Here is a 144,179-nt window from a genome sequence, read left to right on the forward strand (position 1 = left end):
TACTAGTTAGATTTTCTAAAAGTAAGTTCTATTTTGAGGGGTGCTTGGGTGGCCAGTTGGTTAAGTGTCTGCCTTTGGCTCAGGTCATGGTTCAAGGGTGCTGGGGTCGAGTCCTTCATCATCTCTGCCCAGTGGGGAGCCTGCTTCTCTCCCTCTGCCTGCTGCTCCCCCTACTTGTGCTCTCTCTCTCTCTCTCTATCAAATAAATAAATAAAATCTTTTTAAAAAATTCTATTTTGGGATGATATTCAATTTACAGAAAAGTTGCAAAGATAGTACCGAGAATTCCTATATACCCCTCACTTGGTTTTAGTTTTCACTAATGTTACCATTTCACATTACAATTGTGATACATTTGTCAAAACTTAAGAAATTAACGCTGGTCCTTACCACTGAACTCCAGACTTTATTTGACTCCACTAGTATTTTCACTACACAGCAATTAACTGGCCCCCACTCTGCCACACATTTTTTGGCCCAGAATCCAACCCATGATACCTCATTGCATCTAGCTGACCTGTCTCCTTGATCTCCTCGGTTTCTGTCCTTCCATGTTTTCCATGACCTTGATAGATTTGAGGAGTACTGACCATCTATTTTCTAGAATGGCCGGCAGTGGGTTTGTCTGATGTATTTTCTCAAAATTGTCCTGCAATTTGGAGTTTTGGCGGGGTCGGGAGAATGAAGTGACGTGCCCTGCTCATCATTTCATTTCAGGGAGACCCTGACATCCATACAATGACACTGAGGTGTTCATTTTGATCATGTGGTCAAGGTAATGTTGGCCAGATTTTTCCCTCGTAAAGACATGATTTTTCCCTTTCCATACTCTATAACTGGGAAGTGAGTTACTAAATCCAGCCTACCCTCAGGGACAGGGGGATTGAACTCGACCTTCTGAGGTGATTGCCCCCCACCCTGAGAACTGGGGATCACTCTACTCCATCCTACCCTCCTTATAATTTGCCACTTATTTGTGTTATGGGATAGAGAATGTGTCAAAATTTTCTAAAAAATTGGAATGATATCATCTTTCTGAACAATTACTAAAATTAAGCTGTACAACAAGGCTGAAGACAATGCTGAGTACAGTGTTTGGTATGCAGTAGATGCTCAATAAAGGCTACTTGCCTTCCTCCAGTGAGATAACATAGTGTTACTGCCAAGAAATGGGTCCTTGCTCCAGACTGCCTGCCTTTGAGTCTGGTTCTCCTGCTCTGAGCTGTGTGATCTTGGGCTGGTTACTTAACCTCTCAGTGCTTCAGTTTTTTTCTTGGGGATCATAATAGCACTCCTTTCACAGAGTTGCTGTGAGCTTAAAATGATTTATTGTAGGTAAAGGGCATAAACAGTGCCCAGCACATTTTTAAGTATTGTGTATCCTTCCATACATTTCCATTTGGGGCACGGGGATAAAAATACAATATGTGTTATTTTAATATCAAACTATCCTATAGATTACCATGCCCATTTTTTCCTGTCAAAACCCTCACATTATTGTAATGTGTAATTGACATATGATAAATTGCCCATAAGTGTACAGTTGACAAGTTTTGACATATTAATATATCCATAAAACAATCACCATTATCAAAATACCCAACTTGTCCATCAGACCCCAAAAGTTTCCTTGTTTCTCTTTGTAATCGCTCCCTTCTTTGCTTACCATCTCTAGGAAATCATTCATCTGCTTTCTGCCACTATAGATGTTTATATTAATGGAATCATGTAGTAAGTACTGGTTTTTTGGAATGGCTTCTTTCAGCACAAATATTTTGAGGTTTATCTGTGTTGTTGCATTTATCAAGCATTCATACATTTCTCTCTGTTTTAAGATTTATTTATCTATTCCAGAGAGAGAACATGTGAGTATGTGATTGGGGGTTGGGGGTTGGGGTGGAGAGTGAGGGGGAGAATCTCAAGCAGACTCCTCACCCAGCGACGAGCCCATGGCTTGCCTGGATCCCACGACCCGGGAGAGATCATGACCTGAGCCGAAATCAAGAGTCGACACTTTCATGATCACTTGGTATTATATAAGACTGATGAGTCACTGGACTCTACCTATGTAACTAATAATACACTCTATGTTAATTAATTAAACTTAAACTTTAAAAATGTTTTTAAAAAAAGAGTCAGATGCTTAACTGACTGAGCCACCCAGGCGCCCCAAGAGTTCATTCCTTTCCATTGCAGAGAACTGTTCTGTGTGGATGTACCACTATTTTGTAATCCATTCATCTATTTTTTTTTAAGATTTTTATTTATTTATTTGAGAGAGAGACAGTGAGAGAGAGCATGAGTGAGGAGAAGGTCAGAGGGAGAAGCAGACTCCCTGTGGAGCTGGGAGTCAGATGCGGGACTCAGTCCCAGTGCTCTGGGATCATGACCTGAGCTGAAGGCAGTTGCTCAACCATCTGAGCCACCCAGGCACCCATCCATTCATCTATTGATGGACATTTGTGTTATATCCAGTTCTTCTGCTATTGCAAATAAAGATGTCCTGAGTAGCCATACCCTGAAAACCATGCACAAGACTATGCATGAACATATGCTTTGATTTCTCTTGAGTAAAGATAAATGGTCCTCACTATTCATGTATTCAGTATTTGCAGATTTACCTACTCGCTAAAATCTGTCACCCCAAAGTCAACACTCATGGTCATTTGCCCACATGTGCAGAGCTGCAAAAAATGAGTCTCTAGGCTTTGCAAATCCCCAGCTAAAGTCAAACAGGACAGTACTCTGCTGCTCTGCCATCTTGTTCCTGCTGTCACACAGAGATGACTAGAGGGATGGAACGCGATGGGGTGTCATGGTTTGTCAGAAAAGCTCCAGCCTTGGGGCTCGTTGGACAGGGCTTGAATCCCAGTTCTGGCACCAGTTAATGGGTTGGTCTCGGTCTATTCACTTAACATTTCTGAATTTTGTTTTATCCTTTGTAAAATAAAGAAAATAGAATCTACCAGGATGAGCTGTTTTTAGGATCGAAGATTATAATCTATGTGATTCCCATATACATATATCTCAAATATTTCTCTCTATATATTTTATATTTTACATATATATATATTTCTTCAAGGAACAATGATTCAGTATTAGCTAATTCAGAGTTTGTGGTGTCTTTATAGAAGTGTCTTTATAGAAGTATAGAAGTACCTTTATAGAGGTACTTGATAGAAGTACCTCCAATAATGAGAATCTACTGTACCCTAGGAGTGAAATGGGGGGCCTTATAAAAGTTATATATTTAACATTTTAAGAACTCCCACACTATTGTCCAAAGTGGCCATATGGTTTTACAGTTCCAGCAATCTAGGAAAGTTCCAGTCGATTCACATCCTCACCAACACTTGGTGTAGTCAGTTTTTAAAAAAACAAGAGTCTGATGTCAATGTATTTTCTATTTCCTGATAGATTTTCTCTACTTTTTTTGGTTCTAGTTTAGTGGATTTCTGCTTTTTAGTATTGCCTTTATTTTGCATATTTCAGGATGAATATGACTTTTCCCCTTAGTTGGTTAAAATTGAAACTTTAACTTTGACACCTTTCTTCTTTTCCAATGTAGGTATTTGGTACTATACGTTTTTCTCAAAGCACTCCTTTAGCAGACTCCCATAAATTTTGGTATATGTGTCTTCATTTTCATGAAGTTCAAAGTACTTCTAATTCCCATTATGAGTTTTTTTTTTTTTTTTTTGATTATGGATTATTTCTTACATTTCAAAAAAAAAAAAAGATGGCTTGTTGGCTTGCTTTCTCTCTCTCTTACAGTCTCTCTTTCTCTCTCTCTTTCTTTTTTGCTGTGGTTTTATTTTCAAACCTTCTCCGTAAATTCCAAATATTTTGGGATTTTCTAGTTATGTTCCTGTTATTGACCTCCAGATTTGTGCTCATGGAAAGAATACATATTCTGATAATGTTGGAGGCGATGTTCTTTCAATGTCAGTTAGGTCAAGTGTTGTTCAAATCTTCTATATCCTTACTAACTTGGTTGCAAATTAGTCTAGCTCCAATATTGCTTAACTAATGAGGAAGCCACCTCTTAGTTCTCTCTCCCATGGATTTCGAATTATCAGGTTTTCCTACTTGGCTGCTAGGAACACACACTATGGCTAGCCCCATGTAAGCTTTGGTGATTCTCGTCTTTAATCCTTGTTGGTTATTCTTCCCTGGCATTGGATAGTTTTCTTACACCTATTTCCTGATCAGTACTCAGCTCTAGACTTGAGAGGATCATCTGAGTGAGTCTGAAGTTCTCTCTTTTACTCTCTCTTTTTCAACACTGTCTCCTATTATGCTTCTTGACATCCTAGAACTCCCAAATCTGTTTGCAGAACTCGAGAAGATGGCAGACTCCACCTGGCTTCCTCCTCCCCACTCTGTGGTTGGGAAACTTGCACTTCTCAGTAAGCTGGAGCAATCACAGGGCTCACTGCATGAGAGCCCCTTTCTCACAGGCTGGGTTGTTTAAACAACAGAAATTTATTTCTTCACTGTTCTGAGGGCTGGAAGTTTGGGTCAGAGTGTGTGTCAATAGGGTTGGTTTCTTCTGAGGTCTCTCTCCTTGGCTTGCAGATGGATACCTTCTTACCATGTCCTCACATGGTTTTCCCTCTGTGTGTGCCTGTGTACTTATCTTTTTTTTTTTTTCTTATAAGGACACTGGTTCCATTGGATTAGGGCCCATCCCAATGACCTCAGTGAATTTTATTTACCCTTGTAAAGACTTCACCTTCTATTGGCAAATGATATATCTGATAAGGGGTTAATATCCAAAATATATAAAGAATGCTTACTACTCAACACCAAAAAAATAAAATCAGAAAGAAAGAACAAAACCCAACAACAAAAACAACAAACAAACAAACCCAGACTATCCAATTAAAAAATGGACAGAGGACCTGAAGAGACATTTTTCCAACGCAGTCATGCAGATGGCCAATAAACATATGAAAAGATTTTGTTCAGCAAGAGCCATTGTCAGGGAAATGCAAATCAAAACCATAATAAGCTATCACCTTACCCCTGTCACAATGACGAAAATAAAAAACACAAGAAATAACAGCTATTTAGGAGGATGTGTAGAAAAGGAAATCTTCGTGCACCATTGGTGGGAACGCAAACCAGTACAGCCACTGGAAAACGGTATGGAGCTCCCTCAAAAAATTAAAAATGGAATTACTTTATGATTCAGTAATTCCACTACTGTGTATTTACCCAAAGAAAACAAAAACTATTTTGAAAAAATACATGCACCTCTGAGTTTATTGCAGAATTATTGACAATAGCCAAAATATGGAAGCAACCTAAGTGTCCATCAACAAAAGAACAGATCAGGAATATGTGGCATGCATATATTATACATACTCATATAAATATAATATTGCACAGCCATAAAAGAGGATGAGATCTTGCCCTTTGCAACAACATGGATGGATCTAGAAGGTATTGTGCTAAGTGTAATAAATCAGACTGAGAAAGACAAATACCATATGATTTCACTTATATGTGGAATCTAAAAAAATGAAACAAATGAATAAACAAACAGAAAGTAGAATCAGAACTATGAATACAAAATGCAAGCTAATGGTTGCCAGAAAGGAGGAGAGGTAGGGGGACTGGCCACATGGGTAAGGAGAGTGGGAGATACAGGCTTCCAGTTATGGAATGAATAAATCACAAGAATAAAAAGCTCAGCACAGGGAATATAGTCATTGATACTGTCATAGTGTTGCATGGAGACAGATGGTAGCTATACTTGTGGTGAGCACAGCATGACATACACAGAAGTCAAATCACTATGTTGTACACCTGGAACTAATATAACACTGTGTGTCAAGTATACTAAAAAAATTTTTTTAATAAAGAAAGGAATAAAATATAAAAACCTACAAAGTTAGCATGTGTGAATCTAGACAGACATAAATGAACACTTGGATTCATAAAAATGGGTCACAAGAGGAAAAAAAAGATAATTTTGAAAGTTCTCCCATGAAAAATCCTGATTTTATGTAGATGCATGCTAACTAGAAGGCCTCCCTTCTCATCTGAAATCAAACTGAGAAAGTAGCTCTAAAATACAGTAGAGGAATTTAAAGCTTCAGCATTACATATGTATATACTTTCTGTTTAAGAAAGTTAACAAAGAGGTGCCTGGATGGCTCAGTTGGTTAAGTGTCTGCCTTCAGCTCAGGTCATGATTCCAGGATCCTGGGATCGAGTCCCACATGGGGCTCCCTGCTCAGTAGAGAGCTTGTTTCTCTCTCTCCCTCTGCCTGCCTCTCTGCTTACTTGTGCTATCTCTCTGTCAAATAAATAAATAAAATCTTAAAAAAAAAGAAAGTTAACAAAAAAGAAAACTAAAGAGATGGACAATGAAGAATCTATGAATAAAAATATCAATTCAAAGAAAAAAAAGTCTAATGAGAAAAAGTCTTCTAAAAAAAAAGTTGATTCTAGATATCCTAATAAAGAGCAAAAAAAATTTTTGAAGACCTTGTCGTCAATATAGTCACATCCTGAGGTACCAGGGGTTGGTTTTCAACATGTGAATGGGGTGGAGGAGGGTCCCAGTTCAGCCCCAAATAAGGATTTTGCAGTTTGCTTCCTTTTGCTTTCCCACTCCTGTGGGAAGTGGTCCTCAGTTGCTTCTCTTCTAAGATTCAAATTCACCATTACTGGAGTCTCTTTGTTACTCTTGTTTCTATTAAGAGTCTGTTTGTATTCTAACTATTATAAAAATTTGTCCCAGAACCCAAATTTGATGTCTTGTTTGTTGTTTGTTTCTCCCAATCTCATCTTTCACACTTCCATTAACATATTTATATCTTAATAGCATTTATCTCCTTTATTTAAAAATGTTTTTTAGTTTTATTTATTTATTTATTTGAGAGAGAGAATCTGAGTAAGGGGAGGGGTGGAAGGAGAGGGAGAGGGAGAATCTCAAGCAGACTCTGCTGAGTGCAGAGCCTGATGCAGGACTCTATCCCAGGCCCTGAGATTATGACTCAAACCAAAGTTAAGAGCTGGCTGGTCAACTGACTGAGCCAACGTTTAAAAATTTTAAACGTTTTTAAAATTCTTTTATTTTTTTTTTTAAGTGGAGCGTGGAGCCCAGTGCAGGGCTCGAACTCATAATCCTGAGATCAAGACCCTAGTTGAGATCAAGAGTTGGACATTTAACCAACTTGAGCCACCCAGGTGCCCCAAGCATTTTTCTCTAATAAAACACCTCAATATTTCAAATTCAAGTGACACAGAAATGTATTAATTAAAAAATTTAAAATTTTTCTCAAAGTTAAGGTAAGACCAAATCCTCGGTCTAGTTAGAATGCCTGACTTTTAAAATATACATGCTTTTCATTTCTCTGAGCCAAGACGAGGATGCATGAGTGTGCATGCATCCACACACACATGCATGTATGAACACCTGGGCACACACGCGAGCATTTGCACCTGTGTGATCTCTGCCCCTTATGCTAGATAGGGCTATGGTGTGAGGAGAGACTAATATACAGCATATTTTAAAAAGCAACATGTAATATAAAAAATAGGAATCAAGATATTGAGTATGTTGGTGGTGTCAACTTCCCAGGTGAAAAGGAGGCAAAAACACTTACTGAGAATTCTTTAAAAGACAAGTGTGTCCTGGGGCATCTGGGTGGCTCAGATGGTTAAGTGTCTGCCTTCAGCTCAGGTCATGATCTTGGGGTCCTGAGATCAAGTCCCGTATTGGGGTCCCTGCTCAGTGGGTCGTCTGCTTTTCCCTCTGCCTCTGCCCCTCCCTCCTGCTCGTGCTCTCATGTGTGTGCACACTCTCTCTCTCTCTCAAATGGATAAATAAAAAATCTTGAAAAAGAAAAAAAGACAAGTGTGTCTGACATTTTCCAACTATACACACATTGTGAGTGTAGTTGGGATGTAATATATCACACTTGCTGAATGGACCACCCAGCCTTGCTCAAGTGACATTGACTTGTTCCTTAGGTTCCTGATGGGACTCCTATGACAAAAGTGGTCTGTGCCAAAATAAATATGGACACTCACCTGTTAGAGTGACTGTTACCAAAACAACAAAATAACAAGTTTTGGTGAGAGTGTGGAGCAATTGGGGCACTGCTGGGGGGAATGTAAAGTGGTATAAGTCATCCAGAAAACAGTTTGGCAGCTCCTCAAAAAATTAAACATGGCATTACAAAGGGGCTAGCGAGTCCAGTCCTAGAGATCTACCCAAAAGAACCAGAAGCAAGGTCTCAAACAGCTACTTTCATACCGATGTTTATAGGAGCACAATTCACAATGGCCAAAAGTTTAAAACAGGGCAACCTGGGTGACTCAGTGGGTTGGGCGGCTGCCTTCGGTTCAGGTCATGATCCCTGGGTCCTGGGATTGAGCCCCACATCGGGCTCCCTGCTCAGCAGGGAGCCTGCTTCTCCCTCTCCTTCTGCCTGCTGCTCCCAATGCTTGCTTGTGCGCTCTTTCTCAAATAAATAAATAAATAAATAAATAAATAAATAAAATCTTAAAAAAGAAGTTTAAAACAGCCTAAGTGTCCATCAACAGATGAACGGATAGACAGAATGTGTGACACACGTACAACAGAGTATCATTCAGCCAGAAACAGAATGGAATTCTGAGGCACGCGACAGACAACATGGATGAGCTTTGAAAACGTTATGCAGCGTGAAATCCGCCACACCCAAAAGGACAAATCCATGATTGCACTCCTATGAGGTATCCAGAAGGAGCAAATTCACAGAGACAGAAAACGGAGTCGAGGCAAGCAGGGGCCTGGGTGGGGAGGGGGAGATACTGTTTCATGGGTAGCGAATTTCTGTTTGGGGTGATGACAAAGTTCTGGAAATAGTGGTGATAGTTGTACAACATTGGGAGTCCACTTCCTGCCACTGAATTGTACATTTTAATATTACACATAATTTTACCACAATAAAATAAACAATAAAGTGCTAAAATGTGAGCTGGGACAATACTGTATTAAATAAAGTGAAGCAGGTCTCTTGACCCCATGGCATCTGAGAAACTTTAACCAGTCAGTTAGAATCGTCAGTCCTGGGGGAGCAAGATTAGTATTTCTCAAATCACCTTTTTTTGCAGAGTAAATCCATAATAAAAGTTGATAAATAACAAGTGGTCATTTAAACTTGAAATAGAAGACTGTGGAACAAAATAAAGCAACATTGATCTTGAGTACTGCTTTAATCACCTGGTCCAGGGTTCCACTCCGGAAGCATGTGGCTCAAGAAGGATATAACAAGTGACCTGTGTGCCTCGCTCAGTAGCCAGAAGGTCAAAGTCAAGGACAGGGAAGATGGAGGAACTCAAGGGCATGACTGCTCCTAGCCCCCACCAACCTTTCTTGGTTCTGGAAAGAATATGTACAGAGAAAGGCAGTGTTTTATTTCTTCCTGACTAATCTCTTAATTTCATTAAACTGAATCAAATTATCCAAGACACAGAACTTAATAAAAATATCAGATAGGATTTCTTTTCCTTCTCTTGAATGGCTGCTACCAGAAGTCCCTGGATATTTCTCTTACAAATTGCAGATCCACATTAATTTTGAAACACTGTTCTTTTTCAGGATGCCCACACTTAGCATACTCAGCTCCTCCTGGAGCAGAGGTCACTTCCACTTTGATAATACTGGATTCCAGTACTTAGCACTTAACGATGAGACTAAACAATGTATTTCCCCCGTGAATAAAAGGAACGTACATTCTGGAATGGAGTGAATGTAACAAAAATAATCTATAATCCTATAACTCAGAGATAACCACTGTTAACATTCCAGTGTACCTGTCTACATGTGTGTGACGAGAAAGTCTGTCACTCATCCCTGTCTCCCTATCATGGAGCACATGTTGAGCTCAATCCCCGACATAGAGAAGGCATCAAATAAATAGAGCTAAATATTCTTGCACAAATTATTATAAAATTGTACACATTAAATTTTATATCATATTCAATTTGTACGACACCTATAGAATAGGTAAATCTATGGAATCTATGGAAAGTAGATTAGTGGTTTCGAGGGTCTGAACTGAGGGATGGTCAGGGTAGTGACTGCTAATAGGTATGTGACTTCCTTGAGTGATAATAAAAATATTATAGGGGGGCACCTGGGTGGCTCAGTCTGTTAAGCATCTTCCTTCGGCTCAGGTCATGATCTCAGGGTCCTCTGATGGAGCCATAAATTGGGCTCCCCTCTTAGAGAGGAGCCTGCTTCTCCCTCTCCCTCTGCTCCACAGCACCACCAACCCTCCCTGACTCATGCACTCTCTCTCTCTCTCTCTTTCAAATAAATAAATAAAATATTTTTTTAAAAAATGCTTCAGGGAACATTACTAGTTGAAATAAATCGGTCCCCAAAAGACAACTACTGCATGATTCCATTTACATGCGGCATTGAAAGTAGTCAAGCTCATAGAAACAAAAAGCAGAATGTGGTTCCCAGAGGCTGTGGGGGGAGAGAGATTTGGAAATAGTTCAGTGGGTATAGAGTTTCGGTTACGTAAGATGAAAGTTCTAGAGCTCCGTTGCACAATATAGGTATCTTTCCCATATTGTATGGTGCACTTTAAGGTGATTAAGAAAGTGAGTTTTTGTTATTTATTTTTATAGCGCAAAAGAAAATGATTTTGCAAGTCTTCAACATCACGGACGAGGGATAGAATTTGAATTTTACTGGTTTCAGACCTCAGTATTAGGGGTTAGAAAGGGATTCTGTGTCAGATTTTCCTGTAGATGCACCTGCTCCAGCCAACTGGACAGAAACACAAGCTTAGGTCAACTGTGGAAGGACAGGATGTAGGGCACGGGAGAGAAGATGGTGAAAAGATCCATAGTGGGACCCCACAGGAGACACTGAATATGAGCTTAGAAATAGGCTGATGTGTTGGCTTAATTCTTGTTTTTATGAGAAATAATGTATTTGCAGAAGGTAACTGAGGAGTTAGAGGACATTCGTAAACATGAATGTCATTAAAACTCGGGGCCCTTCACCAGAGTTTTGAATGTACCTATTGACTTTGGTCACGAAATTTCCAGAATCTCTTGTTTTGCTGTGACTATATTTTCCCAATCCAGATATGACCAGCCAGAAGAAGTGTTATCTCACTGTGCTTCAAAGTGCAAATATTCTACCAGCTTCGTTTCAGAGCACAAATATTACCTTAAGCCTGGGTTTCTGAGGGTAGAAGCTGAATATAAGAACAAATTTCAATGAAGTTTAGATAATCTCATCCCTTGTTTAATTTGTCTTTCAGAGTTCAGATAGGCAAGCGCTTGTGAAATTGTGTTTTCTGAAGTCTTCTCTCTTGGACAAGGGAAGGAAAGACTTTTGGGAGTAGCTGATTGCACGGGCCAGTTGCCACTCCTGCGACAGGTGCTCGATAGCTCTGTGACTTCAGGCAAGACTCTTTCTCTGGACAGTATCTTGCTTCCCTCTGTAAAGTGACAGCATGGGATAAGAGGACCTCTAACCTACTTTCCAGTTGTTAACCTGGGCTGTTCTCCTCTGTAACCATTTAACTATTCTAGAAAGAAATAGAGTTGAAAATTTAATAGTCAAATGACATGAGAAGAATTAAAATGAAACTTGAACTTTGAGGTCAGTGTACCTAGGGCATCGGGGAGAATTTGATTTGTAAGACATATCTCATTCTGAAAACGATAATATTGGTGATAGTGCATGACACCCCCAGTTGCATCTTCCTGCCCTCGTACTGGGATGCCCTCCCTGCCAGCATGCTCCAAAGAACTGCAGTCCAGACCTTGCTTGCTTTCTTTCCATCTAATCTAAACTGTCCCTCCTCCCATTTTTTTTAGAAGGTCTACTGAGTGTCATTGGTTGCTAATGGCTCAGTGACATACTGAGAAGTCTCCACTGTGTCATGACTCTTGAATAACTCACTTAAACAATGTGCCTCCTAATGAGACCTCTTAACCAGCATTCTGGATCCCTTGGCTGGGTGGTGGGTTGGAGACCTTGAGAGGGACATGTTTTCCAGGAGCCCTCCAATGCCACATTGAGCACTCCTTCTATGTCATTGAAGACATATTCTTTCCTTCAAGTTATGCCCAGTCTAGTGGGGAATGGGATGCTATAATGGCATAAAAATTCTTCTTTCCTCTTATTCACAAGATTTTCAATCACTGAGGGGGAAAGAAAGTCACATCAAGCTACATGGCCTGGGGCCATTGAGTGACAACACCATACCTTGCCAAAGTTTGGGTCCAGAGGAGTCAGGTAAAGCACTGTGGTATGAATTTTCAACTCACCAAGAGTGCAGTAGATTTTTAAAATGACCGTGTGCAGATAATAATTACCAGCATTTGAGAATACAACTAGTCAACTCTGCTGTTGCAGTGTGAAAGCAGCTATAACCAATCTATAAACAAACGAGTGTTTCCGTGTTCCAATAAAACTGCATTTATGGACACTAAAATTTGAATTTCATATAATTTTCACCTGTCATGAAGTAGTTTTTTTCTTCAGATTTTCTTTCAACTGTTTAAAAATGTAAAACCAGGGGCACCTGGGTGGCTCAGTGGGTTAAGCCTCTGCCTTTGGCTCAGGTCATGGTCTCAGGGTCCTGGGATCGAGCCCTGCATCGGGCTCTCTGCTCAGAAAGGAGCCTGCTTCCCCCACCCCCCTCTGCCTGCTTCTCTGCCTACTTGTGATCCCTCTCTCTCTGTCAGATAAATAAATAAAATCATTTAAAAAAATGTAAAACCATCCTTAGCTCACAGGTTGTACAAAAATATGCAGAAGCCTGGATTGGGGCCCCCTCCCCACCTCCTGCCATAGTTTGTGTAGAAGAAAGAGGAATCACCACACTTAATTCAATGATGAGCATCTACCATAAGGTAGATGCTGAGAATACAGTGGCCAGTAGACAGAAGAGTCTTCCATAGCCTAGTGGTGGCGCAAACAAGCAATTAAAAGGGTATAAAGTCCTGTTAGGAAGGTGGAAGGCTCCTAACCCAGACTTAGGAGAGTAGGGGAGGGACACCAGGATAATAGTGCCACAGGAGGACCTAATGGATGGGAGGAGACCATCAAGAAAATGTGAGGGGAGAGAATATTCCAGGTAGAAGACCTGTGCCGTCAGAAGAATTGGGTTTGAGACTCAAGGGCTACCCTTAACTCATTATTGGCTGTCAGGCAAGTCAGTGTACATGTGGGCTTCCATTGATGCCTCCTCTTGTGCCCAACGGATATAATGTTGATGCTTACCTCACCAGTTGTCAATAAGAAGACAGACACCAGAGTGTGACAGAATATTAGTTACAGTTCACTGTCCATGTTCTCCATTTGTGAATTGAATGGGTTGGTCTGAATAATCTGCAATGTTCCTACCAGCACTGAAATTCTATGAATTCCTTATTTTTATTTTTACATAAAGAGAAGCAGTGCCATTGAGCAGTTCTGTCAATGTCAATGGTGCCCTGCCTCACCCCAACTGAAACTACCCAAAGTTGAAGAAATATAGTATCCCTTGTATTCAAAGATGACATCAGTGATTGTTGATGGTGGCCCCCCTCTGGAGTAAAAGGGTTGCAAGATGGACACATGTTTCACCTTCACCCTACATGAGAAAACCATTCTGAGTTGGCAGCTGTGGTGATTTGTCAGAATCTGAACTTGAGGTTGGCCTAGACAAAGGCACTCAACACTGTCCAGCTCTTGCTCTGTTGGCCCCAGTGGTTCATGTTCTCAGATCTGCTCAACCCCTTCAATGTAAGAGAAGAGCTTCAGACTTGCAGTTGATCCCCTTAAGTGAGTGGCAATATTTCTCTTCTTGCTCAAAATAACAAGTGGGAGTAGATTCCCCAACAACCTAGGGATAGACCTGCAGACTGACTTCAGCGATGGTATGAAGTCCAGCAGGTGACAGACCGAGAAGAGATGGTAGGAAAAATGAAGCTGAAGGTGGTTGGGTTTATGGAAGGGTTTCTATAACTCTTTTGTTCCTTTATACTGATTTAGTTTCACAAAAATACCTGCAAAGGAGGAACATCTCAAACCCTGTCACAGACTTTGCAGAAGTCTGTGACATGGAAGGAAAGAAAATCTTCTGGGATTAAAAATATATCAGTGACACTGTGGGGGAGCAAAACATTTCCCTTCTTCCTTTCTAGGCTCTTTGGCTGGCCTAATCATTAAATTGACATCAGGCAGATTAACAGGAGAAAAACAAATTTAATTTCATACATATGGGAGCTCATAGAAATATGAGACTGAAAGAGGTGACTCAAGCAGGCAACTTTTATACTTTTTAGACAAAGAAACAATAAATCTGTGAAGAGTTGAAGAGATGAAGAAGTTTGGGCTGGGGTAGTTAATTTGTGAAAAAGTGACAAGGTTTGCTTAATAGACTTCTTGGCCCTAAATGCCCCATGTCTGGTGATAAGGATGTCTCTTTTTCTCCTAGAAGTACAGGGAGAGTACCTTTCACATAAGAGATGTATTTCCTGCTTCCAGGAGAGCATAAGAGAATCAGTGCCTCCTTCTTGCACTAGCTTTTTCTTATGTAACTTTAATTCAAAATAATCAATATGTCAAACAGGCATTTTTGGGGCAGGCTGCCCTGATTCCCATCAACACCATTGAGAACAATAATTTGCCAACAGTACTGGCTCCAAAATCAATACCTAATGAAACTCTGTCTAAAGATGAAGCTGAGTTCTGTTTGGTATATGTCATGGCCATCTACAAAGTTTTGGATATATTTGAAAGTCTCTTAAAGACTATTTGCTCACCTCAAAATTTCTACCATGTTCATGGGAATAAGAAAGTCATCCCTGCTTTCAAAGACCCAGTGGAAAGGCTATTGAGTTGCTTTGCAAATGGCTTTCTGACTTCTAAGAGGAAGCTGTGGTTTACCCAGAAGTTTCCAGGCTTTGGTCTGACCTGCACAGCCTGGCAGTACTTGTAGCTTCTGAAGTTCCATCAGTTCCTATGGGCGAGATCCTCCTTGAAAACCAAGGAGGAATTAGTTTAGTATCTGATTTTAAGGGGAAACTAGAACTCTAGGGGAGCCATCTCCTCCTATATTATCAGAAGGACCAAAGAAGTGCACTTAGAGCAGGGATGCTGTTTGTTTTCCTTTATGCTGCAGGCTTGGATGAGAAAAACACCCCCTCATAACCTGGCATGTGCTTTGGCTCTGCCCATGTGGTCATTACAAGAGAATTTGCTAATGTTGTTCTTCAAGACCAGAGGGATATTGATTTACTTGGGTTGTCGAAGGACCCCTGCTCTCCTGATCAACGTTTCTGGGGGACACTCAGTAGGCTTCTAGGTATGTGAAACTGGATTTCCATTCTACCTGAAGTCTGGAAAGAGTGTGTGTGTGTGTATGTTTTACACTTTGAAAATGTGCTTGATGGCATTACATATATTCACCTGTGTTCCCAGTCCTTACGGGAATCCTGTGGGCTGTTTTGTGCATCGGTTACTTCTTCCATATCAATAATATACTGTTTGCTTATATACTTATATGCTTACAAGTATGTAAGTATATACTTATACACTCATTAAATTTTTATTGCATGGTATGTCACAAATCTTTGATAGGACACATGAGACTTTTAAAAGCAATTATAGCATGTTCAGGAATTCAGTTATCTTCAACATGGGATAATTTGTTATGGTCTTATTTTGTGCGAATTTGAGTTGTGTGAATTTGGGAAGTTTGAGATCTGAAAAATATTAATAAGATCCCTATAAGGATAATTTGAAATAATGCACATCTGTCTGTATTAAATTTTTTTTTAAAGCTGTCAAGAATTTCAAGAATTCAGTACTGTTAGCCAGATGAAGTATAGACTGTGTTTAGGCTTGGCCAAGTGGCAGCCTCACTTAGCTTGGTGAATAGAAATCCTGCCATCCATTGTTAACTCTACTCCAGCCGTGGATGAGTCTTCAGGAATTCACGCTTCATGTAAAATTTGAAAACCCTATAGTAGTTACTGATGGGCAGAAAAATTAAAAAAAAAATACTAAAAATAAAACTTTTTTCTTATTCTAAAATACAGTCCTATTGTAGAAAATCTGCAAAATGAAGAAAAGTAAAATAAAATTGCTAAGTAGAAATAGCAAGAAAACAAAAATTATACATCATACAATTTGAGAAGTCATTGCGGTGAAAATATTTGTATTATTTATCTCCTTCTCCATGTATTGCTTTATGTGGTTAGGTTTTATATATATATATATACACACACACATATATATATAAATAAAATAAGTAAATAAATAAATATATATGTATATAATAAAATTTCCAAGATTTCCAAGAAGACAGGGAAATCATTCTCATGAGCTTCTCCCTCTGCTTCTGCTTCTGTTGCTCCCCCTGGTTGTGCTTTCTCTAGCTGTCAAATAAAAATAAACAAAATCCAAAAAAAAAGAGAGATAGGAACACTTTAAGTTCTTGATACGTATTCCAAAAGTGTCTAGGGGAGAAAAAGCAAACCTTGAGTTTACCCGCTTAGGTTCTTTACCTAGGGCTCTAGAAATTACACTGACAAAACACCGGTTGTGGAGAGAAAAACAGTTTATTAACACACACAGCTCACAGTCGCATGGGAGAGACTCAACAGTGAGTAACTCAAAGAATGGTTAAAACTTCGGGTTTATACAGTGTCTTAACAAAGAACAATACCTTTGTAGAGAAAGAACAAGACAAAGGAAAAAGATTTTAGGCTCTTAGGATTGGCAAATTGTAGTAAAAAAAAATGTGGGGACAACTAATGGAAGATAAGAGCTACTTTGTAGGACTTAAGATCTAGATTCCTCTGGTGCCATGTCCATAACGGTCTAGAGAATCGTCCTACCACTTCATGGCCATTTGGCTAAAATCAAGTGTGAAGATCATCCTGTGGTTCCTACTGCAGATGGGAAGGGCAGAGTTTCCTGTGTTTGCTTCTGAATCACTTCAGGTCACAGGCATCCTTACGTCACAGGGGCAGACTTCAGGTAGCCTACTCTGAATGCTTGGAACTCCTTCATTGCCTTCCAAAATGTGTTCTAATTTTCAGTCAGACCCCCAGTGTACAGGAGGGCTTATGTCATCACACTTCTGCTCTCAGTGGTTATTATTAGGTGTTCTTTTTCTTTTTCTTTTCTTTTTTTTTTTTTAAGATTTTTTAAAATTTATTTGACAGAGATCACAAGTAGGCAGAGAGGCAGGCAGAGAGAGAGGAGGAAGCAGGCTCCCCCCTGAGTGGAGAGCCCCCAAGGCAGGACTTGATCCCAGGACCCTGAGATCATGACCTGAGCTGAAGGCAGAGGCTTAAACACTGAGCAACCCAGGCGTCCAAGACCTGCATTTTTGTTTTTATTTGCAATTCAGTGAAGGTGAATCTTTTTTTAAAACATCTACCAGGCCTTTTCTTTTGTCTTTGTGGGATGCCAAGTTTTCTCCATGGTAGGCATGGAATTTAAATATTCTCCTTAATTATGGAGAAGAGCAGGGTAGGTGGGTCAGAAGGAAGGATAAGAGTATTTAGAGAAGAGAATGGAGCCATAAAGAGCAGAGAAGTCCTGAAGTAATTTGAGCGGTGTAGTGAAATAATTAGTGAAATAATTAGGTCATTGTCAAGGAATGGAAAATCAGCTTTGGCTGAGATCATTTGCCTTGACTGACTCTTCCAAAATGAGAGGACCCAGTTCTTAACCTTCAGAACAGCTGCTTCTTCATCCCCTAACCCCTCCACCTTCCAGTGCTGGAAGGGTCTGAAAAACCCCCATATACACAATAATAGTTATCTGATGGTTTTATTCCGTTGTTGGTAAAAGACACAGAATCTCATAAGGCATTGTATTTTCTTCTCTAGCAAGATTCCTATGGAGTAGGGTCCGTTTGTTCATACTTTTGCACGTGGTACAGAATGCCAGGCCGTGAAGAAATTGAGGAAGTTGAATGCTAAGGAGGAAGTTGAATTGTCCATCATGCAGCTCTGCCGAGGGTGACGGGAAAGACAACCAGCCGAAGCTGTTACAACTTTTATTTCCCAATTCAAAAAATAATCCATGGCCATGAATATGAATAACAGGAACAAATGTATAAAAACAGTAATTTCTCAGAATCCGAACACTCAGAAGAAAACTATTACAACAGTTGAGCCTCTTTGAGTCTCTTCTTCAGGAAATGGTCATTTTAAGAATTGCTGATTTGATATTCCTTTGGCTCTTCTTGACTCTACTGCAAATTTTGTTGTGGCTCTTTTTTTTTTTTTTCAAGATTTTATTTATTTATTTGACAGAGCGAGAGAGAGAGTGTGAGCAGAGGGAAGCGGCAGGCAGAAGGAGAAGGAGAAGCGGACTCCCCGCTGAGCAGGGAGCCAGGTGTGGGGCTCGATCCCAGGATCCCAAGATCATGACCTGAGCCAAAGTCAGACCCTTAACCGACTGAGCCACCCGGTGCCCCACCCAATGCCCCCACCAAATTTGCTTTTTAAAACCCATTGGATGTTATCCGTTGCTTCAAACTATTTATGGGAAGAGAGAATGCTGGGTAAAAGTATAATAGTACCTAGCTTATTCCCTGGAACATGAATCATAATTCATTCCTGGAAGGATATGTAAAGGGCCCTCCTGTTTGCCTGGCCTGAGGCTCATGGTGCAGTAACTGATTCAAGGAATACAACTTGTGTTATGGACTATAGAATCTGGTCTCCTAACTCAGTGCATTTTCTACTAAATCCCTTTGCCTTGTGGTTTCCCTTCCTTAGTGGGCAGATCTGTGTGAGGACCACTGATCTAAATCCATTATAACTCACTCTGGATCTGGGACTATAGGATTTCCCATCTGGAACTAAGTTGAAGGATGAACCTCAAGCTCCAATGATCTGCAAGGAGAATCCAAAAATCCGTTCTCTGGGCAAAGCAACCTTTGAGTGGGGAAAATGGAGGGTAGTGTCAGAAAAATACCAGAGAATAATTCTCCTGCCTCCTCCATTAGAGCATCCTAGTGGGAGATCCTTATGGCAAAGACAGCTGCTTCCCTGTGTAACCTCTCTGGGGTTGGAAGTGTTAGATTCAAAGCCCTTCTGGATTCTGTAGGGAAGGGTTATATACCGGTGGTCACAGATAACACTAACTTGAGACATGAAGACTCCAGGCCTGATCCTTCTTACACTCCCAGGCCAGCCCTTTGGAGGTGGAATTAAAAGGCAAACAGATCTTTGTGTGTCCACATTCCAGCTTTTGTTATCCCACGTCTAAACATTAAGGTTAATTTGGTTAACCTGCCTTTAGCTTAAAGAGAAGGAGGGATTTGCTGTGGAATTCATCTGGGCAACTTCATCCTTCTAGGAATGAGAGAGACAGAGAGAGACAGAGACAGAAGAGGGGAGATTGGAGGAAGAGAGGCACAGCACTTACTTCTGTTTAATCCCAAACAGTACCCAACCCAGTAGGATTAAGTTCATGTGGCCCGCCTTTATGTTTTCTATTTCCAGAACCTAGCACAGTGCCTGGCATAAAGTAAGCACACAAAAAATGCTTGTTGAATGAGTGAGTGAATCATTCGATTGTGGTACACGGGATTTCCATTTCTAAAAGTTTTTCAAAGAACAGTTCAGGGTAGTGGGGGCTCTCCTTAGGCCATGGACTTGCTGGGGACTGTGATTTCTCGCATTTGTCTTGTTAAATCATTAGTAGCCATATATATTTAATTACAACTAAGCTTTTATTGAAGGACAATGTTCACTTCTAATTTAATGGTTGACATTATGTACTTCAGTTTCCTTCAGGCAAAGGGAAAAAGTTTCCAGAATTTAACAAAGTACTTGGCACTGTATAGTGGGTTAAAACATACTTTTTTTTTCACGAGTGCCCACAACATTCCTGTTGAGAATAGGTAAAACTGGACCAACTAGAAAAGCAATGAGGTAGGTTTGCAAGTGATTGCTGTGAAAATCCATCTCCCAGAACTAAAGACACATCGATGACTTAAAATCAGGTTTTGCCAAACACAGAGCTACTTTTCTGGTTTCCCTATTTTTTTCAATCTGGGCCTATCTCGAGCCCTCTCTGAGGGCGGGTCATGGGGTTGTATCTTTCCACAAGGTCAGCTTTACGCAGTCATAAAGCCAGGTAAACACAGCTGTAAAGCAGGTTCAGGATTCCAGATTCAATGGCGTTTCAAGGAGCATTTAACTTGGCTTCAAGCATGGCACCCAAAACAAAGCACAATACAAAATCACGGAAGAAAGATATAATAAGGAGTAAGAAAGTCATGAACCAAAGGCAAAGTCAGTTTGCAAGTGCATGAATTATGTTCAAGCCGTGGAGGGTCTCTGTCATGTTCAGTGATCAACCAGGCAGAGCCTTTGGTTACTTTCCTGATTATATCACTACTTGACATGAGTGACGCCATCTTGCACTCTGCAGGGCCTTTGGTAGTCACCTCTTGTAAAGAGGGTTCCCCCCCTCCACCATCCAGGGGTGAATTGGCCAAATAGGCAGTAGGTATCCAAGAGTTTCGGTAGACTGTGGGCTCTGAGAGGAAAAAATGGGGACATTGCAATTCCAGCACCTGGGGACCTGACCGATTAGGGGATCCCTTCTTTGCAGTCTGTTCTGATTGAACAGCCTGTTGCAACTGGAAGAAGGGAGACTCTGTTCTTTGAGCACGTTATTCTCCAGGATCAGAAGCTCAAGGTCTCCCCTGTGGTAGGAACACTTGCTGCAGCAGTGATCTTAAGGTCCTAAAACTTCCAAATCAAATCAAGGACTTCTTGAGGAATAGAATGGAGAAAGGGAAGAATAAAAATCTAGAAAGGTGAACAGGCCAAGCTGGACCCCTGCTGTTTCTCCCCTGACACCCAACCTTGAAAATCTAGCCAAATCTCACACATGAGGATTTTCTGAACTGGGAGGTTAGACTGTCCAGGCATCGGAGGTCCAGGCTCAGACTCCCTTAGTGTGTGGCATTTATAGTGAGGGTGACCAGATATCCCTTCATATGCAAAGGAGCTGGGAAGTGCTTCGGTGCCACAGACTTGACTTAATGCCCCTGAGATGGTTTACCCTTCAGCTCTTTTCCTCAGCTCTGCCTTGTTCCAATGCTATTAAACCTACTGCTTGCAGAAAACCAGCCTTTCCACGCATTTCCACACTCTCCTACATCCAGTTATCCTGTGTTAAACTCCTACAATCCTCCCCATGTTCTTCCTGTGATCTGTGCTTTCCCAAATCTTTCCCTCAAGGTCTGACGTCTCTGGCCAGCCCTGAGCTGGTTGCTGGACTCCTGCCGGAATCCTCCCAGCTCCACCAGGAGACTGATGACAGCACCCAGAGGGGAATTGAAAACCCGAGACTCAGAGGTGTGGATGACCTGCCAAGGAAGCAGCCACTGGGGGTTGGAGACCCCGGGGTAACTGCAAGGGGTGTTTCCTCAAATTTACCCAAAAGGGAGCTGTGAGGGGTGAGATCCAATGTCTTGTGGATGTCTGAGATCCAGCTGTCCACAGTGGTATTGGTCCAACTGGAATATTTCTGACCCCCAACCCAGGGCTCTTCTCGTCTATTTGAAACCCTATTGCTTCCTGTGGTTATTAAAAGCACTGATAAGGATAAGACAGTGAATTTAACAATAGTGAGTACATCAATAAGCAGAGGGAGAGATAGATAAATAAATAGATAAATAAACTGAAAAAAATACTAGTAGGCAAGCACAGGGTGAATGCTAGGACATAAATTTACACCCTGCTGTTTATGGAAGGACCAGGCCACAAGTCTGAACGGGTTCCCAGTTTCTTCAGAACTCCATCCTGCCTGATCATGGCCTCCAACTTAGAATTGTGGGTATTAATTTTGATCTAAGGCTCCAGCTAGGATGAAGAATCGCACTGTTCTTTTTGGTCACCCCTTACCATCCCCTTCTATTACTTCACACAAATGCAAGAGCCCAGAGCTCGGGATTTAGGAGGATAATTAGTGATATGCCACACAGGGCCTCGGGAAAGCCAGGAGGATCAGAATGAACATTTCCCATATTTCTTACATGAGAACCAAGAAGGTAGGCATCAAATAGACTAGGTAGATGGAGGAGGGACAGATTGGTACTAATTCTTTAAAATATGTTTAGCATTGTTGAGGGGTGTCTGGGTGGCCCAGCTGCCTTCAGCTGAGGTCATGATCCCAGGGTCCTGTTGGGCTCCCTGCTCATTGGTGAGCCGGCTTCTCCTTCCCCCTCTGCCACTCCTCTTACTTGTGTGCACTCTCTCTCTCTGACAAATAAATCAAATCTTTAAAAGAAATAAAATTTAACATGTTTAGCGTTGTTGAAGAATTTATTTTAAATAACTGCGGAAGTTTCTAGAGCTTACCATCGGACGACCCTTGGAAAGGTTCAGGTGAGGTACAATTAAGGAGTCCACTGCAGCGAAGGACTAACCTTAAATGTTCTTTGCCCCATGACTGTACATTCAGGGAGCTGTAGGTTTAGAGAAGAGTCAGGAAACTGTTGGAGATGCATTTCCACATGAAATGGCTGGAAAGATGGGACTGTGCCAGGAATGAAGATGATAGCCAAAATAAACAGAGGAAGTTATCTGGATATTTTAGGAGAAGAAGCTGTAAAAGTTGGACTAGTTTCGGTAAGCATAATTAGGTATCGATGGCTTCATTTAATCATCCCTGGTGCCTTTCATCTGATGTGGACAGTGGCTGCCTAGAGGGAAATGAACAATTTTTTTTAAGTGAGAGAAATTTTACTCATCATTTCAGAAAAGACTATTCTTGGATGACTACTCTATTGAAGAAATGATTTGTTCTAAAGAATTCTAGGTACACGCATGAGAGATGGTTGTGTAAACAGGTATTTGGGTTGTTTGAATTCTATTTTGGGTCATATAGACAAGATGATGCATCTGAATCATGCTATAAAATCAGATTCCAGAAACAAGATTGACTCACCTAGTTCTGGAGAATTTCCCTGGGTCCATTCTAAGCATCATTTTCTGCGTTCTCAGAGATCCCCTCATCGAAACATGAAACTTTCAGCTGGGGTGGGAAAAACAACTCTGGTCTTGTGTTCTAAGGTAATGATTATGAAGACAAAGCCCAATGAAGACTGCATAGCGCCATGGAAATGAGAGGCTGTGACATTAAATGCAAAACACAGGATGCAAACTTGCATATCCCCTGTGTTCTTTGTAAAAATCAAAACGTGAATGTCTATGGGCAAGTAGTCTATTTACTACCAGAGTTGAAAACACTGTGTTTCCAAACAGTCTGTAATATTATGTTGTCTTTATAACTAAGACGTATTGGGAAAATAGGTACGTTGAATGTACCCACATCCACAGACACAAATAAAGATTCGAAGTCCTCAGTACTTGGAATCTCACACTAATGTGATCAGGGAAACAGGGAAATGAAAACTAGAGCACTGGATCAATACATATTTGATTGTCTAGCATGTGCAGACAGGGCTGGGAGCTAAAAACGGATGAGGGATGTGTAACTCAGTGCTAATGCACCACTCCTCCAAGTGTGGATGACGGACGTTCACACCCACATGCAGCCAACCACCAAATAAAGTAAAACTGATCCATGCTATCTTTGATATATCATCTAACCGGCATGGGCTCATGGAAGAGAGAATAGGGAAGTGTAAAAAGGCTTCAAAGGAGAGGTGGTGATTGTGTCCTTTCCTTGACACATGGTGGGGAAGGGGTTTTTGTTCACTCTTCTCTCTCAGCCCTTCCTGTGTTTGGCCATGGCCATGAACTCTTACACATTTTATCTTGTTTTATTTTCATGATTGACCTAGGAAGGCGGTAAAATTATTTTCGCTTTTTATATAGGGGAAACTCCTTTGAAAGGGTACCCTTTTTTGAAAGGGTACATTTGTGATACCTCTCTCCTTGAGTTCCTGGAACTTCCCAGACTGAGACAGCTCCTCTCTCATACCTCTCCAGATACGCAGCTGGGGCTAGGGTGAAATCAGCTTGGCCTTTACAGTTCTAGCCTTTACACAATTTTTGGGTAAGGACAGCTGTTTGGGGTTTTTTGGTTTTGGTTTTTTGTTTTTTTTTTTAAATTAGCCTTTATTCATCAAGTGCCCTGGTCACTTTGTGTAATAAGTTAGGTGGTGAGGTAAATTTGCAAATGTGCCTTTTTAAGGACCTCACCCAGCAGCAGGGAAAATTAAGCCTTGGAAGGAATTTGGCTCCGCAGCCAGTCATATGCCTTGCTTTACAACATACTCAGCCAATACAGGAAGGAGGGTGAGTATGTGTGGAAAAAGACAGGTTACGAGATTAATTTTTAAGCACTAAATATTTATTGACAGAATATCTCTCCAGGCAGTGTTCACATGCTTAGAACTGAAGCTTTAAAAATTGGCAGTGCTGTTTAAGCAAACAAAGCCGTCAGTTGAACGCAATGATTAACAGGAAGTTGGGGAGCGGACACAGTTCCCAACCCTTGGCTGGAAGAAGAGGCTGGGGTAGAATTCGTAGGGGGATGACTTGCAGAATGGTGAACTCAGCCCTTGGTGATTTTACGGTAGTGAAAAATGGCTGCGTTAGAATCGGAATCTCCCTGAGGCAGCTTGTTTTTGTGTGGTAGCAGGTTGCAGGTTAACGGGAGCCGGAGCAAAGCAAATCCAAAGAAGCTACTTCAGAAATGTGTCGAAGAAAGGTGGAAATGAAACACAGCAGAGAATGAGAAGGGAAGGAAGACAGCGAAAGGACAAAACGGTCAACTGGAAGGTCACGGAGCAGCTGATCAGAATTGTGTCTACCGAGAGGATGATTTATGGATTCTGGAGAAAATGTAAGTTAAATATATCTATACTCTAATCAGTTCTTGAAAAACATTTCCCTCACTTTCTGGTCTTGAATGATGGTCTCTTGGAAGCCTTGTCTTTTTACTGTGTCTCTTATCACTGCCCTGATTTTTGTGTTTGTTTACAATAACGAGTTATGGGAGGAGAAGCATTTTCTGAAGGCATCTCTGTCCAATGCTTCACTGTTAGCACAAGTCTGTCATCAGATTTTTAAGGGGAAGGTTTTTTACCCAAGAGAGAATGCACTGAAAACTACCCTCAGCAAATCTACCTGTTATGAGTACATGGCTCAAAGTCACTATATAACAGAAACACTATCAGAAGAGGAAGCAGAGTTCCCTTTGGCTTATACGGTGACCATCCACAAAGACTTTGGCACTTTTGAGAGACTCTTCAGGGCAATTTACATGCCCCAAAATGTCTACTGTGTTCACATGGATGAGAAGGCAACAGATACATTTAAAGATTCAGTGAAGCGATTACTGAGCTGCTTCCCAAATGCTTTCCTGGCCTCCAAGATGGAGCCGGTTGTCTATGGGGGGATCTCCAGGCTCCAGGCTGACCTGAACTGCCTCAAAGACCTCGCGGCTTCCGAGGTGCCCTGGAAGTACACCATCAACATGTGTGGGCAAGACTTTCCCCTGAAGACCAACAAGGAGATCGTTCGGTATCTGAAAGGCTTTAAAGGGAAAAACATCACCCCGGGGGTGCTGCCCCCAGCTCACGCCATTGGACGGACTAAATATGTCCACCAGGAGCTATTAAGAAAAAAAAATTCCTGTGTGCTTAAAACAACAAAATTAAAAACTCCACCTCCTCACAACATGACCATTTACTTTGGTACCGCCTATGTGGCCCTCACAAGGGAATTTGCCAACTTTGTCCTCCAAGACCAGCGTGCGCTTGACTTGCTCTCCTGGTCCAAGGACACTTACAGCCCTGATGAGCATTTCTGGGTGATGCTCAATAGGATCCCAGGTATGTGTGTCTCTTAACTTCTGTTCTCATGGGTGAACATTGCATGGCCAACACTGAATGAACTGCTTTAAAAACTAGTTTAAAAAAGTTAACATTTCAAAGCTCTTTACAGTTTTAAATGTTAATTTAAAAAATCTTTGTAACAGTTCTGTTCACAGATGTCACTCATGTCCATTTACAGATGAGGAAACTGAGGCATAGGGATTAGCAGGGCTGAGGTAGAGCTCAACCCTCTGATTCAATTTTGCTGACATGCCCAACTGCCTTTCGGGACCCACAGACCCTTTTCAGATACATGCTGTAGCCTTGAGACTGGGCAAAGGATTGAGGGAAAGCCAGCTGTGCCAATGAAAGACTAAACCCAATTCTCCTTTAAGTGTGATGTCACATACAATCAGGAATAAATATTAAAAAGTACATTTGAAAGGCAGTTTGAACATTTTAATAATACTTTGGCTCCTGTCAAAGCTCCAATAGCTAAATGCATGTGCTTTCAAAATGGGAGCAGTGTACAATTTAAAACTTTTTATTTGCAAGTTCTTTTCCTGGAATTAAGTCAGAAATTTAGAGCACCTTAAAGATTTCTAGACCAGTGCCTTCATTTTATAGACAAAGAAACTTCCATGGGATCAACGCGATGGCCTCAAGCTGCCCAGCCAGTGAGCAATCATGCCAATGATACAAACCAGGTCTCCTAAGCCTCATGCTCTTTTGATTTCAGTTGGATCTCAGTCGTTACTAAATTAACTGCACCTTCCATTTGGCCCAAGTTCTAAATGATTTGGATGATCTCAAGTTGTTTATAGTGAACTAATTCAGTCCTGCTAGTTCAATTCAAAAATAAAAATTGAGATTCACAGTTCAAGCGAAAAGTAACTTGAATCCATATGACCATAAGATTCATGGTTTCTCGAGATTAGCGGCTCAACACTGGATGCATACTACATTCACCTGGAGCTTTTAAAAATACATAAGGCCAGGCCCCATTTCCCACAGGGCCTGACTTCTGGGATGGACCTCATCTTAGGTATTTGTTCTGTCTCCGGGTAATTCTCAGGGACAGCCAGAGCTGTGAACCACTGCAGTTGCTTGCTTTAGAAGTTGTTATACAAAACTTCGTAGACTTAGAATGCTTTTTTTAAGCCACAGGAAAATAACCTCTTATTTAAGATTTATTTTTAAGTTAGGTACAATTGGCATATAACGTTGTATTTGTTCCAAGTGTACATACAACATGACCTGCTATCTGTAGATATTGCAAAATGATCACCACCACAAATCTGATTAGAATTTAGCAACGTTATTTTTCTTGTGACAAGAATTTTTTTGTATGTGTGATGAGAACATTTAAGAATGGCTTTCTTGAACGTAATAACAACAATAATAATAGTAATAATAAAGAACTGCTTTCTTAAGCAATTTTCAATATACTGTCAGAGAGGGAAAAATTTACCTCTTCTTTTTAATGTTCTTCTGGCTGGTCTAAGAATTCAATCGGCATGAGACGAATTAACAGGAGGGAAAAAACCCAAAGTTTAATTATGTGTGTGCAGAGAACCAATATTGAAAGTACAACCCAAAGCTGGATGGTAGCATCCAGCTTGTATACATTTTAGAAAAAGAGACATAAATCTGTGAGAAATTGACAGGACAAAGAAAACTTATGTTTGGGAGCCTCAATTACTAAGAAATTCTAAACAGGATTTGGGCAGGGGTAATGATTAAATAAAAGTACCGAGGTTTGTTTCTACCTTCTTCTCAGCTCTGAATTTCCTACGTCTGGTGAGGAGGTCCCTTAATCTCCTGATACAGGGAAGGTAGTTTTCATGTGGGAGGTTTAGTTCCTGCTTTCTGGAGACAAAGGGTGGAGGGAGGGTCAGGATGTTGCTCTTAAGCAGCCTCTTTCTTTTCTTCTTTCTTAATTTAAATTTTACTTAATTAACATACAGTGCAATATTGGTTTCTGGAGTGGAAATCAGTGATTCATCACTTCTGTACAACACACAGTGCTCATCACAACTAGTGCCCTCCTTAATGCCCATCCCCCACCCACCTTCCCTCCATCAACCCTCAGTTTGTTACCGATGGTTAAGAGTCTCCTATGCCTTGCCTCCCTCTCTCTTTTTTCCCCCCTATCCTGTATTTTCCTTCCTAAACTCTACAGATAAGTGGGATCATATGATATTTGACTTTCTCTGACTTATTTTACTTAGCATAATACACTCTAGCTCCACCCACATTGTTGCAAGTGGCAGGATTTCATTCTTTTTGATGGCCGAGTAATAGTCCATTATATATACATATAAATATGAGATTTTTTATATATGCATATATATGATATATATGTATATATGTGTATGTATATATGTGTGTATATATATATGTGTGTGTATATATATGTGTATATATATCTCACATCTTTATCCATTCATTAGTTGGTGGACATTTGAGCTCTCTCCATAGTTTGGTTATTGTTAATAAGGCTATTATAAACATTGGGGACCATGTACCCCTTCAAATCTGTATTTTTGTATTCTTTGGGTAACGTGCTGGCTCTTTCTTAAGTAACTTTAATTCAAAATATGCCAAAGAGGCACATTTCTGGGGTGGGCTACCCTTAGCCCTCACAGTATAATACAGTACTATTAACTATAGTCATATGTTATACATTACATCTCTAGGACCTGTTTATTTTAAAACTGGAAGTTTGTACCTTTTGACCACCTTGACCCATTTGCCCTCCTCCCCACCTCCCATCTCTGGAAACCATCAATTTATTCTCTGTATTGTGAGTGGGTTTTTTTTTTTTCCAGATTCCACATATAAGTGAGATCATGCAGTATTTGTCTTTCTTTGTCTGACTTAATTTCACTTAGCATGATGTCTTCAAGGTCCATTCATGTGGTCACAAATGGCAAGATGTCATTCTTTTTTATGCTCAGTAACATTCCCTTGTATATTTATATCACACCTTCTTTATCCATTCATCCACTTATGGACACTTAGGTTGTTTCCATGTCTTGGCTATTGTAAGTAGTGCTGCAGTGAACAAGGGGGCACAATATCTTTTTCATCTAGTGTTTTTATTTTTTTTAGGTAAATACCTAGAAGTAGGATTATGGGATCATAGGGCAGTTCTAGTTTTAACTTTTTGAGGAAACTGCGTGCTGTTTTCCAGAGTGGCTGCACCAATTTACATTCCCACCAACAGTGCAAGAGGGTTCCCTTTTTTCCACATCCTCACCAAGACTTGATATTTCTTGTCTTTTTGATAATAGTCATTCTAACAAGTGTGAGGTGATACCGCATAGAAATCTATTTAAATTTGTAGTTTTCCAAAAGCTGGAAGGGGTAAGGTTGTAGTGATAAAAGAAATCAGGTCTCAAGAAAGTTGGGGGGGTAGTCATGACCATATGGTTGTTTCTGTGGAATTACAGTGTACAGAATGAGGGAGGAATAACCCCACTTCTGACATGTTGCTTGGATCAAGCATGATGGAGATTTTTTTGGTATGAGCCCCAGACTTTAAGCAAAGACATTGACAATGCAGATTCCAAAGATAGCAGTCAAAAAGGATAAAAGACCAAACCCTATTTTTTTTTTTCTAGCAAGGACCAAGACAAAAAGGTTTTCAATATGAAAAAAATTTGAAGAAGTGTCATTGTCTTCACATGATTGAAAGATTTGCTCATTTGGAAGAAGAATCTAGGGTCAGTGGTGGGAGATTTAAAAATCTGTCAATCTGGGATTAGAACGGGTAGCTTCCTCGGTGGTGGGCAAGCAAAAGGGGTCTGTAGAAACAGAGAAGGAGAAATGCAGTAAAGGCAGCTCACTTATCAGGTATTGGACAAGATGGCCTGTGAGTCTCTTCCACCCTGAAAGTCCGTGATTCTAGAGGATGATTCTAGTCAGTTTGTTGAACAGAAACTTAAGGGTAACACCCTAGCTTCTCAAGCTGGTTTATCTATTGGAAATGGACTTTTACATCTCTGGTTAGCAGTTACAGATCAGTGAAACAATGGAAAACCATTGTACTGCTCCAAAACTTAGAAGAGTGAGCCCTTGAAGGAGTTTCTATCTTATATGTATGAAGGTTCCTTTCTTTCTTTTCTTTCCTTTTTTTTTTTTTTTCAGATTTTGTATTTATTTATTTGGTGGAGAGAGAGAGCACAAGCAGGGGGAGCAGCACGCAGAAGGAGAGGGAGAAGAAGGGTTTCCTGCTGAGCCCTGATGCCAGGCTCGATCCCAGGACCCTGGGATTATGACCTGAGCCTAAGGCAGAGGCTTAACTGACTGAGCCATGCAAACGCCCCTGAAGGATCCTTTTTGGAAGCCGGTGCCCCCTCACCCAGGCAGCTGGCTCATGCAGGACCTGGGTGAGACTGTGTAGAGGGCTTGGTCATGAGGAGGGAACGGAACTGAAACCTAAATGTCTGTCTTGTCCAACTATCACTCCTGCTGTGTGGAAATCTGAGTCAATTCTGTTTTGAGGGCACTTCTAGCTGATGTATTAATTGGCTGGTTTGTTGTTTGGGACATTTGAAGATTGTTCTAGTTGACTGCAGTGATTGGGGGTTTATTAAAAAATCTCCCAGACAAAATGGCCTCATGGGGCGCTAGAACAGCACCACCCAAAAGAAACATAATGTGAGCCATATATGTAATTTTGGATTTTCTAGCAGCCACATTAAAAGAAATAAAAACAAACTGGGTGTTATACACAACTGATAAATTACCGAACGCTACATCTGAAACTAATGATATGCTGGCTCATTGAATTTAAATAAAAACCTTTAAAAATATATAAAAAATAAAAACAAAGAGGGGAAATTAATTTAAGTAATATACTGTATCTAGCCCAGTATACCCCATATACCATTGTATATGTGACTGATGCCGCCGTGGCAGGTGTCCTCCCAGCTCTGGGTAAAATGGACAGACAACAGCGATGCCGTCCCTGCAGCGTGATGGCATCTGTCACCTCTGCTTCTTTGGCTTTGCCTGCTTCCTTTTCTTTTTCTGAGATTCTTGCCCAGCTTCAGAGCTTCCCTTGCTGGGGCTGCACGCTGACTCATGGCTCGTGCCCTCTGTGGGTCCCCACTCCGCAGCCAGATGCTGAGATGTTCTGTAGACCACGGTTTCTCAGGGCTCCCCCTTCTAGTATGCGCAGAGAGTCTTGCTTTGGGTCACGTAGGAACTGCAGGACCAGTCCCTGTTCTCATCTCACATCCCTGCATAGGGTCTTCATTTAGCTCTTGAGCTGTTCCAATCAGCTGTGGGTTAAAGCACAAAAGAAAACATCCACTCCTCACCCCATCCATGTCCATAATAAATGCCTTAAGAAGCGGCAGGTCCTCTGGAAGGCTTGAAAGTAAGAATTTGTGCATAGCATACACAAGGGGGAGGTGCCCATGAGGACAGAAGAATCACAGAAAAGAAGTTCACCTAGGATCTTTTCTTTCTTAATTTAAGATTTTATTTCTTTGAGAGAGAGAGAGAGAGAGAGAGAGCAGGTGCACACGAGCAGGGGGAGGGGCAGAGAGAACAGAGAAGCAGGCTCGCGGCTGAGCAAGGAGCTTGACTCTGACTGGGGCTCCATCCCAGGACCCTGAGATCACAACCTGAGCCAAAGGCAGATGTTTAACCAACTGAGCCAGGCAGGTGCCCTCACTTATGTTCTTTTTTTTTTTTTTTTAAAGATTTTATTCATTTACTTATTTGACAGAGATCACAAGTAGGCAGATTGACAGAGAAAGAGGAAGGGAAGCAGGCTTCCCGTTGAGCCCTGGGATCATGACCTGAGCCAAAGGCAGAAGCCCTAACCCACTGAGTCACCCAGGTCCCCCCCCCGCAACTTATGTTCTTAAAAAGATTGCTCCCTCAACAAATAAATAAAAATTCAAACAAATAAAGAGGTTGCCCAATAAACTTCACTACCTGTTGTAAAACTAGGGCTTCCTGACCTCCCTGCTTCCCCTTTGTGCCTCCAACTTTCCCCCACTTTTCTCTAAGCTCTCTCCTCCCACTTGCTACAAAGGAATATTTGGAATATGATTCCATGAGGGTTTATTGGAAATTCATATTAAAATCTGAATGAGTGAAAAAAAGAAACTTGACCACAGGTTTTAGTGGAGACGAGAGGGGAAAGGAATGCGAAGGCGCCTAAGGGGAAGGAGCAGAAGAAGGAAGAGAGCTGGAGATAGTGGACCTGGAAAGGCAGACTCCCTGCATCTCATTTTTCTTTACCCGTGGAGCCAGCCTACAGACCAGCCCCGATGGTCTTCTGTGTCATCCATGAACCCCTGTGCTCTTGATGGGGGAGGCTTGCTGCCGAAGAGGCCACACTAGCGTGAGTCTACCATTATTGGCAATTGGCTAATCTCTTTAATTGCCATGTTTGTAGAAATGCAAAGCAGAGGTGCCAAGCTCTTGAGAGAAGCAACTATAGGAGTCAAAGAACAGTAGATCTGAATCATGAAGGTCCTGGGAACTCATGCTTGTGGCTCCAGTGATTTGGCTGGGATCTTGCTATGCCCAGAGGGAATTCATGTTCATGTTCCTCAAACACCTTATGCTTCCAAGAGCCCCTGGGTGTATGAACAGACTTGCAGTGGGGGAGTGGTGTAAGTCGTACTATTAGCTTGAACAGTATCTTTTTCTGTCTGCTAGAAAATACCAGTTTTTCAACTTACAGGAAAGGGAATCGGTGAGTGGGTGCCCCATGAGTTCTTTTCAAGGAAATATGGTCTCTTGAGAAGGTGATAAATGGCCTGACACACTTCATCTTTATGTAGCTAGATTAGCCGGGAAATAGTGGGATTAGTTTTATTTCTCTGGAAGAAATGGGGGCAGGGCAGGGCAGGGCAAGGCAGGGGGAAGTGGTTTGGAACCTTTGAATGATCTTATCTGTGCTATACTTTTGTCTGCCCTCCTTCTCTGGTCACTGAATTTGTTCTTGCAGCTTTCTGTGGCTCATACTTTATCCTTACTTTCTTCTTTATCCTTCCTCCCTAAGTTAGACTATTCTTTCCTGGTTCTTTTCTCTCAAAAGGATGACCTGTGTTATCTTGACAGTTACACCCTCGTAGGACTGAGGTCACCTAGAAGTTCAGTGTCTTTTATGATTTAATTTTGGAATAACAGGCTTACTTGCTTAGGATGACTCAGCAGAGCCAAGGACCACTAGAGATCTTGACACTTTTTTGAGTTTTTAAACTCAAGATAATGATAATTTCTGCAAATCAGAAATTGCCCTAAGATGCTGTTTAGTTAATTATATGCATTTTACATATCCACATATATTACTACCAAAAAGGGTTTGCATCATTAGTGCCGACATATACGAACAAGCTTGCTTTGTTAATTAGAGCATATTCCTGGATTTCTGAGGAACAATGGGAGACATGACCCTCGATTAATTAAATTAAGATATTAATATTTAGATTTAATTAACTTAATGAAGATATTATTAATACTTAATATTCAGAGACAGCATTTCTTCCTGTGGTGACCCATCTTAATTTTTTTTTTTTATTTTCAGCATAACAGTACTCATTGTTTTTGCACCACACCCAGTGCTCTATGCAGTCTGTGCCCTCTCTAATACCCACCACCTGGTTCCCCCAACCTCCCACCCCCCCACCTCTTCAAACCCTTCAGATTGTTTTTCAAAGTCCATAGTCTCTCATTGTTCACCTCCCCTTCCAATTTCCCCCAACTGCCTTCTTCTAACTCCCCATGTCCTCTTAATTTTATAGGGAGCAAGATACAAAGTAGATTGAAGAGAAAGATGAAGGAAGGATTAGGCCTAAATGAACTAGAATCAGTGGTCAATTAGAATGCATTTTAGACTCAGTGGTCTATGGAGTGAGTGTGTTGAATAAAAATGATCTAAAGATCTGTTTACTCTGGAGTCAGCGGGTGCCCTCCATCTGCTGGTGGGATTTGAAAGCAGACTGTCTTGGCTTTGCCACCTACACTTTATAACTTTGGGCAAGGTGCCTAATTTCTCTGAGATTGATTCTTCAGTCTTTTCTTGAAGATAACATATCTCCTTGTCGTCCTGTTGGAAGGATCTGGTATGTTGTGGGCACTCAGTGTCCAGAAAGAGGGGAACAGATCAACTTCCTTGATGTTGATTTTTGAGGTTTTGGTGTTACTATTCTAGAATTTCCATGTGTGAATAGAAGAACTCATGCTCATTTGGTTTTGAAGGTGCAGGGATAATATTTTGTTAGAAATGGGTATGGGGCCCATGAGGTTACCCCCAGCGGTAGCTTTTCGTGGCCGTGTCACATGGGTAGAGCCTTAAGTGGTTGGTTTCTCTTTCCTGTTATTAGAAAGTAGTGTTCTGTTACTAGTTGAAAGCCTCCCACTCTGCCAAGCTTCTGTTGCTCTAGATTGGCCCAAAGACAAATAGTCTCCCCACCCTTGCTGGCTGTCCCCTTATTCTGGAATGTTCTTTACTCACATTGCCCATTCTGGACATTTGTTAAGATCCAGCTGAAATGTCACTTCCTCAGAGAAGACTACTCCTTTCCTCTCCCACAGAAGCAGCCAGCTTTCTTCCTTTCCTTCCTTTCTTTCTTCTCTCCTAAACTAACAACTTTGCTGAGGTATAATTTAGATACCTCAAAAGTGAGGCATGTGACTCAGGCGTCTAGTTCACATACCATAAAACACCAAATTCACCCATTCTGAACGTACAATTCATTGATTTTTAGTATGTCTGTAGAGTTGTGCAATTATGACCCCCATCTAATTTAGAATATTTTTTAAGATTACTTATTTATTTATTTGACAGCACACACGAGAGAGAGAGAGAGAGAGAGAGAGCACACTCATGCACACGTGTGCACACACAAGCAAGAGGAGGGGCAGAGGGAGAAGCAGACTCCCCACTGAGCAGGGAACCCAATGTGGGGCTCAATCCCTGAAGACAAACAATTAACCAACTGAGCCACCCAGGTGCCCCCAATTGAGGATATTTTTATCACCTCCAAAAGAAACCTCCTGTCCTTTACAGCCACTTTTTATTTCCACACTCAAACCTTACCTTCCTGTCTGTATGGATATGCCTTTTCTGGACATTATATATAAATCAAATTACATATATTTTTTCACATCTGGCTCTTTTGCTTTATGTGATATTCTTGCGGTTTATTCACATTCTAGCATGAATCAGTACTTTACTCCTTTACATGGCTGACCTCCTCTTCCATCGAATGGCTGTTGAACATCTTATTTATTGATCCATTGATAGACATCTGGGTTATTTCTGCTTTTTGGTCATTAAGAATAGTGCTACTGTGAACATTCCTAAGCAAGTCTTTGTATAGACACATGTTCTCTTTTCTCCTGGGGATATCCCAGGAGTGAAATTGCGGGTCCATGCAGTAACTCCATGTTTCACATTTTGAAGACCTTCCCCGCTGGTTTCCAGAGCAGGTGCTACATTGTACATTGTAATGGGACTCCCCATCCTCCCCAAGCCTTGTTACTGCCTGCTGTCTTATTTACACCATTGTAGCGGCTGTAAGATTATAGCTGTGATTTAGATTTGCATTTCTCTAATGAACAACGATGTCAACATCTTTTCACGTACTTGCTGGCTTTGGTATCTCTTCTTCCGAGAGGACAAACTGCCTATTTTACCTTGTTTCCTTGAATCTTAGTATTCTTGCAATCCTGTTTTATAGATAAGTTTATAGATGAGAACACCGAGGTATGGAGAATTTGGGGTACTTACCCAAGGACACCCAGTTCATAGGTGCCCCAGTCAAAATGATTAAATTCGTTTTGAACGTGGAATGGATTGAGAGATGAGATTGTCCAACACTGAATTAAGAACACACTGCACAACCCAAATGCTAATTTTTTTGCCCTTGAATCCTCTGACTAAGCAACTGGCTAAGACTTATTTAAAAAATAAATAAGACGGGGCATCTGGCTGGCTCAGTCGGTGTAGCGCGCAACTCTTAATCTCCATCCGGGTCGTGAGTTCCAGCCCCACATTGGGTATAGAGATTGCTTAAGTAAATAAGCTTTAAAGAAAATCTTTTAAAAGTAAATAAAGCAGCCCATGTGAACAAGATGCAGTTACTGTGAGAGAACCATTTTTTCTCTGGGTTTATGCAAACCATGATTCCTCCTCTTTTTAAGAAGCAAATGGCTCCAGTTCCCTCCTTTCTGATAAAATAAAATAAAAAATATTTTAGCCCTCATCCTTATTCTCCCTGTTCTTTATAAGGAAGAGTTTGTGCTGGAGTCCTTGTTGGTGTTTCTGCAGCTTTTACTTTTTGTTCCTTCCCTTTCTCAAGAGGTGCCCCATGGCTGTGGTCTCCATTTTGGGGGGCTATGCACTGGTCTGTGCTAGCTGCATTAGGACAGCTGGGCCTAAAGGAGGGAGGCTGTTTCAGTACACCTCAGTGTGCTGCTCCAAATGCTAAGTCTTGGGTTACTGAGCTTGACAAATTCAGGGCAGTGTCTCACAGGGTTTTGCAACCATTTCTTTTTTTTTTTTTTTCTTTCTTTCCTTTTTTTCACCTCAGAGGATTCATAAATGTGACTCTGAAGTTTTCTCCTTATTAGGAATGAAGTGAGCCTCAAATTCCTATAATCTCCTCAATCCTGACTAACCTCCTTCGAGCCTTGGTGAAAAATCGTAACAATTTTTACAGAAGGTAAAGTCACCCTGGTAGAATTTTCCACTCGAGTGCCGAGCCATGCACAGCTGTTTTTAGCCACTCTTGCGACCTCTCGGGGCCCAGCCCTGCTCTGTGAGACTCCAGTGTCTTCAGTCCCATGAATCAGGCAAAAAAGCGAGGGGAGGGATGGGATTTAAGGCTCTTCTTGTTTTCTGCTCTGAAGCCATAAAAGGGAAGTTTAGGACAGGAGGGGAAATGAAATCAAGGACACAGAAGGACTGGGCAGGAACTGACTGACAATGATAGGTCACCATGGACAAAATGTGGGTCCTGAGAGAGGAGACCTTGACTTGGCCTGAAGGTCACAGGGCCCAGCACAGCGGAATGTGTAGTGCAGCTAGGAACAGCTTGGTCTTTTTCCAATCCGGGCGCAGTGCTTTTAGCTTGTTCCTGAACTTTCTCCCCTAAGAGCAGCCTCTTCTTTGTTGTGCTCAGTGCTCACTGCTGAGCTCTCCCAGCGGCGTCTGTGTGTGCTGACGGGCTGGCAGGCGGAAGATCAGTCGGTGTTCCTGGACCATACACACCTCTGGCTCAAAGAGCTTGGTCTGTATATATTGGTCGTTGCTCATATTTTTTGCAAGTGCCAGACAAATGATTGTTTTCAGTAGATGTCAGAGGGTAAAAACAGTGGGAAAGTATTCCCTTAATACACCATCCCACGTGAGACCCTAGATTTCAGAATCTCAGGGAGCCAACCTTCCATTTGCTGTAAAATGCCGGGAAGAACTGAATCTGGTAACAAGGCACAGATCTTGAGATAGCATCATTGTCCTATGTTCATTCTATAAAATGGGGATATTTCCACATTCTAGACGGCCCCAACATTGGCAGTTTTGTGGATGTCAATAATGTACCTTTTCTCAAAGAAGGAATTCTCTAGAACAAATGCTTTCTCCACTTACCACTGATGCTTCATGGATTGAGTCATTTAAGCCTCACAGAAATCCTCTGACTGAAGGGCACCCAGGTGGTGCAGTCAGTTAAGCATCTGACTCTTGGTTTTGGCTCAGGTCATGACCACAGGGTCCTGGGATGGAGCCTCGCGTCAGGCTCCCGTACTCAGCAGAGTCTGCTTGGGATTCTCTGCCCCTCCCCCGACTCTTGCGTGTTTCTCTCTCTCTCTCTCTCTCTCTCTCTATTAACACATAATGTATTATTTGCTTCAGGGGTACAGGTCTGTGAATCATCAATCTTACACAATTCACAGCACCCACCATAGCACATACCCTCCCCAATGTCCATGACCCAGCCACCCTATCCCTACCCCCCACCCCGCCAGCAACCCTCAGTTTTTCTCTCTCTCTTAAATAACTAAATCTTTTGTTAAGAAAAGGTAATTCTCTGAGGGAGATATATATTATTACCTTCAATTTGCAGGTGCAGAAACTGAGACTCCAGAGGTAAAATGACTTAATTTCTAGGTTTGGGGATGCCTGGGTGGCTCAGTCGATGAAGCATCTGCCTTTGGCTCCAATCATGATCCCAGTGTCCTGGAATGGAGCCCTGCATGGGGCTCCCTGCTCAGAGGGAAGTCTGCTTCTCCCTCTCTCACAGCGCCCTGCTTGTGTTCCCTCTCTCACTGTCAAATAAATAAATAAAATCTTTAAAAAAAAAACCCAAACTCTAGATTTGTGTGATCTCCACTTCATTATCAGTCTAATCCTCCAGGATGCCCCGCAGAAGTTCCCACAGCTTAAGCAGTGTATATAATGGAAACATGACTCTGGGAAAAAAGAGAGAGAGAGAGACAAACCCAAAAACAGACTCTTTACTCCTCTTAACTCTAGAGAGCAAACTGATGGTTCCCAGGGGGGGCGGGGGATGGGTGGAATGGGTGAAGGGGATTAAGTGGGCACTGGTCCTGATGAGCCTTGAGTAACAGATGGAATTGTTGAATCGCTACATTGTGTCCCTGAAACTAATACAACACTGGATGCGAACTATACTGGAATTAAAATTTAAAACGTTAAAATTTTGAAAAAGGAAGAAAACATGACTCTGATCTAAAAATGTTTAAAGATCTCAGTGAGGTTATTTTTTTTTAAGATTTTATTCATTTATTTGACAGATAGAGATCACAAGTGGGCAGAGAGGCAGGCAGAGAGAGAGGAGGAAGCAGGCTCCCTGCTGAGCAGAGAGCCCGATGCAGGGCTCGATCCCAGGACCCTGAGATCATGCCCTGAGCGCAAGGCAGAGGCTTTAAGCCACTGAGCCACCCAGTGGCTCACCTTCTCAATGAGTTTTTAACCTTTTATTTTTAAACTCATTTCAAAATTGTTATACTTACAAGAATAGCATAGAGCTCTACCCTTCATGCCCACATCCCCCAACCCATAACATGTGACCACATTTGCCTTCGCCTTATCTTATTCTCCCTCTGTCTTTTATAAATTTTTCCTATGCCATTTGTCAATTCCTCCTTGCTGGTTGAAACAGGCTTCCTAACCACAGAGATACTTTCCTATATGAATAGCACCACCATTTAAGGACACATTACTGCCCACAGACCCTATTCCAGTCTTACTCGTTGTACTAAAAACTTCCTTCGTAAATTAGGATCTGCTTAACGATCTCAAGGTGCACTCAGCTGCCATCCCTCTTTCACCCCCTTGATTTGGAACCATTTCTCAGCCTATCTGTGTCCTCCCAGCTCTTATCATTTTTGAAGAGTACCGTGTGGGTGTTTCCTCGTGATTAGATTCAAGTTCTGCATTTTGGGCAAAGATACCAGAGATACGATGCCGCGGAACCATGCAACGTGTATTTCTTCTAGTAGCGGTGATGTTCACTTTTGTCACTGCGGTCAGGAAATACCTGCCCATTGCTCCACTGTAAAGCTAATCAGTACGATTTTGTATTTATTACTAAGTCATTAATGAGTATTTTGTGTGGAGACAGTTTGAGGCTTTTTAGATATACTGTTCTCCATCAAATGTTCACTCCCCAGTTCTACTGTCCTCCGATGGTTCTTGCCTGGCTCAGTTATTACCGTGTGGTTGCCAAATTGTGATTTTTTTTCCTAACTCCCTCCTTTTATGTTTATTAGTTGACAATCATCTGTAAGGCTGAGCCTTCTCTTCTTCCCATGTGTTTGTTTATTTATACCCCTGTGGACACGGATACCCATTTTACTCAATGGGTTACAATCCATTACAAATTTTACTTATTTTGGTGCTGAAATTGCCTCAGACTCAGCCAGTGGGGCCCCCTTCACGGTGGCTCTTGAATCCCTTCAACGGCCCCCATTATTCTTTGAGCACTGCCTTCCTTGTACTTAACCGGCCTCCTGTCTTGGAATCAGCCATTTTCTTCAAGGAACCTTGGTTCCATTTCGTGGAGAATGATATTTAGAAACCAAGGCCTGGGAACTCAAGCGCGTTATTACGTCTATGCCTTCCCAGGGCTTAGAGCTAGAAAAAATATATATACATATGTGTACACATAATGTCTGTATGTGCCCGTGACACACACACATACGTGTGCCTCGCACATTCACACACATGCCCATCTATGTCTTAGCTTTTCAAACAGATATTAAAACCACAAGTGCACACTGATATCTCCGTCAACACAGGGTTGATTCCCTCTACTTCTTTCCCAGCAGTGAGGGACCCAGGCGTTCACTTCCCTGGATTCATTTACGTGCTTGCTTCCACTCTGTGAATCCAGTCCTCCCCTTAATGGTGATCAGCTGAAATCCTGCTCCCAGAATCCACCTTCCACGAGCTGTAGCTTTGGCTCCCAGGAAGAGAGAAGGAGTTCCGAATGAATTTTGATATTGTCATAAACGTATTTTTATTGGGAGACAGGTAAATATGTAAATGTATAAAATACAAAGTTAGACTCCAGCTCTACCTGACTTCATGAACTTGGGTAATCTGTTGGGTCCCTCTGATCTTACTTGCTCATCTGTAAAATGGGGATCATAGGTTTTACTTTATACTGTTGCTGTGAGCATTAACAATGTCCTGCCTGAACTAGTGACCCAATACTTGGTACCTGATAAGTATTATCTCAATGTTATCTTTTATTACTGGTGAATGAGTCAGAGCCTCAGCAGGAAACAGAGTGCTTAAACTAGGCTAATCAAGGGGCACCTGGGTGGCTCAGTGGCTTAAGCCTCTGCCTATGGCTCAGGTCATGATCTCAGGGTCCTGGGATGGAGCCCCGCATCTGGAGAGGGAAGCCTACTTCCCCCCACCCCTGCTTGCCTCTCTGCCTACTTGTGATCTGTCAAATAAATACATAAGATCTTTTTTTAAAAAATTAGGCTAATCAAGGGGTGCCTGGGTGGCTCAGTGGGTTGAGCCTCAGACTCTTGGTTTTGTCAGGTCATGATCTCAGGTCATGAGACTGACCCCGCATTGGGCTCCATGCTCAGTGCAGAGTCTGCTTGAGATTCTCTCTCCCTCTTCCTCTGCCCTTCCCCATCCCATGCATGCATATGTTCTCTCATGCTCTCTCTCTCAAATAAATAAATAAGAATTTTAAAATAGGCTAATCAAGAAAGACTTACCAAAAGGACGGTTTTTGAAGGTGTGGGCAGAGTGGAGGGAAACTATAAAGAGTATGGTAATACCCAGGGTCGGTAATAGTGGAACTATTATTACCATTTCGAGACCTGAAAGAAGGAGTGGTTGGCCCTTCTCAAAGGGCCCCTATGAGAACAACTTCGGTTAAAGGAGGCAGCTATCGTAATGTGACTGACAAGAGAGGAGCTGGGGAGCAAACACCTTGAGCCTTCTCTTGTGCCCTCACTGGCAAACCCAACCAGAGCCAGAGCTGCCTGATACACTCCCTATAAGTCAGCCATCCTTCAGGGTGGAGACCAGAAGGAGGGATCTAAAAAGGCCAAAGGGATGCCTGGCTAGCTCAGTGAGTAGAACACCTGACTCTTGATCTCAGGCCTATGAGTTCAAGCTCCATCTTGGGTATAGGGATCACTTAAAAATAAAATCTTTATTTATTTATTTTTAAATTACTATTATTATTTTTTAAGTAGGCTCCATGCCTACTATGGAGTCCAATGCAAAGCTTGAACTCACAACCCCAAGGTCAATATGAGAGCTGAGATCAAGAGTCAGACATCCAGTCAACTGAGCCACCCAGGCACCCCAAAAATAAAATCTTTAAAAAATAAAATAAAAAGGCCGAATGGAAGCTATTCAGCTCCATTTTTCAAGGTTGGGGGCAGGGGTATGTTTTGGTCACACTAGTCACTGATTCTGATGGAATTCTTACAGTAGTGTATCAAACCCCCGTCAAATGTATCAGTCATGAGGATGGCCTCAGACCTAGTCTTCCTGAGAATCAATGCTTAACAAAAAAGAAACTTAGCAGAAATCACCAGGACAGCAAGTATCTGTGGATGGGGAAGGGCTGGGATTCCAGGAAGAACGAGGCATGGTGTGTGCCCCTGGCATCCCCAAGTCAGATCACAACAGAGGAAGAAGTACTTTGGGCGTGGGGAATTGTTCTCTGCAGAAAGAGAAGAGAGAGGAATGGTGCACAGGGCTCTGTTGCTCCAGATGATTACCAAGCACCTGGTAATGAGTTCAAGAGCCAGACCTCAGGAATCTAGTTCAGCCTATACCAGGAATTCCCTAGATCCTTTCTGCTTGTGACCATTCCGAACATGCAGAAATGTGGCCACCTGTAGAGGGAAGGGAGAGTTGGAGTTTGGAAATCAATCATAATCTGAGCCATAAGGAAAAGATTTGTCCTGACAATTTTTCTGAGCTATAGAAAAAAAGAAGCTGGAAGGAAAGGAAAGGAAATTTCATAGTGTTTCTGTCTTAGGTGCTTTCTGAACACTGATGACTGATTGAACTTGAAACAGAAAAAAGAAATGCTGGAGAGAAGGAATGCCTGTGTCTCATTGGAAGTGAAGCCAGACCCCCTTTCCTTCTCATGATCTCTCCATGGAGCCCATCTGGGTTCTGTGCCATTCCTGGGCCTGCCTGATGGGGTCCAGGATGGCACGGTGACTCCCATTCCAGCCCCAGGTCACGCTGAGTGACCCTGGGCTGGGAGGTCCCGGAGTCTCAATTCCTCATTGAGCAGATAGGGGTGATTGTCCCAGATGCCAGCTATCAGCTTTGTCATTCATACCCGCTGCTTGTCCATGTGGATGCCTTCTCCATCCACCTCAGCTCCTGGTGACAAATGCCATAAGAGCGGGCACTCAGCTCTGTGTTGATGAGCACAGGGGGGTTTTGAATGTTTGACCTCCTGTTCTGTTTTCTCTTGACTCCTTTTTTTCTGGACATTACTCACTGGCAGGCAGGAGAGATGGCCGGTTGGGTCGTGGCCCAAGGTGGCTTGGTGTCAGGAACCAGACTGGAGTCTCCCTTAGCAGTCTGACAGTTTGAGGAAGAAGTGAGTACACTCTTGAATGTGTCTGCAGAGTATTTGATCACTCTGGATAAAGCCCCGTAAATATGAGTCATTCCAGGACAACTGATCTTTATTCACCTAGAAGACTCACCTAGCGGAGTTTTCCCGGGAGAAGGACCATGACTCATTTCATTCATTCATTCTTCGTTCGTTTGTTCATTTGTTTTTGGTGAAGAATTGCATAACATGGGAAAATGCACAGATCAGGAATGTTCACCCACTGAACATACCCAAATAACAACCATCAAGACACAGAGTATGACCTGTCTCCCCATCACTACCCTGATATCTAAGACCATAAATTACTTTTACCTGTTTTTGTCCTTTATATACATGGAAATAAACAGCATGTACTCTTTTCTGTCTGGCTTTTTTTTTTTTTTGCCCAGTGTTATATCTGTAAAATTTGCTTTTCGTGTCGCAAGCAGTTACATTTTTTTCATTCCCATCACCGTGTAGAGAGAAGGAGGTGTGGGAGGTGAGGAGGGATGATTTCCCCTCTCCCCCACCCCTACCAGGAACATTTAGAGTTATCTGAAAATACTTTTGGTAGTCACAATTCACAGTTGGGAGCAAGGGATGCTACCAGCATGGCACTTAGTGGGTCGAGGCCAGAGAGGCTACTGGACATCCTACAATGCACAGGACAGCCCTCACAATAGGCATATTCAAGCCCAAATGCCAGTAATGCCAAGGTTGAGAAAGGCTGATGGACATTTGGGTGTGTTGTGAATATGGCTGCAGTGAATACTGAGCTGTATGTCCTTTGATAAACACGGATGCCTTTCTGTTGAGTAAATCCCCGGGAACGGCATTACTAGGTCAGGGCACCTGCCTGTGTTCACCCTTGGGAGACTCCACATGGTTCCTAGAGTTGTGTCCCTTCACACTTTGACCAGCTGCACATGAGATTCAGGTCGTCGCACATCTGCCCCCAATAATTGTGCATTTTCTGCTTCTTTCTCTCTTTTTTGAGGTTGTTGTTTTTTTTATTTTCATTTATTTTTTAAAAGATTTTATTTACTTATTTTAGAGAGAGAGCCTGAGAGCAGGGAGAAGAGCAAGGGGGAGAGGGACAAGCAGACTCCATGCTAAGCGTAGAGCCAAACGTGGGGCGGGATTTTGTGACCTGAGAATGTGATTTGAACCTTGAACCATAAGCAAGAGTCTGATTTTTAATTGACTGTCATTTATTTATTTATTTATTTATTTATTTATTTATTTTTAATAAACATATCCCCAGGGGTATAGGTCTGTGAATTGCCAGGTTTACACATTTCACAGCACTCATCATAGCACATACCCTCCCCAATGTCCATATCCCCACTACCCTCTCCTGTCCACCCTCCCTCCAGTAACCCTCAGTCTGTTTTTTGAGATTGAGTCTTTTATGGTTTGTCTCCCTCCCAATCCCATCTTCTTTCATTTTTTCTTTTCCTACCCCCCAACCCTCCCACATTGCATCTCTACTTCCTCATATCAGGGAGATCATATGATAGTTGTCTTTCTCTTATTGACTTATTTCACTAAGCATAATACCCTCTAGTTCCATCCACGTCATTGCAAATGGCAAGATTTCATTTCTTTTGATGGCTGCACAGTATTCCATTGTGTATATATACACATCTTCTTTATCCATTCATCTGTTGATGGACATCTAGGTTCTTTCCATAGTTTGGCTATTGTGGACATTGCTGCTATAAACATTCGGGTGCATGTGCCCCTTCAGAGCACCATGTTTGTATCTTTAGGATATATACCCAGTAGTGCAATCGCTGGGTCATAGGGTAGCTCTATTTTCAACATTTTGAGGAACCTCCACACTGTTTTCCAGAGTGGTTGCACTAGCTTGCATTCCCACCAACAGTGTAGGAGGGTTCCCCTCTCTCTGCATCCTCGCCAGCATCTGTCATTTCTTGACTTGTTAATTTTAGCCATTTTGACTGGTGTGAGGTGGTATCTGTGGTTTTGATTTGTATTTCCCTGATGCTGAGTGATGTGGAGCATTTCTTCATGTGTCTGTTGGCCATCTGGATGTCTTCTTTGCAGAAATGTCTGTTCATGTCCTCTCACATTTCTTGATTGGATTATTTGTTCTTTGGGTGTTGAGTTTGCTAAGCTCTTTACAGATTTTGGATACTAGCCCTTTATCTGATATGTTGTTTGCAAATATCTTCTCCCATTCTGTCAGTTGTCTTTTGGTTTTGTTCACTGTTTCCTTTGCTGTGCAAAAGCTTTTGATCTTGATGAAATCCCAATAGTTCATTTTTGCCCTTGCTTTGTCTTTGGCGATGTTCCTAGGAAGAAGTTGCTGCGGTTGAGGTCAAAGAGGTTGCTGCCTGTGTTCTCCTCAAGGATTTTGATGGATTCCTTTCTCACATTGAGGTCGTTCATCCATTTTGAGTCTATTTTTATGTGTGGTGTAAGGAAATAGTCCAATTTCATTTTTCTGCATGTGGCTGTCCGATTTTCCCAGCACCATTTGTTGAAGAGGCTGTCTTTTTTCCATTGAACATTCCTTCCTGCTTTGTCGAAGATTAGTTGACCATAGAGTTGAGGGTCTATTTCTGGGCTCTCTATCCTGTTCCATTGATCTATGTGTCTGTTTTTGTGCCAGTACCATACTGTCTTGATGATGACAGCTTTGCAATAGAGCCTGAAGTCTGGAATTGTGATGCCACCAACTTTGGCTTTCTTTTTCAATACTCCTTTGGCTATTCGAGGTCTTTTCTGGTTCCATATAGATTTTAGGATTTTTTGTTTTATTTCTTTGAAAAAAATGGATGGGATTTTGATAGGGATTGCATTAAATGTGTAGATTGCTTTAGGTAGAATAGACATTTTCACAATATTTGTTCTTCCAATCCATGAGCATGGAACATTTTTCCATTTCTTTGTGTCTTCCTCAATTTCTTTCACGAGTAATTTATAGTTTCCTGAGTATAGATTCTTAGCCTCTTTGGTTAGGTTTATTCCTAGGTATCTTATGGTTTTGGGTACAATTATAAATGGGATTGACTCCTTAATTTCTCTTTCTTCTGTCTTGTTGTTAGTGTAAAGAAATGCAACTGATTTTTGTGCATTGACTTTATATCCTGACACTTTACTGAATTCCTGTACAAGTTCTAGCAGTTTTGGAGTGGAGCCTTTCGGGTTTTCCACATATAGTATCATATATGTGCAAAGAGTTATAGTTTGACTTCTTCTTTGCCAATTTGGATGCCTTTAATTTCTTTTTGTTGTCTGATTGCTGAGGCTAGGACTTCTAGTACTATGTTGAACAGCAGTGGTGATAACGGACATCCTTGTCGTGTTCCTGACCTTAGCGGAAAAGCTTTCAGTTTTTCTCCATTGAGAATGATATTTGCAGTGGGTTTTTCATAGATGGCTTTGATAATATTGAGTTATGTGCCCTCTATCCCTACACTTTGAAGAGTTTTAATCAGGAAGGGATGCTGCACTTTGTCAAATGCTTTTTCAGCATCTATTCAGAGTATCATATGGTTCTTACTCTTTCTTTTATTAATGTATTGTATCACATTGATTGATTTACGGATGTTGAACCAACCTTGCAGCCCTGGAATAAATCCCACTTGGTCATGGTGAATAATCCTTTTAATGTACTGTTGGATCCTATTGGCCAATATTTTGGTGAGAATTTTCACATCTGTGTTCATCAAGGATATTGGTCTGTAATTCTCTTTTTTGATGGGATCCTTGTCTGGTTTTGGGATCAAGGTGATGCTGGCCTCATAAAATGAGTTTGGAAGTTTTCCTTCCATTTCTATTTTTTGGAACAGTTTCAAGAGAATAGGAATTAGTTCTTCTTTAAATGTTTGGTAGAATTCCCCTGGGAAGCCATCTGGCCCTAGACTTCTGTTTGTTTGGAGATTTTTGATGACTCTTTCAATCTCCTCACTGGTTATGGGTCTGTTCAGGTTTTCTATTTCTTCCTGGTTCAGTTGTGGTAGTTTATATGTCTCTAGAAATGTATCCATTTCTTCCAGATTGTCGAATTTGTTGGTGTAGAGTTGCTCATAGTATGTTCTTATAATTGTTTGTATTTCTTTGGTGTTGGTTGTGATCTCTCCTCTTTCATTCATGATTTTATTTATTTGGGTCCTTTCTCTTTTCTTTTTGATAAGTCTAGCCAGGAGTTTGTCAATCTTATTAATTCTTTCAAAGAACCAGCTTCTAGTTTCATTGATTTGTTCTATTGTTATTTTTAGTTTCTATTTCATTGATTTCTGCTCTGATCTTTATGATTTCTCTTCTCCTGCTGGGTTTAGGGTTTCTTTCTTGTTCTTTCTCCAGCTCCTTTAGGTGTAGGGTTAGGTAGTGTATTTGAGACCTTTCTTGTTTCTTGAGAAAGGCTTGTACCGCTACATATTTTCCTCTCAGGGCTGCCTTTGTTGTGTCCCACAGATTTTGAATTGTGTTTTCATTATCATTTGTTTCCATGATTTTTTTCAATTCTTCTTTAATTTCTGGTTGACCCATTCATTTTTTAGAAGGATGCTGTTTAGTATCCATGTATTTGGGTTCTTTCCGAATTTCCTTTTGTGATTGAGTTCTAGCTTCAGAGCATTGTGGTATGAAAATATGCAGGGAATGATCCCAATCTTTTGATACCGGTTGAGACCTGATTTAGGACCCAGGATGTGGTCTATTCTGGAGAATGTTCCATGTGCACTAGAGAAGAATGTATATTCTGTTGCTTTGGGATGGAATGTTCTGAATATATCTGTGATGTCCATCTGGTCCAGTGTGTCATTTAAGGCCTTTATTTCCTTGTTGATCTTTTCCTTGGATGATCTGTCTGTTTCAGTGAGGGTAGTGTTAAAGTCCCCTACTATTATTGCATTTTTGTCGATGTATTTCTTTGATTTTGTTATTAATTGGTTTATATAGTTGGCTGCTCCCATGTTAGGGGCATAGATATTTAAAATTGTTAGGTCTTCTTGTTGGACAGACCCTTTGAGTATGATATAGTGTCCTTCCTCATCTCCTATTATAGTATTTGGCTTAAAATCTAATTGATCTGATTGATATAAGGATTGCCACCCCAGCTTTCTTCTGATGTCTATTAGCATGGAACATTGTTTTCCACCCCCTCACTTTAAATCTGGAGGTGTCTTCGGGTCTAAAATGAGTTTCTTGTAGGCAGCATATTGATGGGTTTTGTTTTTTTATCCATTCTGATACCCTGTGTCTTTTGATTGGGGTATTTAGCCCATTAACATTCAGGGTAACTATTGAGAGATATGAATTTAGTGCCATTGTATTGCTTGTAAGGTGACTGTTACTGTATATTGTCTCTGTTTCTTTCTGATCTACTACTTTTAAGGTCTCTCTTTGCTTAGAGGACCCCTTTCAATATTTCCTGTAGAGCTGGTTTGGTGTTTGCAAATTCTTTCAGTTTTTGTTTGTCCTGGAAGCTTTTAATCTCTCCTTCTATTTTCAATGATAGCCTAGCTGGATATAGTATTCTTGGCTGCATGTTTTTCTCGTTTAGTGCTCTGAATATATCATGCCAGTTCTTTCTGGCCTGCCAGGTCTCTGTGGATAGATCTGCTGCCAACCTAATGTTTTTACCCTTGTATGTTACAGACTTCTTTTCCCGGGCTGCTTTCAGGATTTTCTCTTTGTTGCTAAGACTTGTAAATTTTACTATCAGGTGACGAGGTGTGGACCTATTTTTATTGATTTTGAGGGGCGTTCTTAGCATCTCCTGGATTTTGATGTTTGTTCCCTTTGCCATATTAGGGAAATTCTCTACAATAATTCTCTCCAATATACCTTCTGCTCCCCTCTCTCTTTCTTCTTCTTCTGGAATCCCAATTATTCTAATGTTGTTTCATCTTATGGTGTCACTTATCTCTCAAATTCTCTCCTCGTGGTCCAGTATTTGTTTGTCTCTCTTTTGCTCAGCTTCTTTATTCTCTGTCATTTGGTCTTCTATGTCACTAATTCTTTCTTCTCCCTCATTTATCCTAGCAGTAAGAGCTTCCATTTTTTATCGCACCTCATTAATAGCTTTTTTTATTTCAACTTGGTTAGATTTTAGTTCTTTTATTTCTCCAGAAAGGGCTTTTATCTCTCCGGAGAGGGTTTCTCTAATATCTTCTATGCCTTTTTTGAGCCCTGCTAGAACCTTGAGAATCGTCATTCTGAACTCTAGATCTGTCATATTACCAATGTCTGTATTGATTAGGTCCCTAGCCTTCTGTACTGCCTCTTGTTCTTTTTTTTTTGTGGTGAGTTTTTCTGCCTTGTCATTTTGTCCAGATAAGATTTGCTTTCTCCTCCTCTGGAATTCCACTGTTCTCCTTGGTGAGTGAAGTTGGTCTTGGCTGGGTTTCTTGTTGATCTTCTGTGAGAGGGGCCTGTTGTAGTGATTCTCAAGTGTCTTTGCCCCAGGCGGAATTGCATCGCCCTTACCAGGGGCCGGGCTGAGTAATCCACTCGGGTTTCCTTCCGGGAGCTTTTGTTCCCTGAGTGCTTTCCGTAGAGTTCCGGAGGACGGGAATGAAGATGGTGGCCTCCCAGAGCTGAGAGCTTGGGTCCCGCTTTTCAGTGCGCCCTCAGAGAAAAGTGCCCAACCGCCTCCTTCCCCCTGGCCTCTGGTCGCGCTTGGAGGAAAGTGCTCAATCACTTGCACTTGGAGAAAAGCGCCTGGTTGCTTCTGTCTCTGTGGCCTCCGGCTGCGCTCCAACCTCACCCAGCCTGCGAGCAGTTCAAGGTAACTCCGAGCTGAGAGCTCACTCCTTGGCTTTGTCACTGTAGCCAGCTTCCCCGCTCTAATACCTGCGAGCTCTGCGACACTTAGACACCCCTGGTCCTTCTGTGACCCCACGGGACCTGGGGTTACGCTGACCCCGCGTGGGCTTTACCCTGGTATTAGCCTCTGAAGCGATGTCTCTCCGTGGAGCAGACTTTTAAAAGTCCTGATTTTGTGCTCCGTGGGTCTGCTGCTTGCCAGGAGCCGGTCTCTCCCCCTGCGGTCTATCTTCCTGTCACTTTGGATTCACTTCTCCGCAGGTCCTACCTTTCAGAAAGTGATCCATTTTCTGTTTCTAGAATTGTTTCTCCTCTTCTCTTCGATTTTCCATTGGATTTGTAGGTGTTCGCAATGGTTAGATAAGCTATCTAGCTGATCTCCTGCTACCTGATGTCGTCTCAGCCTGCTACTTCCGACTGCCATTTTTTAAATCTCTCTCCTATACCCTGCCTCTAAGTCAATTTATGGCATATTAGATACCCAAAACATCACTGTTTGTCAGTAAATAATCCTGTTCCATGTTTTGCAGGAGACTGGGATTATGCACAGGTGTGCTTGCTGTATACAGTAAGTTAGAGAAGGCATTTGGGGCAGGACCCTGGCAACTAGGCCTTCTCTCCCCCCCCCCACTCTCTTTTTTAGAGAGGGAGGTAGGGTGGGGACAAAGAGGGAGAGAGAATCTCAAGCAGACTCCCTGCTGAGCAGGGACGAAGGAGCCTGAGTCAGGGCCCTATCTCGTGACCCTGAGACTGTGAGCTGAGCTGAAATCAAGAGTTAGCCACATACTGAGCCGCCCAGGTACCCCTGGACTTTTCTCACTTAAATACCCGTATTAACACTTTTCTGTATGTCCATTTTCTTCCATTCTTCCTGGGGGTGCTGATAGGTTTCCATAGTAAATTTTACAGGGACCGGATTATCCACCATTTGAGTTCATGTTTATTAAGTATTTTCAAATTGTGCAATTGTTGTTTTGTTTTTTATGGTAAAGTGGTTAGTCACAGAAAAATAGGTCAGGTAGAGTCATTGGGGAAAAACAAAGTCAAAGAATTTTGGTCTCTGTCCTATTGGTTCTCAGACAGTTGGTCCCAAGAGCTTTTTAGAACACAGATTGTGGGCACCCTGGTGGCTCAGTGGGTTAAGCCTCTGCCTTTGGCTCAGGTCATGATCTCAGGGTCCTGGGATCGAGCCCCGCATCAGGCTCTCTGGTCAGCAGCAAACCTGCTTCCTCCTCTCTCTCTGCCTGACTCTCCGCCTACCTGTGACCTCTCTCTCTGTCAAATAAATAAATAAAATTAAAAAAGAAAGAAAGAAGGAAAGAAAGAAAGAAAGAAAGAAAGAAAGAAAGAAAGAAAGAAAGAGAAACACAGATTGTTGGGGCACCTGGGTGACTCAGTCGGTTCAGCATCCAACTCTTGGTTTCAGGTCAGGTTGTGATCTCAGGGTCATGAGATCAAGCCCTGCATCAGGCTCCACACTCAGTGCAGGGTCTGCTTGAGTTTTCTCTCTTCCTTCTACCCTTCCCCACCTCTCTCAAATTAATAAATCAATCTTTAAAAAAGAAAATAAAATATAAGAAATGAAGATTATTAACTTTCACCTGAAACTTATTGACCACTTGGGATGTGGGCCCTACAACCTGTATTTTCACAGCCCATCCAGAGGACTGGATGCTTCACAGAAGTTTGCATACTCTTGATCAGGACAATCCTTATCCCCAATTCGCAGACACACCTAGTCTGGCTGAATACTTTTAGAAACAAAGGTTTTGGTTCTTCCAGGGTTAGCAATTCACTTCCACATGTAAATTCAGTGATTAGTTTCCTCTTGGAATGTTAATTTGCTGTGATTTATTTGGGGTAATTTCATTTTCTAAGCCTCCAAATTTCAGGCTCTTGCTATTTCCAATTGGTGTATTTACGCTACCAGAACGTTGCAACCTATCTGCACATGCTTGGTCATTTGCCTATTTGAATATATCTTTTGCAAGTATTTGCATAGCCTCCCTTAACATCCAGGAAGTGTTTCCATGATAACTTTGCTCCATCAAAATCAGATGCAGAGCCGTTCAGCGTACACCACCATGATATGGTATAGCATGACCGTCCTCTGGACCTACTCTCTAGGTCTTAAAATTCTACATATTAAACTTCTTCCCTCCTCTGAGAGAAGAGTTTGAAATAATGCTTTGGCTTCTGTGATCTAGACAACAACTTCTTCTGTTGCTAATTAGATGAATGGTATAGAAAGCAAAATGATTGGGTCCCAGGAGAAGGTGGATTTTTCCCCAGAGAGCCCCATCAGAGGACTCCTCGGTTATCGGAGTTGTTTCAGTTGAAGATGTGTTTTGGAAATGTCTTCTTTCTTTAACATCGTGATCATCATCATGAAAAAGAAAACCAAAAACCTCCATTTACAAATTATCTGGCCACCAGAACAGAATTAGTTGTCTGTCTGAAGTGAATTTGATTGTCACCATTCTCTACTTCCCTGTGAATTACCCTTAGCTCAAGGGGAAAACATAATTCCCTACGTGTTATAATTAAGAATAAATCCCTGAGTCATTTGGCCTGCTTCAATAACAAAGAAAACCACACAAAAATGACCTTCCAAAGAACAGCCATCAGTGAGCCCAAGAAATGATAACATCTTACCTCATTCACTCAAATTTTTCTGCCATGGGACTTAGGCTCTCAATGTCACTTTGATAAACTTGATCAGACCCTGTCCTTGTGGGGCCCTTTCTGCTATTATTTAACATTTCAAATGTTGTATGCCTGCTCAAACCTGTGTCCCCTCCATTTCTTCCCCGACCAAAGGACAGTAGTTAATTGAGAATGGAAAAACCAGTCCCAGAACAATTATGAAACCATAATGAAGTTTGCATAAGTACATGCAATTAAACAAAGAAAAGGTATGTGAGGAAGTGTGGTATGTTCATGGTTAGGTCTCTGCAGGTGTGTACTGAAACAGAAGAGCAAAAAAAAAAGGAATACTGGACCAGGAAAGTCACAAATCATGGAGGGTTCTCCTAGCCTCTGCTATTCTAATACACAAATTAGAACAAAGGGCAACTATAGATTTTAACACTCCTTTTTCCATTGCTGAAAACTGTACTTTTCAAATACCCAGATGATTCCGGACCCATTCAATGAGCATTGAATGCAGCATGTGCCAGATGGCCCACCTTCCAGAATACAAGGGAAGGCTGTTTGAGTTGCTGGACAATGGTAGGAACAGAGGGAAAATGTCCCCAGCTCTCCTGCAGCTCACCTTCTAACCTTGACTGGTACTCTTAGGTCATGGTTCGCTGATAGGAGGGTTTTTAATCTGCTGCTATGCTGGAGAAATTCCAGATTCACAACTCTCCCAGGGAAATTTCTCCACATTGGGCTTTCTTGTTCTTCTGTTCTTGTTTGCTCTTGCAATCTCTCCAGTTGGAGCCCCTTCTCCATGTTCTGAGGGGCAGAATCCAACCACTGGAAGCCCTTTCTCACCATTCCAGTTCCTAGGGAGCTTTTTCCCCTCTGAGCTCCCATCGCATTTACTGGATATCCTCTTGTTTGGAACCAATCCACAGTCTTCTGTGTTTTGCTCATCATCTATTTTCAGCTGTATGTATTTCGAATCCTAGTGAAGATGGAATTTCCTACAGGACAGGGGCCATTCCTCACTCTTCCTGGATTCCGTCACTGCTGCTTAGCGGATTCACCATACACATACTGAATTATCGCTCATTTTAGCTAAAAGAGACTACAGAGAACATCTTTTTTTTAAAGATGAAGCAAGTAGGGAGCCAAAGACCACATACTTGGTTGAAGTTAGAAAAGGGACTAGGATCCAGTGTCCTGATTTTGCACCATGCCCTGTTAGTAATATTGTGAGGGTTAATAAACACCCCCCCCCTTTTTTTTAAGATCTTTTATTTATTCATTTGACAGAGAGAGAAAGAGAGTGAGTGAGAGCATGAGCAGAAGGGAGGGTCAGAGAGGGAGGGAGAAGCAGACTCCCTGCTGAGCAGGGAGCCAGGCTCTGGGCTTAATCCCAGGACCCTGAGATCATGACCTGAACCAAAGTTTGATGCTCAACAACTGAGCCACCCAGGCACCCCTGGGCAACCCTTTTGACACACAAGTGAAAACACATTTTGCATGGTTTCTCACAGAAAGTTGATTGAAAGTTGTGGGTTTTTTAATGTCATTTAATCTAACTGATCAATCATTCTGGCCAGATTCTTAATCATAGGAAACAAACTGATGGTTGTTGAAGGGGAAGGGGGCAGCGGGATGGGGTATCTGGGTGATGGACATTAAGGAGCGCATGTGATGTAATGTACATTGGGCGCTATAGAAGACTGATAAATCACAGGCCTGGACCTCTGAAACCATTAATATAATAGATGTTAATTAATTGAAAAAAAAAAAAACAAGAAAGAAAATAAAATCAATCTGATCAGAGTTTTTGTTTGTCAAAATAAAAGATACCAGTTGTTCTGTTCTCAATTCCAGTTAAGAGTGCAATCACCTCTGCTTAACTGGAACATGGGGGATGTAGACTCCCCTCATTCATTCATTCACTCATTCAACACATACAAACAAGTAAAAAAAAATAGTATAAATATGGTAACATACATATTTCTACATTACAAGGTTGAGCGAGTGGAAAAGGAAGTCTAGACTTCCCGCTAATTCTCAGCCCATGAATTCCTTAGTGACCCGGGACTTGAAATCCTTCTTCTATCTATATTCTTATAAGGAAAAACTCAAGAGGTGCAGCAGCTGATGTTCTGTGAGTATTTACATGACGAAAGCCTCATTAAAGCCTCAGGGTTGCTGCTAAAACATCGTTAATGAGTACATAAATATGAATTTATTTTTATTATTATTATTATCAGTGGGTGCAGTATACTGACGTATCCTTCCTCACTGTGACTTATTTCGCTCTTGTTCCTCCCTCAGCTGGCACGGGTTGCCTGGGAGCGCTCCCCCACCTAACCATGTCCTTGGTCGACCTCCTTTGCGGCAAGATGGAGGCCCAGTCTTTTCTGCACAGTCTTTTACGACAGTCTGGTGCGCCATGATTTCTGTCGTGCCGCAGCCCCCTTTAGCGCCGTCCTCTCCGGGTCCTCCGCTATCTTGCCTTTTCACGCGGAAAGCCTCATGGTGCTGAGGTGTCGGGGCATCTTCTTTCGTCCCCATGATGATTTCTTAATTTCATGGAGATTCTGAGTCTTCTGTCGTTTCCAAGAGAGGATACACTCTTCATGTGGGAGTTGTGTTCTAAGATAGCCCCAGAGCTGGAAGAATGTTTTGCCAATGGACGAAAAATTAAAACTGGAGGGAATGAAGGGCAAGCGTTGAAGGCGGCCGCAGGGGAGGGGAAACACGTCTAGCCTGATTAATTGGCTAGTTGGGGAATAATTGCTTCCAGAGTGAGCACAAGGCTCCGTTGCTAGGCCTACAGGTGCCAGCCCGGTCCTTGGCTGCGGTCAGAGGCAGAGAGGGAAGGGAAGCTGAGCAGTTGAGCCTGGGCAGCAGAAAAACACGTGGGGTCCGTTCTGAGTTTGCGGGTCTTATGGCCTGTTAGGAAGGAAAGGTAGCAAGTACAGCCTTTCTCTGCTTCGACACGCAGTTTCTTAAAAAGTTCTCTTGTGGGTTGGTTTGTTTGTTTGGTTTGGTTTGGTTTGTTTAGTACCAGAACCTGGGGATGGGGAAAGTTAGCTAGCTCAAGGACAGCCGAAAGGACAGTGGGAAAACAGCTATATTTTCAACACACAAACAATGCCATTGGGAGTAATAGATTGAATACAGAAACATTAGGATAGCTCCTAGATTGGCTGGTGTGTATGTCTTAATATAAGGGCATTTTAATGTCTGAACCCCAGCCTGTGTGGATCTGAACCCCTGTGTTAATGGCCGGATGGAAACAATAATGTAAACAGCTTCTGTTGGCCTGATTAGGTTAACCCTGAATACTTCCAGGCTGCAAATATATTAATACTCATTCTAAGCCAAAAAGCTTTGCTAAACTAGATACTGGAATGACTCTGTTTTGAAATAAAATACACAATAACCTAATACTTAAAGGCGTTATTTGGAAAAAGAGAAGCTTGGGGTTGACTTTTCCATGATCATGCACTTTGCTGTCATTTCCTTTGCTTTATTCCGTGGAAGATGCTAATAATTAGATCTGTTTTACCCACATAATGGCTACATTTTCTTTATTCTACTTTGCTTGAAAATCTGAAGATGGGTTCTACATGGAGTGGACTTGTGGCAGGTCTTAAAGAATGAAGAGGATTTAGTGAAGGGGAGAGGAAGAGAAGGTACGAGTTGGAAGGATGAAAAGTGGGAATAATGAAAACTAGCAGAAAGAAAGGCTACAGAGGGCCTGCCTGGCTAGGTCAGTAGAGCATGAGACAGCTGATCTGGGGGGCCGGAGTGGGGGGAATCTTTGCTAGTTCGAGCCCCGTGTTGGGCACAAAGTTTGCTTAAACAATATACTGTGCTCAGAAGGTCCATCACTTGGAGGTGGAAGGCTCACATTGGTTTTCCTATCCTTGGCAAAGCAGGAAATCAGCATATTGTCATCTTAATTCCATTAATATCAGGGTAGAGACTTTTCAAAAGGAGGGAGAGAAAGCCCGTTGAAGGACATTATTCTTCATGGGGTGAGTGGGGGCTCAGTCTGTGCTTTGAGTTGATTGCATAGGGCAGAGGGTGTGAGGTTGACATTCAGAGCATGAGGAAAAATGGAAAAAATTGTTGACCTGGCAGTTTAGAAGTCATTGTAAATAGGGGTGCCTGGGGTGGCTCAGTGGGTTAAAGCCTCTGCCTTTGGCGTCCTGGGACTGAGTCCCGCATCGGGCTCTCTGCTTGGTGGGGAGCCTGCTTCCTCCTCTCTCTCTGCCTGCCTCTCTGCCTGCTTGTGAGCTCTGTCTGTCAAATAAATAAATAAAATCTTTGAAAAAAAAGTCATCGTAAATAAAATACATTAATCTATATTTAAAAAATAAAAAGCAGCTGGCAGAAAAGTGAGGCGTTGAAGATGAGAAGCTCCTAAGTCAAAGGGCTTGATACCCTTTACAGGTGGGGGGAAACATGGTTCCTTTCCAGAAGGTCAATAAGCCTGACTGGGCAGGTTCAACGCGCTTCTCTAGGTATTGATGATGTTCTCTTGGTGTTGAAGACCTGTGTGCTCCTCCTCCCCTCAATCTGAACATCACTTGTGGCCAGAATTCAAGTTCTTTCCAGGGAAACTTTAAATCCTTACGTAAATCAGGGGATGTAGCTTGGGACTAGCTCATGTGACCCTAGCATTCTGTGACAAGCACCTCCATAGATGCCATAAAGGGAGGAGAGGAGCTCGCACCTGATCTCAAAGTCACAGGGAGCCTGCGTTGTCAGGTCCCCTAGGAGTGGGTGCCCTGTGATCTCTTGTTTTTGTAAAGGCTAGGGCGAGGCAGAAAGCGTTACAAAGGAGCCGGGATGGATGCTGTTGTTTTGCTCTTTTAGATCTTATCTCTTCAGTCCCTTTTGTCATTACAGCATGTTTTTCATGAAAGTATTTGAGCATGGAGGCCGCATTACATGCTGTGGATTGTACTGGAAGAGCCCAGGAGCCAGGTGATTGCCAGGGGCAGCCAGAGGGGATCGCGCCGCAGCCCGCCAATGACTAGCAGGAAACAGCACTCCTGCCAGAACGCATTATTTCAATTTTGGCTTTCAGGGCACTAATTCCCTGAATGGCAATAACAAAGGGGTGGGAGGGAGAAACACGTGGGAATGGAAAGAAAAGATATTTGAAAAGCTAAATCTGAGGGGGAAAGGAGTTGCCGGAGTTTTTGGGGCGAGCAGATGCAGGGGGGAGGCAGAGGAGGGGAAAAGGCTGGGCTTTGGGAACCTGCTGCTGGGCTTTAGACAAAGGCGGTTTGAGAAGCAGAAAACGAGGCGGGACCAGTTGCTAATATCAGCACGGGGACGGAGCCAGCCAGCTGGACTCCCGGCATGAAACGGACTCAATTCCCAGCGTCTCCTTTGGGCTGGGAATGACTGGAGTATGTACCAAACTAAGAACTCAGAGGAAAAAGTAAGTTTGGGGAAGGACTTCCAGATTCTGCCCATCTTTGCAATCTTGCTCCCCTGTGAGGCATGCCTCCGATGCGTTACCTCTTTATAGTTTCTGTTTCTTGCGTGATCATTTTCATTGTGTTCTACGTGTTCAGTTTTGGGGGAGAGCAAAGCTTCCAGAGGCCGAATAATTCAGACACTTTGATTCTGACTCAGGTTTGCACATCCTTCATCAAAGGCAAAACGCCCTTCCTGTGGAGAAACAAACTGATAATGTACGAGCTGTCTTCTTGCAAGGACTACCTGATCCAAAGCCACTACATCACGGCCCCTTTATCCAAGGAAGAAGCTGAATTTCCTTTGGCATATATTATGGTCATCCATCACCATTTCAATACCTTTGCAAGGCTCTTCCGAGCTGTTTACATGCCCCAGAATGTCTACTGCGTTCACGTGGATGAAAAGGCCACCATTGAATTCAAGAAGTCAGTAGAGCTGTTGCTGAGCTGCTTCCCAAATGCTTTCCTGGCCTCCAAGATGGAGCCGGTTGTCTATGGGGGGATCTCCAGGCTCCAGGCTGACCTGAACTGCCTCAAAGACCTCGCGGCGTCCGAGGTGCCCTGGAAGTACGCCATCAACACGTGTGGGCAAGACTTCCCCCTGAAGACCAACAAGGAGATCGTTCAGTATCTGAAAGGCTTTAAAGGGAAAAACATCACCCCGGGGGTGCTGCCCCCAGCTCATGCCATTGGACGGACAAAGTTCGTCCACCGGGAGCACCTGGGCAAAGAACTTTCCTATGTGATCAGAACCACGGCGCTCAAGCCCCCTCCTCCCCATAACCTCACCATTTACTTTGGCTCTGCCTATGTCGCTCTGTCAAGAGAGTTCACCAACTTTGTCCTCCGTGACCCACGGGCTGTTGACTTGCTCCACTGGTCCAAAGACACTTTCAGCCCCGATGAGCATTTCTGGGTGACGCTGAATCGGATCCCAGGTATGTGTGTTTCCATGTTTCACGTGCCGGCAACGTGCTGTACTTGGAAAAGCTTCTCAAGAGCCGGCTCCTTTTTTGTGCACGTAGAAGATGAAAAGTGAAATCCATAGCTCTCCCTCTAATCTTTCCATGTGCAGAACCATGGCCTAGCATGGCCCATAAGACCTTTCCGGGCTATGTTGTGTGCTTTTGTGTTCATTTTAGTAAACCTTTACTGCGATAGGCATTCCTGTTCTCAGTCCGCCATGGTGTTCTTGCTTTCCTCCAGATTTGTCAGACTCATTCTTAACCTGGGGTCTTTGCCTCAGCCATTCTCCTTCCTACCCCCAGACCTGCACAGGCTCCTGGTCAGCCAGATGTCACAGCTCCCAAGAGGCTGAGCTGACCACCCCATCCTGTTCTTCTTTCAAAGGAATTTGGAATAATCTTTTTTTTTTTTTAATTTGGAATGATCATATTTACTTATTTGCATGGGTTTGTTCTTGGCCTTTTCTGTTTCATTAACTCCATGATGCTGGCGTCATTTTCTCTCTTGTTAACTGCAGCATTGTCAATGCTTAGAACACACAGTAAATGGTCAATAAATTTGATAAATGATTGCGTGATGAAATGAATGAATGAATGAATGACCCAGCATAAGGCTTCACACCATAGTTGCCTCCCTTAGACCCAGTGAGTTGAGCAGTATTTGGACTCACGCATAGACTACATCACGTGTAGAGTTATTTTGTTTTGTTTTGTTTTTTAACATTTTACTTCAGATCAATAATGAGATTCTAGGAGCAGCTCCTTCTTCTCTCATCAAAACATTTCTACCTTTACTAATGGACCAGATCAATTATTTTTAAAAACTACATAAACCACGATAGGATTTCTTCTGAAGGAAATCGCATGCTTTGGACTCAATGAAAAATACAAAATGGATCTCTGATGAACTCAACAGCATTTTTATAGCAAGAGAAAAGCAATCATTGTTCTGATTTTGGGGGACTGCCAACTTGGAAACACTGGTAGGTGCTCTCAGGCTGCAGGGCAGGGCCTGCTGGGCGATAAACATGCCAGCATTCTCTGGAAAATACCGTGTTTGGTCTCCGAATCCCAGGGCGACTGGCCTGGTGAATAAGGTTTGCTCTTGTACTGGGAGCTCGGGCTCTCCTGACCTCCCTCTCAGTCTGGCCCCCATCTTTTCATCTCTTGTCTGCTGTTCAATCATTGGCATATAATTTGGGAGCATTAGATATGTCGAGGCTGATTTTCACAAATAAATATGTAGCCCCTTTCTCTTCTCACTATTCCCTTTTGATTTATAAAAAGTTGGTACTACATATGGGGTTCCCTACATATGGTTTGAGATGAAGGCATTTCATTAGCTTAACAAAAGCCGGAATCATAACTTTTTTAAAGAAGAAAAACATGCATTTGGGCTGGTGTTAAATGTCCGTGATTACTGTGGCAGGTGTACAATCAGTCTTCTCAATGTCAAATCAATAGAAGAAAGCCAAGGGAAAAAAGAATCTTTCACACACCCCCCTTTTTTTTTTCTTCTTTCCTTTAGTCCCCTTCTCCTTCTCCTTTCCAGCCATAGTCAAATAGACAAGATGGGAGACCAAGATGGTTATGCAGATAAGCCCAGGAGAGGAAACCATTTTTGCTATAGGTTTGTGGTGTGGTACGCTCGCTGGCTTCCGCTGTCTTGGAGTGACTGTATCACTCCATGTAAATCACATAACCTCTTAGAACCTCAAATCTCCCCAACTACCAAATGAGGGCCCAGATAAGAAGACCCCCTTTTGTTCTACCTGTGCCTTTCCTCGCAGAAAACACAATGCCCAGCACCCCATAAACACCCAGCACGTGGCTGTGAGGAATTTGTAGGAAGGTAGAAGTGCTGGTGAGTCTGGATTCTCGGTTGCCCATTAGCCTTGGCGAATGCACTGTGTTTCCTTTGGAGGCAAGAGCTCCACCAAGAGCATCCTTCAGGGAGAAAGTCAAGCATAGCCCAGGATCAGTAATCCTTCAGGTCTAATTCTGCAAGGGGCGCGTTTCAGGATAACATGACGTCTCCTGCAGCTTGGCCTCCTTCCTTTCTTAGATGCTGGATGGCATCCTGGTTCAGGGAGAAAGCAGAAGGATATCCTGCTTGTAGGTGGGGTCTTCCTGAATTACAAGTTATTTAAAAAAAAAAACAAATCACCAAATACTCTGGCCAATGTTGGATGTCTCCATCTTCAAAGGCAACGTAAAATCCAGTCACACAGTCAAGTAACTCCCAGGTTTTAAGCATGAGCATTCCTTGTGACTTAAGCTTTAGTGTGTGAATCTGGTTCTTTGTTACCAGACAACTTGCAATGATAGCAGCTCTTTCTGTTTTCGATGTCACGTGCAAAGAGGAACCATCCTTAAGCAAGTACAATTTTGACATCAATTTTGCAAAACGTGCAAGTACAGATAGTGTTGTTCCTTTCCTCCCTCAGAAGTTCCTTCCTTTCTTCCCCCTATCATCCTAAATGAAAGTGATTGTTAGAAAGACCGTGCAAGGGTGCCCCAGTTTCCCCAAATCACCCTTCAAAGTAACAGAACCAAGAAAATGACTGGTTCCCTCTAATGAGGTGACATCAGAAAACCAAGTGAAAATCGTTTGAAGTTGGTGAGATTCAATGGAAAGTATGTTCACAGAGGTAGCCCCAAATTACATAGCTTCATGGCTTTTTTTTTTTTTTTCCATGTTCTCTTTCTAGTGAGAAAATGATTTCTTTCTTGGTTTTCAACGCTTCAGCTTTTCCATTCTGCATTAGAATTAGAAACGGTATTGAAACAGGCCAGAAAGAGTCCCTTGTGGAAAGAGGCCCCAGTCTCGAATCCTTCAGGGGAGGCCCGGCAGAGGGGCTTTCATTCCACTCTGTGCGGCTCCTTTACAGAGAGACTGTCTAGACCTCTCCCTTCTGGCCACATTCCCAAAGGAAACCCTCCAGGAGCACAGATTTCAACACTTCTCTGACCAACACTACAAAACACCAGGTTCTGGTCGTTCTTATAGCACTGTCTTTGGCCTACCTGCCCCAAGGTGGAAAGCCAGAGGTCATTTAGATTTTTGCTTTAAATCTAGTGAAATTGATTAGGATCTGCAGAAACAGCTATTGTGCTCGTTTTTTGCAAGTCCATTCCTGTGGCTGAATTGTCTTTTTTTTTTTTTTTTAAAGATTTTATTTATTTATCTGATAGAGATCACAAGTAGGCAGAGGCAGGCAGAGAGAGCGAGGGAAGCAGAGAGCCCAATGAGGGGCTTGATGCCAGGACCCCGAGACCACGACCTGAGCCAAAGGCAAAGGCCCAACCCGCTGAGCCACCCAGGCGCCCCCGAATTGTCTTCTGATCCTGCTTCAGGAGCGGTCCATCTCCAATGGAAAGGCAAAGCTGTTACTTTTTTTTCCCCCAGCTACTTTTTTTTTTTTACACCCCCCGCCCCCCACTGTGTAAGTTTGTTCTTTTGAATTTTTGCTCTTGCGTTACTCTGACCTTTCTCATGCCATGAGGTTTTTCTTCCATAAGAATGTTTTCATTTGCCTCTCTTCCTTTTTTCCATTTTGTATACATTTTTTTTTCTCAGAGCCCCTTCTTCAAATAAATTATCTCAACCTCAGAAGTGACCACATGATCACATTTCCGCATTTTTTAAATCTAAAAATAGCGTGGCTTCCTACTTCGATTTATTTTGCTTCTTTAACTTCGAGTTGTATTTAAATGTGCACATTCTTTGGGAGTGTACTCTGACTCCTGAAGTGGCAAATGGCAGAAACACAACTCAGAGTTGCTGAAATAGAAACCAGAACCCACTGGGTCACAGAATTGAGATGCTCAAAGGACTTCAAATAAAGCTGGATTGAGAGTGGAAACATATATTCGGGACTCCTTGCCGGATGGTCTCTGGGGGTAAAAAACTTTTCGTGTTTGCCCAGAGCTAAAGGGAGGTCCTAGGTATGGGACTCTCAGTGCTACCATCAGGAAAGTCCCGGTGAACTGGGACGAGCTGGTGACCTTGTCTCTTTCTCTCTCTCTGTGTTGGTACCATTCAGACAGGTCCTCCCAACAGGGTGTCAGAGATGGCCTGAAGAATCTCCAGGTACACGGTTCTGACAGCTGGTCGCCTTGGGGGACAAGAAGATCTTTTTGCTGAGAGTCCCAGAAACAGTGTAAGGGATTCCTCAGATTGGTCCTGCTTGGTTCAAATCCCTGTGCCTAACCAAACTGGGGCAGAGGCGGGGGGGCTGGGGGGCGGTGAAGAATGTTGACAGCCTTTCTTGGGTCTCTTTCCCAAGGGGCAGGCTATGGTGGAAGGGGGTTCCTTAGGGTGACACTGGTCAGACCACAGCAAAATGGCTCCTTGTCCTAAGGGCAAAGTGTTTATGAGCATCTCCACCTGCTACTGGAAGGACAAGACTTAGCCGAGATATAAAACTTGAAGCCCTGGGAGCCTGGGTGGCTCAGTGGGTTGAGCCTCTGCCCTCGGCTCGGGTCATGATCTCAGGGTCCTGGGATCAAATCCCGCATAGGGCTCTCTGCTTGGCAGGGAGCCGGCTTCCTCCCCTCTCTCTCTGCCTGCCTCTCTGCCTACTTGTGCTCTCTCTCTCTGTCAAATAAATAAATAAAATCTTAAAAAAAAAAAACAAAACTTGAAGCCCTTGAGCAATTGTAATTAGGAGAATATGAATTAAGTTACTTTTGTGGGAGTGGCATGAGCTCAATAAGCATATCTCTTCTGCCTCATAAAAGCATATTTTTTTAAGATTTTATTTTGGGGCTCGGACATGGTGCTTGAACTCACAACCCCAAGATCAAGAGTCACATGCTCGAGGCGCCTGGGTGGCTCAGTCGGTTAAGTGTCTGCCTTCAGCTCAGGTCATGACCTCGGGCTCCTGGGATTGAGTCATACATGCCCCCCCAACCCTTGCTCAGCAGGGGGTCTGCTTCTCCCTCTGCCCCTCCCCACCCTGGTTGTGCTCTCCCCCCCAAAAAAATAAATAAATAAAATCTTTAAAAAATAATAAAAGGGTCACATGCTCAACTGACTTGAGCCAGCCAGGCACCTCCCATAAAAACATTTTTAATAATGTTCCTTTGTTATGTTGAGAGAGTACTTATTTTGCAAAAGTACTTATGCATGATTTTTAATCCTTATAAGACCCCTATAAAAGGACTACCATTCCCATTTTGCAGATGAGAAACATGAAGACTAAAATATGTGACTTGTCCAAAGACAAATATTTCCTATACCTAGCAAGAAGTAAGAATAAAAAGGAGAAGTAGACTTGTGTTATGTATTTAGATTAAATTTTACCTACTTCAGTGAATTCTTCCCTTAATTATTGCAAAACCTGCAAGTGGTCCGAAGATGGAACTTAGCTCATTTTAGGTCTTGTTAAGTCTGTGGGTTGGTTAGATGGCTGGACCCTCTGGACCTTAAGAGTGTTCTCTCTTGTTACTTATGTCATCTGGATAGTTAGCCCATTTTCCCGGCTTTTTCGTGCAAGTGGGATGCACAGGAAAAATGAGGGGACTATTTACTGAACATCACCTTATCTTAGTTTAATCTTCTCGAGAATCTTGTCTGGTCAGCCCTTAAGCCCACATTTTACCAAGAAGAAGATGGAATCAGAAGTGTTGAGTAAGGCGCCTTGGGAGCACGTAGAAGGCACAGCAAAAGAGGGAGTGGGTACAATGAGAACCTCAAATCCTGCCCACTCAGACCTCAGCCCACACTCTCTCACCTTGCTGTGCCCTTGAATCCCACACTGTCCTCTCTTAGCTCCACCCCAAGGGCTGGATTCCCCTTCTCTGAGCAGTTCTCACTGTCCCATCCCTGTGGATCTGGTTTTCCCTGGAGCTTCTTCCAAGACATACAGGGACCCAGGTTGGAATCCTAGCTCCCCCACCTCTAGCCACGTGGCCTGACATTTATAAAAAGGCATCAGCTTTGAGTAGTAGAGCAAAGGTATTGAAAGCATGCAACCTGTAGCCAAACGGCCTGGATCTGAATCCCTGCTTTGCCAGTTACAAGCTGTGTGACCTCAGACAGGCTACTGAATTTGGGGGCCTCAGTTTCCCCATCTATAAAATGGGGAAAGTATATGAGGCTTAAATGAACTGGACTAGTGCCCAGCACCTATTTTAAGTGTTAATTTTTTATTATTGTTATTATGTCTTCATCTACAAAATTTATATTCACTTAATAAATATTTGTTGATCACCTAGATGCTATGCTGGGTATTAGGATATTGTAGCGAATGAAACAGAGAAGACCCCTAGCCTCGTGGAATATATGCTCTATTCGTGGAACATAGACAAGAATAAGCAGACAGATAAGATCATTACAGATTTATAGCGAGTGCTATGAAGGAAAGACAAGCTGATCCAGAAAGGGACCTGCTTAAAATGGGGCGGTGCAGGGAAGCCTTCCTGGGGAAAGGAGTCCATGAGCTGCTTCTCCTAAATGAGAACGAGCCAGCCATGCCCTTGGGAAAAAGGTGCCAGGCAGAGCAGCCCGGGCTTGCAAAGGTCCTGGGGGGGAGCAGGAGATCTGGATGTTTGTGAGCCAGAAAAGCAGCCACATGAGTGATGGTGAGGGCTGGAGTTGGCATGAGATGGGCCAGGCCCTCGTGTGACGGCCACGGGGATGACACGACCTGGCACAACCTTCCTAGGGTTACTGGCAGAAAAAGTGAGACGATGAGTACAAGTTCTTGGCATCGCGCTGGATACAGACTAAATAGTCAGTAAATGGAATCTGGCTGTCTGCCTCCTCTCCGCCTCTGGGGCTGCCATCTGTGTCCCCTCAACTCTCTCCTACAACAATCTCGTTTCTTTCTAACTACAGCTGACCCATGAACGACACAGGTTTGAACTGTGTGGGCCCACTGATGCATGGACTTTTTACAATCCAGTGCTGTAAACATCTTTTCTCTTCCTTACGATTTTCTTAATGACATTTTCTTTTGTCTGGGTGATTTTAGTGTTGGGATAGAGGGTATGATACATCTCAGATGCAAGATATGTGTTGACTGGTTGCCATCGGTAAGGCTTCCAGTCAACAGTAGGCTATAAGGAGTTAAGTTTTGGGAGAGTCTAAAGTTATATGTGGATTTTCTCCTGCACGAGGGGTGGGCACCCTTAACCCCTGCATTGTTCAGGGGTCAACTGTATTTTCCCTGACTCCATTTTCCACCTGCTCCAATCTATTCTCCATAGTGACAGGATGACCTTTATAAAAATTGATCATGCAATCATCTCTCTCCCTTGATGACCTTCAGCAGATCCCCATTACCTCCAACATAACATCCCAGCCCTTCACTTGGCACAGGGCACTCTTAGCCTTTCTGGCACCTTCTCTTGGTATGTACCCCATCCCATGGGGTGTAGTCCAGCTCTACGAGATGACTTGTGAGTCCCAAATGTGCCATTCCTACTCTATTGCAAAACCTGCAAGTGGTCCAAAGATGGAACTTAGCTCATTGTAGGTCTTGTTAAGTCTGTGGGATGGTTAGATGGCTGGATCCTCCGGACCATAAGAGTGTTCTCTCTTGTTACTTATGTTATCTGGATAGTTAGCCCATTTTCCTGGAATTCAGGCTTTTTCGTGAGAGTGGGATACACAGGAACTGTATTTTCCAGGATGTATATTTCCAGGATGCTCTGGACTTTTCCTCCCTCTCCTTCATTTGACTGACATGTGCTTTTCTTTTAAGATTCAGCTTATAGTCACTCTAAAAAGACTTTTGTGATTCTCACTCCCATGGACTCGCTCCTCCTGTACCATACTGTACTATTAATAGCCTTGGAATGCCGTGTTTGTGTTCCCAGTGGTCTTCTAGACTGAGCTTCAAAGGTAGAACCTGCACCTGCTAATTTTGTTTTTGTTTTGTTTTGTTTTTTAATACCTAGTGCAACCCCTCGTACATGAGCAGCACTCAATACAATGGAGTCTCAACTTCTATTCATTTAACTTGCACAAACTCACACCTATACGCATGCATGTGTGTGTAAATTTAAATGATTTTGCCCATTCCACCCCGCCCTCCGTTCCACCCAGTTTGTCTGGGTTTAGAGTGAGCTTAAGCTGGATTCTGCTTATTCCCATGATGGGTCTTGGTTCCCATGACTCCCGAGTGTTAAAGATACCGTCTGTATCTCATAAGAGAGCTCCTCAGATCCAGCCAACTTCCTCATCTGGTGCTTGTTAGAAGAAACCGCCATCTGCACTGAGATCGAAGGGAAAATCGGTCATGTTGGAATCGCGGAGACTCCCTGTCATCTTAATGTGGCACATTCCCAAGGGATTTCTCCAGAGGAATTTTGACTGTATGTTGTTTCCCCTTTATATACTGACTTTGCAACCTACACTCCCTGTAGGATGCATATCTTTCTCTCAGTGTGTCTTGAGTTTATTGACTGGCCAGTAATCAGGAAACTCAGAACAGGAATTCAGATTGTTTTAGGGCTAATCTAGTGTTCTCTCTCCCCGCTAGAGTGAATGTATAGAATCATTCTTCTCTGGAAGTCATTTTTAGGGGCACCTGGGTGGCTCAGTCAGTTAGAATCTGCCTTCAGCTCAGGTCATGATCCCAGGGTGCTAGGATGGAGTCAAGTGTGAGGCTCCCTGCTCAGTGGGGAGTCTGCTTCTCCTGCTCCCTCTCTCCTTCCCCCTGCTTCTCCCACCATGCTCTCTCTCTCTCTCAAATAAATAAAATAAGTAAATAATAAGTCATTTTTACTTAGAAAGGCAATAGGGTAAGAGCCACAAAGAGATAATTATCAAAGACTAAAGCCGGTAGTCTTTGAACAATACTTTGTTATGGAAATTTTTTTTCTTTTTGTTGAGAAAATTTTTTTCTTTTTTTCTTACTATCTAGTTTTATTTATTGATTTATTTTTAATGACATATTACAAATCTATTGATTTGTTTTTAATTACAGTTACAAATTACATATTTGAGGAGGTACATTATCTTTTTTTAAGTTTTACTTAAATTCTAGTGGGTTAGCCTAGAGTGTTACGTTAGTTTCAGGTGTACAATATAGTGATTCAACACTTCCATACACCACCCAGTTCTCATCACAAGTACCCTCCTTAATCCCCTTCCCTTGTTTCATCCATCCCCCCCCCCCAAAAAACTTCCCTCTGGTAACCATCTGTTTGTTCTCTAGAGTTAAGAGTCTGTTTTTTGGTTTTGCCTCTCTCTCTCTCTCTGTCCTTTTCCCTGTTGCTCATTTGTTTTGTTTCTTAAAGTCTACCTATGAGAGAAATCATATGGTATTTGTCTTCTTCGGACTTACTCTCCTAACATAATACTCTCTAACTCCATCCATGCCATTGCAAATGGCAAGATTTTATTCTTTTTATGGCTGACTAATATTCCATCATATATAGATACTACATCTTCTCTGTCCATGCATCAGTCAGTGGACATTTGGGCTATTTCCATGATTTGGCTCTTGTAGATTATGCTGCTATAAATATCAGGGTGCATGTACCCCCACTGAAATAGTATTTTTGTATTCTTTGGGTAAATACCTAGCAGTGCAATTGCTGGGTCAGAGGGTAGTTCTATTTTTAACTTTTTCAGCTATGGTTCCAACATTATGTCAAGGCTGTCATGTTGCCAAATGGGTTGAAGGGCATTGCTTTTAGAATCCATCTGTGAAAAACTTGTATTTAGAAGGATAGTTTTGTTCTTGTCTTACTCCTGGTTATTGACTATTGAGTTGAGAGTTGGTTAATGGTTGATTTTAGAGTCACTCTTCTCAGAGAAATTCAGAATTAGGGAAATTGGAATTTTCAGTAAGCATCCCCCTGGAGTCTTGCTTTTTTGGCTCTTAATGTTCTCTTTCCCTTGGTGATTCTAATTTATGTCTACAGCTCATCACTGCTTGGGTACTGATGAGTCATTACCCTGCTTCATGTTCCCCAGGTCCTCTCATACACTTCTCCCTACCTCTTGGATATCTCTTCCTGAGGCTCCCACTGACATGCTCCGCTTCCACCTCCCTACTCCCCACAGACCCACTTCTCAGAATCTCTGTGACTGCCACCACTTTTCTCTCCAGTTAGCCAATGGCTTCCTGCCCCCTATCTAATCAGCACATTCTGCACATTCTGTCTGGGATGGTTTCTAGTGAGTTATCGACCTCCCTGTTCCCATCACTACCGCTCTAACTCCAGCCCACCGTACCACTCTAACAGATTGTTAAACCCGCCCAAGTGCACTCTCCAGCCCAGGTCTCTCTCTTCAGACCATTCTAACACTCTTGACATATTTTTCTAATGAAGGCATGCCTCTAAGAATAACTTCTCAATCCCAAATGCTTTAAGGAGTTCCGAGAGCTTATTGAATTACTCTGTATAAACATCTCAACATGGCATGTTGGGTATCAGCATATTCCTAGTAAATATCACCTCATTATCACAATACCACCTCACTGTCAGTCCCCACGGCTGCTTTCCCAGAAAAAAAAACACTGTGCCTTGTGTTCCTGCCTTTGGCACTTTTCTTCTTCAGGTCATTCTCTCTACATGGGCCATTCTCCTCCATCTCTCACGTTTAAATAATGGTTTTAATATGTCCGTATGCAATGACTTGTCATTTAGGAAGCCTTCCCTGACTTTTTTTTTTCAACTATACACTTTGTAAACCTTTGTCGTAACTCTTTTATGTCATTCTATAATCTTCTCTGCGTTATAATTATGAATGTGAATCTCATATTACTCTGACTGAACTGTATAATCTCTCTTGGGGTCTTTTATATTTTGGGCAGCCAGACATAGTGAGCATCCAGTGGGATAAGAATAGTTACTGGAAAAAAAAAAAAAAAGAATAGTTACTGAATTGGGGCCCCTGGGTGGCTCAGTCGGTTAAGCGACTGCCTTTAGCTCAAGTCATGATCCCAGGGTCCTGGGATTGAGCCCCACATGGGGCTCCCTGCTCAGTGGGGAGCTTTCTTCTCCCTCTCCCTCTGCTCCTCTACCTGCTTGTGTTCTCTCGCTTTCTCTGTCAAATAAATAAAATCTTAAAAAAAAAGAATAGTTACTGAATTGATTTAAATGGAAATAATTTTTTTATTCAAGTATAATTAATATCCAGTGTCATATTAGTTTCACGTGTACAATATAACGATTTAACAATTCTATCCAGGGTCGCCTGGGTGGCTCAGTGGGTTAAGCCTCTGCCTTCTGCTCAGGTCATGATCCCAGTGTCCTGGGATTGAGCCCCGCATCGGGCTCTCTGCTCAGTGGGGAGCCTGCTTCCTCCTCTCTCTCTGTCTGCCTCTCTGCCTACTTGTGATCTCTGTCAAATAAATAAATAAAACCTTTAAACAAATAAACAAACAAAAAACAATTCTATCCATTGCTCAGTGCTCATCAAGATAAGTGTACTCTTAATCCCCTTTATCTAATAACACCCCCCACCAAACATTCCCAGTTTGTTCTCTGTATTTAAGAGTCTGCATTTTTATTTGTCTCTTTTTTTCTTTGTATTTTTTTTTTTTTCTTAAATTCCACTTGTGGGTGAAAGCCTATGGTATCTGTGTTTCTCTGGCTGACTTATTTCCCTTAGCATTATACCCTGAAGGTCCACCCATACTGTCACAAATGGCAAGATTTCATTCATTCAGTTGGCTGAGAATATCCCATTGTGTATATATACTACATCTTTATCCATTCATCTATAGATGGACACTTGGGTTATATCTGTATGTTGGTTATTGTAAATAATGCTGGAATAAACATAAGGGTGCATTTGTCTTTTTGAATTACTGTTTTTGTTTTCTTTGAGTAAATACCCAGTGTGGAATTACTAGATCATATGATAATTCTATTTTTAATTTTTTTGAGGAACCTCCATACTGTTTTCACAGTGGCTGCACCAGCTTGCATTCCCATCAACAGTGCACGAGGGTTCCCTTTCTCCACAGCCTTGCCAACACTTATTATTTCTTGTGTTTTTTATTTTAGCCATAATGATGGTTGTGAGGTGATATCTATCCCATTGTGGTTTTGATTTGTATTTCCCTGATGATGAGTGATGTTGGGCATCTTCTCATGTGTCTGTTGTTCATCTGTATTTTTTCTTTGGATAAATGTCTGTTCATTTTCTCTGCCCATTTTTTAATTGGATTGGGGGTTTTTTGGTGTTCAGTTTACATGTTCTTTGTATACTTTGGATATTAACCCTTAACAGATCATTTGCAAATATCTTCTCCCACTCAGTAGGCTGTCTTTTGCTGCTTTCCTGCGCTGTGCCAGATTATTTTGGTGTAGTCCCATTTGATCAAGTTTGCTTGCTTCCCTTGTTGGAAGAGACATAGCTAAAGAAAAAAAAAAATGTTTCTACAGCTGATGTCAAAGAAATTATATGTTTTATTCTAGGAATTTTACCATTTCAGGTCTCACATTTAGGTCGATAATGCATTTTGAGTTTATTTTTGTATCTGGTGTAAGAAAGCCAGTTTCTTTCTTTTGCGTGCAGCTATCCAGTATTCCTCACTGCTTGTAGAAGAGACTGCCTTTTCCCCCATTGTATATTATTGCCTTCTTAGCCATGGATTAATTGACCATATAAGTGTGGGCTTATTTCTGGGCTCTCTATTCTGTTCCATTGATCTATGTGTCTGTTTTGTGCCAGTACCATACCATGTTGTTTACTACAGCTTTGTAGTATATCTTAAAATCCAGGATTGTGATACCTCCAGTATTGTTCTTCCTAAATGGAAATAATTTTTAATACACTGCTCATCCCTGCCACTCAGTCAGCTGCAAATCATCATTGCCTCACCCTCCACCCCCATCATCACACACACACACACACACACACACACACACACACCCTAGATTCCTTTGTCGCATTCTGAGAGATCAACTTAAGATAGCATTTTCTAGCCATGTTCAGCCTTTCTGGGACATTTCCTGAAGTCCTTTCTGCTTCCGGTCAACAGCAATGGGACTGTTCTCTCCCCTTCAGTTTTTCCAAAACATCTTGCTCACCTTGGGAATGCTTTGAAATCCCAAGCTTATTTTGGGAACAGCATGGGCTCAAGTCAGACTGTGCTTCAGTCGGAGCTAGCTCTATCAGCTCTGAGTTTACCAAACTGGTGCCTTATTCTGCACCAAAGAAGTAAAAAGAATAGCCCAACAGTAGAGGCCCCTGCCTTGAAGACCAGATCTGGGCTTTCATAAAGCTGCTTAAAAAAAAAAAAAAAAAAAAAAAAAAAAGATTTATTTATTTGAGAGAGAGAGAGAGAGAGCACACAGTGGGGAGGGGCAGAGAAAGTCTTAAGCAGACTCCTGGCTAAATGTGGAGCCCAATGCAGGGCTCCATCCCTAGACCCTGAGATCAAAACCTGAGCCAAAACCAAGAGTTGAACATTCAGTCGACTGTGCCACCCATGCACCCCATAAGGCTGCTTCTTTAATGGAAAAAACTCATCAGTTGGTCAAGGAAGTGATCTTGCTAAGACTTTGGGTGATTGTTTTTCCCTCTGAGACTCAGAGTAGACTATTTGCAATCTTAGAAAGTTACATCCAAAACAGTAAATGTATTAGTTACTTTCCTAACTTAACTATTTCTTGATGTGATTTCTCAATGCCTGAACTACATACAAGCCTGTCTTTCTCTCATCCTCTGACCTGCAGAGTATATGACATTCTTTCTCGAGATGCTTTTGGACAAAGCCATGAGTAGCAGGTTTTCCCCCAGAATATATTTATCCCATATCTATATCAGTGCCATGATTTCAGAGAACAGATGGATGATATTCATTCCCCCATAATCTTTCTTTTCAGCCAGATTTGAAAGATAAGAACATAATTGTGAACATTTTGCAGAATAAAGCTGCCATTTTTTATATAGATTTATTTATTTATTTAAGAGAGAGCACATGTGTGTGCATGTGTAAGGGAGGGGCAGGAGGGAGGGAGAGAGAGAATCTCTACCAGAATCCTCACTGAGCATGGAGCCCAGTGCAGGGCTTGATCCCACCATCCCAAGATCATGACCTGAGCCAAAACAAAGAGTTGGACACTTGATGGACTGAGCCACTTAGGCACCCCAAAACTGCCTTTTTTTTTTAATTAAGTAAGCTAAAGATACTCAGATCATCCCAATGCAGTTAGCTTCCTGCCATCATAAATCCCCTCTTCTAGACACTTCCTTTTCCCTCCACCCACTTCCTTAGCCCAATCCTCACAGGATTCCTTCTTCATGAAAATCTCTAATTCTGTCTTCAAGTCAGAGCTCCTTGGGGGTCTGCAAAAGGAAGGCCCTCCTGCCCAGGTCTCCAAATGCTCTCCCACATCCCACCTGAAAACTGCCTATCTTAGACCCTGAAGTCCTGGTTAGGTCTCTGGTGGCCTCCTGGAGGGGCTGCACACCCCCATCTGGTTTCCTCCTCTCCCAGGACTTTGGTCTGTCTGAGCTAACTGCCCTCCACCCACCTCCAAGACTTCTTGATTATATCACGGGTCAGTTATCCTACCACATTTTGGACTTTCCCCCGACACTTACTGAATCTAAACAAAATTTCCCAGTGCAGTTTTCCTGTAAAAACAGCCTCCTCTTTATTCTGGGCAGAATTTAGAATAATCACAGCATTTAGAGCCGAAGGAAGCCTGAGGGAGCTTCTACTTCCAGTCCTAAGGTTGTACAAATTTGGAAATTGAGAGTCAGAGAGCTCAAACGGCTAGCTGACTCTGATGCTCTGCAAATGAGTGAACATTTTCTGGCTTTATTGCCCATTTATTGCAAATGTTAAAATAAGTGTTTCCATTCTTAAGACCCCCCCCATTTTTCTGTTAGTCTCATCATAACAGAAAGAAGACCTCTCAAGTCACATGGGATGTGGAGGGGGGCGGGATTTCAGAATCTGTTAACACTATAATAACAGTTATTTTCCTTTTGGGTTCTCCCTTCGTTATGTAGGTTGTTATTAAGACATTCTTATATCCACTGGGGAACATCCGTGTAGACAGAACAATTTATTTGTGTTCTTCTTGGTTCACTGTGAAGCTGTCCCACAAACACTAAATGTTTTGTCCCCATTCCTCAGTGTTTCGGGATATGATGGGAAGGGTTATGTAGTTTTTATGGATTACAGTTTGGAGATTTTTGATGGTCTGCGTGCTCTCCTACACAGATCAATGGCTTAAACATATCTTTCCTTTCCATGCTGATCAGTTATTTTTTTTAAAGGGTTTATTAATTTGAGGGACAGGGCATATGCAAGCTCACAAGGAGGGGGAGGGGCAGAGGGAAAGACTCTCCAGCAGACTCTCCACTGAAGGGAGGAGCCCAATGCAGGACTCAATCTCAGGACCCTGAAATCATGACCGGAGCTGAAATCAAGAGTCAGATGTGTCACCAACTGAGCCACCCAGGTGCCCCTGGTACTTTTTCTTTAACCTTTCTTTTTTCTTTCTTTCCTCCCCCCACCCCAACCTTTGGGGAGAGAGAGAAAGAGAGAAAGAGAGAGAGGAGGGGCAGAGGGGAGAGAATCTTCATCAGGCTCCACGCCCCGCACAGGGCAGGGTGGAGGGGGAGGTGGGGGGGGGCTTGATCTCACAACCCTGAGATTAAGACCCGAGCTGAAATCAAAAGTCAGACCCTTAATGGACTGGACCACCCAGATGCCCCACAGACTGATCAGTTACTGAATACTCTTCAAACAAATATCTCTCAGCTGTGAGTGGGCAGGACTGCTATTGTCTGGGGTCACCAGTTCATCCTGGTGTGCCCAGGACTTCCCCAGTTTTAGCTCTGAAAATCCCACATCCCCAGAAATCCCTCCATCCTGGGCAAACTGGGATAGATGGTTACCCTAAGCATTGCCCCAACACATTCCTGCTCACTTCCTAAAGCCCAGGTGGGTCATCTCAGGGTCAAGAATGAGCACCCTAGATATTCACATTCCATAGAACAACACTGATCAATAAACTGGAAACAAGTTACAATCAAACCACTCAGTAAGGCAGGTTCCATCATACTGAAGACTCGTTGAAGGGTAGTCATTGAAACTCCCTACCGGTCATGAGGGCCCTAACCAAAGCAGACTGGGACCAAGCCTAATCTATTTATAACAATTTTTCCATTGTTTTTGAGGAGAAAGGATAAAGCTTAAGGAAATCATTTAAAAGGACAAATCGGTACACGTAAAATCGGAATCTGAACCCGCTTTAACCAGTGGGAGAATCAAATGCAAAGATCTTTGAAGAAATGCAAACACAGGACATATCTTGGAGACAAATTTGTTCCAGCATTTTAATGTCTAGCAAAGAAGTGTCTGCTTTTTGGGATGAATCCAAGCCCTCTGCCCTAATAAACTGTCTAAACTCAAGTTAATGACAGGTTCTGTGGGAAAGAAGCTAGTAGGACAGGGAATTGTATAAACTGAACAACAGTCAAGAATTTAATAGGGCTATTAAAAGTAGAAGCTGGAGGGAGCCACTGCCTATCTCTATTTTAAGACTGGTTTGTTTCCACTTATTTGAAAATGTTCAACAGATAAGGAATATCTTCAAGATAGAGTTCTGTGGCAGCTGCTAAAGATAAAATACTGTCTCTTGATGGAAATACCATCCCCTTGCAATGTCAGTTGCACGTTCAAAACTGTGGAGGTGGAGCAGTTGGGAGGTGGTTGGTGTCCGAAGGGTGGCGGAAGACTGTTCCAGATCTGGACAGACCTTGGACATGCAAGTTCTCATCATGAATCTCCAATCTTTTCTTCTCAAAGGAGACCTTGCACAGAAAGACAGTCACCTATTCTGTTCCTTGAAATTTAAAAGAATATAACTGAAGATAAAAATTTCTGTTTCTGTTCTGTATTTGGCTTTCACTTTTGTTTGTTTGGGCAATTAGAATTAAATCTGAGCAATTCACCCCAGAAGGGAAAGAACTTTGCTTTCCGAAGAATACTACTTCTAGGAAAGTAGGAAAAGGCTTGTGACCCCAGAAGAATGTGGTGGTGTTGTGTGGCATAGTGGGAGAAGATGCAGAAGAAGTCTTTTTAGCCAGATTTACTTTCCACCACTTGGATAAAAAAGGACTACTCCTTTTTTAGAAATTGGGAAACTAAGACAAAGTGATCTCAAGAGACCTTTTCAGGGTCACATAGTAAGCAACAGAGCCTTGGGTTTTTTGTTTTGTTTTGTTTTGTTTTAAGATTTGTGTATTTTAGAGAGAGAGAGAGAACAAGTGGAAGGGGCAGAGGGAAAGGGAGAGAGAATCACAAGCACACGCCACACTGAGTGTGGTGCCAGATGTGCGGCTCGATCTCACGACGCTGAGATCAGGATGTGAGCTAAGCCAAGAGTTGTTGCTTAATGGACTGGGCCATGCAGGTGCCACCCCCTCTCAAACCCTGCTCCAGAGCCTCAGTCTTCCCCACCATGCTGTGTGCTTGTCTCCATCATAACCTTTCTGTGGGATGCCCCAGCAGGCTGGCACTCTGAGAGGTAACCACTTGGATGTGGTTTGGAAAAACAGGCTAAAGAGGCTGCAGTTGGGAATGAAGGGTCAGTGCCCCACACTGAGTCAGGGGAACAGGGCAGAAGAGACCAATGCCGCCCATGATAACAGTGGCCTTGAGGGCTCCTGCCTGTCTTCAGGTTCTTTTAGGTGGTAGAATGACCCCTCAAGCACAGCTGTTCTGCTTCACTAAACGTACCTGGGAGGCAGACGGGACTGGTAGTTTCCTAGGTGAGACAAATTTGCCAACAGAGAGACGACTTAGATGTGTTGAGTCATTCTTACGTGCATTATTCTTATGTTGAGTCATTCAATGTGCATTGTTCTAAGCTCTTTTTATGTCCCGACCTGTTTAAAACTCTTTAGAACCTGGGGCACCTCGATGGCTCAGTCAGTTAAGCCTCTGCCTTTGGCTCAGGTCATGATCTTAGGATCCTGGGATCGAGCCCCACATCGGGCTCTCAGTTCAGCGGGGAGCCTGCTTCCCCTGCTCTCTCTGCCTGCCTCTCTGCCTACTTGTGATCTCTCTCTCTATTAAATAATTAAAAATAAAATCTTAAAAGAAAACAAAAATACACAGGCTGGTATTGTTATGGCTGTTGTCATGCTGGGGAAGCAGCACTCAGTGGTTGCATCAGAGACCAAAAGTCCCACATGCCTAAAATATTTACTATGTGGCGCTTTATAGAAAAAATGCTGATGCCTGATATAGGATCGTGTGGTCAGCACAATTGTCTAATACTTTCAGAGAAACATTTTTGTCATAACGGGAGTTTATTAAATAACCAAAAGCCTCCCACTTTGTACAGGAAATGGTTAATTAAAAGAAAAGATTCTGAGGGCACCTGGGTGGCTCGGTGGGTTAAAGCCTCTGCCTTCAGCTCAGGTCATGATCCCAGGTTCCTGGGATCAACCCCCACATCAGGCTCTCTTCTCCATGGGGAGCCTGTTTCCTCCTCTCTCTCTCTCTCTGCCTGCCTCTCTGCCTACTTGTGATCTCTGTCAAGTAAATAAATAAAATCTTAAAAAAAGAAAAGGATTCTGAATAAACATTTCACAAGAGACTTTTTATTTTTTAAAGATATTATTTATTTATTTGAGAGAGAGAGAAGGAGCTCAAGCAGAGGGAGACAGAGCGAGAGGGAGAAGCAGACCCCCACTGAGCAAGAAGCCCGACATGGGACTCTATTCCAGAACCCTGTGATCATGTCCTGAGCTGAAGGCAGACGCTTAACCCACTGAGCCACCCAGGCACCCCCAATAGATGACTTTTTAAATAGCATCTGAAGCATGTATGCATAAGACAAATACATTTATATTCCTGTTATGTTATTCCTAAATGTTAGCACTCTGCTTGTTTTCAAGGTCTGGTTGGCCCAATGTTTGCAGTGATCTTTACGGTTGTCAAGCCCTTTCACAGTGACATGAACTGAGTTGATAATTTACAAATGCTGGAGGTCCTGATCTACAGTAGTAAAATGGTCACTGAGCTGTATGAATGCCAGCCATCCTTCCATTGAATGATCGTGCACTGCTCTGCTCCCGTAGTTTTTCTGGAACCTTCCACTTCATCCTCTGTCCATCACTTCTTGCTGACAACAGGGTGTCCCAATCCCCCAGGGCTACATCCCTCTTTTAATCCGTGACTTCTTATCTGTTCAGTTCTGAGTCTGATTGTTACGATTGTGTCGTCGAAACTAAGAGTCCATAGGCTAAGTCTCAAGAGAGTTTCAAAGTACATGACCTTCAGTGCTTAAAGCAAAGATGATACACTGGCATCCTTAGGGCCAAATGCAGTCTCTGGGGGTGCAGATGCATGCATACACTTGTGTCTTACAAATGTGTTAGTGACTTGGTAACATTTAAAGAGTTTGGGATATATATATATATATATCTATCTCAGCTTTCTCACTTCTCTTAAAATATCTGAGGAGCTGGCATCCTGGCCCTGTGACCAGCATGGCATTAATAGCCGGTGCTGAGAGGGAGCTGATTTCTTTAAGTGGGACCCAGGCTCTTCCCTGTGGTCTCCACTCCCCCTCTATGTCCATGACCCCTTGGCCTAGTGTTCGCTGCCACTCGTGAACTTACCAGCCCGGTCTTTCCCTTCCTCCACCAGCTTCACTTCCTTCTTACATTTGCCATCCTCAACACGTTCCAGTGGGTGAGTCCAGTCCACAGCCTTGTGGTCATTGTTCTGGTTGCTGGGAGATCTTGTTCATTTTCTGGGTCTCCCGTGCAGCCCAGGTGTTTTTTAGGTTGCCAGACTGACAGCAACTGGTGTACCCTTGGCGGAGATGAGGGGATCCATCAGAAAGCATCGCCTTGATTCTGTAGCAAAAGTTAAGCTAGGAGGAGTGATCTGAGGTCAAGGAGAACTATGAGCACTTAGAAAGGAGTCCGGCCCGGATTCCTCCCCTGCCCCTGTGACCACTGCACCAGCATTTGCAGTTACCTCTCAGGGCCCAGCTGGAGTGGACACAGAGCTCCTAGAATGTTCATGAGAACTACAGGACTGTAAGGGGGGGAAAGTTCCCACCATGTTCTCAGAGAGCCCCACCTTTTGCTCTCACATTGAGCTAAGTTGATGGTGTGTGGCAAGCGGCTGTCCAGTGCTGTACCATTGTTGGTGATGTTAAAGATGATCCCGGGACCGAGAGAGGCAGGGATTGGGATATCGAATGTCCACGTGATGACAGTTTTCAGTATGTGAAGCCAGCTAGAATGAACAGAGCAGAAATAACATACTGGTTGGAAGTTACTAGCTCAGCCCGCCCAGCGATCTGCTAGAAGAAAATGCCTGTTCGGTTGCCACAGATACCAAGCAAAACAAACCTACCCGCTGGGCTAAGCGCTTAGCAGGCATCCCATTTTCATGTCTGGTTGTTCATCTAAACAACTGTAAGTAAGGCAGGACAGACCACAGAAGGGTTTCTGGGGGTACTGGTGTTTTGAACTGTAAATCACCTTGCACCACTCCCCACCCCATTTGCAATCTGCTTTGACTAAATCCTGATTAAAGATTGGTTGAGTTTGTTTTGGGTGGGCATTCCAGCAGCGATCCCACTTGTGGGGCCAAGGCTTGGGGCAAAAAGAGGGAAGAACCCACAGAACCTGTGAGGAGAGAGAGCCCTGTGCTTCCCCTCTCTCCCCTTTGGCACTTCCCCTCCTGCTCTCCACAAGTCTGGCCAAGGATGTATTTTGCAGAAAAGGGTGTAGTTCTAACTAGAATGAGGGGGAAGTGAAGGCATCCAAATGGACCATTCCATTCTTCCCTTCCTCAAGCAGTAGTTCTGCTTTTTGTCTGGGCCAAAGGGGGCTAGGGATGGGGAAGGAAAAGAGTGGGAATAAAATCAACCCTGTGGAAAGCCTTAATAGGATAAATATATCTCTTTTCCGTTACTAAGAACAGAAGTCAAAATATCAGGTCATTCACATGGTGAGAAATGTTGGCTATTTTTCAAAAAAGAAGTGACAACAGTAACTGGTAATGCGTATTGAACACACGGGATTGTCCACCTAAACCCTAAACAGAAGTCATCTCGGTTATAGTTCTTCACAACCGCGTGAAACGGGAACCGCTGTGATTTTTTTTTCCATCTCACAGATGAAGAACCCGGAGCTAAGAGAGGTTAAGTAACTTTACCCTGGTCTCGCAGCTGGTCACTGACCAGCAGGGATTAGAAGCCAAATAGACTGGCTTCAGCATCTGGACAAGGGAGCTGCAGAGTGAAGGTTTCTGGCTTCTGTCCAGCTGAATAACCTTGGGAAAAAATATTCTTCTTGGCTCCCATTTCCTCATCTGTAAAATAAAGGGTCATGTTAGATGATCTTTGAGTCTGTTTCCAAATCGATATCCATCATCTCCAGGCCAAGCTGTTGTCATTCATTAGCTCCGTGGATTAGAGTAATCCACTTTTACTCCACTTTTACGTGAAAGTGAAAGGCGGGGCTCTCTGGGGCTTTCTGAGAACATGGTGGAAACTTTTCCCCCCTTACAGTCCTGTAGTTCTCATGAACATTCTAGGAGCTCTGTGTCCACCCCAGCTGGGCCCTGAGAGGTAACCGTGAATGCTGGTGCGGTGGTTACAGGGGCAGGGGAGGAATCCTGGCCGGACTCCTTTTCAAGTGCTCATAGAGTAAGAGGGGTGTGGGATAGGAAGGGGGCAGGGAGAGTGCTGCATTATACCCCGCTTTCGGAACAGAGGCACCTGCTCCAACAGCCACCTGGTGCCCAGACAGTTAGGATGGCTAGGTGACTGCGGGCTGAGAGGGGACCAGGCCACTTTTAGCTACCTGTGGCTGCCACCATTGATTTTCTTTTGTAGCTGCTTGAGTTGCTTCCCCCCGGAGTGTCCTTACCACCCTCCTATGTCTCCAGCACCCTCCACATTTGCTAAGTGCTCCAGCCACCCTTACAGGTGAGCTATGACAAGCCCTCTGTAATGTGACCAGACCTGCTGGGCTTCCCTTCCTGCCTCCCCTGAATTACACTGACTGGTACTTCCAGGAATTTTGCAGCAACCCTGAAGCCTTTGTTCTTTCTTCAGAGTGAGGAAGTGGGAGAAGAGGGGGCTGGGTGGGAAGGAGACTTCTTTGATTTGTATGAAATGACCTCAGATCTGAAGATGTCAGACTTTTTTAAAGACCACTGGCGAGTGACTCCACACACTGGAGATAACCGCCCTGTTAAGAGTTCACGTTATCTGAGGCTCTGTGTGAAAGGGGAACCAACTTTCTGGGGACAATGACTATCACCTTTCCCTTTGGCGGTGTAAACTGAAAGGTGTGTTTATTTCATTTATGTCAGCCACACTGACCCTTTAACGTTACAAGTCGCTGCTAGGTTCCTTCTGCCCTCATCCCATACTCCAAGAGTGTAATTCTTTTTTCCCCTCTTCCCATAGCCTACACACACATGTATATGCTACGTAACACGATCAGACTGTCTGATTTAACCCAGGAACACCCACCTGGCCACAGACTCTTGTCGCCCTTGACAGTTTTCCGCTTACGCCTAGTACAAGTGCATTTTTTCTTACCTGGGTCTGTGTGCCCAGAGGTAGAAATAACACTGAAATGCAAAAGTGGGAAGACGAATAAAGCCGAGGGGGCAGAAGTCCTAAATGTTGTGCTTTTGCAAGGGCTGCTAGCAGGTTGCCGGGGCGAAGCAGAAAAAGTAGAAGCTCTTCCCTCGAAAAGGCGAAGAGAGAGCGGAAAAGGCGAGGAGAGAGCCGGCGAAGAGCAGGGAGGTCGGAGCGGAGCACCGGGCTTGGAAGGCGGGCGGGGCGAAGCGAGGGAAACTCAGCCCCCGTGGAAAGTCCACTCCAGAACGCAATTTGCTATATCCGCCACTTGCATTTCGCATGCAAATGAGGAGGGTTTCCCAGAGGCGGGGCTGGGCGGCGAGCGCCGGGCCGGGCTGAGCGCGGCGCGGAGGGCGGCTCGGGATTCAGCACCTCCGGGTCGGCGGAGCCGAGCGCGCTCGGGCAGCATCTCCTCGCCTGCGCCGCCGCGGAGGATGGACGCCGCGCTGGGGCAGACAGCGCATCAGGACTGAAGGACTCCAGCCCTCGGGAGAAGCCTGTCGGAATTCAAGACCGGGAAGAGCGATCGGGCCAACCTCTCCCCACTCGCGGTTTCGGGGACTGGTCATTCCTCAGTCCCTGGAGAGCGCGTCCTTCCCCAGGGAAGTGAAAATAATGAACTTTTGGAGGTACTGCCTTTTTGCTTTCACGGTCTTCAGTGCGCTTCTATTTGTGATACTTTATAACAGCCAGTTACACCTGCCGGCGAGGTTCGGGTCGCTGAATGGCTCTAGTCACAAGTACTTCGGAATTCATGCCTGTGATTACGCCTTAGGAGATAAGGCTCCTTTTTTGTGGGGGAGGACCTTGCCCTCACCTTTGGGGAGCGTCCCGTGCAAGGACTACCTGACCCAGAATCACTACATCACCAGCCCCCTGTCGGAAGAGGAAGCTGCTTTCCCGTTGGCTTATGTCATGGTCATCCATAAGGACTTTGATACTTTCCAGAGGCTCTTCCGAGCTGTTTACATGCCCCAGAATGTCTACTGCGTTCACGTGGATGAAAAGGCCACCGTTGAATTCAAGAAGTCAGTAGAGCTGTTGCTGAGCTGCTTCCCAAATGCTTTCCTGGCCTCCAAGATGGAGCCGGTTGTCTATGGGGGGATCTCCAGGCTCCAGGCTGACCTGAACTGCCTCAAAGACCTCGCGGCGTCCGAGGTGCCCTGGAAGTACGCCATCAACACGTGTGGGCAAGACTTCCCCCTGAAGACCAACAAGGAGATCGTTCAGTATCTGAAAGGCTTTAAAGGGAAAAACATCACCCCGGGGGTGCTGCCCCCAGCTCACGCCATTGGACGGACGAAGTTCGTCCACCGGGAGCACATAGGCAAAGACGGCTCTTTTGTGAAAAATACTAATATTTTGAAAAGCTCACCTCCGCATCAGCTGACCATCTACTTTGGCACTGCCTATGTGGCCCTGACCAGAGAGTTTGTCAACTTTGTCTTCCACGACAAAAGGGCCATTGATCTTCTACACTGGTCAAAAGATACTTACAGCCCCGATGAACATTTCTGGGTGACACTTAATAGGATTCCAGGTATGTGCCGATGTCCATTCCAATTTTTTCGTATTCATAGACTGAGTTCTCTAATATCCAGCGCTTCTAGAGAACAGACTCATTGGAGATTATTTGGAAAACAAAAACAAAAACAAAAACAAAAACCAGAACTTTAATGCTTAGAAAACTATTAGTCTGGTTGCTTTTTTTTTTTTTTTTTAAATACTTTATTTATTTATTTGACAGAGACAGCGAGAGAGGGAACACAGGCAGGGGAGTGGGAGAGGGAGAAGTGGGCTCCCCGCCAAGCAGGGAGCCCAATGAGGGGCTCGATCCCAGGACTCTGGGATCATGACCTGAGCTGAAGGCAGACGCTTAACGACTGAGCCACCCAGGCGCCTCAGTCTGGTTGTTTTTAGTGACCAGCTTAGTGCCAACTGTGTTGTCTTGTAACTGTGTGCAGTATAGTGATCTAAGAAGCATGAGAAGCTGCAGGAGCTCTGTATCGCGTATCCTGTAGCTTGGTCGTGTGTATGTGTGTGTTTTAAATTGAGCATAATTGACATATACTAGCTCAGTCTCGTGAATGGATGCTTTTCATCGTCCTTGATAAGCACAGCTACAGCGTGTTGAAATCGATTTTTAATAAGCATCCTAGAATTTATGACTTGAAATAGGTATGTTCCTTTCAGACCGTGTCACACAGTATCCCATTCATCCTCAAAGTCATTGCTCAAAGCCGCTCGGGCTGTTTTTGAAATCTGTGAATCTTCTTTGGAAGTTGATAAATTAGCTCTTCAGTTAAATGTCTCTAACCTAAGACTTGACCAAGTACCCGGGTGTCAACCGACTTGGTTCAACAAGAACCGTCTGATGTTTTGTTGTCGAGGAGAATGGGTAAAATGAACACAGAGGGGATCAACAGTGGGAGTTGGTCCAAAGTTAATTCTCAATTTCGAAGTCACAGATTATTGGAAATTCCACTTTGCAGTCTCTTGATTTCTCAGACTGTGAAGTCTTTTCCATTGTTTATGATCATTTGGAAAGGGGTCTGAGGTCTGCCAGGCCACTGAAGGCAGAAAACAGCACCAGCTTCCCTCTTTTATTCGGGACTGAGTTTCTTCTCAAAATTCTGTTTTCTGTCTGTTGTCTGAGAACACCTGTGTGACCTGTAGCACCTGTTCCTGGTGATGTCCCAATAAACCAGTTTCCATTGTTGTGACAGCAGGGCTGTGGCTGTCAGCCCTGTGTGAACAAGACCGTAATGCCTGCTATATGTGAAAAAACTCCCTGCTTCTACACGGAGTCTTGGTATCATGGACACATCTGAGAGCGGTTTGAAGCTACCTTCGTAGTTGAAAGTAGATTCATAGCAGTGACTCTTTTCTAAATGACCCAGCATTCCTTAGAGCCACATTGGAGTGGTGGTCACAAAAGTCTACTCAGGGCAGAATGAGGACAGGCAAGGTGACTGGGGACAGAGACCTTTTCTATCCCGTGGGCTACGAAATTGTCAGATCACAAAGACTTGTAGGAGCGATAGTAAACCAACACTTTACCAGAGTGTAGTGAGTGTTCATTCTTATTGTTTACAAAGTTTAAACACATGGCAGTATGCTGTTGCTGGCGTCTCTAATACTGTTTTGGTTGATGGAGTTTGCTCCAGATGTGTGTTCTGCATCATTTCTTTCAATTATAAGAAAGAATCACTGTTATCCTCATGCACAGAGGAAGAAAAAGAGGCTTAGAGAGATCGAAGTGACCTGCTCCTCTTCACACAGCTTGTCCAAGCAAAGCTGGGGTCTAATCCTGGATCTGTATGACCTGAAGTTTGAGCTTGCACCAGAAAAGGAGGGAATAATCATTTCTCCTTTCCTGTATCTAAAGCAAATTCTCTGGGTGCCTGGGGTAGGGGACGGAGGGCTCAGTCAGTTAAGTGTCCAACTCTTGATTTCAGCTCAGGTCCCGATCTCGAAGGCCTGGGTCAGGTTCCAAGCTCAGTGTGGCGTCTTTCTGCCCCTCTCCGTCCCCGCTGCTTGTTCACACGCACTCAGGTGTGCTCTCCTAGAGTAGTAAATAAAATCTTTTTAAAAATAAATAAATAAAGCAAATTTCTTGCAGAATCTCAGAAAGGGGGTAAGGTAAGCGGGTGGGGGGAGCGGGGAAGAACAGTGGAAGTAAGTTCTACCTGACCACCTTAAGCTGGAATAAGGTTAGCAGGAATATGGAGTGCTAGGGGTGTGTGTGTGTCTGTGTGTGTGTGTACACAGTGAACTTGCTGAGGCTTAGCAGGGCCACTGTGCTCGCTGGAGTCACAGGAAGTTGTCCTTGCTGAACTGATTGCCAACCCCACACAGCCTTCTGTGCCAGCTTCCTCCGTCCTTATCTGGAACGGGCTTTGGTCTAGCTCTTCCCTCTGTGAGCTGGTGGAAATGGGAGGTGTTCTTTAGTTAATGTTCTTACTGAAGGCTGGTGAGGGGAGAAGCAAACATGCTGAGACTTAGAACCTAATGACTGTGAAGTGTCTTGAAGACTCAGTCTTTACAATGAGTAGACCTTTTCTTTCCTTTTTTTAAAAAGATTTTTTAAAAAAAGATTTTATTTATTTATTTGACAGAGAGCTAGGGAGAGCAGAAACAAGTACGGGGAGTGGGAGAGGGAGAAGCAGGCTCCCTGCTGAGCAGGGAGCCCCAGGCGGAGCTCGATCCCAGGACCTAGGCCAGATCATGAGCTGAGCCAAAGGCAGATGCCCAACAGCTGAGCCACCCAGGCTCCCCAAGATTTTTTTTTTTTTGTAATCTCTATACCCAAGGTGGAGCTCAAATTTACAACCCCGATATCAAGAGTCACATGCTCTACCGACTGAGCCAGCCGGGCGCCTCTCTTTCCTTTTACCTATAGTTGTTTTTTTTTTTTTAATTTTTAATTTTTTATTTATTTGACAGAGATCACAAGTAGGCAGAGAGGCAGGCAGAGAGAGAGGAGGAAGCAGGCTCCCTGTCGAGTAGAGAGCGCAATGTGGGACTCGATCCCAGGACACTGGGATCATGAACTGAGCCAAAGGCAGAGGCTTAACCCACTGAACCACCCAGGCGCCCCACATCTACTGTTTTTAAGTTTACCACAAAAATACACAGAAAAAGAAAAATGATCTTCATTTTAGGCACCCTGTTGTCTGTAAGTGAGAAACAAAGGACTCCTGGATATGTTCGTATTTCCACAGGTCATATGCAGATATTTAGGAAGCTAATTTTTAATTTAAATGCTTAAGTTTTTCTTAATTTGGAAGCATTTCATAATCTGGACGTAAACAATTCGGTAGAACTGAGTCTGCAGGGATCTTTGCTTCCCAGAACGCAGGAATGGCGGGTGGACGGAGCTCTCAGGTAGGTTAGTATAACACCTACTGTTTCCTTGCTTGGAGCTTTCCCTTGGCTTTTCATTATCTTGAGATCAGGTTGAAGTTCTTACTGGGACGTGACCTCCATGACCTGACTCCTCCCTCTTCCACATCCCTAACCCATCGCTCTACTTTCATTTTTTTTACTTGATGCCTCAGACTTGATGTTTCAGCAACTGCTTGACCCTCCACACTTTTGGCAATTTTCACTTAATCTGGGGGAAGAGAGGGGCTTTCTGTGATGTCCTCTCTCGGATATCCCTCCGACCATCTCTGTCTAACTCCAGTTCATCTTCTCTACTCCAACTGGGATGGCACCTCTTGAAGCCATCTCCAGTCACTCACCTCCCAGACGGGTGGTACTTCAGCTCTGGGTTCTCCTCTACTGGAGGCCCCTGCTGCCAGCACTGGATTATCATTTCCCGCTAAGCGCATATCTCCTCTGCCCTACCCCCTCAGTGTTTGGGTTCCTGAAGGGTACGGAATCAGATGATTGTCTTTGAAATAGGACCACCGTCAGTGTCTTCCCCATCACTACCCCACCACCTACGATGGTGCCTGACTTGAGGGTTGTTAGCTTGTGGGGCAGATTGTGGGAGCGGCTAGATAGTTATCCGAAGCTTCAAAGGACACAACTGTTGTCTCCGGGTGGGGTGGGGTGAAATTTCGATGGGAAGGATTAGAGAAACAGGAAGTAAAGATACTGCTTGGAGGTATCATTCCACCACAAGTCCTGCAAATGGTATCAGTAAAGGGAAATATAACAGTATCAGAAAGACCTTGTAGAATTGGCAAGCCCCAGAGTTCCAGCTGGAAAGTTAGTAGGGCAGAGTTCCTCAAAAAAACAAAACAAAAAAACAACAACAACAAAAAAACCTTGATTTCCAGGTAGTCACCCTGGGCCGTTCATGCAGTCTCATCTGGTTCCAAGAGAGAGCACTGGTGCCCATCCAGTCCTGCTGGTAGGACCTTTTCCTGGCCTGCTCTGCTGTCTTTAATTTGATCTAGGCTTCTGCTCAGCAGTGGGATTAGGAGGGAAAAAAAGAAAGAAAAAGAAAGAAAAAAAAACACCTGAGTGTAAGGAAATGAAAGGTTAGGAAAGACAACAATAGAAAGAAACTTGAAACATTTCTCCAGGTGTAGCTCCCGGCAAACGTAAACAGTGAGCCTTTGAGGAGGTATGTGTTCTCTACGGAAAGGTTAGCAGGCCCTTAAATCTGGGCAGGGCTGGATCAGTCCCAGTCCTTTTCAAAGTATGCATTGTGTGCTCTGTACATAAGCCTAAATTTAGAAGTTAGTTTCTAGAACCACAAAGGATGCCATTCAGTCATGCTGATTGTACCAATGACCGAGAATTAGAAACATTGATGGCCTGGTTTAAGTAGTCCTGTCTTCATGAATGTCATAGAACAGTCAGGTCTACCAGAAAGCTGAGTGTGTGTGTGTGTGTGTGTGTGTGTGTGTGTGTGGCCAGAGGACAACCCACAGAAACTTCCATGGGTTCTTATCCATTTAACAGAATTTTAAAATGATATCTCTTTGGGGGCACCTGGGTGGCTAAGCATCCAGCTCTTGGTTTTGGCTCAGGTCATGATCTTAGGGTCATGAGATTGAGCCCCGTGTCAGGCTGGGCATAGATTCTCTCCCTCTCCTTCTGTGCACCCCAGTCCTCCCCACCATGAACGCACACTCTTTCTCTCTCTCAAAAAAAAAATTAAATAAAGGGGCGCCTGGGTGGCTCAGTGGGTTAAGCCTCTGCCTTTGGCTCAGGTCATGATCTCAAGGTCCTGGGATCGAGCCCTCCATCCGGCTCTCTGCTCAGCAGGGAGTCTGCTTCCTCCTCTCTCTCTGCCTGCCTCTCTGCCTACTTGTGATCTCTGTCAAATAAATAAATAAATTCTTTTTAAAAAATTAAATAAAAAAATAAAATGATACCACTTCTGTATAGCCAGATAATACAAAATACACATAATGAGTTTGGACGTGATTTTTAAAATATTATATCAGTGGTTTGGGCCTTTGGGCCTGTTTTTCTTCCATTACAAAAGGGCTTGAGGCTCTTCTCGGGCCAGGAATTTGGGGAAGATTTATAGTTTACAATTCATCATGGCTCTCCAGTACCCCGACTGATGAGTTTGTATCATAAAATGGTGAGCTCCTGGTAGAGAAAACTTCGGCAGATTGCCTACTAGTTGCATAATTAAGATCTGCTGAAGCCGTAGGCAGTTTGAGGGCTCATTTATGTTGCTGGAAGCCATTGGTTGTGCTGTAATGTTTGGAACATCTTTACTGGAGAATCTGTGCCCAAACATTCTTTGCCCCCACCCCTGTGAAGGAGATAGTCCGGAAACACTGCTCTTAATTAGCTTTTAATTCCTAATCTCTAGAACAACATTATGCAAGAAGAAGATACTGGATTAAAGTATATATGAAGATGTAATTAAATATAAATACCATTATGATTGGTAAATATTCACTGAGCTTAACATGGCTTGAATTCTGGTGGAAAGGATTAATGTAGCTACGATTTCAGAACTGGCAAGACCATTTGTCCAACATTCTTTCAACCTGCCATCACTGTCTACTGATTGTATAAGACAAGTATTTTCGAGAAGCCATAGTTGCCTTTTTTTAAGCAAAAACATACTAGTGCATTTCAATGACTCTTTAAGCAACACCATAAATTATTTTGCATGTCAAAGCCCTAATAGATGTATAATTGATGTCAAAATTGTCTCTGTAACATCAGTATCTCTACACTAGCACTCTGAACCATTACAACAGCATCTCCTTCCATCTGCCTTTGAGTGAGTCCACATGATACTTACGAAAAGACTTGGGAGTCAGGCAAAAATAGTTGAAGTCTTGGCTCCCATTATTTGCTAATTATGTGATATTGGCCTTAGTGTGTGCTGACCCTCAGTTTACCCATCTGCAATGATGGGAATAATAAATAACATTTAGTTCCCAGAGAAGTTAAAAGTATTAAGGAAGATCATGTGTATAGTGCAGTGCGGTTCTCGGACAGAGCCCCAAAATCTGCTGTAAGGCCTGGTGAAGCAGAATACTGCCCCCACCCCGAGTTTCTGATGCAGCAGGTCTGGAGCAAGCCCCAGAATCTGTATTTCTAACAAGTTCCCAGGGGATCCTGATGCTTCTTGTCTAGGAAGCACACTTTGAGTACCACTGCTCTAGACCCTCTTTTATGGAGACTGGCCCATTTATAGATCTGTAGCAAATGTTGGTTGTGTTGATTTCTTCCAGACACTCTCCTTGACTGAGAAAAAAGACAGCCACCAGGACCAAGGGAAGTGAGAGTGTATAAGGAAAAGCTGGACGGTGTTGATTACATGTAGAGGATGTTTTAGAGGTGGTGTACAAAGGGCTAATGGGAAAGTGCTATTGAGCAAATACCTCCAGGGCTCAGGAATGAGACAAAACCTGCTGATGAATTTTAGCTTTGTCCCTATTAGCTTGGTGACCGTGGGTAACTCTGACCTCAGACTCCTCATCTGTACCGTCTAGATTAACACAGCTACTTAATAAGTTGTTCTGAGGAGGGCACCTGGCTGGCCGAGTTGGTCGAGGATGGGACTCCTGATCTCAGGGTCATGAGTTCGAGCCCCATGCTGGGTGTAGAGATTACTTAAAGCTTACCCAAAAATTTTTTTAAAAATCAAGTTCTGAGAATTAAAGGGAAACGTTGAGTGTAAAGTGACAGGATAAGTGTTTTTCTACTTAGTAATATGAATATACATAAAGAAAACCTTAATGTGACCTTGAATTCCTAAACTGAGGAGATCCTCAAGGTGTTAAATAAAATTAATTTAAATATCTTTTTACAAAAGACTATCTACTCTATGACTTCACCACCATGTACAACTGGATATAGATACACTCAAAGAGAACCAGGAGGAGGGGCGCCTGGGTGGCTCAGTGGTGAAGCGTCTGCCTTTGGCTCAGGTCATGATCCCAAGGGTCCTGGGATCGAGCCCCACATGGGGCTGCCTGCTGGGTGGGAAGCTTGCTTCTCCTTCTTCCACTCCCTCTGCTTGTGTTCCCTCTCTCAGCTGTGTCTCTGTCAAATAAATAAAATCTTTAAAAGAAAGAAAGAAAACCGGGAGGAAGTATAGGAAAATGTAAGCTGTTGCACATGTTGGGGATGGGCACTTTGTCATTTTAATTTCCCTTAATGTAATCCGTGCGAATTTTTGAAACCACTAAAATAGCTCCCATCATCCTTGTTATGCCCCAATAATAGGTCCGTGATTAAAGGAGAGAGATTGATAAGAAGTGAAGGTCAAGCAAAAGCTTTATTTCGCGCCAAGCATCAAGAATCTAAGTGAACGTTCGGGGACCCACCTCTTACACGAGAGGGCGACCCTTCTCTGTTTCACAGTCTAGCTTTTAAGGGCAAAGGCCATGCCGTCGGGCCTGGCCACGCACAGGTGACCAATGAGATTGTAACACACACAGGAAACTCCACAGTGATACTAGGTGACCAATTGAATACAATTTACCCTAGTAGACATTTGACCCAGCTTATCACCTTGGTTGGGATTGGCGCCCAAAGGGCCGGGGCCCATACTCCTTGGTAACCAGGGAGACAGTATGCATCCCCCCACTGATCGGATGTCTCCACCTGGCCTGACCCACCCTTGTATCTGGGCTTTGTTACCTGGAGCTGGTTTCCAGGACTTGTTTTAAGTGAATCCCCTGGGGGAAGGGAAGCAGGGACAGTTTAACTTTAATGAAAGCCTCTTGCTAAGTAGGTCCTTACAGTCCTCACATGAATATTGCTAAGTGTGTATTATCCTTGAGAAGAGTTTCCTTAAAAATCCAAAGGATGTCAGTAGTGTCTTCAGGACTTTATTTTTGTGGTCACTTCAAGTGAAAGGAACAGGAATTGGGATTCATAGGTTGTTTTGTTTTCTGAAATCGTACCATGCACCAGAAGGGACTTACGTGGTATTTGTTTAGAACATAATATAATTTCTCACAAAAGGAAATTAGCACAGCCAGGACCCGAAAGAAGCGAGCTTTTTCACAAGCATTCTATACAGGTTTTTGCTGGCGTAGCCACATCCTTCCCATTTTGGGTGTTCAACTTCCTCAAAGTTAAAACAAATGCTGCCCGTCTTAGATACTTATACAGGGATAATTTATAAACCCTAATACGAAATTCACCGGTGCGCAGCACCATAACCCTCTTGTGCCCACCAACCAGTTTCTGCAGCTACCAACATACTACACACACTCAAAGCCAGAAAACAAAATTTACGAAAAATCATGGAATAGATATAATTCTCAGACATGAGTTGCTTCCTCTTATCAAAGGAAATCTAAAATTCCAATAGTCCAGCCTGGGGCTTTCTGTGTATCCCATGATAATGATTTGCTGAAAAGTGAAAATCTTTTTATCCAACCTAAACTTTCAGGATATATTACATCAACCAGACTGTGTTTTCTTTTTCCCTTTTTTTTTTTTTCCAATGGACAAAGCCGAGTCTACAAACTCCTTAAGCCTTAGAAAGCAAGAGTCAGAATAATGCCTGTTAACTTTTCCCTTCTCTTGGCCTTCCTCTTCATGCCGGGAAAATGGGAGGAGTATGTTACTAGGAGTAGTAAAACCGATTTAGTGAGGTAGACCCTTACACCTACAATGTTTTAGAGATACTTTTGTTCATCTCTTGTTGCTACCAAATACCCACTTCCTCGATTTGGGCGGGGGGAGACAAACAGTCTTCCTGTTTTATGACCCGCTGTGTGTTTGTGGAAATGACACAAGGATACTTCGCTTTCAGCTACATGTAAATGTATTTACCATGACCACTGGTTCTCCCAGAGCCTTCTCATCTTGTTAATTTTTCACATGTGTGATTTCATCTGAGATTCCCCGGGTTTCAAGCTTCTGAGCTTGGCATGAGGCTCCCGTCATCTTGCAGGACTGTGCGGAGGGACCAATTTTGACATTGGCATCCCAGCCTCCTCAGTTAGCAGTTGGTCTGACCCTGGGTGAGTGTACTTTTACCGACCGGGGCCCCAGTTCATTTTTGGTTTTGGGACATTAGAGAAAGTGTGGAAGGTATTTGGGAATTTATTAAAAAGTTAGATTTGTGTATTGGGCGGTTCTGGTTCAATTTCACTTCCTAATATATAAATAGGTAGAGTAATGCATTTCACAGCAGTGGCCATGACTGGCTAGTATTTCTTTTCCAAGATGTTTGCGAAAGAGCCAGAAGAATCTTGGGGTGCCTCTGTGGATGACCCCAGAGGACACTCAAGAATTAGAACAGCAGGGGCGCCTGGCTGGCTCAGTTGATTGAGCATCTCACTCTTGATTTCGGCTCAGGTCATCATCTTGGGGGTGTGGGATCAAGTCCAAGGTCAGGCTCCCAGCCCGGTGGGGAGTCTGTTTGAGATTCTCTCTCTCCCTCTCCCTCTGCCCCTCGCACTCTCTCATCCTTGCTCTCTAAAATAAATAAGTAAATCTTAAAAAAAAAAATTAGAGTAAGTTTTTGGACTTTGAGGGTTTTTTTTTTAAGATTTTATTTATTTAGTTGACACAGATAGAGAGAGATCACAAGCAGGCAGAGAGGCAGGCAGAGAGAGAGGGGGAAGCAGGCTCCCTACTAAGCAGGGAGCCCGATGCAGGGCTTGATCCCAGGACCCTGAGATCATGACCTGAGCCGAAGGCAGAGGCTTAACCCACTGAGCCACCCAGGTGCCCCTTGGATTTTGAGTTTTTTAAACACTACACGCTGCACATCTAATACTAAATAAATGGACAGTAAGTGCTACTAGCATGGTGTGAATGTTTTATTTTCCTTTTTATAAGTTCTTCAAACTCTAGCCACTGGACCACATAAGAAGGGCCAATAACCTAGATATGCACACTGCAAAATTATCTTCTAACCTCTATTCTAGCCTCTGTCTTTGATGAGCTGTGTGACCCTAGGTAAGTCACATAACTTCTTTGGGCCTTGGGTTCCTCCTCAGTAAAATGAAAGAAGTGGGCTGGGTGATCTCAAAAAAGTTCTCCTGCATTATTTTGCTTTAGCTCTGGAGCATGCAGTGGAAGGAGCAGAAATTTTACTCATTCATTTACAGATCTGCTGGCTGACCTTGTGCAGTTAACCTGTCCTATGTGGGCTTCTGATGACTCATCTGTAAAATGGAGACAATATCAGCAATTTATAAGATGATAGAGAGGGTCCTCCGGGCTCAGCCTTTGTGGATTCTGTGACATTTCCATTCTGCACCTTTTCCTAGTATAGAATTACTGGAACAATGGCCTCTGGGCAATGAATTTCTCTTCTCTCCTTGTTACGGTCACTATATCTATGATTAGATGCCAACCTCAACTCCTGCCATGACTTCTTAAAACTCGGACCAGTCATCATAGACAGTTGATGGAAGTGATTTTTGTGCTGTAAAATTCTAACCAAATGAGGATGTTAGTTGCTGAGTACTAACACGTTATCCCCATTTGCCTGGCAGTCTTAATATAGCACATTTCTCCTTGTTCGGGAGTGTATTTTCTGGGCACGCCCATAAATACTGAGCTCGAGGGAGGCCAGTGTAATACGTCACCGTGGGGGAGGGAAGGAGGCCTTCTGGAGCCAGACTCCTTGGCTTCAAATGCAGTTTTGCAGATTCCTAGTGTTTACAATTTGAGGCAAATGATGTAATCACTCTGAATCTTGGTTTCGGTATTTGTAGAGCGGGGACGATAATAGTACCTACCCTTGTAAGTGAATTACATGTAGCAAGACATTTCCAAATGCCAAAAACGGTGTCTGGTGCCTGGTAAGTAGTAATAACTATTAGCTTATTAGTAATAACTATTAGCTTTTTATTTTTGTTGTTTTATTCCACCCAGTTGTTCTCACTAAGAGACAACAGGTACTGGAAAAACATAATTTTTCCATGACGCGAAGGCTTCTGAAAGAAGGATCTGAAAGATGTTCTAGAACTCTGACAAAATCAGTTTGAGTTTCTCCCTCCCCCCATCTTCCAGTACTACTCACCTGTGTGGGAACATGAGAGGAACAGAGTAACTGACCGTATAACACTGGTTAGTGAGAGTATTTATCTCATGGGCATTGTTTGTGGGTGCGCAAGCTCATGCTTAGGTATGAGGAAACACAGGTGACCAACAGCAGCCCTACTTTAATGTTGACATCTTGACTCTTGAGGATACCTGCAGTTTCCAGATAATCTGAATCTCCTCTCTCTGACCCAGCTGGGGAAAAAAAAATGCAGTATTGTTTCCAGCAGAATGAGGAGGCACCTGATCCAGGATGAAGCAGGGTGTCTCAGGAAGGGGCATCCGGTCCATCTCCCTGTCCACTTCCATCCACTGTGTCCCAAGAAGGACATGTGGAGAGAGGAGTGCGCCGGATGAGACAGACATGGCCTCATTTACCCTCAGAGTCCTCCAGTGGGTTACATGGAATTGAGAACTGTGGTAGAAGGTTGGGGTGCCTGGGTGGCTCAATGGGTAAAAGCCTCTGCCTTCGGCTCGTCATGATCCCAGGGTCCTGGGATCGAGCCCCGCATTGGGCTCTCTGCTCGGCGGGGAGACTGCTTCCTCCTCTCTCTCTCTCTACCTGCCTCTCTGCCTACTTGTGATCTCTGTCTGTCAAATAAATAAATAAAATCTTAAAAGAAATAAAAGGAACTGTGGGAGAAGGAGGAGTGGGGGCCCCTTTCCCTCAAAGGGGAAGGGGGGCCCAAATCATGTCTTTTTCTAGCTCATGATTGGGCACATCCCTTCCATTCTTCAAACTTCATTTCCTCAGCTGAGGAATGATACAGCTAATCTCACGGCAGTGATGGGAAAGGAGGCACGTGTTGTGAGAAGTGAATCATGTGGTCACTCTTAACTGTACCATGACTCTGTAACTAGTAACTTAACTCCAGCCAGAACTCTGAAGCCCGTGATACCACTGATTCACAGAAGGTGCTCCCTGAAGGTGGTTTTGGGGGTAAATTCTGTTTTTGTTTTAAGTGGACCATACTAGAAACAGTAAAAACTTGGAACTACTTCAAGAACAAAATGACTATGAAGTGGAATGGGTAATTTCCTTCTGGAGCTGGCGATATATTCCCATCACTTTTAGAGAAACCAAGCCCAGGAAGGTGAAGTGATTGTCTGGGACATGAAGATGGGATTTCTTTCTTTTCTTTTCTTTTCTTTTTTTTTTTTTTTTTTAAGATTTTATTTATTTGTTTGAGAGAGAGAGCACAGAGGGAGAGAGAGAAGCAGACTCTCCACTGAGCAGAGAGCCCAATGCAGGGCTCAATCCCAGGACCCTGAGATGATGACCTGAGCTGAAGGCAGACATTTAACCCACTGAGCCACCCAGGCGCCCCGAAGATGGGACTTCTAAGTCATAATACAATAGTCTGTATATTTAGTGCTTCTCACCGTTTTCTTTCTGAAATACTCTAGATTTTGGAGCAAAAGAGCAGTAACATTTTGTTATGTATGTTATCTAATACTGAAAGTTAAGTCTTAATGATGCGACTCTATAAATGTGTTCCAAATTTATCAAAAAAAGTAATGAATAGTCATATTTGTCAAATGAAAATCTCTATTGGTCTACTACAAAAGGGAACTTTTCAATGTATCCATTTACCATGAAGGAGACCTGTTCTGTTACACAATATTGTTGAATTTGAAGAAGCTTCCTTTTTTATTTTTAAATTCGTAGGCACCTTTTGGTGTCCGGTCCCATGTGTTCTGATAGTTACATCACATCATGGGTCCATTGCCACATTGGCAGACTCTGACCTGTTCTCTGCCCTATGGTTTTGCCTCTTCCAGAATGTCATAAAAATGGAATCCTAGAATATGTCACCTTTAGGGTCTGGAAAAGCAGCTTCTTATTCAGCCTTTTTAAAAATCTTAATACATTTTGTGTGTTCCACGGTGAATAGTTTGGAGTGCAAACCGCAACAGGGGTGAATGGTTTCTTACAGACCTTCTGGCATCATAATAGCTGTTGATAACTGGTTCCATTTGGCAGACTTTCCCCATATTATTTATTTATTGTTTTCCATGAATAATAGAATCAGTTGGATCTCTTATTATTAAAAAAAAAAAAGCATGGTCATTTTTAGTAATATTATTCCCTGGGGTAAATAAACTAAAAGCAAATACGGTATGTGGTTATATCATTACTAAGCTTCCATTTGGTAAGCTTCTGTTAGCTTTGACTTGACAGTAGATTCAGAATACCGACAGTCCCCGACTTAGGAGGGTTCTGGTTCTACTTACTGTTTTTCAGCGTTAGGGTGGTGTGAATGTTAATTCTCCTCGGGTAGAAACTGCACTTTGAATTTTGAATTTTCATCTTTTCCCGGGCTGGTGATACGCTGTCCCCTCTCATGGGTGTCAGCGGTAAGCTGCAGCTCTGGGTCAGCCCCATCCGATGGCAAGGGTCCGCAGCTGGTGGACCGCCAAATTCTGTATACAGACAACGGTTCTGGTTTTCACCTTCAGTTCAATCAATTACGCGAGATAGTCAACACCCTGTTATCAAATAGGTTTTGTGGTAGACGGTATTGCCCAGCCAGAGGCAATAGGGGTGTTCTGAGCATATTTAAGGTAGGCTAGACTTAAGCATTGAGGTTCAGTAGTTCCGGTGTCTTAAATGTATTTTCAATTTGATAGTTTCAGTTTACAATGAATTTATTGGGACTTAACCCCATTGTAAGTCAAGGAAGATCTGTAAATCATAGGAGCATCACGGGCTTCATTGGAAGAAGAAGAGTAACAAAAACTGTATTTCACTTTTCTTCCAGTAACATGTGACAGATTCACAAAACTTCCATTGTGAGTCTTTTCAGTCCGTCATACAAGAGCATCATAATGAGCACCTCACAACCTCCCGGTATTATCTCTTATTAAAAGAACTCATCTGGGGGGCACCTAGCCAGTTCAGCCCGCAGACAGCGTGACTCTTAACCTCAGGGTTGGACGTTCAAGCCCCACATTGGGCGTGGAGCCTACTTAAAAAACAAACAAACAAAAACTCATACACAATAAGATTTGTCTAGATTTTTAGGTGCCTTGAGAGTTTATCCTTTACTACAAATGAAATGTGTTAGTCATTGGTCTTGTAGTTAGTCCATTCAGTCCATCAGAGTTTCTAAAATATTGAAATAACTATCATACAAATGAGAACACCAGTGTCAAGTACTTCAGAGTGAGGGCCTCGAAACCCGAGAGCTGGAGACTCAGAACTAGCCCCGTGATCCCAAGGATGACCCAGGGCAGGCGCAGAGGGACCAGGGCAAGGAACCGATGGGGCCAACGTTTCTTTGAAGTCTCAAGTTTTATTTTACAAATTTATAAAAATATCACATTCCTACACATCTGTAACTTTATTAACTGTTCACTGAAAATCCTCCCTAAACGTAAGCATAAATCTTAGACTCGATCACTGAATATCAACTGATCTTACTTGATCTGCACAAGAAAATAGTTACTCCTAATACTCCAGGAAACCACTCTAGTCGCTTCCAAGAGTGACAACCATCCCCAACCCCCCAAATTATTTATGTGTGTCTTTGTGTTGCTGTGTGACTTGTAATTATAGCCCAGTGCTTTTCATCCAAATGTTCAGGTTCAAGAGATGTTTCCAGAAGAAATGCTCGCCTACCCTGTGGCTTTGTGTATTTCTAAAAACTGCTACAAACTCCACGGGGTTAAGGGTGGGGGTGGAAAGATAAAGGATGGCGGGTGGGGGATGCCCACATACCAGGGGCACATCCCAAGACTCTTTCTCCCGTGTTTCTTCTCTTTTGAAAGTTTGGATGTTTCTCATATTTGTAGAAGAAGATTGTAAACAGAGCTACTTCTCTCCGGTTCTATATAAAAGATTGCTTGCTATAGATAGGCACTTAGTTCCCAGAATTAGCAACCTTTTATGTACCCCAGTACATGTAGCAACAAATGGAACTTACCACTAACCTTTAATTCTTCGGACCTGTCTTGAATTGAAAATAGGATTAAAATTAGACAAAAGTCCTAAGTCATAAGTTTTTTGTCTGGCTGCTTTCCCGTGGAATTGGAGGGAATGTTTTAAACTTGCAGATAAGTTCTTGATTTACTTCCAACTGGGTGTAGCCTGGTGCCTTGTTTTGAAGATGAAGAAGGCACTGTGTACTGGGCAAGATGAAAATTTGTCTAATGGATTTGCTAAGAACCTTCTCCCAGACAACCAACGAGGTAGCACAGGGCATGCAGTGTTCTGTTTCCTCCAACAGGGAATGATCCTGACATGAAATCCTTTACCGTGTAATGGAATGAGAATGGGAATCAGTCTGGTACATGTTTTTATTTGAAGCAGTCACGTAAAATCTAGGAAATGCCCCTTAAAGGCAAATACTTAATTGAAGCTGGAAACAAACACATCTAGACAAATAGATCACAGGAAATTAGAGTATGTCATGTTCACATGCTGCAAATAACAATAGAATCTCCCATTTCTAGAATCTGCAAAAACTTAAGTCCTAAGGAAACTGTTTTTGAATTGATACGCCTATGAAAGTGGTAAACTTATACATAAGGAATACCCAGACACATTTCGAGGAATACAACCCATCTCTCGCACGCTCGCTCTCTCTCTGTTTTTGGAGAGAGAGCGAGCATACACATGAGCAGGGGAGGAGGGGGTTGCAGAGAAAGAGAGAGAGAGAAGCTTAAGCAGGCTCCACACTCAGCAGTGCAGAGCCCGTCGCAGGGCTTGACCTCATGACCTTGAGATCATAACCTGAGCTGAAATCAAGACTCGGACGCTTAACAAACTGAGCCACCAGGTGCCCCAACAACCCATATATCTCAACATAAAAGCCACCTGTGAGAGGTTATTTGCAATCTATATCCAGTATAGGTTAGACACCTAGCTAATAGCTATGTTGAAGTCTTAAGGGGGCATGGAAGTATTTATTTGTATAAGAAGATGCTTTATGAAATAATGTTTTCTTTTTTTCCAAATTTTTTCAATTATGGTATAGTTAACATTTGTGCTATCTTAACTTCAGGTGTCCAGTATAGTAATTCAGCACTTCCGTATATCACCCTATCATGACAGGTGCCCTCCTCAATCCCCATCACCTCTTTTACCCATTCCCCCCACCTCACCTCCCCTCTGGTAACCATTAGTTTCTTCTCTATAGTTAAGATGTCTGTTTCTTGGTTTCTCTCTCTCTCTCTTTTTTTGCCCATTTTCTTGTTTCTTAAATTCCACATATGAGTGAAATAATACAGTATTTGTCTTTCTCTGATTGACTTATTTCTCTTAGCATAATACCCTCTAGCTCCGTCCACATTGTCGCCAATGACAAGATTTTATTCTTTTTTATGGCTGAGTAATATTCCATTGTATATGTATGCCATATCTTATTTATCCATCTTCTATTGATGGGCACTTGGGGCGCTTCTGTAATTTGGCTATCGTGAATAACACTGTTAGAAACATCAAGGTGTGTAAATTAGCGTTTCTGTGGGTTTTGGGTAAATACCCAGTAACACAATTACTGGATTGTAGAGTAGTTCTATTTTTTTTTTTTTTTAATTTTTGAGGAACCTCCATACTGTTCTCCACAGTGGCTACACCAGTTTGCATTCAACTTTCATGTTTGTTCTTTGTACTGCTATGCATTATTTGAATCCATTCCAATAACCAGAGTTCAGTTTTTCACAAATTATAGACTAATATATTAGGAAGAGAAAAAGGAAAGAGTCACAAGGCAAATGTGCCACCTTGCTTGACGATGCTTAATTTTGGGGAGTTGGAAAATAAACAACTGGTCTCTCTGTACTTTTCCTGTGCTTCTAAAATCTCTAAAACTTAAAATTGCTTTATTTGGTGAAAAAGTAAAATCTCTCCTAAGAGGCACAGTGCTTGGTGTCTGAGAAGCCAAAAAGTATTATGCCTGGGAAGGGATGTTCCATAAAATATTCTGTAAGAACAGGTGTTCTCAACCCTGGCTACACAGTAGTATAATATACGAGCATTTTGAAAAACAGCAGTATCTGGGCCTCACCGCTGACCAGTGAAAATGGAAGACCAATTCAGGAATTCCCCAAAGGGTGGGAGGACAGCCCGGTGTGTGTGGGTGGTGATGTATGAAGGATGGGGTCTGGAAACCAAGTACTACACGCTACACATTGATCCGGGCCAGGTAGACAAGATGAATGAGTGAAGTATGTAGGTGTCATGGGAGTTGGAGAGTTCCTGGCTTCTTAAAGCCCAATAAGTTGTTGTCAAGGGACACTGGCTAACCTCCATGGAGAACCTTCTGGTTCCTTTTCAGTGTTCAGCCCCCACTTCTCTGAGGGTTGAAACAAATAGGCCTGTGATCAGATGTGGCTTATGAGCTGCCTGTCTGCTGTTCACAGCCTGGGGACAAGATCACAAGGATCCTTATGTTGTCATGGTCAGTATCTTGGTATCTTCCTGGCCAGAATATGAACTCGAGCCGTGAACTGCTTGTCCCAGCCAGGGTTTCGGGTCTGAGGGGCTCGCTGGGCCCGGCCGCTTGATTAGTGACAGCCTGAGGCCAAACATTAAAAATGGCAGTTGAGGGTCAAGCTTTGGAGGGAGGAGATAAATGTTTTAAACTGGGTCCAGGGGAAGCAGAAGCAGCCGTGTAAAATGAGCAGTGGTGTGAGGAGTGGGAATTCTGGTAAGAGGCAGAATGGGCACCTGTGGGAGAGGTTAGGGATGTCGGCAAGTCTGACTTTGCTTTCATGTGTTGGGGGATGAGTGGTTGGCAGGTAAGCATCTCAACGTGGCTTGAAGAAACAGACAAGGGCAGACAGTTCAAAGTAATCCTGCACCGCCCCCCCCCCCAAGAACAGGAGGTAAACAAGGTCAATGGTGATTATGGAAAAAGCCATCTAGTGGTATTGCCAGTAAAGCGGACAGATTGGAGGCGCTCAAAACAGTCTCGGCGAGAGATGGGAAGCTCCTGAGTTAGGACAGTGCCCACAAAGGGAAGCAGCACCATTATAAAGCCAGGGAGGGTTTAAACCAGGAACCACCGGCAGGCTGGAAATCAGTTGGGAGCTCCTCTACTGCACAAAATGGCAAAGTCTCAGCTGGAAAGGAGTAATTAGTGGATTTGGGTTCATTGCGAAGATGAAGGATTTTGAAAGCTGTCGTGGTTTAGGGGAGGAAAGAAAGGCAAAGTTGACAGCCTCCAAACCTGGCACTGGCGAAACTGGAGGTCTTCACTATCTCAGAAAAATGTTCTGTGATTAAAAGGAGTGTTTGAGAAGAGTTAAAGGTAATAAGCAGCCAAAGAGAAATGTAGGCAGAGGGTCAGTGGGTCAAGGTCAGCCTTTAGGTTAGGGTTGTATTGAAATCTGAACTGCTCTGAGTCAAAGATTTTCCATCTTTCTAAACCTGCCACTGACCTTCCCTGTTCTTCCCCAGAAGACTGTCCAGGAAAGACTTGAGTAGAGGTGTCTGGGCTGCTAGTAGAAACATTAATAAATATAAACCCTTCTGGATACACTAGGCCAAAAGCTCCAAGAACGCCTCATTCATAGCTTTATCCTCAACATCTACTCTAGAACATAGGGAAACGTTCGAGAAAACTGATTGAATAATTGAGTAAATTGTCTTGAAACAAACTCCGTAAGTCACCTAGCATGCCCATACTCCTGGGCAATTCACTTACATCTCCTAGACTCTAGTTTACACAGCATGCCAATGAGAAAGAATATATTAAAATAGTAAAGCATATTAAAATTTCTAAAATCCCTTCGGGTCTGAAATTCTGGGTTTTTCTTCCTTCTACTCATTTCATCGTTTCCTTTTACAATGAAAGAAGAATCAATTTGTTTACAGTCACTGGAGTTGAATGCCAGGGTGTCATTTTAAGGATATTATGCTATGATCTCAAAGCTGCAGAACTCTAGAAACATCCATTAAGAAACCAGACAGCATCTCTTTTAGGAAATTTCATGTGTCAAAAATCCTAAGTGATTAATGAACAACTTTGTAGGTAAAAGTATAAACATACCGTTTTATTGCTAAACATGACCCCAATTGACAATGAGAAAAAAGGGCTACAAGTTACTTCACACTACATTTCCCACTTATTAGGTAATTTTCCTTTTTTTGTTGTTGATAAAGCGAATCACCACTGAACATTGTGCGTTTGTCTTTTGTTGAATTATTCTTAGAACAGTCACAAGTACCATGACTAAGTCAGCAAAGCCAGTAAGCCTCAGAGGTTCATAAATAAATGTATGAAAAATACAAAAGCAACAACATTAAAGGTTTTATAAACTAAAAGAAATGTTCATTTTATACGCAAATATTTGCACATGATTTTATTAATAATACACAATTTCATGTTCTCAGTCGGGGCAGTTTTGCTCCCCAGGGGACATTTGGCTGCATCTGAAAACATTTTGGGTTGTCACGGGTCGGGGGCAGGAGGTAAGAGGATGGGACAGGTGTGGGGACTGTTACCAGCATCTAATGGATAAAGGCTCCACATTCTCCGGTGTGCAGGTCAGCCCCCACAGCAATGACGTCACTGCAGTCCAAATGTCAGTAGCTCCGAGGCTGGTAAACTTGCTTCTGGTTATAGTAAAGAAGCAGTCTCTTCCACAGCTACAATGGTCCCGGTGACTTTAATAGATGGATTTTGTTTGCAACCATTTATTTAGGGAACTATGCCAGGCACGGTGCTAGGCACAAGACATACGTTATCTTATTTAACGGGAACAAAACCCTGTAAGGTTTTGAAGGTTAGTCCGTGATCTCTTAAAGAGATTACGTAATTGTTCAAGGTCACAACCAGTAGTACCAGAGATAAGGATTTGAGATGTGGACTCTGACCTTAAAGCCTGTGCTGTTAATCATTATGTATAAATAATGCTTAAAGGACCATCTTCACATATAGATACTTACACTTAAGAAATTAGGTTCCTAGCTCACGTTGAAGCTATTGGTTTAAAGGGCCAGAGGGAATTGGGCATTCTCTGGCTTTCTTTGCATTATTTCCAAATTTTCCAGAGTTAGAACAGTTTACAGCATGACCTTAATGGGTGAGCATTGGGAGAATTGGGGTTGACTTTTGACATTTAAAACCAAAAGCCCTTGTTGATTCAGTAAGTTAAAAAGTATACATCTGAGCTTCAAAAATAAGCAATTGCTGGAATTTGTTAGCACAAGTAGGTCTCCCAAAATGAGGACCACACTGTGTGAGAACCATAAGGAGAAAGTCAAGTCAACATAAATAAAGCTTGCATTTCAAAGAACCGTATTAATTTATTCAACAAACGCAGTTATTTGACTAATAATGGCTAAGCTCCAAGAAAAACATTCTTGGTTACTCTGTAAACGTATCTCAAATCTTTTGTTTAAATAAGCCTATGAAGAGCAAATGAGAGAATTGGAGTTGATAATTTAGAATGGTTTCTCGGATAATACTAGTGTCATCTTTTTGCCCCAACCTAGAAATAATGCAAAAGAGACCTTTCCTAGGACACGGGTGAATTGAATGTAGACTTTATCCATATATCCCATAACTGCGCTCCTAGAATCCTGACAAGTGAGAATAATCATAATCATAACAGCAATAATAAAAACACAGTCATCTAGTCCAGTATTATTTTTAAGATTTTATTTATTTATTTGACACAGAGAGAGAGATCACAAGTAGGCAGAGAGAGAGGGGGAAGCAGGCTCCCCGCAGAGCAGAGATCCTGATGTGGGGCTCGATCCCAGCACCCTGAGCTGAAGGCAGAGGCTTAACCCACTGAGCCACCAGGTGCCCTAGTCCAGTATTTTTTTTTAAAGATTTTTATTTATTTATTTGATAAAGATAACAAGTAGGCAGAGAGGCAGGCAGAGAGAGAAGAAAGGACGCAGGCTCCCTGCTGAGCAGAGAGCCTGATGCGGGGCTTGATCCCAGGACCCTGAGATCATGACTTGAGCTGAAAGCAGAAGCTTTAACCCACTGAGCCACCCAGGTGCACCCTAGTCCAGTATTTTTAAAATAGCACTTTTCCTCATGAGTGGAACCAGAAATCACCTCAGTAGGTTTTGACCAGAAAATGAGAAAATAACACCAAAGAAACAGGTGCTTGACACATAATAAGTTTAAGTCGTTTGTGAAACTTCGTTTATGTACGTGTGTGTGCCTGCGGTGGTATAAATTGTTTTTCTGTGGATTGCAGTCTGAACGTTTGAAACTCTGCCGATCTGTTCTAGGCTTCACTTGAAAGGTGAGTCTACAGTCTTAAGTGATGGTTCCAGGATACACAGCTGGTTAGTGACAAAGCTGCCAAAGCTGGGGTAAGAACGAATTTCCCCAATCGCAGTGGGAAGTTGTGTTCTACGGGTGCTGGGGCGTCTGCTGTGGGTCGTCCCTGGGAGAAAATTATGCTTAGGGGATAATTTTAGGAAGTAGAAGGAGCATCAGATGTCAGCACAAGTGATGCGGTCAGTAGCTTTGGGGTCTCCACGTAATGTTTTAACCGAGACCCCATTAAGTCACTGCGTGGTAGGCACGTGGTCCAGTCAGACCACTCAGTCTCTCGCTTGCCATTGTTGCCTGACAAAAATAATCAAGCGATGCCTGCAGAGTATCCACACCGGGTTGACATTTGAGCTGTCGCCGGAAGCCCTGTGGAGGGTTATCAGGCGAGTTGTACCAGGCAGGACCCACGTGGCAAATAGGTGACTGATGGCCGCTTAAGCAGTTGCTGTAGGGAAGACCGAAACAGGTTGGCCTCGGCCACGAGAGGAGAATAAATACTTTTTGATCCCGAGAGGTAGAGCATGATTGTACCTTCATTGTACAGTGACCTGTTGGGAAACCAAGGTGGCAGGCAGGCCTGTCTTAGCCACACACTATGGGCAGCCCTGGAGACTCGGAGTTGCTGGGGGCAACCCTTGCGTGCCTCACGCATTCAGTCCTTTAACATTGACTGAGAATCCCCCGTGGGCCCCATGCTGTGAGGTCAAGGCTCCCTGAGGACCGGTCTTCTGCTCAGCGTAGCTTTCCCCCACATGAGGGGGGCTGATGGGCTTCAGGAAAGGAATTTGAGTGGTCTGCTCAAATGCCTGTGTTCCCTGCGGTGCGGACAGGTTTGCAAACTTAACCAAAGGATAGAAGGTACATAGTACCAGATTTCTTCACCAGGGCAAAATGTGGGGAAAAGGAGAAAGAAAGGGTAACTGGAAACCTGGTGAAGGCTGAGGGAGGGACTTCAAGGAGAGAGGAGACAGAAGCTATGTCCTCTTTGCAGTGCTGGTTATGGCCCAGGACTGCCGAGGTTCGATCGCGTGCTGGGATGCTCTGGGGATCTTGTGAGGGTGCAGATTTTCGGGCAGGATGGCTGATTCGGCATCTCTAACAAGCTCCCAGGGGACGCCCAAGTTCCCAGTCCAACAAAGCCAGAGGCGCTGCCCACTCCTGCCAGGTATTTCTGGACCTTGGAATTCTTTGCAAGAAAAGACAGAATAGAGTTCGACTTTGTCCCTCTCTCTGATTCCACTTGGAAAAATGTAATTTTTGTCTGCACACATATGAGTAATATTTAAACAGACACGTTTGAGACTTGTTGGTAAACAAAGTACGGAAGTTGAGGTCTGGGGCACCTGGGTGGCCAAGTCAGTTTAACTGACTAATTTAGTTTGCCTTCGGCTCAGGGTCCTGGGATGGAGCCCCACATCAGCGGGGCGTTTGCTTCTCCCCCCAGCTTGTGCTTGCTCTCTCTTTCCCTCTCGCTCTCTCTCAAATAAATAAATAAAATCTTAAGAAAGAAAAATTGAGGTTTGTAATTCCATGAGCAGGAAGTTCACATGTGTTAGGTTTTTATTTTTTTTATTTTTTAAATATTTTTATTTATTTGAGAGAGAGAGGGAGAGAGAGCATGTGCGTATGAGTGGGGGTGGGAGGCACACAGCAGACTCCCAGCCGAGCAGGGAGCCTAACACGGGTTCGATCCCAGGGCCCCGAGTTCATGACCTGAGCCGAAGGCAGAAACTTAACCGACTGAGCCCCCCAAGCTCTCCTGTTATGTGTTTATTGTAAAGACGGCAGTCATTAATTATAAATGTCACCATCTTATTTCTAGAATAATGGAGTGTGTTTCTGAGGAAGAGTCAGTTTGTGATGATCAATATTCATGAGAATGAAAGAGGAAAAAAAAAATCTAATCCTTTAAAAGACATAATCGCGTAAAGGAGGGTAGGTACGTTTTGTTACCGTGATGTGTTCACACTTTTCTGCTGTGGCTTTTCACCAAAATAGACTTGTAGAAATTACATGCATGTCCGCTAATCTTGTTGACACAAGTAAATATACCAAAGTACCTCTATGTTTTCTGGAGTGTCCTCCACTCACCCCCCAACTTAACCAAGGCAAGTTTTATTCTAAATCCTTTTAAGATGTGTACTAAGAACAAATAAAGAAGCTTCTCTTGGGAAAGGCATGTGCTAACGTAATTTTTAAAGTAATAAATGCAAATCAGAGCAATAGGAAGAAATATTGCTAAATAAATGGTATTTTTCTTGGGGACTACTCATTATTTATAAGCAAACTTTTCAAGTTTGGCAGAGAGAAAAAAAAGGATCTGTCTTATAGCAAGCCCTTAGGAGTAGGGATCATGCCATTTACAGGAAGGGCTGTGCAAAATTTAATTTTAGTTGGGAGACCTGGGTACAATTCTTGATTTAGGTCATCATATAATTACCATGTGACACCAGGGCAAAAGAACAGAGCTTTTTTTCTTCTGAACATGCACATTTTTATTCATGTTCTTAAAGAACATGCGCCTAATCCAATTAAACTTTCTGAAAAGTATTGGTCTTGTCTAGTTTTTTTTCTTATTAAAAAATATCTTAAAAAAATCTATCATCCTGGATAATTTTTTTTCTCATTCGTATGCATATTAGTTTTTTTGTTTGCCATTGTAACAAACCACTGCAGACTTAGCAGCTGAACCAACGTGAATGTATTATCTTACTAGGACAGAAATCTGACACACGTCTCACCAGACTAAACCAAAGTGTTGGCTGGGCTCCGTTCCTTTCTGCAGGGTCTGAGCCTTTTCTAATGGTACCCGTGTACCAGCTGTTCACCTCCCTCTTCCACTGTTAAAAGACCCTTGTGGTTGCATTGGTCCAGCCTGGATAATTCAGGATAATTTCCCTATTTTAAGGTCAGCTGATTAGCAAACTGAATTCCATTTTGCCCTGTAACATAACATAATTTCAGGTTCCAGAGATTAGGATCCAGACTTCTTGGAATGCATGTCGTGGGGAGGGGCATGATTCTGCCTACTGGGTCTTCTGAGAAAGGACTGTTACAGCCTGGTTACAGAGGTCATGAGCGCGGTACTGTTAACATCAGAATTACGTTCAGATTTGCTTTGCTCACCGGTGAAAATTGCTGGAGCGCTTATGAAACAAAATATTTTTTCTTTTGTTGCATTTACCTTTAATTCCCATCTACTCACTTTCTAGTAACGGAAATCTTGGGGTAAAACTACTCTATAGGATTAAAATGGACCCTTTAATCTCTGTGAACTGTCCAAAATTTATTGAGATGGAGAGGGTTATACGAAATGGTTTAGCACAGGGAGCCCTGGGTGGCTCAGTTGGTTGAGCATCTGACTCTTGATTTCAGCTCGGGTCGTGATCTCAGGGTCGAGGGATCAAGCCCCACATCGGGCTCTACACTCTGCAGGGAGCCTGCTTGAAATTCTCTCTGCCCCTCCCACTCGTGTGTGTGCACACTCTCTCTCTCTCTCATTCTCTCTCTCTAAAATAAATAAGTAGATCTTTTTAAAAATGGTTTAACAGAGCATTTCTCAAATGGGGGTAGTTTTGTGCACCCACCCTCCCTCCTGGGGGACATGTGGCCACACTGGAAGATGTTTTTGATTGTCACAACAGAGGGCTGTGTACTACTGGCATCCGGTGGGTGGAGGGCAGGCATGCTGCTGAGTAATTCCACAACACCCCGGACAGGCCTGATCACAGGGAATCATCCAGCCTGAAGTGTCAGTAATGCTCTGTGTGTTCATTCTTTGAATGTAAATAAAATAAATTTCTTTAAAATAAAATAAAAATATAAATAAATATAAAAATATGCAAAAATAAATAAATAGATAAAGTGTCAGTATTGCCAAGGTGGAAAAGCCCTGGCTTAGTGGGGACCCAAAGCCCTCTTTTCTTTTTTAAAGGCTTTTTACATTTCAAGAAAGTGCATTGATTCCTGATTAGTTAATTGGTCAGCCACTAAACTTTGGGCCAAAGAACAGGGGAAAGAAATAGAGAAGATGGGTGGGTCAGTGCACACCAGTCTTCCTCATAGTGGGGATCTCAAAGCTCAAACCTACCTCTTGGGGTCGACAATTCATCTTCACTGGGTCTGTTTCCTCTCTCTCCCCCCAGGGCCCTGCACAATGCTTGGCAACACCAAATGCTCAAGAAGCACTTTAAGGAATAAAAAGTATAACGTGTCAGGGGGCCTGGCAGGATCAGTCAGTAGTGGAGCATGGGATGCTTGATCTTGAGGTCATAAGTTTGAGCCCTATGTTGGGTATAGAGATTGCTTAAAAAAAATTAAAAAATAATTTTAAAAAGGTAGCATGTTAAGGGATGTGTTTGAGTTTATAAGTAGTGAACAAGATATTTCCCTTCTGTATGCCTAACATTGCGACCTCGTATAAAGGGCTTTCACTTATTAGTGCTTAGCACATAGAGTAGCCTGTTTTCTGAGCTTTCATTTTAAGATACAAGTCATCTGAAAAGTCTTAAAGAGCTGTAATGTTAGGACTGAATGTAAAATCAGTTGAGGGCCATTAAGAGATAACCCCAAAATCTCCCAACTTTTCCATCTTCGTTATGATTTCAAGCTATGGTATTTCTTAAACTCTATTTTGCAGGCTTGGGCACACACTATAACCAAAAAAATTATGCTTATATATTTTTTTTCTTTTTTTCACTGGTGGCCAGGTGGGGTCATAACTGCCAACTATTAATGCCATAAGCTTTTGAGGTTTTGCACCCATGAAGGAAAATCTAATGTGAAAGATAATCTACAGAAAATATAAGCATAACTTGCAGGCTTCGTTGATGAAATGGCACCCATCTCTCTTGGTTCTCATTTCTGCTTTTCTTTATCAACATTGCAGGTGTCCCTGGCTCCATGCCAAATGCATCATGGACCGGTAACCTCAGGGCTATAAAGTGGATGGACATGGAAGATAAACATGGAGGCTGCCATGGTGAGCTGTTCATTCCACACTTTGAGGCCACGCAGTTTGTTGGTGTTGGCGTGAACATTGTTGTGAAATACAGGGGTTCTCATGGAGAACAATCTATGTGTTCTTAGAGTAGCTAGAGGCTTCAAGACATGGTAAATTTAGGTGATTTCCTGGGTGGTGGCTCAATTGGTTAAGCATCCGACCCTTGATCCTAGCTCAGGTCTTGATCTCATGGTCATGAGTTCAAGCCCCACATTGGGTTCCATGCGGGATATGGAGGCTGCATTTAAAAAAGAAAGGAAGGAAGGAAGGAAGGAAAGAAGGAGAGAAAGAAGCAGAGAAAGAAAGAAAGAAAGAGAGAGAGAGAGAGAGAGAGAGAGAGAAAGAAAGAAAGAAAGAAAGAAAGAAAGAAAGAAAGAAAGAAAGGTGGATAGATCTCACCGATGTTCTCTAGCTCATGATTATCAAGTGGGGATAGAAGTGGCCTCAACTTTGAGGATACTTTCTTACTAGTTTCTGCTTTCTTCTTATTTATTCCTCTTTCTGTTCCTTTTGGGGGTGCAGTGGTTAGGAGGGGACAGTGATCAAGATGAGAAGTGATGTCATGTTCTCATCACCGAGCAAGCTGGACCTCCACCCCTACCCTTTACACCAGCTTCTGCTGTCCCCGCAGATAGGCTTCCCGCTGGCTTGGAGGTACTCATGGCTGCTCTGGCGTGATGACGGGCAACACTAACAAGAGATGTCTTTCCTCCAAATGGACAAGAATGAGAAAGTTTAAGTAGTTTTCATTTCTCTCTTTCTTTTTTTTAAAGATTTTATTTATTCATTTGACAGAGAGAGAGAGAGCACAATTAGGGGGAATGGTGGGCAGAGGGAGAAGCAGGCTCCCCACCGAGAGGGACTCTATCCCGGGATCCGGGCTCATGACCTGAGCCTCAGGCAGACACTTATCCAACGGAGCCACCCAGGCGCCCCAGTAGTTTTCATTTCTGTAGGACTTTATAAAGAAGGGCTTTCATCAGCCCTGGTCAACATTCCATTTAAACTGTTGCCTGGTATGTAGTGAGCATGGTATTCATTAACTAGGGCTCACGTAACCAAGTATGAGAGACCGGGTGACTTCAACAACAGAAATTTGTTTCCTCACCCTCCTGCAGGCTGGAAGCTGGAGATCAAGGTGGTGACAGATTTGGTTTCTCCTGAGAGGCTCACAGGTGGCCACCTTCTTCCCAAGGCCTCACGTGGTCTTCCTTCTGTATGTGTCTGGGTCCTCATCTCCTCTTTTTACCCCCACAGCATTCCTACTGCACAAGGGCCCATCCTGTATGACCTCATTTTAGCTTGAATAGCTCTGTCTCAGACACAGTCACAGTCTGAGGTACAGAGGCAGGGGGGCTAGGACTTCAACTGATGGATTTGGGCAGGTGGACAACTCAGCCCATAACGGGAGGTGGCCTTTGCTCCCTGTGCTGACAGAGCTTTGCCACCTCTACTCGTCCATCAGTCCGTCTAGGTGCAGTCTCTGGCTTCCCTCTTGGGGCCATCTCATCAACACCTCATGTTTCAGAGGAAAACCTCCAAATGACTGCCTCTGGGTAGCTCTCCGTTCCTCCCCACCCCCTCTTCCGTCTCTCTGAGCATCCGCTTCCTCTGCAGATGGCAAATCCTCATGTCACTGTACAGTCTGCCCCGAGGCAGGCATATTCATGTCTTTACCTTAATCAGCCAACATATTGGCTGATACCGGGCCACGTACCTGCGTTTTATCGCGGCCCACACTGCTGGTGGAAGGAGGAGGGTGGAGAGGACATTCGCTTTTGGGTCTCCTGGGTCTTCTTTAGAAAAGAGACCATCATCACCATCAGTTGGGGGGTCCCAGTATTTGAGTTCCCCGAAGTCCTCCTATAACCCTGTCACCCTCCCTCTGGGACTGCTGTGGTCATCCTCTGATCTGCTACTTCTCTCCGGCTGTAACTCGCAAGGACTTCAGCCTCCACGGCAGGGACCCATGGGACGTCATGACTTTGTGGCTCTAGCCTCCACAGAGGAAGCTCCTGTCCCCCTGTGCCTCCGTCACCAACCCCTGCCCCTCCATAGAGCCTTACCTTCCACCTCCTTGTCCTCACCTGTGCCCAAGCCCTACCCCATAGAGAAGGTATAGGCTAGTCAGGTTTACATTTTTAGAGGGATTTTCACTTACCACATGACAAGTGGGCCCATGAGAGGAGCCGTGAGCCAGGGACCTACCTAGTGTACAAAGCTTGGGCAGCCCAAGTCTCTCAGAGAAATGTCTCATTTTTCTTCTTGTAGCACCTGTTACGTCAGTGAACATCTGAAAGCCTTGTATGGTACAGAGCATAAAAATAGTTTGTCCCCCAAACCACTCGAGAGGGAAAAGAAAAAGAACCCAGAGAAGGCAGAACAGTGCGTGCCAGACCAGCAAGTCAGGAGTACGATCTGGACCTTTTCCCCTTGGTGGCGAGTAATAGGAATTGTTCCAAACTGGTGGATGTGTACCCACTCTAGACCCTGTCAGCACTTAGAATCACCTGACCACTCTAGCTCTGTCATCTTGAACTTGGAGCTTCCGCCTTTGATTACAATCTCTTTGTCGCTCTGCTAGTTTTCTTCACCAGCTTACGTGCTTTGTATCTTCCCGTCTTTCTCCCCAGAGCAGAATAGAAGCTCCAAGAGGGCTAGGATTTTTAACCAATTTGTTCATTGCTATATCCCCACATCTAAAATATATTGTTGTTGTTTTTGTTGTTTGAAACGTGGCAACTTTTTTAAAATTGGGATTGCCAAGGTTTCAACTGTCCCAGCTGCTTCCTCCTACTAGCTTCCTTCTGAGGACTCCCTGTCCAGCCTGTGTAACTGGGTCAGCTGTCCCACGCTGTTCTCACTCAACATTCCAGATTCCCCTGCGTTTGACCCTACAAGGCCCATTCCTATGCATAAGGGTCACCACCATCCGCTTTATGCCATTTGTGTTTTCCTAAGCAAACCATCGCTGGAGACTGTCCCCCCGCAACAAGGAGGCTAGACCCTCCTGGCTGCCTACTTACTCTTTTATTTACCTCATTATCTTCCTGGTGTCCTGTTCATCTTTTCTGCTCACCTTAAACTCTCAATCTTAGGCTAAAATGGCCTTTCTACTCTCAGAAGGTAATAACTTCAACTTGAGGAAGAACTTTCAAGACATTTGATGGACATCCCCTTACCAGTTTGTCATGCCATCCCCTTTTCTCCATATCAGGATACTTTGGACACACTCTCATCATTCCTTCCCGTTCTGAGAGGAAAGCTACCCATCCTCACAACCAGGGTCACCATCTGGGGTGGGGGGGCTCAGCTTTGTGTGGGTTTCCCTAGAGGATCCCCTTGCTCTCCTGCCTTCCTGTGTTGCCCCCTCTGTGCTGGTGGGTAGGGATTCTCTTCTCTATCAGGTGTGTGGTGATTGCCTCTGGCCTGAAGACCAAGTTGTCTGTGTAGCCTCTACTCCATCCACACTGAAACGGTCGCCCCTGTTCACTTTACTCTCTTAAGCATGGACGGGCTGCTTATGACTTCAGTTCTTACCCCCTGCCTCCTCCCCCGGGTCCTTCTCTGACTTGCCACAACTCTGGCTTCTGTGCCCCGTGATTTCCATTCTCTCTTGTATTTCCTCCCAGGCACATTCAATTAATCACAAGTCCTGTCAGCCCTTCTCTGCTCTGTTTCTAATACCTTTCCTTCCCCTCTCATGGCAACCATTAACTTTGAACCGGTTCTCTGGTTTACATTAAGTTGTTAGTGTGGCCTCATGATTGATTTCTAACGCACCCTGCCAAGCTGTGCAAAATTAATCTTGCTAAAGCTTGTTTCACCATTTGATTCTTCCATTCAGAAATCTTCAGAGACTCTCCCTATGTATGGGATTTAAAAAAAAGGCCTAGCCCTTTAGTTTGTTTTAGGTTAGTCAACCATAGTCGTTCTACTCTATGCCAAGAAACCTCTAGAAAAGAGGTTCAACTTCCTACCATTCTTCTTCTAACCCACTTCCCAACCAAACTCCCAATTCTAGTAGAAAATTCCCACCTCTGCACATTTTTCCAGAGGCATTGTCCCCAAATGAAGCCACCATCTGCACCCCCCATGGCTTCCCCTAGTCTGTCCTTCCACAGAGTCGCCACCCATCCTTCTCTATCCATTTGTTCTGTAGTATTAATGTAACACCTGATGTTTACAAGGTTCTGTCCCAGATGCTGAGGACATAGAGGGGAACAAAATGGTCTCAAGTTCAGCCCTTTTGAGCCTTATGTTCTAGTCTAAGGAGAAAGACAATAAACAATTATCTGGAAAGAAAGTCCGTAAACAAAATATTTTGCCTTCCTGGCACTGATACACATGTCTACCTGTTGCTCATGAGAGCCAAGAGGAAAATGAATCAGGGAAGGAGGAAAGAGGGGTCAGAGGAGGCCTCACTGAGAACACGGCCTTGGAGCAGAGGCCTGGGGTACGGTGTGAGAGGGAGCCTCCAGGATGTGTGGTGGAAAGGAGCTGGCGGGGGGAGAAGAGCAACGTGGATTCTCCAGTAGAGCGTGCGTGGTGTGCTCCAGGCCAGCAAGGAGGCCAGTGTGGCCAAAGGGACTAAGCAAGGGTTATTAAGGGTTGTAAGTCAATGAGCAAGGGGTGGGAGGTAAAGTCCAGACCCTGAGGAGTCCATGTAAGGGCCAACTTAGCCAGAGCGATTCCATCAGGTTAAACAGTGATTTTGTTGTTTATGCAGTAAAACTTAAACTGACCCTGTCCCCACCCCGCCAGGGGAACTTACTTAAAAGCAAGTCCCAGAAACCAGTAGAATGTGGTCCACCAGTCTCTGATAACAGAGCCCTAATACAAGGGTGGGTCAGGTCAGGTGGAGATAAAAGCACGAATGCAGGGATGAGTCGGGCCAGGTGGAGACATCCAATCAGTGGGGCGCACATACCATCCCCTAGCTACCAAGGAGTGTGGGCCCCGCCTTTTGGGTGCCAATTCTGACCAAGGTAGTTCAACTAGCTACTATGGGGTGAATTATAATTCAATTGGCCGCCCGTGTGTGACCTACCATGACTGTGCAGCTTTCTCTGTGTGTTGCAATCTCATTGGCCACCTGTGTGTGGCCAGGCCCAACCACATGGCCTTTGCCCTATAAAAGTTAGTCTGTGAGGCTGGGAGGGGTCGCTCTCTCTGTAAGAGACGGCCCCGAACGGTCAGTTTGATTCTCGATGCTTGGCATGAAATGAAGCTTTGCTTGACCTTCACTTTGTATCAGTCTCGCTCCTTTGATCACGGACCTAACACTCCAAATGAGATGAGAAGCCCTTAGAGGGTCTTGAGCAGAGGAGACATCATGATGTGCTGACATTTAAAGCAGTCGCTCTGGCTTTTGCGCTAACAGACCAAGGTGGTCGCAGTGGAATCCGGTTATTACTGTAACAATTTGGATAGGACGGTGGAGGTGGTGTGGGCCCCAGTGGTGGTAGCGGAGGTGGTAGAAAGGGGTCCAATTCCATTAGTATTTTGAAGGTTGAGGTGTCAGAATGGCTGACAGATTGGGTGTGGGGTATGAGAGAAAGGAGGAGACAGACGTACCCAGGGGAGCTCGGAGGGGGTGAGGAGTTGAGTCCTGACATGTCCCCTCAGGGAGATTCGTTCTCATCTAAGTGGAGATAAAAAGTCAGCACTTGGATAGGCTCACAGAACAGGCCTGACCAGGGCAACCCATAGGGACCTCTCCCTTCTGTACGCTTCTAGAACGTCTCCTCCATCACTCTCATTTGCTAATACACGGAAGTGTACCATTGTACCATACCGTTCACTGTCCTGTTCTTTAAGGACCTCTGTGTGCCCTTCGTCTTCCCATAAAGAGCTGAACTTCCTTGTGGGCTGGGCCCCCACGGTCCTGCTTCATTAGAAGTCCATAGTGCTTAGCACCCTTTTAGCCGCTCCGCAGGTAGACAAGACTCTACTGCTGGGCAGCCTCACTGCCCCCAGCTTGGGAAACCCAGCATGTTCTGATGGTCTCTTGTTCTCCCCTCCGCAGGCCGCTACGTACACGGCATCTGTATCTACGGAAACGGAGACTTGAAGTGGTTGATTAATTCGCCCAGCCTCTTCGCTAACAAGTTTGAGCTTACCACGTACCCCCTCACTGTGGAATGCCTGGAGCTGAGGCTTCGAGAAAGAACCCTAAATCAGAGTGAAACCGTAATTCAACCCAGCTGGTATTTCTGATCCCCTGTAACACGGGCTCAGCGGGCGCCCGCGGCCGGGGAGAAGAGCCTTGCTTTGTGCGAGAACTCTGCCTCGTTTAGGGGAGGAGGTGCCGGAGTGAGGTTAGGGCTGCAGAACCTGGCCGTGTTGTTCTGTGTGAAGACATCTGTGGACACTGTGAACTCTGCCATCAGGGTGGCTGCCCGGGGCGAGGCGAGCCTTTTGGCTTCACCAGGGGCCTCCCGATGCTCCTTCCATGTGGGGCTGATGCTCTGATCGGTGATAAATTGAACTGACGTCAGACCTTGGCACCAGATGCTCACTGGAGAGACACGTTTTCATGAAAAGGAGAACTGTAGATAAGAAAAGGAGAACTGTTGAGGGAAATAGGAATTGTGTCTCTTTGAAGGAGTCTTCTCTGATGGGTCTGTAGCTACGCATTCATGGATACAAGTCCTCTTTGCTCAGCCGCACGGAGGCATAGAAACAGCTTTCTGGGCAACTCAGCCATCTCCTTTAGAACTTAAGCTACCAGAAGGGAGAACTAGGTCTTGTTCCCAAGTTTCAACACTAGCATTTCCAGTTGACTGTGTCTGGAGTTCTGTGTAGAAGGTAAAGTCATTGACAGGAGGCGGGATATGCTTTTCGAACAGTGGCCACTGCTTCCTGCTTCAGCAAAGGGATCCCAGGGAAACTGGACTTTTCTTGGGGTGTGTCTAGAATGTGCGCTAGTCCCCCTGCCGTTGCTTTCCATGGAGAACGCCGAAACGTTCCCAAGAATGAAGATATTTCTAGAAGAGAGGTGCTATTGCATGAATCTTGTCCCGAGTCTCTAGCCTCAGAATGAGTCACTTTCCTCTTTGGTCACCACCCTCCATCCCCACCGAAGTGATCTTACCTGCAAAATGGAGTCCAGTTTCTACGCCATGAGGCTTCAAGGACTCCAGAGCATTCTCTGAGTAGGTTTACAGTGCTAGTAAGAGCGACTAGGTTTCTAAGAGCTCTCCACTGTGAGTGAGCTTCGGTGTCACCGATCCCTCATCTCGTTCCTTTATCCAACTCATTCATTCAGCATGCAGTCAGTAAATATTTGTTGAGTGCCTGTTGTACACCACACCCATCTTGGACACCAGGAGAAAAGGGAGACAGAAGCTTTTTCACTCTAAAGTTCTTGGTAATAGCATCGACGCCGAAAAGGCAGCTGTAGAGAATCTCCTGGATTGCTTGTATTTTAATACTTTCATGTGCAAAGTTATAGATTTGGGATATCAGGCCAAGAATATGAGTAATTAGAAATCGAGGTCTAGGGGTGCCTGGATGGCTCAGTCTGTTAAGCGTCTGCACTCAGCTCAGGTCATGATCCTGGAGACCTGGGATGGAGCCCCACATCGGGCTCCCTGCTCCACGGGGAGTCTGCTTCTCCCTCTCCCTCTGCCCTTCCCCACTCCCACCCCCCATTCGTTCTCTCTCTCAAATAAATAAATAAAATCTTTAAAAAAAAAAAAAAGAAATCAAGGTCTAAATCAGAGATATTAGAGATCATTGCAAAGGAGACGGGTAGGAATGGACAAGCTAAAGCCTCTTGCATTGTAGGCATCCTGACAGCTCCCTTACGGCTCGTTGCGCTAAAACCTTACAACACCTGGGAGGCTCACAAGATTGCCTCCATTTTGCAGATGAAGTAAGCGAGGCTCACAGACGTTATTAGTAAGCGTTAGGAAACAAATTCTCTGAGGATAGGGGTGTTCTTACTGGTCTCCTTCGTTCGATTTCCTGACATGGAGTATTTAGAGAAGGTGAAATAAAGCCATATTTAGTATACCAGAGACGGTAGGTTTTAAGAAGGGTCTCAGCATTAATGTGCTGTCACCTCAGAAAAATGTGAAGTCTACTCTTATCCTCCTAAATCTACTAAGTTCCTTAATATTTATTTATTCTAACAAAAAAAAGTTACTACAACTAATGATATCTTTAATTCACAAATTTTATTCTTTTTTCCTGTGACTGTGCCTGTTGAGTGTTAATCGTATTTAAGGGAGTGCCTTTGAAGTCAAGCCGCCTTTTGTTCCTGCTACTGAAAAAGATGTAGCTGTGCAGAGTGGTAAAGGCTTGAAGCAGAGGAAACACACCCAGAGCTAATGGAATCTAAGAACCATCTTTTTTTTTTTTTTTCCACTTTAAATGACCCCACCCGAGAAGAAGGAATGTTTAACACTGGATCTTTCTCATCTAGAACGAGACTCTTTTGGAGTAGAAGATGTTTACATATCTGTTGCTGGTCATCTCTGTGTCTTGCATTTTTTAATATTGGAAGATTGTAGTGTTTGGGCCAGTGGGTTTCTGCTAGCCCATGGGGACGGTTGAAACTACTAAATCCATCCTTGATTGCAATGATGTTCCACGTTGTTGTCTTAGAAATAAATTAATATATTGTTTTCACCTTTGGGGCTACTGTGTCTTTTTATGTGATGGTTGGCTAATAGCCACTAAAGGTCATGTTTAACCAGATAATTCTTCTAGCATTTTTACAAAAAAAATACAAATAAAGGGGCGCCTGGCTGGCTCAGTCGGTGGAGCACTCAACTCTTGGTCTCAAGGTTGTAAGCGCGAGCCCCGTGTTGGGTGTGGAGGTATTCTTAAAAATAAAATCATAAATAAAAATAATTAAACTTAAAATTTTTTTTTTTAGATTTTATTTATTTAGTTGACAGAGAGAGATCACAAATAGGCAGAGAGGCAGGCAGAGAGAGAGGAAGGGAAGCAGGCTCCCTGTTGAGCAGAGAGCCCGATGCGGGTCTCGATCCCAGGACCCTGAGATCATGACCTGAGCCGAAGGCAGAGGCTTTAACCCACTGAGCCCCCCAGGCGCCCCGAAACTTAAAAATTTTTAATAGCTTTAGTTTTACAGAAACTTTACAGGAAAAAATGCAGATAGTCCTGAAAGTTCACATGTACACCCCACTCAGTTTCCCATTATTGCCATATTAGAGTAGTATGGAGCATTTTAATTAGATTTCCTAAATTTTTAGCTAATGCCCTTTTTTGGTTGCAAGACCACATCTAGAATGCCCCATCACGTGACTTTCAGTCGACATGCTTCATTGGGCTCTAACTGTTTCTCAGTCTTCACTTGCTACGATGAACTTGACGATTTTGAGGGATACTAATAGGCTATTTCATAAAGTGCCCCCCTGGTTTTGTCCCATGTTTTGCTCATGATTAGACTGGACTTTTGGGTTTGGAAGAGGAAGACCACAGAGGTGAAGTGCTGGGGTACATTCCATCAACGGGACCTAACCGGAATTGAGGCTAACCTTGATCACCTGACTTCAGTGGTATTTGTTAACTTTCTCCACTGAAAAGCCACTGTTTTTTCCCCTTTCCATACCTCACTCTTTGGAGGGGAGTCACTATTGGCAACCTGTATATAAGGAATAGGGAGTTACATTCCACCTTCTTTAGAGTAAAATACCTATATAAATTATTTAGAATTCTTCTATAAAGGAGATTTGTCTCTTTCCCCCAATTTACTTATTTATTAAAAAATTTGTTTACATCATTGGGGGGCTCATAGATGTTTATTTTAAACTTCAGGTTATAATCCAATACTACCTTGGGCACCTGGGTGGCTCAGTCAGTTGAAGTGTCTACCTTTAGCCCGGGTTGCAGTCCTGGGGTCCTGGGATTGTGTTCTGCCTTGGGCTCCCTGCTTGGTGTGGGGTCTGCTTCTCACTCTGCCCTTCCCCCCTGCTTGTGATCTCTCTCTTACACTCCCTCTCAAATAAATAAATAAAATATTCAAAAGATAAACAATACTATTTTTTTTCTCTACTTGTTCCAGTTGAGGCCATAGATAGTTCTTTCACGTGGCCCCAAGTCTTTGACCTATCCCCATCACTGTGGGTTTTTCCTTGAACACTTAGTTATCTTCTCGCATTGCAAGGTGCTCCACTCTTATTATTCCCTTACTCCATTTTGAGGAAAAATGACAAGTACAATAGCTATGGCATGAGAAGTACATGGTGATCAGAGGCTCGGACTCTCGGACAAGGGTCTGAGTCACCTGACCAACTAGGCATACAGACTAGCAGAGGTGCTAGTGAAGGATATGGGGAATCTGGAATGGGAAAGAGAAGAAGGAGATACCAGGCATCGGTTACGGCTTCAAGACCAACTACAATGGTGGAAACTGTAGGTCATTCCACTAATCTTCCCTTTGTAAGTTTTCCCCAAGAAAACACACTCACAGGATTCAGAGGAGCTACTCTCTCAGTTTATCGGAAGAAACTGATCCAAGCTGCTGTGGTGTGGATGGTGCACTGGACAAATGGGATCTTCTCCGGACTGAAGCTGTCAGCCTTCCCTGGAAATTACTCTCAGCCTCGGAGAGTGACCCCACCCTATGTCACATCCCATCTGGGGTCAGCCTACAACCCAATGGCAGGAGTGTGTGGGGCTATAAAGGCCCAATGCCCTCACCCTAACTTGGGCCCATAGCAGCCGATGAGCTCTCTGGGGGTGAACAAGGCCTTACTGTAATTGTATCACAGACCAGCTTCTTTACTTAATCCTAATCCCTTCTCTTCCTCCATAAATACTGAATGTGAAGAGCTCCCTTGCACACTCATCAATTTAGAGTCTGATTTTTGGAGAACCTCACTTATATTCCCCGGACAAACGATGACACAAAAATTTACCTATATTTTGGGGCTCCTGGGCGGCTCAGTGGATTAAAGCCTCTGCCTTCGGCTCAGGTCATGATCTCAGGGTCCTGGGATCGAGCCCCGCCTCAGCAGGGAGCCTGCTTCCTCCTCTCTCTCTGCCTACTTCTCTGCCTGCTTGTGATCTCTGTCTGTCAAATAAATAAATAAAATCTTTTAAAAAAATTTACCTATATTTTCTTTTTTAACTTTCGTAGTTTTTTTCCCCCCTCTATGTTTAACGCTTCAGGATTTCAGCCATCTAGAATTTATTTTGTCTTATGATTTAAGGTAGGCACCTAAATTTTTTATTCTGCTAAGGAAAACCAGTTATCCCAATACCTTCTTTGTCAATAAGATTATGTATTAAATTCTCATGTATTTGGGGGTCTTTTTATGGAATCTATTCTGTTCTACTGATATTTTGGTCTATCCACATGCCAAAACTGTATTTCAAAAAATTGCAGTAGACCTCTGCTCTGTGGCAAGACAAAGAATCCCTTACTGGTCTTTTTCAACATTTTCATGGTAATTTTTGCTCATTTACTTTCAGGCAAATGTTAGAAACAGTTTATCAAATTCCTTGAAAAATCCTATCAGGATTTTAATGGAACTTGCACAAAATTCATGTTGATTAATTTTGAGGTAATTATACCTTGACAACATTGATCTGTAATATGCCTATTCAGGCCCCCTGTTGTGTATTTCCTTAATATAGTTTTCTTATGCAAGTCTTGCACATGCCATATTATATTAATTGCCCATCTTTTAAACAGTTCTCTGTGCTTCCTGGGAACGGGATTTTAAAAATATATATCCGTTTTGTTGTCGGTAGCAAAAAGGAAAACAACTGATTTTGATCATCTATGTGGATTTTATTAAATTTTTTCATTATTCCTAATAGTTTCTATGTGTTTTCTTTTCTTCTTCTTCTCCTTTTTTTTTTCTTTTTTTTTAAAGTAGTCTCCACAACCAGCATGGAGCCCAACGTGGGGCTTGAACTTACACCCTGAGATCAAGACCTGAGCTGATATCAACAGTTGGACACCTAACAAACTGAGCCACCCAGATGCCCCTCTCAGTGTGTTCTCTAATAGTGTTTCAGTCTATTATACCTCACATTTTCTGGTAATTATCTATAAATACTAGTTTCGCCTCTTCCTTTCCCAAATTAAGTCATCTTATTTCTTTTTCTTTCTTTCTTTCTTTTTTTTTTTTTGGTCTTCTTACATCGGCAAAAATTTGTGGTATAATTTTAAATGGTAGCAGTGATAGCAGTTATCCTTGAGTTGTTCCCAACATTAAATGGCATGTTAATTCTTGTGCATGATATGTCAGAGGTTTGATATAAGTTTCTGGTAGATACTCTTTATTGAAAAGAATACCAGAAAATAAATATACATTGAAATATAATATGTATATATCCTGGTTGCTCTCTCCCTTTTTTTGTTGTTGTGTAATACAATTATGGATGACTGGTTTTTAAAATTTTTCTTTGCATATATTACTTCAAAAAATGAGAGGGAAAAGTCACTACTCCTAAACTTTTTAAACAGTAAGAATTTAGTATAGTAGTCGATGTCAAGGGGGAATCTGGAGCAGGGATCCCTTTGAACAGACTAGGCAAACACCTGAAGTTTGAGAAAACCAATGACTGACTGACTAGAAGATTCCTTATTGTCACGACTCCCTCTTCTGGTCAGGATGGCTTAGGGTTTAAGCAGCAATGGGAAACAGAGCAGAGGTCAAACCTTTCAGAGCCAACTTCCAACCTTGGAAAGAGAACTAACAGTGATGTCTCTGAGAGGAAGAGGGTAAGAGGTGAGGTTGTTTGTGCTCCCTTTTCCATGAGGGACACCTACAGACTTAGAAAGAAGGGCACCCACTGTAGCCATATGGAAGACTAACTTGACAAGTCCTATTGTGAGCCCAGGAAGCCTAACCTACAACTTGGGAAGGATCCCGGGGGCTCTATCAGATAAGTGGGCTGAATGATCCAGAAAGAAAAGGTTCTTAAGAGGACAAAATTCAGAAAATGATGGACAGCATTGAGGGTCGAACTGTAGAGGGGAATCTTGGGCTAACTGTCGTCACAAGCTGAGGAGATTAGGAGAAACAGTTAAGAAGTTTTTGCAAGATTAAAGTGAATTATTTATGAACTTCAGGCTATTTGTTTCAGTTAAAGTGAATTATTAGTGAGCTTGAGGCCAGGTACACAAGGCAAAAATGTAGGGTTGTATTTTATTTTATTTATTATTATTATTATTGTTAAAGATTTTATTTATGTATTTGTCAGAGAGAGAAAAAGAGAGAGCACAAGCAAGGGGGGTGGCAGGCAGAGGGAGAGGCAGGCTCCCGATGGAACAAGAAGCCCAATATGGGACTCGATCCCAAGACCCTGGGATCATGACCTGAGCTGAAGGCAGATGCTTAACCGGCTGAGCCACCCAGGTGTCTCAAAAATGTAGGTTTTTAGAAGACTTCCTTAAAATTTTTTACTTTGGAAATAATGTTAAACTTAGAGAAAAATTTACAAAAATGACAAAGAGTTCTTGTAGACCCTTCAAACTGCTACTTCCAGTGTTAACATCTTACATAACCAAAGTGTAATGATCAAAACCAGTTTGTTTGGTTTTTAACCCTGGGCTGGCTGTGTGTTGAGAGTTGTGGCCAATGGACTTTTACCTTCGCACAGGACAGGCCAGATGGTATGTAACGTGTAGTACCATCATCTTAGACCAAATGAGACTTAGACTGGTCTCAAGTGATATTTCCTGATGAAAAGTACAATGGAAAAGAAAATTCTGTACATTCGGTGTGTGGAAGTGAGATATGGAAGTGAGATAAAAGAAGAAGATAGAAGAGCAGATCCATAGTCATAGCACTAAGAAAATGGTGGAGAAGAAAATGGTGTGGTTGAAATGTATCTTGTATTCTACAGATTACTGGTTGGAAAATTCTGATTTAGGTTAATTTTCTCAGGATTTCCCTACATAGATTTAATGGATCGTGAACAGCTAGGAAGAAAAGTACCGATTACTGCCATGTCTACACATTTAAACTCTGACACTTAACACCTTTGGTGACCCCCTTCTGCATACCTCTGAGTGCGCCAGGCATGGAAGTTCCACAATTAGCATTCATGTGGTGGCCTTTACAGGGGACTCAGCAAGAAGTATTCAAATTAGACTTTCCACCTGCATGGCTGTGTATCAGAGATGACCCAGGGGAGGAAGAATGGTTTAAAGAGTAACCACAGTAATAGCGTGAGATTCTGAGGGGATACAGTTACAAAAAGCCTCAGAGTGACTTTAAATACATTCTGGACTGCCAGACAAATATGCGGAAATGTAGGAAATTTAAAACACTAATGTGGTAGTCATTCCCGTACATCGAAATTTTCCTATCTGGATATGTAATCAAGAAACTTTTCGGGGCGCCTGGGTGGCTCAGTGGGTTAAAGCCTCTGCCTTCGGCTCAGGTCGTGGTCCCGGGGTCCTGGGATCGAGCCCCGCATCGGGGTGTCTGCTTAGCGGGGAGCCTGCTTCCCTTCCTCTCTCTGCTTGCCTCTCTGCCTACCTGTGGTCTCTGTCTGTCAAATAAATAAATAAATAAATCTTTAAAAAAAAAAAAAAAGAAAGAAACTTTTCTAAGGGATGGTGGGAATCAGGGCAAATGTCATTTGAAAAACTTTCATTATGTAAAATAAGGGTAAAGAAATATGTTGTGTTTTCACAGTATTTTCAAGCAGGAAGATTCCATTTATTCACATATATTTGACAAAGAAATTGTGCCAGGTTCATTTTCTTGTAATATACCTATGTATTAAGACTGATAGAGCTTTTATATTCAAGTTGAAGAGATAGAAAACTTACAAGATATCAACAAACAAGATAATTTTAGACAATATTTAAGTTCTGTGGGGAAAAAAAAAAAAACAAAACAACGGGAGGTGATAGAGATCAACAGACCTAGAGGGAGAGGAGCTCCTTTAGATTAGGATGTCGGTCCTAAAAGAAAACATGTAGTAAACTCTTGAACATGGGTCTGAGCTATATTTCTTTTTTGGATCATCTCCTCAGGCAAGGGCAACAAAAGCAATAACAAAGAGTTGGGACTCCATCAAACTAAAAAACTTTTGCACAGCTAAGGAAACCATCAACAAAATGAAATAAGCAACCTACTGAATGGGAGAAGATATTTACAAATGATGTATCCGATATGGGGTTAATATCCAAAATATATAAAGAACCCATACAACTCAACACCAAACAAATGAAACACTCCCCCCACCCCGCCAAAATCCCACCACAATCTAGTTCAAAAATGGCCAGAGGATCTGAACAGACATTTTTCAAAGAAGAAATACAGGTGGCCAACATGTGTGTGAAAAGGTGCTCAGCATCCGTCAGGGAAATGCAAATTTAAAGCACAATGAAGTATTACCTCATACCAGTCAGAATAGCTAGCATCAAAAAGATGAGAAATAACAAGTGTTGGTGAGGATGGCAAGTAAAGGAAAACTTTGTGCACTATTGGTGGGATTGATGTAGGATCTACAGGAAACAGTATGGAGGTTCCTCAAAACACTAAAAATAGGAATATCATATGATCAAGCAATTCCACCTCTAGGTATTTATCCAAAGAAAACAAAAACACTAATTCGAAAGGATACATCCACCCCGTGTTTATTACACCATTATTTATAATAGCCAATATATGGAAGTATTCACTGATAGATGGGTGGATATAGAAGGTGTGTATGTATAGATATACAATGAAATATTACTCAGCAATAAAAAAGAATGAAATCTTTCCATTTTTGACAACATGGATGAACCTAGGAGTATTATGATAAGTGAAATAAGTCAGACTGAGAAAGACAAATTCTGTATGATTTCATTTGCCTGTAGTGTCCAAAAAGTAAAACAAATGAACAAACAAAACAGAAAAAAAGTCATAAGTTCAGAGAATAAGATGGTGGCTGCCAGGGAGGAGGGGGGTGGGAGGATAGGTAAAACAGGAAAAGGGGTTTAAGAGGTGCAAATTTCCAGTCATAAGATAAACAAGTGACAGGGACATAAAGTATAACATAGGAAATATAGTCAAAATATAGTAATAAATTTGCTGACTAGCTAGATTTATTATGGTAGTCACTTCGTAATGCATAGAAATGTGGAATTACTCTGTTGTACACCTGAGATTAACATACTATCGTACATAATGTGTATTTCTGGTAAGAAAAAGACCCTGTTTAAAACAACAACAACAATATTAGGTTGTCCGGCAAATCCTCTTCTCAGAGGGGCCATTTTTAGATTAAAGGTTTTCTATCTGCAGTTGCTCACCAAGGCAGAAGCCGGACGCTAGGACTCACTTTTACCCATGTACTCCTTGGCTTTGCTAAAATTTCAGCCAGTCAAGTTCTCCTTGGAGAAAAGTCTGGTTCCAGAGCTTGAGCAGGGAAAGTATGAGTTTGCACCATAACGTGGCACGAGTAAGTAGATAGTACGCAAAGAATGATGAGAACAAATCAAAAGCACCAGTGTCACCCCGAAGGGTCTCCTAAGGGCTAACATGGGACATTCTGAGCATCACAATAAATATTTAGAAAGGAATAGATTGTAATGCAATAAATAAAATGAGTTTATGAACCCATACATATATATATACATGTACGTAAATGGAAGAGAAGGGAAAGCTTTTACAGTAAAAGACCAACTAGTAAACACAGAAGGAATGATGGAGTTAGGACATCATTTATGGTTGCTGCAAACTAGTGGGCAAATGTTTGATAAGGAACAGAATGTTTACGGTTTCAAAATATCTTCCCCCAGATTACTTATTAACCGTAAAGGTGCAGTTGTAACTTTGCAGCGAAAAAAACCTGGAGATATCATGTAATCAAGGGAGTGAAGTTACATCACTAACACTGGGACAAATCGACTGAAACTGAAAGAAAGCAGAGTTGGGCATAATATTCCTGTGACGGTACTCCTACCCCAAGTGCATAAGCTGAGGTTGTAGTCATAAGAAAACATCACACAAACCAAAATCAATCGACATTGTACAAAATAACTGGCCTGTACTCTTCAACGATGTAAAGAAAAACGAGTGAATTGTTCTAGACTAAAGGAAATTAAGGAGAAATGAAAATCAATGCAATGTATGATCCTGGATTTGATTTTCAGCCGGAGGTATATAGAAAAGCGATGAAGGACATTCCTAGGACCATAGAGGAAAAAATAATATGTGTATTATGGGTTAGATAACTTTATTGTGTCAATATTAAATTTTCTGATTCTATAAAAATTTTTCTTTGTAACTTTGTACCTAAGTGTCTAGAGTATAAGGTAGCATAATGTCTCCAACATAGTCTCCGAAGCTTCAAAAAAATGTATACACACAGAACCATAAATGGGATGGATGCAAAAACATGTAGTGGGTCTGGGTAAATGGTATAAGGGAGTTCCTTGTACCATTAGTTCAGTTTTTCTCTAAGTACGAAAATATATCCATATGAAATGTTGCCAAAAATACAACCAACCAACTAACCAACCAAACACACCCTAAACCTCAATTGTTTAACCTGCTTCCTCTGGTGGTAGGATTGAAGTTATCATTCTGGTGGGAATTCTGACCTCACCTGCACAGCAGTGTAAGGTGGAAGTGAATGCCCATTGACTCATTCCCCTCCATACGGTAGTACCAGAAGCCAAGTTCCAAGCATAATCTTTTCGGTCTTTCACATGCACCAGAAACCTTATTGATCCTTCATGATCAGTGTGTATCAATCTAGCCAAAACCACAATTTTTTTTTTTTGGACTGTTTTCCCATGGGCATAAAACATCCAAAATATCAGCCATCAAAAAAAAAAAAAAAAAGAAAAGAAAGAAATCTTGCCTTTTGCTAGGACATGGATGGAACTAGAGGGGATTATAAGCGAAATAAGTCAATCAGAGAAAGACAATGATCATATATCTCACTGATATGTGGAATTTCAGAAGCAAAACAGAGGATCATAGGGGAAGAGAGGAAAACATAAAACAAGACAAAACCAGAGAGGGAGACCAACCATAAGAGACAATTAATCACAGGAAACTGAGGATTGCTGGAGGGGAGAGGCTGGGGGAATGGGGTAACTGGGTGATGGGCATTAGGGAGAGCACATGATGTAATGAGCACTGAGTGTTATATAAGACTGATGAGTCACTGACCTCTACCTCTGAAACCAATAATACATTATACGTTCCTTAATTGAATTTAAATTAAAAATACAAAATAAATTTAAATAAATTAATTAATTAAATTAAAAAACAACCCCTAGGGAAAAGAAATCCAAAATAGATGGGTATTTTTCTCCAACAGAAAAAATGTTTATCACACAAGGTTTTTACCAGAAATCAACAGAAATTGATTCTGGTTGATTTAATTAGAAAAGGAATTTATTAAAAGGTACTAGAGCTGACTTATACTTTAAAAAAAATTTTTTTAAAGATTTTATTTATTTATTTGACAGAGAGAGAGAAAGAGAGATCACAAGTAGGCAGAGAGACAAGCAGAGGGAGAGGGGGAAGCAGGCTCTCGGCTGAGCGGGGAGCCCAGTGAGGGCTCAATCCCAAGATCCTGGGACCGTGACCCGAGCTGAAGGCAGCTGCTTCACTGACTCAGCCACATCTTTTTTTTAAAGACATATTTATTTATTTTAGCGAGAGACTGTGTGTGTGTGTGTGTGTGTGTGTATGTGTGTGTCTGTTTTCACGTGTGGATACACGAATGGGGGGAGGGCAAAGGGAGAGAGAAAGGGGAAGACGACTTCCTCTGAGCACTGGAGCCTGGTGTGGCTCGATCCCAGGACCCTCAGATCATGACCTGAGCTGAAACCAAGAATCGGACACTTAACCAACTGAGCCACCCAAGTGCTCCTGACTTTTACATTTAATGGACTCCTCCTTCAGACCCACCTTTCTGCTGAAACCAACCAAGAAAGTTGGATGAAATAAATGTGTCCTTCCTAACAGCATCAAAGAGACAGCAAGATAGTCAGGCAGGACTAAGCCAAGATGCCAGAGAAATGGAAATCCAGAGATTTCTGATGTGGGAGAAATAGTCTGGAGGCTGAACAGCACCATTGATAGTCTGACCTGGGACAGGGGTTGATATCTTTTCTTAAAAAGTGCAGATGTTAATCTTAGGGTTGCAGACCAGATTCTCTGGCACACTGTCATAGTTACTCAACTCAGCCATTAGAGAATAAACATTAGAGACATTTGCACACACCCATGTTAACAGTAGCACTACTCATAACAGCCAAGACATGAAAGCAACTCACATGTCCATTGGCAGATAAATGGATGAGCAAAATGTGACATATACATAAGATGAAACATTTACAATAATTTATCACTCATATAATAAGAATCACCAAATTTCAAAGAATTGGAAATATACAGAGCACCTATTCTGACCAAAAAGCAATTAAGCAAGAAATGTTTGAAAAGTAACTAGGTGATCTTCATATGTTCCGAAATTAAACAATTCATTTTTAAATAACCCATGGGTCAAAGACAATATCGAAATGAAAATTTGAAAATATTTTTAATATTTTGAGAATATAAATAAAATAGATGTGAGTGTAGTTGAAGTGTGCTAAGGGGGAATTTATAAGGAATATATGCATTAATTAGAAAAGACAAGTACCTGAAATTTTAATTATAAAAGTAGCCGAAATTAATGAAATAGGAAACAATGTACAATAAAGACAGTCAACAAAGTCAGGGGCCAATTCTTTGTTATTTAGAGATCTCAGACATAAGTTTGGGTACAGTGGATAGAGGGATAGAGTGAGAAATAATATTTCTCTCTGTCTCTGAAACTCACATTGAATTTTGGCTATGAATAACTCAACTAGGGGCACTTGGCTGGTTCAATTGTTAGAGAATGCGACCCCTGATGTCGGGGTTGTGAGTTTGAACCCCAGATTGGGTGTAGTGGTTACTTAAAAATAAAATCTTAAAAAAAAAAAAATCCAACTAATATTATTTAAATGGGTCACTTTAGTTTATGAGCCAAAAGATAAAATATCAAGCAAAGAGTCAAACTTCAAATGTGTGTGTGTGTGTGTGTATGTGTGTCTAAGCAACTGTAACAAAATATTAAATAGGATTTAGCTTTTTGTCCATGGAATTAGTGACAAGAGCCAGAATGGAGGTCAAAAGAACATTAAGTCCCACATTACGAGGCTCATAAATCCCCATCAGAGATTCTTAAGACATGGCAAAACAAGTCTTTTTATTTTATTTTTATTTTTATTATAGAGAGAGTGAGAGAGATCACAGAGGAAGAGGGGGAGGAACAAGCAGACTCCCCACCTAGCAGAGAGCCCGATGCCAGCCAGATCCCAGGACCCTGAAATCATGACCTGAGCTGAAGGCAGATGCTTAACAGACTGAGCCACCCAGACACCCTCAAAACCAGTCTTATTACAATCAACCATGATTCTCTAACTCAGAGGTCAGCAGTCTTTTTCTCTGAAGGGCTAGATAATAAATAGGTTAGGCTTTGGGGGTATGGTTTCTGTTAAAACTGCGAAACTCTGCATTGCAGCGCAAAAGCAACCATAGACAGTATGTGAACATGCATGTATTCCAATAAAATTTTATTTACAAAAAACGGGGGAGGGGCAGAGGGAGAAAGGGGAAGAGGACTTCGTCCTCTGACTGATTCGTCCCATGAGCTGTAGTTTGTCGACTCCTGATTAAACATTCCCTCCTCCCTAATATCAAACTAAGATTGATAAGGGAGAAAGATCATCACAAACGTGAATTATCAGCCCAGTGGAAATGTTGTGGTTACCCCCACCTCCTACTCCTAAGCAAAATGAGGAAGACAAGAGAATCGCTTGAAAAGACAAAGTAAGCCCAAAGGGAAGACTGGCATCTCCTACTTTAGTTAGATCTATTTCCAAGGAGTGAACTTAGAGCTTTGACCTTCATCTAGCTAAACAAAGGAACAGACTGGAGAGAGTTGGCAAGACAGAGAGAGAGGCTATAGAAGAGGAAGGAGCAACCATATGCTGTAACAAATATGTGTAAGATTCCCTTAATTCCAGGGGTCATGAGGGAAGGAAACTGGATTTGATTGGTTTTGTCCTAATTTTATCTAACATGACTTGTATCCTGGCCCAAAGATGACCCAATCAGTTGTGAAAGAGTTTGAGCCGGGACCAGACCTCCCAGGTCAGAGAACATGCTCAATAGGGAGGCTTCTAGGCTTTCCCAAAAATGCACACCATGCCACAAAGAAAGAGTGGTTGGTGACCTGCCATGAAGTAGGTATCCACAGCCAGTTGGCGTGAAAAAGAGAAGTAGCCACAGCCAACAAAAAGCCACACCAGCAGCTGAATCAGTAGGAGACACTCATCTGTTTCCAAGAAGAGAAAGGACAAGAGTACATGTCCTCTCTTCTCCACCAAACTACACACGTGGAGGTGAGGAGGAGTGAGGGGACCTCAAAGAACACACCTTGCTTTCCTCCACACTTCAGCTTCCCTCGATTTGGGAACTTTTTCAGTGGCAGGGGAAGGAAAGCCTTAGATTGGAATGAGGTTGTAGCTTTTGGGAATGGATTTTCCATCACGAGCGTGACCTTAAAGTTCTGGAATCCGCTCAAGGTGCTATTTATTAAGGAATCTGCTATGAGAAGAAAGGGAGATATAAAGCAGTAGACTTAGGAGCCCTGATTGCTGGGAGGAAAAGGTTTAGTGTTTATATCCTGGGGTTGAGATTATTCAAAAACTAAATACCTATGTAGAGTAACATCTCACTAATCTGGAGTCTATGTAGTTAGTCTTTTGGGCTACACAAACCAGTGTCAAGAAATCGGAACACACACTCACATGTACACAGACACACAGGCACACACACATCTCTGAAGGAAAACCTGCCTCTCCTTTATATACTTATGTGAGCTACTCAAGTCTTCCCTCATAGCAAAACTAGCTAAATGATGAGAGAACATGAGGGTCCAGCTCTAGTATCACAAAGGATTCATTTAGACCTTAGAGGTAATTTTTTCTACACACATTTGAACTTCCCTGTAACAATTGAAATAACTATGCTTCCATCCAACAAGATCTGGCTAACCTTTGTGTAAGAGGACCTCATACTTCTCCAAAACAGGAAGACACAGTCTAAACAGTTACTGTATTCATCACTGGCTACATTAATTACTCGAGTGCAGTCACAGTCCCACTGAATATTCCATTACCTAAGGAAAGCATTGCAAAGTTAACCTTCAATAACTTGTATACATAAAAACATGTACAATAATAAAAATAATGGGAAGAATGAGAAAAACTGGTTAGTATGTACAAATAAACACAATCAATGAGAAAAGATGCAAAGCTACCATAGTCCTCAATGTTTTTATCATTTATTTACATTGCGTTGGGGCACCTGGGTGGCTCAGTCGGTTAAGTGTCTGACTCTTGATTTCGGCTCAGGTCATGGTCTCAGGGTCATGAGATCCAGCCCCACGTTGGGTTCTGCATTGAGCATGGAGTCCGCCTGAGATTTTCTCCCTCTCCCTTTGCCCCTCCCCACCCCTGGTTGTCCATATGTACACTTTCTCTCCCTCTCTCTAATAAATAAAATCTTAAAAAATTATATGACATAAAATTTACCATCATAACCATTTTTTTAGTGCACAGTTCTACTGTGTTAAGAATATTCACATTATTGTGAAACAGAGCTCTAGAAATTTTTCATCTTGTAAAACCAAAACTCTATACCAATTGAACAATAATTCTGTATTTCCCTTCCTGCTAGCCTCTGGCAACCAACATCCTATTTCCTGTTTCCATGAGTTAACTACTTTAGAGATTCTTCATATAAGTAGAATCATACAGTGTTTGCCCTTTTGTGACTGGCTTATTTCACTTAGCATAATGTCCTCAAGGTCCATCCATGCTGTAGCATGGGACAGGATCTCCTTTTCAAAGACTATACAATATCCCATTGTATGTATAGACCTCATTCTCTTTATCCATTCATCCTTTGATGGACAATTTGAATTGCTTCCACCTCTTGGCTATTAAGAATAGTAATGCTGAAAAAAATAAGGGTATGAAAATACCTCTTCAAGATCCTACTTTTAATTCTTTTGGATCCCATAATTGGGGTTTATGGATTATACAATAATTCTATTTTTAATTTTTTTGAGGAAACTCCATATTGTTTTCCATAGTGACTACACCATTTTACATTCCCAACTATAGTCCCCACTTTTATAATCAGTCACGAATTTGCATATTATAACTATGACTTTCTTCTTCCACTACCCATTCTATATTTCTCATGTTCTCAGCTAGAACTCCAGGTGGTCAGGGTTCTTTACCTGGTGGGGTGATCCAAATCTTCAATTCTGAAAGTTATAAATCCTTTATCATCTTACTTCTTTTTAGTTGCTATAGTTTTCTGTTAACCTTTACTATTGGGCATAGAAATATTGAGACAACGCCCAGAGAATTTCCTTTGTTCCCAAAACTGTCCACCTTGCCCCTACTGGGTAGTGTGATGAAATTACCTTTGAAAATAGTAATCACTCCAGCCAGAAGAGTGATGTGCTTTTTTTCTCTCTCTTAGAGTGATTGGTTTTTTGTTGTTGTTGTTTTTCCTCTGTTGGTTTAGTGGCACAAGGAATCCAGAATGACCAAGGGGAAATCTCATCTTTGCATTCAGTGGAACCATTGTTGTGCCCCTTAGAGGGAGCATTCAAACTTAAAAACCAAATCACAGAATTCAACCTAGTCCTTGATTCCCAGACCCATGTATTCTGGCTATGGAGAAGATTCTATATAACAGTCCCTGATTCAAAGTATTTGTAGCATCCTGTATAAGAGAATTCCGTTCTTTCAGGAGCTGGCACTGAATTTTCAGAAAGCCATTACAAATTTAAATTAGGCCAACCACCTGTACCTGATGAGGTATGTGGTGAGACATACCTCATGGACGTGAGTTAGTTAGTTAGTTCCATGGACGTGAGTGAATTGCCAAACTTCCTTTGCTCTAAATGAGTTCCTTGGTTATTTATGCAAAATGATATGATGATAGATAAGTCATCTTATGAGCCTATGGATTGTGGTGCTAGCAGAAGCATTACGGACAGGGAAGGCAAATCCATATTCCATGTCTGTTCTGGTGAGGGCACATTTTTGCTCCTTCAGTGATGAAAGAGGTCCAGTGTAATCACCCTGATGTCTGATACCTGGCTGACCCTCTAGAGAGAAGTACCATTTCAGGGCTCAGTGTTGGTCTCTGCTGTTAGTAGATTAGGCATTCAGCAGTAGCACCAGCTAAGTCAGCCTTGGTAATGGAAAGTCCGTATTGTTGAGCCCATGCTTAGCTTCCATTCCTGCCACCAGAGCCCCTTTGTTCATGGGCCCAAGAAGAAGGATTGGATGATAGGGGAAAGTGGCTAGCTAAGAGACCCAGAATGAGTCATTTGCTTCACCTGATAATTAAGAGCCTTCTCTGCAGTATATGCCGTTGGGTAGGCATTCACATTAGACACAAATATCTTCATAGTCTTTTCCCGTTGTGAGACACCCATCCATATACCACGTCCCTAAACTTCTTTGTCACCAATCTTCCAATCCCATTTCTCCCAAGTCCCTAACATCCTGCCCAATTATGCAACTGCCCATGTAGTGAGTATAGATCCATACTTCTGGTCACCTCTCCCTCCAGACAAAGCCAACTACCAAATGTCCTCAAAGTTCTGCCTGTTGGAGGATTTCCCATTAGCACTGTCCTTCAGAGTCACCCTCAACTGGCACTATGAAGCTGCTGCTGTCCATGTTAAGTGATAAAACAATGCATTGTATTTCTATTACAGCCCAACCTCCTTACTCAGCTTCAAGTCCAGCCTTTTCTCTTGTGCAATTTATTTTTAATGTTTTAATACAAAAGTATCCAAACATACTTTAAATATAGAGGATGATGAACCCCGTAATCCTATCAATCAGCTTTAAGAACGACCCAGGGGTTCCTGGGTGGCTCAGTCAGTTAAATGTCTAACTCTTTTTTTTTTTTTTTAATTTTTAATTTATTTATTTGACAGAGATCACAAATAGGCAGAGAGGCAGGCAGAGAGAGAGAGGAGAAAGCAGGCTCCCTGCCAAGCAGAGAGCCCAATGCAGGGCTGGATCCCAGGACCCTGGGATCATGACCCAAGCCAAAGGCAGAGGCTTTAACCCACTGACCCATCCAGGTGCCCCAAGTGTCTAACTCTTGATTTCAGTTCATGTCATGATCTCAGGGTCCTTAGATTGAGCCTGACAATGGCTTTACAGTCAGTGATCTGCTTGGCCACTCCCTCCATCTCCCCTCCCCTGGTGCACATACACTCTCAAATAAATAAATAAAATCCTTAAAAAAAAGGATACATATAATGATACCTATACGTGATTCAGTTATTGTCCTCCACATTTCCCTTAACTTCAACATTTGAAAATAAATTCCAGGCCATTTTGTCTTTTGGTCTCTATAAACTTCAGGATGCATCTCAAAAGAAGAAAAAAAAAAAACCCACCATTTTATTATTCAACATAATGCCATTAACACGTAAGAAAATTAGCAATAATTCTTCAATGTAACTGAACACCGAATTCAAATTCAGATTTCCTAATTGTCTAAAAAAAGTTCATACTATTAGTTTGTCAAAATAAGGATCTGATAAAAATACATGTTTATAAAAAATTAAAAATTAAAAATTAAAAAAAATAAGGATCTGAACAAGTTTCACCCATTGAATTTGTTTCTGACCTCTCAAAGCTCTTTTAAGTTTCTTTTCTTCTAGAACAGATCTTTAGTCATGTAGAACATCCCACATTCTAGATTTGACTGATTGCTTTCTTGTTTCGTTTTTCACTTGTTTCTCTATCCCACACATTTCTTACAGACTAGAAATTAGATCTAAAAGTGTGATTATGGTTAGATTGGCCAGAAGGGCAAGGGGGTCCTCTTGCATGGAATCAGGATACATATAATGTCTGGTTGTCTCCATTGTAGGGATGCAAAAATTCACAAGCGACTTCAGGAAGATTCACTTTCTTTAACTGACCCATAAACGTATCCCCAGGAGAATTCATCCCCTCCCCCAAAATGCTCTTCCTCCTTTATTCATTTTCAAGGCAAAATGTCCTGAGACATCCTGCATTCTTCCTTTTCCACTGGTTCCCACATTCCAGCTTAGCTTCTAAACAAGGAGCATTTCTTGTATCAGATTCTCCTCTATGTACACCACACTGCCTTAGCCACAGAAGGTTCCAGAATGAAGATATTTGAGTAAGAATGAAGATATTTGAGCTTGAAGTAAGTAGAACTAAAGACACAGATTCATTCCTCTGACTCTCCCAGACAGAATAATCATCATTCTTCTCTATTTCCACGACACTTTTGTTATTCCTCTGTGATTGGATTTATCCCATTATATATTTAATGTCTAGTTCTCTTCCTATCCAGGGTGGAAATCCTTTTAGAGAAAACTAAGTTTTATTCAATGCCCTAAATTCCTTATACCTGTTACATTAAATGTTCACTGTTGAATGAATGTTTCCCTTCCAGGCAATACTAACATTTGAATAAGTAGTATATTTTCCAGATCTTTTTATCAGTTATTAAATTATGTTTAAATGTTTAAAATATTAAATCCAGTTTTACGTGAGTAATCTTAATCTGATGTACGATGTAGGAAAAATTTACAACCTAATATTTCACAGGCTAGAACAAGGATGCTCATGAAGATGTGGGGCCACATTTGGATTATTTATGTGGTGTGGGTCCCAGTCTACTGATAATGATGCTATGGGTTAGCAATACCTGAACCACTCACCCAACTCTATTACTCACAGGGCCAATGTTGTGGCTGGACCCCCTCCTTGTGATTCCTTTTTTTTTTTTTAATTTTAATTTTAAATTTTTTAATTTTAATTTAATTTTTAAATTTAATTTTAAATTTTATTTATTTACTTGACAGAGAGAGAGAGAATATAAGCAGGGTCCAGCAGACGGAGAGAGGGAAATGAAGAAGCAGGCTCCCTGATGATCAAGGAGCCCCGTGATGGGGTCGTATTATTTTCAGGTGTACAGTACAGTCATTCAACACTTCTGTACATGACCCACTGCTCATAATGCATGCCTTAATCCCCATCACCTCCTTAGTGCCCATGCCCTCCCTCCCCTCTGGTAACCATCAGTTTGTTCTCTACAACTAGGAGTCTTTTTCTTGGTTTGCCTCCCTCTCTTTTTCCTTATGCTCATCTGTTTTGTTTCTTAAATTCCACATATGAGTCAAATCTTCTGTTATGTGCCTTTCTCTGACTAACATGCTTCTCTAAGCATTATACTCTCTAGTTCCATCCATGTCATTGCAAACGGTGAGGAACAAGATGTACGTGGTGTATCCAAGAGGCACACAGCAAGGTCACGGGGGGAAAGAGAAAAGACAGACACATACACACACACACACACACACACACACACACACACACACACAGAGGGTGTTGGGCACTGCCTTTATTAGGATCCAAGGATGGGGTATTTAGGATTTTGTGAGTTCACTCTTTATTAGCTAATTTAAAGTATAAAATGAAGAATTAAGGCATAAGAAGGAAGAAGCAGAGTCACTCAAGAGATCAGTTATCTAGGTTATCCAGGGCTTTCTGAAAGAAGAAACTTCATGAATGGGGGCAACCTAATTTCCTTACTTGATTGTTTTGCCAGTAGCTGTGTCACACAACTGGCACTATATGGCAATATTCAATATGGATGCCTTTTGAAATGGATGCCTCAGTAACCAAAAGCTCACTGTCAGGCACCTACTTCCCAATCAAAAAGCTTATGTCAGGCTCTTACAGTATGATTAACTCTAAGGTCCACAAAGTTCATGGTCATATTCAGAGAGAAACTAGAGATAACCTAGATCAGCCAGATTTAATGGCCAGCAGGTACATTGAAAGACACTCAACATCACTGATCATCAAAGCAATACAAATCAAAACCACAATGGGCTGTCACTTCACACCTATTAAAATGACTCTCAGGAAGAAGATGAGATTAATGCCAGTGAGGACAGGGAGAAAAGGAAACCCTTTTATACTGGGGATGGGAATGGAAATTCCCATCCTCCACAGGAATGGAGGTTCTTCAAAAAATTAAAAATAGATCTACCATATGACCCAGGAATTCAACATCTGTCCATAGACTCAGAGGAAATGAAAAGAGTATCAAAAAGACATCAAAGGGTATCAAAAGGATATCTGCACTCCCATGTTCATTGTAGCATTACTCACAATAGCTGAGATATGGAAACAACCCAACTGTCCACTGATGAACGAATGAAGAGTATATAATATATAGATCCTAAGAATCTCCAAAAATTTTTTAGAATCCATAAGCAAGGTCAGTAGTTCGCTGCATATAAGATCATTATTTGTAAGTGAATGGTGTTCATATGTACCAGCAAAGAATAACCAGAGCACAATAAGACCCTAACTCACTAAGGAATGAAATCTAACAGAAGATGTCCTAGACCTTAACAGATAAATTTATAAATGTTACTAAAAACTTTAGAAGGAGTGATATATAATTTTCATGGATTGAAAGACTCAATATTTTAAGGATGGCAATTCCCCCAAATTAATTTCCAAATTCCATGCAGTTCCAATAAAAATCACAGCAGGATTTGTAACAGACCTTTGTAAGCTGTTCCTAGTACTAATTTGCAAGTAAAAGAGCCCCAAACTGAATGTCTCTCTAGTTTTATTTTAGTCATCTTTTCTTTTTTTCCTTTTTAAGAGTTTATGTATTTATTTGACAGAGAGAGACACAGCAGGGGAAGTGAGAGAGGGAGAAGCAGGCTCCCCGCTGAGCAGGGAGCCCGATGCTGGGCTTGATCCTAGGACCCAGGATCATGACCTCAACCCAAGGCAGACACTTAACAACTGAGCCACCCAGGCGCCCCATCTTTTCTTTATTATTTGTTTTTCTTAGGTGTTAATGCTTCTGTTTTTTGAACTTGGGGATTCTTTATGTTTCCATTTTCTTCGGTTGTTTTGATATTTGTTGGCATGTCTCCTTTCTTATTTTTTAAGATTCATTCCTCCTGTCTGTGCACATCGGTTAATATCCCTCATGGCCTGTGATGATGGGGAGCCAGCGGGACGAGCTTTCAGCTAGACGACATGGTACCCTTCACTTAAATCTTTGCTTTTCCTCCGGAGCATCACTAGCCATTCAGAGATGGTACAATTTCTTTTTCCCAGACGTCTACACCAAGGGCCAACAAACTGGAAAATTCCCAATAGTAAATATTTTAGGCTTTGCTGGCCACCAAGGTCTCTGTCATGTATTCTTTGCCTTTTAAAAAATATTTTAAATGGAAAAATGGAAAATGGAAAAATCATAGCTAGCTTGCAGATAATATACAAAACACAAAATGGACCACAGGTGGATTTGGCTTATGGACTCTGGTTTTTGCTGGCCTTTGCTCCAATTCTACCCCTGTTCCCCTACCCTGAGACAAATGTCTCTTTCCTGTTGCTTAACATAAGTGGAGATGAAAGAGAGGACTTACTTATCAGGTACCTCCTAATTTTATTTTTCCAAGCAATTACTCTGACTTTTGTGCAGCGCCCTACCTTGTTCCTCTTGAACACTCCTGTTTCCGTGCCTGGTGCCATCCCTGGGCCCATCTTACTCCGACCAGAACACATCCTTATATAAGCTTTGAACTTGATTTACTGCTCTCTGTCTTCCAAAGGACATCCTAATGTTACTCTTATTATTTTCCAGTGCTGTCAACAGCTAATTCTATCTAAAAATATATATATCTTTCTTAAGAAAGAAAGAAATCTTTGCTTAAGTTATGGGTAAGTTTTAGGGCAAGAGGGAAAGATCCACAATGTTTACCCAATATCTACTACTTCTTAGGAAAATTTTCTCCACAATTGCCCTGAACCTAAAAACAATGCATTAACAATGACTTAGACTTAACTGTGAGTTTAATGTCTCCGCTATTTTCTTCTTATATGCCATTTCTCTTATTTTTTAAAGTTAATTAATTTATTTATTTTTAGGAATCTCTACACCCAATGTGGGGCTTGAATTTACGACCCTGAGATCAAGAGTCCCACACTCTGGGGCACCTGGGTGGTTGGGTCATGAGATGGAGTCCCGCATAGAGCTCTTAGCAGAGTCTGCCCCTCTCTCTCGCTCCATGAGCTTTCTCTCTCTCTCTCAAATAAATAAATAAATCTTAAAAAAAAGAAAAGAAAAGAAAAGAGTCCCATGTTCTTCCAACTGAGCCAGCCAGGGGCTCCCCATTTTATTTTAGATTAATATTTTATTGGACTTGGATTATATCTTTGGGCAATTTTTTTAAAAGATTTTATTTATTTATTTGACAGACAGAGATCACAAGTGGGCAGAGAGGCAGGCAGAGAGAGAGGGGGAAGCAGGCTCCCCACCGAGCAGAGAGCCCGATGCGGGGCTCGATCCCAGGACTCTGGGACCACAACCCGAGCCAAAGGCAGAGACTTTAAGCCACTGAGCCACCCAGGTGCCCTTCTGGGCAATTTTTTAATAAATGTTCTGAAAGTGGTATACACTATTTGAGTTACTGCACTGATTTCACTCTTGAATGACAGATTAGTTGAACAGATAATTTTGAATTTTAAATAATTTCCCTTGGAGCTTTTCTTTGATCACTTTTAGCAACAAGTGTCACTAGTGAGGCATCTGTTACCAATGAGATCTTTACCTTCATAGGTAATCTATTCTCTCTCCTCTGTAGAATCTTAGGATTTTGCCTTTGACTGTGAAGATATAAAATTTAATTGAGAAGTGACTTAATTTGTATTAATGATGTGAGGTAGGAGTCTGAATTCATACTTTTACATGTAGCTATTAGGTTATTGTAGTATCTTCTTTAGAAGTGGGGGAGGGGCAGAGGGAGAGAGAGAATTGGAACCTGGACAAGGGGCTCAATCTCATGACCATGAGACCATGACCCGAGCTGACACTGAACAAACTGAGCCACCCAGGGGCCCCAATTCTAGTGTCATTTGTAAAAAAAAGATTAGTCCTTCCATCAAATTGTCATGGCAACATTACTGAAAATTAATTGACCATAATCATAAGGGTTTTTTTCTGGAGTGGTTATTCTTTTCCATTGATCTATACATCTACTTTGTGCCAGTACAATATCATAACTTTGCAATAAATTTTGAAATTAGGAAGTATAAGTCCTCTGATTTTATCACTCTTCTTTTTAAAGATAGTTTTGGCTATTTTGGAATCATCGCCCTTATAAGCTTAATCTAGTCCTTTCTTTCTCTCCTGGAACTAAAGAAAATTTTAAAAGCCCTTTCTGTTTTTCTTCAAATTTCTACAAGCCTTAGCTCATTCAGGATCAAAATTTGTTTGCCTAATGCTTACATGGGCTCCCACAATTCATTTTTACTTCTATGCCCTTCTATACTTATCGTTTTAAAACCGGGATCGTCAAATGGACTTTATCCAAGTTTCATGAGCTACTTCACACCTTTCTTCACTGGAGTCATTCATGGCCCTGTGGTTTGATTCTTGTTCTTTCTTTCTTTTTAGATTTTATCCATTTATTTGACAGACAGAGATCACAAGTAGTCAGAGAGGCAGGTGGGGGTGGGGGTGGGGGGGCGGGAAGCAGGCTCCCCACGGAGTAGAGAGCCTGAGGCAGGGCTCCATCCCAGGACCCGGATATCAGGACCTGAGCCAAAGGCAGAGGCTCAACCCACTGAGCCACCCAGGGGACCCTGATTCTTGTTCTTTAGAACTCCCCATTCCTTTTAAAATCATCTTTCCTTTGAGAGCTTCTGGTGACAAAATTAGACTTTTTTTTTTTTTCCCTGAACTTTTTGAAATTTTCTATCTTAACATCATGCCCCAGGATCCTTTCCTTCACCGTCAGGGCAGTTGTTTGCTAAAAGGCCTCAGACTATGTATGCTTCTGGTCACAGGAAAGGTGTGAGGACCCCAGGCTGAGGAGCACTCTTTCTTGTGTAACCTGTGACCTAGAAAACAGACAGTGTGGTCAGCTATGAACCCCAGATTAATGATCTGAGCCCTTCCATTCTGGTGATGTTGGTCAGACACAGTGACCACAAATGGAGAAGCCAATAAGAGACAGAGTAATTACATTTTCCCTCAACCTGGGGACTGTGTATTCTAGGGAGCGTTCAGAAAGATCAGTAATTCATTCACAGATAGTGGTAACATGCAGGGACTAAATGCAGATATGCTGTCAACAGCCTTCCTTCTAGCTGAACATTAGAATTCTAGCTGAACAATAGAACAATTAGAATATTATGACACAAATTCCTTCTTCTTCAAGGCCTTGGACCCCTTTGCACACCATCCACTGAACACTCATTTCCTTAGAAGAGCAGAGGTTGGCCAAAGGGTTGTCTTAGAACTGGCCAGAGGGCTGGGTGATCTCTGAGTTACCTGGAACCCCGGTGACTACTGATTTCTGCCCATCCTTATGTGACTTCCCATAAAGATGGCTATTAGTACATCTTACCGGGCTAAGTTAACTGCCTCAGAAATAAAAAGAGAGTTTGCGAAGCTGGCCAAATTGACAAACTGAAACATGGGAAATTCAATTGCTCTCTTGGAGTATCTCTAAGAAATATAATGGGGAAAGATCCCACCAACATGAAGTACACATAATAATCTGAATGAGATATGTTCAAGATAAAAGGCAAGGTGGAAAAAATAGTTTTAGCCTATGTGACGGACAAAGATTTAATATTCTCTTTTTATATGAAGAGGGCAATTATAAATCCGTGAGAGACAGTTTAAGTTCAGTTTAAAAGTTTAAAAGAGGAAGAGGAGGATGGGGTGGGGGGAGTTGGAGTTGAGGACAGATCACTTACAGTTGTTGCCATAGAAATACCAGGAGAGAGGAAGAAGATGGGGAAGTGGCAGATTTAGTATTTGTGTGTGAAACTTCTAGTTAAAAGGGGAACTTGACAGAACCCAATCTCCCCAACTCTTCGGACTTGCTTTGTCTAAGAAAGACAGTGTGTTTCCAGTGGGGGAAACACTCTTCCTCTACAAAATAAGTATGTACAATAGGCATTATAAGAATTCATCAAGATGTAGGGTTTTTTGGTGCCCCAGCAATTCTCACAATACATAGGGTCCCAGGAGAAGCATCAGTACCACCTGGGAACTTGCTGGAAATGCAGATATTCAGGTTCCAGCCTAGATTTATGGAATCAGAAACCCCAGGGGTGTGAGAAGAGCCATGTGTGTTTACCTACCTGGCCAGGTAGTATTCTGATGCATGCTGACCTTTGAGAACTGCCGTCATTGCTAACATTTTCCTCTATTGTTTCATGAGAAATTCAAATAAGCAGCTTATGTGTTTCAATCCATATTGTATATGTTAAGTCATATTTATTAAAATGCTAATAACATATTACATCTACAAAATGAACTCTCTAATGTACTAAATTTCAGTATCTCATTAAGTAAAAGGTGAACAGAGGTGGATCCAGGAGAGGGTGGTTCTGGGTTGGTTGCTTTGTCTATTTTTTTTTTTTTTTTTTTAAGGAAAAGAGCCCATGGAAGGACAAATAGCAAAGCAAGAAAACATGCAAATTCATAAACGGTTCCCCCAAACATGGTTTGTTCAGGGAAACTCCACAAGTCCCAGTGACTTGTTTCAACTCAGAATTCTGTCTTTCTCTTCATTGACTCTCCAGGTGCCCCTGGACCCTTGGCCCAAGGATTCTCAGATATGAGTCTTAGAACCATGAGGTGGATTTTCCAGGAAAATATTCATAAGGGTTGCCATGGGAACACTTCCTCTCTCATTTTTTTGGTCCCTCATTGGGACTTCATTTTCAGCATTAGAATGAAAGGAGGGGAAGGAATGGCATTGAGAAAGACAGTGTCTAGCTAGAAAGAATTGTGTCTGGGTCACAGAGCGAGTAGCCAAGAATTAATGCTCTGAAAACATGTCAGCAGATCTGCAGTAATTATTTTGTCTTAGAGGTTTAGAGTTTTAGGGCTCTAAGAAGCTTTGGAAATCCTCTGATCTCCCTCATTTCATAGATATGAAAAGACAGAGACTAAATGACAAGCCAGCGAGAGGCAGAAGTGGGAAGAGAACGTAGCCATCCATACTTTGAATCTAGGATTATGTCCCTATCATCCGCTCTCCCTTAAATTTTTTTTGTAGTAATAACTACATAGAACCCAGAGATTCCTGGAAGTTCTAGGAGATCACTCTAAGTGTTAACATTTGACCAGCCTTCCCCACTCACATATGTATTTGTTTGATGTGGGACCATTGACAAAATTCTTGGGCATGTTTTGTTTTCCTGGCTCATGTATTGTCTTTAAGGTACATGCAGGTATGAAAATGACCTACTAAGTGTGAACCACAAGAGAGGTTCGCTCTGGTTTTGTTCTCAGTCAGCTTCAAGGGGAACAGTTGGTGGAAAGCCCTTCCTCCCTCCCGCTCTCTCTTCCTCTATGTGCCTGAACGTCTCTGTCGGTGGTTTTCACAGCACAAGCAGGGGGCGCAGCTGGCCGAGGGAGGAGCAGACTCCTGGCTGAGCAAGGAGCCTGATGTGGGGCCCTATCCCAGGAACCCGGGATCACCACCCGA

The 144,179-nt window shown here is 42.6% G+C and overlaps 2 protein-coding genes and 1 long non-coding RNA gene across 8 annotated transcripts; 2 read left to right on the forward strand and 1 right to left on the reverse strand.

Moving 5' to 3' along the window:
* Positions 1-24,125: 24,125 nt before the first annotated feature.
* On the forward strand, positions 24,126-106,458 carry LOC116869928 (N-acetyllactosaminide beta-1,6-N-acetylglucosaminyl-transferase-like). 4 transcript variants are annotated; one of them, XM_032861551.1, is made up of 2 exons: positions 24,126-25,814; positions 77,635-78,123. In XM_032861551.1, the coding sequence occupies exons 1-2, from the start codon at positions 24,890-24,892 to the stop codon at positions 77,700-77,702; spliced, it is 993 nt and encodes a 330-aa protein (XP_032717442.1). In that variant the 5' UTR covers positions 24,126-24,889; the 3' UTR covers positions 77,703-78,123. The 4 variants fall into 4 exon arrangements, with proteins under 4 accessions (XP_032717442.1, XP_032717446.1, XP_032717445.1 ...); XM_032861555.1 differs by lacking the exon at positions 77,635-78,123 and adding an exon at positions 106,380-106,458 and having other exon boundaries at positions 24,545-25,814; XM_032861554.1 differs by lacking the exon at positions 77,635-78,123 and adding an exon at positions 42,320-42,527 and having other exon boundaries at positions 24,545-25,814.
* On the forward strand, positions 57,170-116,716 carry LOC116869927 (N-acetyllactosaminide beta-1,6-N-acetylglucosaminyl-transferase). Of its 2 annotated transcripts, none has more exons than XM_032861550.1 (3): positions 57,170-58,763; positions 109,446-109,538; positions 115,588-116,716. In XM_032861550.1, exons 1-3 carry the CDS (start codon positions 57,848-57,850, stop codon positions 115,776-115,778), a joined length of 1,200 nt encoding a protein of 399 aa, XP_032717441.1. In that variant the 5' UTR covers positions 57,170-57,847; the 3' UTR covers positions 115,779-116,716. The 2 variants fall into 2 exon arrangements, with proteins under 2 accessions (XP_032717441.1, XP_032717440.1); XM_032861549.1 differs by lacking the exon at positions 57,170-58,763 and adding an exon at positions 81,835-82,896.
* LOC116869929 lies at positions 78,848-81,473 on the reverse strand. Of its 2 annotated transcripts, XR_004383152.1 has the most exons (3): positions 81,312-81,473; positions 79,916-80,071; positions 78,848-78,988 (listed from the first exon to the last, which is right to left on the reverse strand). It is a non-coding gene; the product is annotated as an uncharacterized LOC116869929 (long non-coding RNA). The 2 variants fall into 2 exon arrangements; XR_004383151.1 differs by lacking the exon at positions 78,848-78,988 and having other exon boundaries at positions 79,857-80,071.
* Positions 116,717-144,179: the final 27,463 nt, after the last annotated feature.

The sequence above is a fragment of the Lontra canadensis genome, unplaced genomic scaffold (assembly GCF_010015895.1).
Source record: "Lontra canadensis isolate GAN:19392208 unplaced genomic scaffold, GSC_riverotter_1.0 scaffold21, whole genome shotgun sequence".
NCBI lineage: Eukaryota > Metazoa > Chordata > Mammalia > Carnivora > Mustelidae > Lontra > Lontra canadensis.

Bases quoted from the DNA above. Each gene is read 5' to 3' on its own strand.
- LOC116869927 (XM_032861549.1), top strand. From the start codon at position 81,972: ATGAACTTTTGGAGGTACTGCCTTTTTGCTTTCACGGTCTTCAGTGCG. The intron at 82,897-109,445 runs GTATGTGCCGAT...TCAACATTGCAG, and splicing joins GACACTTAATAGGATTCCAG to GTGTCCCTGGCTCCATGCCA. The intron at 109,539-115,587 runs GTGAGCTGTTCA...TCCCCTCCGCAG, and splicing joins TAAACATGGAGGCTGCCATG to GCCGCTACGTACACGGCATC.
- LOC116869928 (XM_032861551.1), top strand. From the start codon at position 24,890: ATGATGGTCTCTTGGAAGCCTTGTCTTTTTACTGTGTCTCTTATCACT. The intron at 25,815-77,634 runs GTATGTGTGTCT...CTTGTTTTCAAG, and splicing joins GATGCTCAATAGGATCCCAG to GTCTGGTTGGCCCAATGTTT.